Here is a 144179-nt window from a genome sequence, read left to right on the forward strand (position 1 = left end):
CGGCCAGTCAGAGGGAGGGAACCCGGGTCCCAGGTGCCTGCGACTGGCTGGAGGAGGGAATCCTGGGTCCTGGGTGCAGGGCAAGCAGAGGTGGTTAGGGGTGATCAGGCCAGCAGGGGAGCAGTTAGGGGCGATCAGGCCAGTAGGGGAGCAGTTAGGGGCGATCAGGCAGGCAGGCAGGCAGGCAGGCAGAGGTGCTTAGGGGCAATCAGGCACACGGAGGTGGTTAGAGGCAATCAAGCAGGCAAGCAGCAGTGTTAGGGGTGATGATCAGGCAGGCAGGTGAGCGGTTAGGAGCCAACGGTACTGGATTGTGAGAGGCAGACATCCCCTGAGGGGTTCCAGATTGGAGAGGGTGCAGGCTGGCTGAGAAGCCCGCCCCCATGAACAAATTTCGTGCACCGGGCCTCTAGTTAAATATAGAAATATATTATACGTTCAATAAAGAAATGCCTTTTTTTAATAGCAAGGAAAATAATTGAACAAAGTGTTAAATTTGAACCAAGTGTTTCAAGGTGAACAAATCTCTTCATTGCTCAAATGCAAATTTTTTTTGTAGGAAACTGAAAAATATTAATGGGGTATTAGCATGGATACCATATAAAGCATAATTATCCAAATTCCCATTAGTAATGCTCCTTTCTTTTTAATGAACAATTTGTTTTGGCAATTTTCTGTAGATGAGAGAACAGAACATGTTCAAAACACTCCTGTCATTCAAAGCATTAAACAATGATTTTCAAAACAAAATAAAAACATCTACTGTAAAAAAAAAAAACACCTTATGAATGCTGAGATTAAAAAAACCAACTTCTGAAAATCTTCAGCAGCAGATGCCTAAATAGAATAAACTGATTTCCTGAACTGTACACACATATACAAGATAATACTTTCCAGTATGGCAAGACACCATGTTGAGGCCTTTCAACAGACTCAGGAACTGGGTTCTAAAAGGCTTCTTAATTTCTGGTTTGGTAAAATTCTTCAGTAGAGTCTTACTGTGAGAGTATATGGCCTAGAGCTCATAATAACAGGAAAGGTAGATCAAGAGCCATAACTAAAACAAAAGTATTTAACCTTTTATCTTCCCCTCAAGGTAAATCTATAGTAGTTTCATATTGACTTTATGCAACTATTTGACTTTGAGGATTTGAATGAAAGAATGTTTATACTTCTATTTGATTTTTCTAAAATGATATTTAAGAGTATCTAGCCACCTTGAGGATTTTACTCACCCTTTACCATACCTCCTCCCTCTGCACATTCCTATGCTATTACCACTAAACCACCACAAAAATTAACTTTTTTAAAAAATAACAGAATTGATGTGAATCCAGTCAAAGAAATCATTAGGAAGAGTTTAGGGTCTTCAGTTTTATAACTTTCTTTACAACATTTGAATTTTAAAGGTCTTCTCTAGAAACTTTTTTTAAATAAAACTTTTATTGGAGAAAAATAGAACCACCACGTACACAGGAAAAAGAACACAAAAATTCAACCGATACAGAACTGAAAAGTCACAATTACCCAATGTTTGCAATTGCTTTTCAATTTCTTAAACAGTTCTACTCAATTTGTTTTTAACAGCCTTGCCAATTTTTCAAATGAACCAGCATCAAGTTTTCAAACATTAAGAGCCTCAGAAAAGGGACCAGCTTTCAAGATGATGAAGGTGGCACCAAGAGTCTCCTCCTAACAGGACCGAATCTATATAATTTCGTAAGAGTAACTACCAAGTCTTGTGGAACTATCTACATATCTCAGAGACCATCAGGGATGGGTTAGAACACTGATGTAGATGGTCCAATATGGAGAAAAGGCAAACAAAATAGTTGTATTTCCCGGTCAGATGACCTCATATAAGGAAACACCAGAAGAGCTGAGAATATAAAGGTAATGACTGTTCAAAAGAAAATTAGGAAGGCATTCAAAATACCACATATTGTTACACAACAGTGTGCACACTGACGCAATTAGAGAGACACAGGCAACTGTGTTAAAATAACTGTTCACAGGTCTTTAAGAATTCAAGAAAATAATACCAGACACAAAAACCAAGTCTCTGGCTAGAACCTAGGTATTCTTCCTACCTAATGACTGCAAATAGTAAAGGAAATAACTACTGCAAAAACAGTTCTAATTTTTAAAAACAAGAACAAAATTTTCTGCTTTTCCTTTGTGATCGATTAATTTCAAAACTTCAAGAAAAAACAAATACAAAAGAAAAATAAAGAAAAAAACACCACTGGTGGTAAAGATAAGCCTTTTACTCACAAGATCAATTTGAAGAACAATACTTTTGCTATAGTCTGTATAATCTGAATAATCCTAGGATATTCCCCTGAAAAGTAGGTGCCTGGTCATTGTAAGAATTCTTCAAACAATTTTGAAAGAAACAAGATCAGCATGAAATAGAATTTGAAATTCCAAATTAGTGGATGTGTGGAGAAAATGAGAGGACCTTTACATCTAGGGCTATAGGAAGTTAGAATAAAAATGACAGTAAAGGCTTATTTACCAACAAAGAGTTAGGGTGCTTCCCCCAAAAAACTTTGGTAATAAAAAATAGGAATGCTAAATCCTAAAAAGCCTGTAACAATCTACAATTGGTCCAAGTTAAACACAAAACTGTTCAAGCAACATTAAAGTCTAAAGGAAGTTGAAAACTACCTGATGAATTTTTAGTTGTGTAAAAATTTACAAAATATGCAGGTTTTGGTCTCTTTTGCAATGTTCATATTGTATTCATTTTTAATATGAAGAAAGTTGGATTTTTCTCTCCTATTTTGTTCTTCTAGTACAAATGATCAGCAATTTTCTACTTCAGCTATTTTTATAAGTACCTGTTAATTAGCACAGTAAACTCAAGGCTAAGCCATATACACACATCTCACAGCCATAAATGGAACATTTGAGGATGTGTATATATAAGAGATTATATAAGCAACTGTCCCTCTACTTGAAAACTTGTTTCCAAATAAAATTTTCAAAGCATCCCTTTGAGTGTAACAGAACATTACTTAGTAAAATGGAGTTAGTTGCGACAACTTATTTTTCTTTTCAAGGGAAATCACAAAACAGGTGAACAACCAAATCCAGGGTGGTTTTTCTATTTGATAAATACATCCAGAACTCTGTACAGTAAATAAAGTTTGCATGCAGTTTAAGTATCTTTAAATGACATATTAAGCAAATAAACCTTTGCTTCATAATTAACGGTGTATAAGAACCCCCCGTTTTTAATAGCCATAGGGACCTCTTCCCTATTTCCAAAGAGGAATCATAAAGACCAAGTACTTTCTTAAGAGTTTTCTGCACATCATACTAAATAACATGCAAAGAGTTTAACAACATTCTTCTTAAAGGTAAGTATTACTCTTTAAATGGGCATGTTAACCACTGAAAATGTCCACTCAACTATTTTCATTACACTGCTTCATTTGGTCATCGGTAGTATAAAAGAATTCAAACAATATAGGATCAACAAGTTTATCGACTGGCTACAGCATGAAACACAAAATGCTCCAAGGCCAAACTTTTATGCAATGTAGTTGTACTGATTTGGGTTTTCTTTATCTCTTTCCATGTAGTCCCGGTCAATTAAGGATTCTATTCTCTTCTTTAGATCAGCAGGCTGTAAGAGAAAGCAAATTTTCAGTGCAAAGCTCATAGTCACTGGCTCAAGTCCATTTACCAACACCCCATTAAAAAAGGAACAGCCTGCCCTAACTGGTTTGGCTCAGTGGATAGAGCGTCGGCCTGCGGACCAAAGGGTACCAAGTTTGATTCCGATCAAGGGCACATACCTTGGTTGCAGGCTCTTCCTTAGCCTGGGCCCTGGTCAGGGCGGGTGCAAGAGGCAACCAATTAATGTGTTCCTCTCACATCAATGTTTCTCTCTGTCTTTCCCTCTCTCTTTCACTCTCCCTAAAAATCAATGGAAAAATATCCTCTGGAGAGGATTACAATAATAATAATAATTTTAAAAAGGAACAGTTTGGTTGTTAATCTCCTTAATGTTTTTTAATTTTCACTTTTTGTTTTTGTTAATCCTCACCTGAGGCTTTTTAAAGTATGTTTTTATTGATTTCAGAAAGGAAGAGAGAAGGAGAGAGAGAGAGAGAGAGAGAGAGAGAGAGAGAGAGAGAGAGAGAGAGAGAGAAACATCAATGACAAGAGAATCATTGATTGGCTGCCTCCTGCACACCCCCTACTGGGGATTGAGTCCACAACCCATGCATGTGTCCTGACCAGGAATCGAACCATGACCTTCTGGTTCATGGGTCAATGCTCAACAACTGAGCCACATTGGCCAGGCACCTGAGGATATTTTTTCCATTGATTTTTATAGAGAGTAGAAGGAAGGGAAGGGAGGGAGAAAGAGAGGGAAAGAGGAAGAGAGAGGGGGGGAGGGAGGGGAGGGGAGGGGGGAGATAGAGAAAGAGAGAGAAACATTATTGATGTGTCAATTCCTGACAGGGATGGGGTTCGAACCTGCAACCCAGACAAGTGCCCTCAACCTTTTGGTCCTTTGGTCAACATTCTAATCACTAGGCAACACCAGCCAGGGCTAATTTTTACTTTTTAAAATCTCAACTTTTTAAAAGATAAAGTATAATTGAAATAAACCAGTTAACGAATATTTTAAACTATACACATACTGTCACACCTTGTCATATTACTATATAACACTTTCTATTTTAAAGAGGTCTTCTAAGAACCAGCTATTCTCTGCACAAATACAGGAAAATTACCTCATAACTTCACATGAGAAATACATTATATGTTTAGGGAGACAAAATGCTATTTAATTTTGCCAAGATAGTTTGAAAAGACAGGTAAACCTGAATTTGGGCAAAAAATAGTTCTCAAAGTCAGGTTGCATTTTTATTTTTAAAAAATGTACTGGTGCCCAGCATTGTGGCTCAGTGGTTGAGCATTGACCTATGAACCAGAAGAGTCACAGTTCGGTTCCAGGTCAGGGCACAGGCCCAGGTTGTGGGCTCGATCCCCAGTTTGGGGCATGCAGAAGGCTGCCGATCAATGATTCTCTTATCATTGATGTTTCTTTCTCTCCCTCTCCCTTCCTCTCTGAAATCAATGAAAAAATATTTTTTTAAAAAGAAGTACTTGCCCTGGCCAGGTGGCTCAGGTGGTTCGAGCGTCATCCCATACACCAAAAGGTTGTGGGTTTGATTCCTGGTTAGGGCACATACTTAGGTTGTGCATTTGATCCCTGGTTGGGGTGCATATGGGAGGCAACCAATCAATGTTTCTCTCTCTCTCTCTCTCTCTCTCTCTCTCTCTCTCTCTCTCTCTAAAAATCAATGAACATATCCTCTAGTGAGGATTAAAAATAAATGTGCTAAAGAACAAAAAAATGTGCTGCAGGAATCACTATGTATAAGAATACCACAACAGATGGCTTAATGAGTGAATTATCCTATATAAAAAAGGCTAACATGCAAATCGACCGAATGGCAGAACGACTGGTCGCTATGATGCACACTGACCACCAAGGGGCAGACACTCAACGCAGGAGCTGCCCCCTGGTGGTCAGTGCGCTCCCATAGGGGGAGCACTGCTCAGCCAGAAGCTGGGCTCACGGCTCGTGAGCGCAGCTCGCAGTGGACATCCCCCAAGGGGTCCAGGACTGCAAGAGGGCACAGGCTGGGCTGAGGGACGCCCCTCCCCTCCACAGTGAACTAATGTCGTGCACCCGGCCTCTAGTTATCTAATAATCCAGATCTTCGTATTCTAGGTTTAATGTAAGATTTAACTGTTAACCTACTATAAATAATTTGGATTTTTGAATCCTGCTTGTGGTTAAAAGAATTGAGAAAGCTTATGTTTGTTTTCAAAGCTATATACTTAGCTAGCTCTTGGATGACAAAATTCCAGTGGCTTTTGTATCTCGCCTATAAAAATATAATCTTTCTTGCTAACAGAGAGTTTTCAGATTGTGTATAATCACCAATTAATCAAGAAGGTTAAAGAGGGAAAGCAGTGTGATGGGGCAGCCAAAATTTCAGCCATAATATCACCCAGTAAATTCCAAGGTTTGAAAATCAAAATGGCTCTCTCTTAATTATGGTGAACCTAGACTATTAGCACAGTATTTATTTTAGTGATTCTCTTACCTTCTCTAGCATCAGTGATCTCTGGCTGGAAATGAAGCAGCAGTGTTAGGTATGGAGAAGACAGAAAGCCTATTTTATTAGCATTAATAGCGAATGAGCACTTATTATGTTCCAGGCCCAGTACTAAGTTTTTTTACATATATTATCTAATTTAAGCCTCACAATAATCTACAAGGTAAGTACTACTATTATCACCACTTTATAAAAGAAAAAACAAGCCCAAAGCTCACGAGGACATCAATAGCCAAGGGTCTAGCCAAACTCTACCAAGAGTTTATCATCACAAGTGTTTGGAAATTGTATGAAACTTGGAAAACAGTGCAGTATACCACCACATTGTCTAAGCCTCCTTATTATTGGGCATTTATACTGGAATGTCCATTTAATACCCAATTTCAGTTTGCCAGAACCATTGCTAAACTTTTCAAAAGATGGCTTAATGATAGCTAGTTATCTATATAGTTTCTAATGGATACTCATATAAGTTAACTAAACAAAAGATTTAATTTAAAATGACCAGATTTGTCAAATACCAAGCTATTGAGATATACACACACACACACACACACTTATGTATATGTGTGTGTGTATGTATATATATATATATATATATCTTTCCAATTACAGTTGACATTCAGTATTACAGACAGTCCTAGGGTTACGTCGGACTTGATGTACATTGTTTTGTGGTTACATCGCCATCTCCATTTATAAAAAAAAAAAAGTTCCGTCATTTCAACGTATGTACATATGTGCTTTATTTTTTTATTATTTATTTTCCACAAGTAAAGGTCATGAATTGTTATCTTTCTTTTAAAATTTTTTTACTGTTTCATTACTGCTGTGTATGTGCTCCATGTGAGTGACGTAGGTGCTTATGTAGGTGGGTTCCAACTTACGCGAAAATTGGGTTACATCGCGCTGCAGGAATGGATCTCCAATGTAACTCAAGGACCTACTGTATTTTATACTAGAGGCTCAGTGCACAAATTTGTGCATGGGTGGGGTCCCTTGGCCTGGGCTGGCAATGGGGCCAATCAGGGCCGTCTCGCCCAGTCTCGATTGGGGCGAATGGGGGTGGGCCGGCCGGCTGGAGAGGGACTGCAGGAGGGCTCCAGGGCATGTCCAGCCCATCTTGCCCCATCCTGATCAGCCTGACCCCAGCAGCAAGCTAACCTACCGGTCGGAGCATCTGTCCTCTGGTGGTCAGTGCGCATCATAGGGATTGGTCGAGTGGTCGAATAAACGGTCGATCGATCGGTTGAACATTTAGCAAAAAAGGTTTTTTGTTTTTTGTTTTTTCTTGTTTTTTTTTTTAAATTTTTTTTTAAGGGGAGAGTGCGAATGCAGTCCCCCACTACCACAAATTATGCAGTCGAGTTTCCCACATTTGGGGAAATCACAGGGGTGAGCACATCCAGAGTGCAATGGATAAGCCTAGCCCTGGGAAAACCACCTTCGTGATCATGGTATCTCCCCTGCCAGGTAAGTATGTGTTTTGTTTTTTAAATATATTTTTATTGATTTTGGAGAAGAAGGGAGAGGGAGAGAGATGGAAACATCAATGATGAGAGATAATCATTGACCGGCTGTTTCCTGCACGCCCCCTACTGGGGATCAAACCTGCAACTCAGGCATGTGCCCTTGAATGGAATGGAACCTGGGATCCTTCAGTCCACAGGCTGACGCCTATCCACTGAGCCAAACCAGCCAGGGCAAGAGGGGGTGTGTGTGTGTGTGTGTGTGTGTGTGTGTGTGTGTGTGTGTGTGTGTGTGTAGTTTCAGGCGTACAGCACAGTGGTGGTTAGACAATTGTATAATTTATGAAGTGATCTTCCTAATAATTCTAGTACACACCTAGGACCATATATAGTTATTACAATATTATTGACTATATTCCCTATGCTACTACAAGGTATTTCAAGGAGAAAAAAATAATGAAAGTAACAAAGAAGCTCAAAGGAAGTAGAATAAATGAACTTGAAAATTTCAAAGACTCATTTAGCAGCTAAACTTCCAGGCATAAGAGCTTTTATAAAATGTTTTCCCTCTTTTGTCACAGCTGTCCACATATGACAACAAAGTTTTTTTAAATCATATATATGAACATGAGAAATTAAAACTTCTGTCCCTTGCCCTAGCCAGTGTTGCTCAGTTGGTTGAGCATTGTCCTGTGCACCAAAAGGTCAATGGTTCGCCCTAGCCGGTTTGGCTCAGTGGATAGAGCGTCGGCCTGCAGACTCAAGGGTCCCAGGTTCGATTCTGGTCAAGGGCATGTACCTTGGTTGCGGGCACATCCCCAGGAGGTGGTGTGTAGGAGGCAGCTGATCGATGTTTCTCTCTCATAGATGTTTCTCTCTATCCCTCTCCCTTCCTCTCTGTAAAAAATCAGTAAAATATATTTTTTTTTTAAAAAAAAAAGGTCAATGGTTCAATCCCTGGTCAGGGCACATACTCAGGCTGTGGTTTTAGTCTCCAGTAGGAGGGGCGTGCAGGAGACAGCCAATTGCTGTTTCTCTCTCTCTTCTCTTCTTCTCTTCTCTCTCTCCCCCTCCCGCCCCCCCCCCTTCCTCCCTAAAATCAATTTTAAAATATTTTTTTAAAAACTTGTGTCCCTTGCCGAAACCGGTTTGGCTCGGTGGATAGAGCGTCGGCCTGCGGACTGAAGGGTCCCGGGTTCGATTCCAGTCAAGGGCATGTACCTGGGTTGCGGGCACATCCCCAGTAGGAGATGTGCAGGAGGCAGCTGATCGATGTTCCTCTCTCATCGATGTTTCTAACTCTCTATCTCTCTCCCTTCCTCTCTGTAAAAAATCAATAAAAAAATATATTTAAAAAAAAAAACTTGTGTCCCTCCAAACAATGTTGAGGCTTTAATCTATGTTTGTAAGATTCATGTTTGAAAATATGTATTCTTTTATATATAACTAGAGGCTCAGTGCATGAAAATTTGTGCGCTGGGTGGGGGGGGGGTGTCCCTCAGCCCAGCCTGAGGCCTCTTGCAGTCCAGAAGCCCTCAGGGGATGTCCAACTGATGGTTTACGCCCGCAATCAGACATCCTTAGCACTGTGATGGAGGCAGGAGAGGCTCCCACCACTTCTGCTGCACTCGCCAGCTGTTAGCCCAGCTTGTGGCTGAGCAGGGCTCCCCCTGTGGGAGTGCACTAACCACCAGGTAGCATCTCTGGCACCGCCCCCTCAATCACCCCTTCGCCACCACCACCAGTCGCTGCTGCCCCCCAATTGCCGTCCCCTCCCTCTGCCCATTGGCACCCACCTTGGCTGGCCTGATGGCCGCTTGCTGGCCGCCCCCAACCCTTCTGCCATTCAGTTAATTTGCATATTACGCTTTTATTATATAGGACAAGCTCAATATAAAAACACAGAAGTACCTACCTTTACTGGAAATTTCAACTGGTTGTACACTTCTGAAACCAGGAGGTTGTGGCTAAGTGTCTTCCTCATCTTCATAATTCGAACAATTGCAGCATCAATTTGATACTGTCTGTCTTGAAATACTCTTTCTGTAGTGCTTGCTTGTTCCTCAACCTAACAAAAAAAGTTTCACTTAGGAATTGTATCTCAAGGTAAACTTGATTACTTACACTAATTGTGTATTTTAGGAACATGACACTGTTAATGCACTAAATATGCTGAATTATCTAAAGGACCTTTATAAATACAGAAAATGACAGGGAAAAAAACATAACTTCTTTCTGTCCTAATTATATTGCCGTGTACCTATGAAGTAATGTCAATATTAGTTAATAAAAAATACAATCTTTGAGTTGTTTTCCTAGAAGTAAACACCAAATGATACTGAACTTGTCATTTTCTTTTATTCTGTCCTTGAAATCTCTAAATGTGTCACAAGGGGATGTTGAGTAGATTTCTGTATGACATTAGCTTGACATTAGCTTCTCTGTAAAAATGATTGACTCTGACCTCTGACTCAAAGTATCATACTAACAAGCTAAACTAACAGAGTCAAACTATTTCTTGATAATTTTTGTACCCTGCTGGTGTAGCTCAGTGGTCGAGCGTCAACCTATGAACCAGGAGGTCATGGTTCAATTCCTGGTCATGGCACATGCCTGGGTTGCAGGCTAGGGAGTGCAGGGGGCAGCCAATCAATGACTCTCTCTCATCATTAATGTTTCTATATCTCTCCCTTTCCCTGCCTCTCTCTGAAAAATAAATTAAAAAAATTTTTTGAAAATAATTTTTTGGCACTTACATCGGAAGAATAATTTGGGCTTTTTGCCAGCAATTTCTTTCTGATACATCATAAATGTTTAAAAAGGACACAGTCATCTTCTAAGTGAATATCACACCTTTGATGTGAATGTGAACAAAACAGGAGCTTGCCTGAGATATTGACCTCTGTCCCACATTAAAACTTTTTCTGGTTTCAATTAATGCTATTGGTTCCTTAATAAAAGTCATACAAATTCAAAAGGCAAAACCCAACAAAATATTCACTGTTAATCACAGAAATACTAAATCATTCAGATTTTTCATCAAGCAAGTTGACAAAAATTTTAAAAAGAAAATACAATCTTTAGTGCGGTTGAGGGCACTAAGTCAGGCAGTCATGCTGCCAGACAAGAGTGTAAATTGGTACAGCCTTTCAGAAACACAATATGACATAATGTAGTAAGATTCTTCAAATGTTCATACTCGTCAACCCAAAAGATCTACTTCCATGAATTTATCATAAGAGGAGACTCAGAGAGATTTTTAGGTACAAAGAGGTTTCTTACAGTTTTATTTATAAATACTAATACTAAAAATTTCTTAGCCCTGTAAAAGAATATTGTATGGCCATCTGCCATTTTATCAAGATATTTATTTAATGGCATGGAAGAAGTCTAAAGGTTTAATATTAAACACAAAAAGCAGGATATAAAACTGTTAAATATCAAGTCTGTGTGCACCTCCCTTGCAAAAAAAAAAAAAAAACCCGCAAAATACTGAAATACATTGAGCTAAATAGAGATAGCCATAGAAAATATTAACACCAGTGGTATTATAGCTATAAAATCTTTTTTATAAATTTTTATCATGAACACATATAATTCTAGTGCATTAGGATGAGGAGAATGTAAAAGAAATACCGTTTCTTTCATTTGGATTTGGTTGATCTTTATCCTGAAAAGTTTGTGTTTGAAATCATCATTACAAATGAACTTGTCACCATCTTCGATATCTTTGCCCTTCGGATTTTTTGCCAGAACTCTAGCTTTGCCACAGGCCAAAGACTGCAGTGTTCTCCTTAGCTCACCATCCTCTGAAGAAGAAATAGTGGCTTAGTCATTTATAATAGCTCACCAACAAGAATACCTACATTCAACCTCAATGTAGCTTCCACCCCATCCCTCTATTAATATTGTTTCCTTTTTACTCCATGGTCACCAATGACTCCCTCTGTATTTCATCTAATGTCTTTTTTTCCTGGTCATCCTCTAAAGACTTCAATTACCATTCCATGTGAATTAACTACCAAACCTTCAGAAATTTTATCTCACTTCTCTCCAGTCCCTTATTTATTTATTTATTTATTTATTTATTTATTTAATTGGTTTTTTTACAGAAAGGAAGGGAGAGGGATAGAGAGTAAGAAACATCGATGAGAGAGAAACATCGATCAGCTGCCTCCTACACATTACTGGGGATGTGCCTGCAACCAAGGTACATGCCCTTGACCGGAATCGAACCTGGGACCTTTCAGTCTGCAGGCCGATGCTCTATCCACTGAGCCAAACCGGTTAGGGCCAGTCCGACATTTAAAGGACACCTCCACCTGGCTGTTTTTACTATCATCTACTCCAGTATGTTCAAAATTTTATTCATCTTCCCCCCCATAAAATTGAGTCTTCTTTCCAACTGTTAGTCATGAATCTACCAACCTATTCGGGTGAGAAACCCTGCAATTATCTTTCTTCTCCTTCATCCTCCACTTATCTAGTAAGTTGTTGCTTCCTTAGAAATGCCTCTTCTCCATTCTCATTGGCCTCATTCTAGTCTAAGCCCCTATCATTTTATGACAGAATTACCCCACTAGTTACTGGACTGGAACCTCTTCATCTTTCAAGTTGCCCTACATAAGTCACTTCCATTATGTCACACACTTGAGACCCTACAATATATTTCACTTGCTAGATTTGTAAGTCTCTACCCATCTTACCCTAACTTTTTATCTCCCTACTAGTAGCCCTGCGCACGAATCAGTGAGCCAGTAGCTCGCTGCTGCCCTCCTGTAGCTCTCCGCCAGCTGCCCCGCCCTCCTCCCCATAGCTTGCTGCCCTGCTCACTCCTGTAGCTCTCTACTGCCTGCTTGTATCTCACTGCCTCATCCTCCTGCTGATCTGTGATCCTCCTGTCTTTATGCGGTCGGTCGTTACATAACCATTTGCATATTACATCTTTATTATATAGGATTCTGTGCTGCAGTTAAACTCTTCATGACTCCTGCTCACACTGTGCTCGCTGCTACCTCCGAAAGTCTTTTCTCACAATTATTTCCACTTGCAGCATATGCTTTCTCCCTAACTAAAGCTTGAAGGTCCAACTCAAGTCCCACCCCTTTCATAAAGGCTTTCCCAAATGTACCAGTCCACAGTGATCTCTTGCTTTGCCAAATTCCTAATACACTGAGAGTCAGCACGACAGACTGGTACTTTGAAATTATTTCAAGTGTCATTTCCCCCTTTCCCAGTGGTTACATTATGAGTGCCAAAGAGAGGGATTATTCCTTTATATCCCCCCAGAGTTCTTAACCTAGCAGAGCACACAGAGTGGACACTGAATAATGCTTGCTAATCAACTGATTCAACACAAACCTATTCCAGTAGCCTGCTTGATCTCTTCTAAACTGAACTCCTCTCCCTCATTAAACATCAGCAGCACCAGTGTTTGAAAAAGAGAGACTTGGAGTTCTTTTTTACCCTGTTAGAGAAACAGCAATGTTTAGCCATCATTTTTAAAATATATATATATAAAGCATTAATAAAATAACTACTCTCTTACAGGGAAAGCATTTGTTTTTCAATTATTGGACTTAGAAACATGGATTAACAGTATCCAGAAAAGCCAGTATGTTCAGTATTGGGCTTAAGTGTGGTCTTACCTAAAACAGGAGGAAGTATTGGGTGACATTTCTAAAGTCTTTTTTAAAGCCCCATAATTAAAACTAAACAACGAAGTAATGAAAACTAATAACTTAGCCTTCTTATTTGTCATTACAGATATTTATCATGAGTACCAAGAAATCACTATTTCAAATGCATTTTTGACTTTTTTGATTCAGGTAAGTCATGAAAAGCTGCAGGAACTCTATTCTCGAGCTCCCAGAAACAAGAAGTTTTCTGTCAAGAAGTGGCAGTGGATTCTATTTAGTACATCCACGGGTGGGGAAAGAGTGGATGAAAGGGGTACTGTTCTTGGTTTTGCAGCAGGGTCAAATCAACTGTGGAAAAGACCAAATTCTTATAATATACAGAAAGCTGTGACAAGCTAATCACTGTCATATAGACATCAAAGATACAGTTATAAACAAGTTAGGAGGGATGACCTCAATATCAAAGATGAACATGAAAATTAAGTTTGGGGAACATCCACTTACCTCTTTAAATTCTGCCTTTAACACACAGTGTCCTAGGGTTGACTGCCATTGAAGTTTCCTGCCACTATGTTTGCCTAGGTAAAATGTCTTGAAAATCTCCTGAAGTTTTACCATCTACAGTAAACAAAATAAAGCTTTATTTAAGCTGTTTCCAATATCACACATTAACCACTCTTTATATTTACCTCATGTATACTAATTTCTGGATGTTTTTAAGACTATCCAATAGGTTCACTGATCACTGATATAAGGCAATGGTCCCCCAGCTACCAAATCTAATGGCATTTATCAGTCTTCACACTCTTGCTTTAATCATTCCCTCTTTGGAACATTCACCTCCAATGCCTTTTGTGCCTCTGCACCATGCTAGATCCTCTCTCTCACTATTGCTTCTTCATTGGTTTTCTTCACAGGTTCCTCTTCCAACCACCTTCCAAATGACAACCCTTTCCAAAGTTCTGCTTCAGCCATCTTCTTCCTGTTTCTACATTCTCCCTCCGAATGAGAGAGATCTACTCCCTGGGTGTCCATGATTATCTCCCTGGAGGATTTTCAGTTATCTATCTCTCTAGTTTTAACCCCTTTTCTAAGCTTCAATACTGAGGTTCAACATTTTCCCAAGGAGTTAGGATGGATTTACTCAAGCCCTCATCACTCAGCAATCCAATCCCCAGGTGACACATGAGCAAGACTTTTTGAGAGCTGAGCAGAGGTGAGTACAATCTTGGGAAATGAAAGAAGAGCCAGGGGAATCAGCCCTGAACCCAGAAACTTGGCATCTTTATGCTCTAATAATATTAATATAAATAGAAGAGTAAAATATTAAAACAGCTGGCATTTTGCATTGGTGTGCTTACTGACACAAACTCTTATTAAAAGTATCTATTTTTCAGTGACAAACAAAATAGAAGTGTCATGTATTTCTATGCTTATAATTCCAGTCCTAAACAGCAATTCTTACCTCTGGTGGTAAATGGACTTCCATAGGCACATATGTTGGCCAATAACCCATTGTCAGGATATTCACAGTTAATTCAATATTCCCAGGTACATTCTGGTTCTGCATATACTACAATAAAATCAAACACACATACTGAGATTTTAAAACTGAAAATGCAAACATTTCATTTCACAATAATGACCCATTCAAGAAGTTCCCCATTATAAAATTACATGCAAATACTGACCATCACTAAAATAAAAGTCAACTATTAAAGGACTAAAAATGAAGCCTATATTAAATGCACTGCAAAAGTGCACTGGTTGCCCTAACCGGTTTGGCTCAGTGGATAGAGCGTCGGCCTGCGGACTGAAGGGTCCCAGGTTCGATTCCAGTCAAGGGCATGTACCTTGGTTGTGGGCACGTAGGGGGTGTACAGGAGGCAGTTGATCGATGTTTCTCTCTCATCGATGTTTCTAACTCTCTATCCCTCTCCCTTCCTCTCTGTAAAAAATCAGTAAAATATATATATATATTTTAAAGTGTACTGGTTAACATTTTGTTACAATGGCACAAGGCCACATGACCTCATTAGAAGCATTATCAACTTAAGTGGTCTCTCACATATAGCTGGGCTGTTATAGGATCTCTTCTCCATTGTTTTCCCCATACCACCTGCAGTCCCCACCTTTGGAGACCCCTATGTGGTTTGGAACACCTTGCAGCAACCCCCATTCCTCACCCCACCAGCCAGCCCAAGTCTCCGGTTTTTCACTTGCAAACAGGCGATGACCTGAAGTGGGGAAGGAAGAAAAAGGGGAAAGGGCAAAGCAGATAAACCCTATTCTGTAGCTACCACAGGACCCATGATCCTATTGATCTTGATCTTTCTCTAGAGTCTTCAATTCTCATTTCCCACTGTAGCAATATAGTGATGAAAAAGTCATTATTAAAACCCTAAGAGAAGAAAATCTCATTTGCTATCACTATTCCTATGCCTTTAAATATTTGAAAACCACCTATCACAACATCTGTGAAACTGTGGATCTAGCTTCTCATTGCCAATGGCCCCAAAGGCCTTACACAACCACTCTGTCACGTCTCCTCCCTCTCCATTGCCAGCTTTCAACATGTGAATCATCAACAATGATTAGATGCTAGAGAAAGTCCTGTTCTCATTATCTAGCTATAGCTTTTCTTGTTCTGACTTCAGCTTAATACATTTTATTTCTATTTTTGTGTTATCTTTGGTATACATTGAGAATATTAAAATAGGTCAAATATACTTACATTTCACTTAAGTTGCTATGAAATATTTATAAAAACATGTTTCTATTTATCCTTTTCAATACAAACCACGCAAGTAGATAATTAAATATATTTAAAGTTCAAGGAATGAAGTAAGAGTTTAACTCACTTTTACCTGTTTGAACTGAATCATGATGTCTTTAGAAAGTTCCATGTCTTTAAACATCCCTTCAAGTTTGCTGGTGAAAGCAGCTCCACATTCTATTTAAGATGTTTATACATTTATAATATTACAAAGTGGTTAAAAACAAGGAATTTAAAATTAAAAACATGATTGTAAAACAAAGTAATAGCATGAACTATGATCTGTAATTATTCATAAGAATAAAAAAATCCCTACCCTAAAGTGTATTCCCCACTAATTGAGAATCAAACTCTAATCCTATAGTAGTAACCTTATCTCCTACTTAGAAATAAAATAAATGGGAAATTTTTTATACAAATAATAAAAACAAGAACAATCTTTTATTTTTTAAAATCACAACAGCTCTGGACATGTTTGCAAAAATAGACTGGAAATCTCAAGAGCTTACTCAATTTACATTTTCATCATATGAACATAGAATAATTGACAAAATAGTGAAAATTAAGCTAACAACCCCCCCTCCCCCAGAAGTCAAAGAAGAAAATGAACAGAAAGAATGACAAACATACCATGTTTAAGTTTGGAGAGCATTGATTTTTCAGCATCTACGGATGCACTCTTCCCAACTAGCAGGCGTTTGGCTAAATCTTTCTTATAGAAGGCCTCAAAAACATCCTTGCCTATTTTAAATAATAAAACACTCCAATTAAAAGTTCTGATAAAATTGCTTTGAAGTATTTAATAAATCACACTATTACTCCAAGTTATTTAAATTTATACATTTTATCCAAGTTCACTAAATGCAAGAAATATTAGAGGCAGACATTTGTATCAGATGTTTCAAAAGTTCCTTGTGCCCTGGCCAGTATTTCTCAGTGGTTAGAGCACTGGCCCACGCACTGAAGGGTCGCAGGTTCAATTCTTAGTCAAGGGCTCAGGCTCATATCTGGATTGCAGGTTTAATCCCCAGCTTTGGTAGGCATGTGCTGGAGGCAACCAATCGATGTCTGTCTGTCTCTTCCTCCCTCCATCCCTTCCTTCTACTCTCTCTATATCAATGGAAAAAATACCTTAGGATGAGGATTAACAAAAATAAAGTTCCTTGCTACAAAGAATTAAGACTGCATTAACTTTTCTTTAGAAAAGTTTTAGTCACCCTAGCCGGTTTGGCTCAGTGGATAGAGTGCAAGCCTGCAGACTAAAGGGCCCCAGGTTCAATTCTGATCAAGGGCAGGTACCTAGGCTGCAGGCTTGATCCCTTGGCCCTGGTCAGTGTGCGTGTGAGAGGCAACCAATTGATGTGTCCCTCTCACATTGATGTTTTCCTCTGTCCCTCCCTGTCCCTTCCACTCTCTCTAAAAATCAATGGAAAACTATCCTTGGGTGAGGATTAAGAAAAAAAAAATTAAAAATAAATTTAAAAAAAGAAAAGCTTTAGTCAACTAGTAGCTCTAGCATCAATACTCTAGAGCAGTGGTTCTCAACTGTCTGGCCCTTTAAATACAGTTCCTCATGTTGTGACCCAACCATAAAATTATTTTCGTTGCTACTTCATAACTGTAATGTTGCTACTGTTATGAATCGTAATGTAAATATCTGATATTCTTAGGCGACCCCTCTGAAAGGGTTGTTCCACCGCCAAAGGGGTCGTGACCCACAGGTTGAGAACCGCTGCTCTAGAGATTACAAGTAACAAAAATCAAGGCTACTAATAATGGAAAAGTCAAAACACAGGGCAATTAAATAATATTCCTCAAGCATCCCAATGAATTAAATGCAAGGAATGTAATCGAATTTTAAATATCCCAAATACAATTTTACATTAACTCCCAAATAATATTCCTTCCAGGTTGACTTTACTTGCTAATTTCTCTGTTGAGTGTTTTAAAAGAAAAGTATTAAAATAAAAATAAACTTACCATAGATAAATCTAAATATGATCATAATTTTATCCAACATTTTTTCAAGTTCTTCATCTGTAGCCTCTTTGTTGCCAGCACGAAGCTTTGAATCTACATATTTAGCTAAAATGGGGGGAAAGTTTGTTGTTTAGTGATCATAGATATCCTTATCATACTGGGCATTACATATACCCAAACAGAAGTATGATATAATACTGAGTTTTTCCGTGCTTCAGAGGTATACATCCATTTCTTTAAACAATGTCACAGAGTTAGCAAATATTTCAGTCTTAACTCAAATCCAAGTCTTCTGACTCTAGAGCAGTGGTTCCCAAACTTATTTGGCCTACCGCCCCCTTTCCAGAAAAAATATTACTCAGCGCCCCCTGGAAATTAATTTTTTTAAAATTTTAATAGCAATTAAACAGAAAGATATATGTATTAATGTTTCTACCTTTTTCGTAAAATATAGTAAAGAAAAGGTGTAAATTAGAAACATTGAAGTTTGAAATTATGAAACTTTATTGAACTCAGAATAGAAAGGTAATACAAAAAAAGTTAAAACAAATGCACCTGTGGCCATCACCGCCCCCGCTGGATCGCTGCAGCGCCCACCAGGGGGCAGTAGCGCCCACTTTGGGAATCACTGCTCTAGAGTGTCCGTTTTACAATGATGGTAAGCAACCTTAAACACTACTTTTCTATTAAAACAAACCATATGAATTACAGAGTTGAAGGCAAAAAAATTAAGTAAAAGTAGTACACCAATGAAATTTTATCTTTTTCGCAGAAGACCCTAGACCAGCCGTGGGCAAACTACGGCCCGTGGACCGAATCTGGCCCGTTTGAAATGAATAACACTAAAAAAAAAAAAAGACCGTACCCTTTTATGTAATGATGTTTACTTTGAATTTATATTAGTTCACACAAACACTCCATCCATGCTTTTGTTCCGGCCCTCCGGTCCAGTTTAAGAACCCATTGTGGCCCTCGAGTCAAAAAGTTTGCCCACCCCTGGGTTAGACCTTCTCAGAGTACATCCTCTCCTAACATTAAGGGGTACTTAGGTGGGAAAACCTGAGAAACACTACAGTAAATCACACCCTTACACTAAGTGGGCCCAGATTATTTGGTTTGTTTTTGTCCTGGACATTTTCCTTTTCTCACTGGCAATTTTAATTTCTGCTATACTTTCTTATAACCCTAACTGTGAGCCTCTAAAAATAGCACCCTGGCCCTCTAAACTGCTGTGGGCTTATAAAACAGATCTCAAGCTTATTATAAACAAAAATAAATAGGGTCCAATGTACTGTCTTACAATGAAAGAACATTATGTTTGACAGGTTGACTTTGAATCTTTCTTTAGTTTCAAGAATTAATATTCCTTACATTCAGATTCTTAGAAACTACCAGCTAAGCAACATCAAATAAACGGTGTTGTTATATTGCCATCCTGTCAAAATTTCAGATTAACTGAAATTTTATGAATAAAAGAAAAACATTTAGTAACTGGAAAAAAGAGACTAGAAAAGTACCTATTAGTTCAGCAGGTTTGTTCGGTCTCTTGTTAATGAATGTTTCAAATGCTTCTTTCATGGCGTTGATAAATTTTTCGTTCTTCAGAAAACAGATATCAATAATATGGTCAACCTTATCTTTAAAATCCAGCAATTCTTGAACCATGGTTTTATCTTTTTCAGGATTAATTACAATTGTGCTGCCAAATGCCTAAACAACAAAAATTACCACTTTTTACTAAAATTGAATTATCCACAATAAAAACAATCCCCAAATCATATTTTAAATACATATACATATTTTTAAATCTCAGCAAGTAAAATAAAGCTGTTTTTGAAGTCAGGAAAAAATAAAGTGATAAAACATCTACACTGATACCATTCCTCTGGACCACAAAATAACAAATGAGCACTGGGTATATAATATCATAATGGGACATGATTTTAAGTCTCTAGGCTCTTTTTCATACTTTTAAAGAAGTCAACTTTAAGTTTTATAAAAATGGCAATCTGCCTTCAGTGTAAAGATTTAAGAAAGGGAAGGAAATTTTGGATCCAATAAAAGTCCTCTTTCCATATTCACTGCTATAAGCATTGTAGCTAGAAATTATAGCCAATATCAAGAAGGTAAATGTTTTAATTGCTGATTTACCACACAGCTATCATTCTCAGGTTGACTGCTCTCAGAACACCCATTACTTAAAAAATATTGGGCCCAACCAGAGTGGCTCAGTTGGTTGAGTGTTGTCCTGTGTACTGAAAGGTTGCCAGTTTGATTCCCAGTAAGGGCACATACTGGGTCTGATCCCCAGTCAGGGCAACCAATCGATGTTTCTTTCTCACATCAATGTTTCTCTCTCTCTTTTGCTCCCTTCCTCTGAGTATGTCCTCTAAGGATTAAAATTTTATTTTATTATTTATTTATTTATTTAAATTCTCACCCAAGGATATTTTTCCATTGATTTTTAGAGGGAGTGGAAGGAAGAGGGAAAGACAGAGAGAAATATTAATGTGAGAGAAACACATTGATTGGCTGCCTCCTGCACGCACCCCAACCAGGGCCCAGGCTGGGGAGGAGTCTGCAACAAAGGTATGTGCCCTTGACCAAAATCGAACCCGGGACCTTTTGGTCCACAGGCTGGTGCTCTATCCCACTGAGCTGAACTGGCTAGGGCTAACATTTTTTTAAAAATACTGGATCTAACAAGTACTAGTAAGAAATACTTGCTGATCTGCACTCTAGGTGTACAGATTATAAACCGTGATGGAGAAAAAATAATCACAATTGTTGGTACCTTAATGTATTCAATCCACTGCTGCAAGAGAACCTGAACTCCCCCTCGAACTCTACTAAAGAGCTGATATAGAAGAGATAAATCTTGAATTCGGTTTTCATCAAGAAGGTTATTTAAACCTGAAATTTGAAACATTTTGGTATTTAAAAAGTAAACAAAAATGACAGATATTTTAGTGAAAATTAAGTTAAATTATTATTGCAATACTGGCCTGAACTATGACTAATCTGTGAATTTTATATAGGGATTTGCTTTAAATTAAACCCAAATAGACAATCACCTTTCCAAGTGAAAACTAAATATAGGAAACTTCAGCCTATATAAAAATAATTGTGTAACTGTTTGTATCATTTAACATGGTAGATCAGATGTTTAAACCAATTTATAAAAACAAATTTGTATAAATGTACATTATAAAAATTTCATATCTTTAGTAGCCATACTATATCTGGCATTAGTGTACATAGCTATATATCAGAGTATTAGATATTGCCTCTAGTATATCAAGAACCATACATTAATAGTCCAAGTTTAAATGAGGTTCTAATGTATTTGATTTTCAGAATGAAGTAACAGTATATTCAAGTTCTAAAATATATCCATTTTATACAAAAGAAAAGATGGTTGAAAAGTCAGACGTTTTACCTATCACTGGCATTATCAAAGTAAATGCAGGGTATACTCTAAGATCACTTAGTAATGCTTGGTAGAAGTGCTTAGTTTTATATGCTACGAACAAAAACACTTTAATGCAAAAACGGAATGCCTTTCCTTACTGTAGTGTTACAAATTAAATCAAGAATTCCCAAATTCCCACTGTTTCTTCACCAGTGTTGGTGGACCTCTCTCATCTTAGCTCCTGTATCTTAAGTTAAGGAAAGGAGCACCTCTTGAAACTTCACTGTGAATAGGAAAAAAGGGTTGTATCCATCCTTAGAAGTGCAGCCACCACAGCTATCAAGCTTTTAGAAGTGCAATCTTTAAATTTGTTTCAATTGTTTGCTGCTATCTGATTTATAAATTGTAATCTGATTTATAAATTACCAATTACCTTTCTGAAGAATTGCTGTCAAGTGTTCACCTAGAAGTTGTTTTTCTACAGTAGCGATTAATGACTTCCTACAAAGAAAAAAAAGAGTTTAGAATTACTGAGATTTGACTTTTCTGAAATTTTAAAACCTCTTCTGGGTGAGAAAAATCAAATAGCTTATTTTATGTTCATTTTAATATTCCTGTCTTATGTATAAATTTATTGATGATCAGCATTACTCTATGCCTAAAAGAAGGAAAAGACTGCATATTTCAAAACTTGATTTACATTATGAAATAAGCTAGAGGCCCAGTGCACAGATTCATGCACACTGAAAGGAAATTAATTAGAAGGTGGCTGGTGGGGTGGGACTGGGCGAGACAGGCTGGACATGCCCTGGAGCCAACCTCCTGCGGTCCCTCCCTGGCCACCGCACCTGAGGCGGCAATGGGGATGGAAGGGCATCTGCAGAGTGAGCAGGGTCCCTCTGGCAGGTGGGGTCCCTCAACTTGGCCTGCAGGGATCAGGCCAAAACCGGCAGTCCGACATCCCCTGAGGGGTCCCAGAATGCGAAAGGGCACTCTGCAGTTGCTGTTGCTTGGCAGCTCCTGCATTGAGTGTTTGCCTCCTAGTAGTCAGTGCGCATCATACCTACCAGCCAGTCAGCTGGTCACTTAGCTTTTTATATATATACTAGAGGCCCATTGCACGAAGATTCATGCACTAGGCCTTCCTTCCCCTGGCTGCCGGCACCGGTTTTCCTCAGGCACCCGGGACCCAGGCCTTTGGTCTGGCCACAGCGGAGAAGCCAAGCTTCGAGGCTAGGCTTTTCCCCTCTGGCCACAGTGAGGCTTGGCTTCTCCGCTGTTGCCACAGCGGAGAAGCCAAGCCTCTTCAGTCTTCACTCCGGCCGGAGCCCTCAGTCTTCGCTCCGTGCCTGCGTATGCAAATTAACTCATATTTGTTGGGTTAATTTGTATAGTCACTCTGATTGGCTGGTGGGCATAGCAGAGTGACACTAATTTGCATGTTTCTCTTTTATTAGTGTAGATATATATAGATATATCTAAGGTCTTGCTGTGGCTGCCTTTTTCAAGTTTCTCTGCTTTTATTAGGAAGGTAAAGAAATTATCTATGCTGCTTACAGGAACTCCTTATTTTGGTAATATATAGGGGAGCATAGAAACAGTTTCTACTATGCACACCCACTGAATTTTAATCAGCCCAAAGATTTCAAAGATAACCAGCTTCTAACATTATTTTTAAATTACATCCTAAACACATACACACAACCAATAATCATATCCTTAACCTTAATCAAATAACAACTTGAAGCTTGTATTATAAAAACAATTGTTAAGCAATCTCACTTCACACCTGAAAATAGTTACTAACATGGTTGGGATGCCTAAAGTGCCTTAAGCAATTCGACAACACAGGTTAAGGCTATTAGGCAGAGCTTGTCATACTTACTGGGTGGTCTGATCTAAGTAAGTAATAAGTCTGTCTGCTTCTTCCTCTAGACGTTTGTTAACATGATGAAGATATTCAGGAACCTACAAAGATAGTTTTTTATATTATTGTTTTCCTCCCCATAAATCATTCAGAAAATGTCAAGTCCAAAAGATCCTGGAAGCAGCCCTGCCAAATGTGGCAGGGTTGAATCATATGTAAAATTATAGGTAGAGTTTATGATCCAGAATTCTGGCCTTTAAGAAGAGAGAAAAGAAAGGAGCACCTAAGTGAGAGAAAAGCATCACAATGTTGGGAAGATAAATGCAAAGGGCAGCTTATGTTCTATAAGTAAGGTCTATTGTGAGATACAGTGGATTTATTAATCATGATTTTTAAATACCTCTCTTTCCTGCATTAATTTTTGGCCTTCAGCTGCGTAAAGCCGGTTAGTTTCTTCCAAAAATCGTTGTTCAAAAGAATCCTGATAAATCTGGGAGGGAGAAACAAAATAATGGAGTTTATTTATTCATTAGCTACTTATTGAATGTTCTTTATGTAAACAGCACTATTAATTTGGTTTTTACACATCAAACTAGGGATAAACATCAGCTCTGTAGTAAGTGAAGTAGTTAACTTACTTGCAAGTCAGAGAGCATGCTTAAAAGGCTTCGGAGTAAACTTCTATCAATTGCTTCACCATTCCTCTCTCTCTCAATCAACAGAAGAATGCCATCAATTGTCTTAGTCTGGACTTTTTGATCACTTATAATATGAGCCCTAAATAACTCCAATCCCATGTCCCTAAAATAAAAATATAATCTAAATTAATTGACGGCAATACCACTTCTGGAGAGACATACATGTTAATTAGGGCTCCAGGCTTTGAAACAGCCACTGTAAAATTACATGATAAAATCCACACATTGAATCTATATATGTAAAAGCCTAATATGCAAAGTGTCCCATTGGAAGTTCAACCGACCAGGAGTTTGATCACTCGCTATGACATGCGCTGACTACCAGGGGGTGGTGTGGAATGAAAGAAGGCCCTAGCTGGCAGCCAGGGAAGGAAGGCCCCAGCTGGCAGCTGGCAGCTGCTAGGGACCCTACCCATGCATGAATTTCGTGCACTGGGCCTCTAGTTTTAAATAACATTATTAAACTAAAGTATACAGGAAACTCATTTTGTCTCTAATGAGAACTAAGGCTAAACTCCTATCTTCCTCCATAACTAAGTTTTGTTATATTATCTCCTTTGGTGGGTTTCTTCCTTGATCAAATTAAGAGATAAAATTAGTTCAAAGTTATAAAATGGTCTTCACTGTACTGTTAATGAAGGCTTAATTGGTCATTTGTCATCTGGCTTTAGTACTCAAAAATCAGCAACTCTGATAATTGCTATAGGTAGATGCTAGGTACACATGGTGGGGGAAGAGCTCATTACACTATTCTATTTTCCTGTATAGCTGGAATTTTCCATAAAATTGTTAAAAGATAATGAGCATCCCTGGCTGGTTTGACTCAGTGGATGGAGAAGTCAGCCCTCAGACTGAAGGGTCATGGGTTCGATTCTGGTCAAGGGCATGTATTCAGTTGCAGGCCCCAAGCAACGAATCAATGTGTCTCTCTCACATCCATGTTTCTCTCTCTGTTTCCCCCCATCCCTTCCACCTTCTCTAAAAATCAATGGAAAAATATCCTTGGGTAAGGATTAACAACAAAAGGATAATAAGCACATTTTTGATCAGCAACAAAATAATATACACTCATATTAATTCTTTAATATATACATATAGGTATATATATCTCTATCTATCTATCTATCTATCTATCTATCTCTATATCTCCAAAGTCTTGCCGTGGCTGCCTTTTTCAAGTTTCTCTGCTTTTATTAGGAAGGTAAAGAAATTATCTGTGCTGCTTACAGGGCTCCTTATTTTGGTAATATATAGGGGAGCATAGAAACAGTTTCTACTATGCACACCCACTAATTTTAATCGGCCCAAAGATTTCAAAGATCAACTTTAATTCCCATAGAAAAACTTTATAAATTATTATAGGCTCAGTGAATGTTAGCTATCTCTAATATTAGCATAAAACATAGGAAGGTAAAACTGCTATAAATATGTTTTAAGAAGCCAAATGTGAGGTTTTAGGAGAATATTCACAGTATCACTTAATCTCCTCAATTAGTGTAATTAAGATTTGACAATGGTTTGTAACAAATCTTTTCAAAATATTTTTCTAGCATCCTTACCAAATGGAGGGTAGCATTGAATTCTGAAGAACGTAAGTTCTATCCAGAAACAAAAAAATGCTCCTGATCATGATCTGTCAATAGAAAAAAGAAATCAAGCAATTTTTATATTTTGTGAGGCTGAAATACTTGCAACTCAATAAAATAAGAATAAAATTGCAGGATTCGCTTTAATATATACTAGACTACTAGGATCAAACATACAGATGAACAGATATACCATAGAATATGCCCATACCATTTTTATTAAACTACTCTATTATCTTAATCCTTCTGTAGTTTCCAGAAAAGGGGCACTTAAAATGATCCTATGACTTCTTTGTAACTTGAGAAGTAACAGAGGTCCTGGTGGGGTAGCTCAGTTAGTTAGAGCATCATCCCAATATACTAAAGTTGCAGGTTTGATCCCTGTCCCGGACACATACAAGAATCAACCAATGAATGCATAAATAAGTAGAATAACACATATATATGTATTTGTGTGTGTGTGTGCGCGCGCGTGTGCGCACGCGCGCACACAGACAGTCCTCGGGTTAGGTCAGACTCGACGTACGTCATTCGTGGTTATGTCGCCATCTCCCATTTATTTATAAAAAAAAAAGTTCAGTCATTTTAACATATGTACATATGTGCTTTATGTTTTTTTATTATTTATTTTCCACAAGTAAAGGTCAGGAATTGTTATCTTTCTTTTACATTTTTTTACTGTTTCACTTCATTACTGCTGTGTATGTGTTCCATGTGGGTTCCCACTTAATGGCGAAAATCGGTTATATTGCGCCATAGGAACAGATCTCCGATGTAACCCGAGAACCTACTGTATGTATATATGTGTATGTGTGTGTGTGTGTGTGTGTGTGTATCTCGTTTTAAAATCAATAAATTTTAAAAAAGAGAACTGAAAATAGAAAACAGGGAATCAAGCCCTGGGCGGTGTAGTTCAATGGTTAGAGGATTGGCCTGGACACCAAAGAGTTGCAGGTTCGATTCCTGGTCAGGGCACATACCTAGGTTTTGGGTTTGATCCCCAGTCGAGGCATGTACGGGAGGCAATCGATCAATGTTTCTCTCTCACATCAATGTCTCTCTCTCAAATCAATGAACATTAAAAAAAATTAAATGCTTGCTTAGTTATAACTTGCATTTTCAAAACAGAAAACAAAGCCAAAATTAGTTTCCAATTCAGAAGAACAGATACTGAGGCAGGCCCCTACTTCATAGCTTTTAAAACTAACATTCCCGTATTTAAAGAAATTTATTTTTTAACTACAATATTTAGCTGAAATGTAATACTTTTTACAGCTTACCATTTGTCTACAGTGGTTCTGCCAGCATCTATCAATTTTCTTTAGAAAAAGAACACTGTCCAATGAATCCGTGAGATGTACGTCAAGGACATTTTAAAGTGCTTAGTACAAGTGGCATGTGCAAAGTAAGAGCACATTTGTCTTAAATTTGGAATACCTTACATACTAATGAAAATAGTATTTAATTATAGAAAAAAATGCTCTTTCTTGAACTGTAAAAATATTGTATCTCACTAAAAATACCTAAAAAACAAGTCTTGTCCTAGCTGGGTTGGTACAGTGGATAGAGTGTCGGCCTATGGACTGAAGGGTCCTGGGTTCAATTCCAGTCAAGGGCACATGCCTGGGTTGCGGGCTTGATCCCCAGTAGGGGGCGTGCAGCAGGCAACTGATCTATGATTCTATTATTGATGTTTCTCTCTCCCTCTCCCTTCTTCTCTGAAATAAATTAAAATATATTTTTAAAAACACAAATCTTAAACATAATTGAGTATTGTGTTTTCAGTTTGTAATTTCCTTAAATTATCGTTCCTCAAATGGAAATTTGTTAGGGCTAGAAAAGGGTAAAAATGCAAGAACATTTTATTTACATTAATACCACATATTAGACTTAGATCCTAATTAAAGCTAAAAAAAATTTTCTCTAGAAGCAAAATAAAATTAGATCTACAAAACACAGCTACAGTGGAACCTCAGTTTTCAAACTTACTTCATTCCAGAAGGCTGTTCAAGAAGCAATTTGTTCATAAATTGATTCATTTTTTTCCATTAGAAATCATGTAAATTGAATCAATCCGTTCCAGACCCCAAATGATTCTCTTTTAACCTTTCTTATATACAGTACATGTCTAATGTATTGTTTAAAAATCTATAAATCAACACTTCTTTTCTTAAATTTATCAAATCAGCCCCTACAACCCTTAAAGGAATCACTTTCAGCTCTTGTTCTATAGGTGTCTTTCAGGTCAACATGCAGCATCTTTGCTTTTTCACATTATCACTGTCTGACATGCTGTCACGGACTAACTGCTTTTCGTTTATCCAAATCAACAACGGTTTTTCTACCTCTCCAATTGCTCATGATTATTGTTTCTTTCACACCCTTAGCAACATTTAGCATTCTCGATGGCCTCTTTATGTTTTAAAATTGTACTAATTGTGGAATTTCACCAGCAACAAAAGCATTCTCTCCTTTGTACAAGCATGAAAGGGTTGTCAGGTCAAAAACCAAGGAAGTTGGTTCAACAACCAAGATACTATTTTTGTTAACAACTTGGTTGAGAACTGAATTATTCAAGATGGGAGATATTGGAGAAATGAGGTTTGACTGTATTCCATTTCAAGCTGGATTAAATAGTGAAGAATAGGAAGAAAATAAATGATAAAAATACAAGATGTTTCGTTTTTAAAAGGATATTCTCTGAACTGATGAATCTGTGCTTTGATGTGATCTTCACAAATCTGTCTCAGCTGTTTGTACAAGTTTGCAGAAATCTTGTAAGAACAGAGATTTTCTACAGCCTGTAAGATTAAACACACACATGCTTAAGGGAAGAACACATATAAATTTTTATTATTTTGGTATTTCTACCATGTAAGCTTATTAAAAAGGGTTGAACGTCCATTTAAAACACAAAGTAAAACAACAATATATTAACAATGTGGTGGTGAACTTTTTCAATAACCAATGTACTATAATTTATTGATTATGGCTGTAAAGGTCTTAAGGATGGGGGGAATCAAGCTGAGCCCCGCCCCCCGTGAAGACATTCAATATATAACAACTGCTACATATAAATGCTGTCTTGTTCTTTAAAATGTCCATTGTTTTCATAAGCAGAAGTCCATTTTGAGCCTAAAAAATAATTTCACCAATTTTTCATCGGAAAGGTTGGGCTGTCTGACCACCACTGAATAAAATTTAATACTTTGGTTCTCCTGAACAAAACAATGCAGAAATTACTTCTAGCAGTATTATAAATATGATGTAATTAACCACTAAGAATTTTTCTCCAACATTTCAGTTTTAAAGTATTTAAATATAGGTTTCAAAATCTGAACTGAATAAACATTAATTATAAAAGAAATGACTGTCTTTTTACTTCATTCTACTAGTTGAATTGGTCTTCTTTTATACTCAGCTCCTAAAAGGACAAACTTCAGATTTCAATGAGTTTCTTATTATGTATATCAAAAGACTTTCAAATTTAAAACAACAGCCTGGGTAAAACTCTTTTGATGAGCTCTGATATAATCTATAATTCCAACTAGTTATGACTTAAGTATAACATCAGGATTCCTGTCTTACCACAACAGAAAGCAAAAATTCATTAAAATTGACTCTAAAGGAGCATCTAAGTTCTGTTGGTTGGAGTGGAATTTTATAAATATGTAGTCATATTGCCAGTATGCAGGTCCAATAAATGAATTAGCAAATGAAAAGAAAGCTTAAAGGAAACCACTATACCATTGGAGGAAAGGAGTCACAACTTATAGGAAACAGCAGTCCAATTAGATCCAGCAGCTAAGGAAGAATAAGGTGGCCATTTTCCATGGGGCCTTGGGTTAGGCCACAAATGTCTAAAAGGTGTCTTTATATTTATTTATGTGCCTTTCTGTTTATATTGGTCCTCTATGGACTCTCCCCCTTCCTCCTTTAAGATTCTTCTCATTGTATCAAGGTGATCCTTTTGAGTGACTCATTTTCTCAGCATTTCTCATTTTCCTCTTAGATTCTGTCGTCCTACTTCATCTTGTCCACATTTCTCACCCACTTCCAGTACTTCTCCAAGTCCTATTTCTCCATTCCCTTCTGCTGTATTCCTCCTCCTCCCACATAGTAGTCCTCAACACATCTATTTATCTTCTCACACAATATACCATATTCTCTCACTACTCAACTAGGTCCTACTTCTTCCAATAAAGCTTTCCTTAATTGACTCAGCAACTAGTAACTCACCTGGCATACCACATTGACATCACTGAGTCAATACCACATGTATTCATGTGTACATCCTGTCCCCCAAATCTCCTTACTGACAGAAAGAGACCATGTGCTCAAGTCTCTACTGATATATGTTTGTTAATACTTTTTGGGCTCTGAAATAGGTGAATATAGTAAATACTAAAAAAAAAAAAAAAACTAATATACATCTAACTCGCAATGTGTCCTGCACATGGAAGAGGCTTTTATGGTGTAAGGAGAAAACTGGCCAGAAAACATACAATTACAATACACTGTGCTAGATGCTGTGACAGGGATAAGCATAGAGGTGAGACCCCTAATCCAGTCTTTGGGGCAGAGGCAAGTCAGGAAAGTCCAAAAAGACCCAGAGGGAAATGGATAGAGAGCTAGTGGGAAAAGTGAGAAATAGGTAAGTAAGCTGGGCTTTAAATGCATACAGCCTCACCTGTGTTTAGTTGAAGGGTGGTTTAAGATGTTGCAGGAAAGAACAGTAGGAATGGATACAGCTCTCGGAAGATGGTAGTGTAAGTAAACGCCTGTACTTGCCACCTCTCTCACAACCACATCAAAATTACAACTAAAATGCAGAACCACCATCATCCAGAACTGCTGGAAAGCTGGCTAAATGAAAGTCCTACAACTGGGAGCAGGGAAGATGGTGGCCGACAGGACAGCAGTGAGCAAGATAGTGTGAGTGAGTGCAAGAGTGAAAGGTGAGTGAGTGGATGTGCAGGGAGTGTGTGTATTTGTGAGTGAGGGACAGTTATATTCCATAGGATGGTTGGGGACTGGCAGACCAGACTCCCCTGGCCAGGCAGCCTCTACCACCACTGCAATCTCTCCCGGAGTGGCCGGCTCTGCCACAGAGACCGTGCCATCTTGAAGAGGAGAGTGGCTGTGATAGGAAGCCTAGCTTTACCTTTACTCTGGGAGACCTCAGATACCACCTGGGACCCTGCAGCCACAACGCCCAAGGACCAGCTGCTTCAGCTGCGAACCCATGAACACTGAGACTCCAGCCTACCTGGCCACAGGCGCCTAAAAAGTTTGTCCAGGGGGAAACAAGGTGGCAGCTGAATAGACGGATGGGTCCTGTGCCTTCTAACAGAGGAGACAGAAGAAACAGCTGAATCGAATAAGAACCACCAGAAATTGGGGAATTAAACACAGCTGGTGAGGTAATCCATGGATGGAAAGGTCAGAGATCACCTGGAGAGAGGTGAGATTGGGGATCTGGGCTAGAGGGAGAAATGTGTGCAGCCGGGACTAGAGTCTCAGAGGGAGAATGCACTGCACCAAATCCCTGTCTCTTGGGGTCAGTGTAGCCCTCAAATGTAGCCTTCTCTTGAGGTCAGTGTAATCTTTCGAATGTAGCAGTCCACAGGGACACTGAATGCCCCCATGGGACATTGAAGCTCTGATGAAGCTAATGAACTTCACTACAACACTTTTTTGTTATCTTTTACTTAAGAAACTAAAAATTGCCGAAACCGGTTTGGCTCAGTGGATAGAGCATCGGACTGCGGACTGAAAGGTCCCAGGTTCGATTCCAGTCAAGCGCATGTACCTTGGTTGCTAGCACATCTCCAGTGGGAGATGTGCAGGAGGCAGCTGATCGATGTTTCTCTCTCATCGATGTTTCTAACTCTCTATCCCTCTCCCTTCCTCTCTGTAAAAAATCAATAAAATATATTTTTAAAAAAACATTCTTCCTCCAAATCCTAGTCCCCCCAAATCCACACATGTCATATCAAAAATGTGTTTTCCTAAAAGAAAAAAATCACTCCAAAAAAATATTACTAAAATAAGGATAAACAATACAAAGATACAAAAAATAAAGAATTAAACATAGTGCCCTGGCTGGGTGGCTCAGTTGATTGGAGCATCATCTCCTATACTAAAAGGTTGTGGGTCCAATTCCCAGTCAGGGCACACACCTAGGTTGCAGGTTCAATCCCTGGTAGGGGGCATATGGGAGGCAACCTATAGATGTTTCTTTCTCTTTCTCTCCCTTTCCCCCCTCCCTCCCTCCCTTTCCCTCTCTAAAGTCAATAAACATATCCTTGGGTGAAGATTAAATAAAAAAGAATTAAACATAGTAAGGGAGGAAATCTAGAAATTTTTCTGATTTAACCATGCCAGAAATAAGAAAGGTAGTAAATACCCACCAGGGTGCTGAACTCTGGTCATTGGGCTAATGGGTTGCATGTTGTTTTACAACCCATATGTTTAAAAAAGCAAAATACATCAAAAAACTTTCCAACAACTGATACAGAAATAAAACCTACATCAACTCTCTTTTTACATCTAATAAAAATGACTAACAATCACTCTAGCCGGTTTGGCTCAGTGGATAGAGCATCAGCCTGTGGACTGAAGGGTTCCAGGCTTTATTCTGGTCAAGGGCACCTACCTCAGGTGTAGGCTTGATCCCCAGCCCCAGGTTGGGGATGTATGCAACCAATCTATGTGTCTCTCTCACATAGATTTCTCTCTCTCTCTCTCTCTCTCTCTCTCTCTCTCTCTCTCTCTCTCGTCTCCCCCGCCCCTTATACTCTCTAAAAATCAATGGGAAAATATCCTCAGATGAGGAATAAAAATAAAAATGTTTTTTTAAAAAAGATACTCACAATATATCAAAAATTAAGAATCTGCAGAAAAGAAGACAATGAAACCTAAATTATTATTATTTTTTTACATATAGCAAGGAGGAGTTAATTAAGACTACGATTATCAAGGCCTAAGAATTTATAGTTGCACTTTTTTTTAAAATATATTTTTTTATTGATTTTTTACAGAGAGGAAGGGAGAGAGATAGAGAGTCAGAAACATCGATGAGAGAGAAACATCGACCAGCTGCCTCCTGCACATCCCCCACCGGGGATGTGCCCGCAACCCAGGTACATGCCCTTGACCGGAATCGAACCTGGAACCTTTCAGTCCGCAGGCCGACGCTCTATCCACTGAGCCAAACTGGTTTTGGCTATAGTTGCACATTTTTTAAAGTAGCAGGGATGGTATCTTTTAAATGTATTTTTTATTGATTTCAGGGAGGAAGGGAGAGGGAGAGAGAGGTAGAAACATAAATGATGAGAGAGAATCATTGACTGGCTGCCTCCTGCATGCCCGCTATTTGGGATCAAGTCCACAACCTGGGCATGTGCCCTTTCCAGAATCGAACCCAGGACCCTTCTGTCCACAGGCTGACAATCTATCCACTGAGCCAAACCAGCTAGGGCAGCAGGGATAGTATTAATAATTCAGTAAAAGGAGGAGCAATACATTCATCTATTAGTGGATACGTAGGTTGTTTCCATATCTTGGCTATTGTAAATAATGCTGCAATGAACATAGGGATGCACATATATCTTTCTAAGTTGGTGTTTTATTTCCTTTAGATAAATACCCAGAAGTGAAATCACTAAGTCATACGGCAGCTCTATTTTTTTTTTTTTTTTTTTTTGGTTAATCTTCACCAGAGGATATGTTTTCCAACTGATTTTTAGAGAGTGGAAGGGAAAGAGAGACAGAGAGAAACATCGATGTGAGAGAGACAGATTGATTGGTTGCCTTCCACACGTGGCCCAACCAGGACCAGAGATCAAACTTGCAAACCAGGTACGTGCCCTTGACCAGAATTGAACCTGCAACCTTTCCGTGCGAGGGCCAACATTCTAATCACTGAGCCACACTAGCCAGGGCTGGCAGTTCTCTTTTTAAGGAACCTTCATACTTTTTTTCCATAGTGGATACACCAATTTATGTTCTCCCCAACAGTGCAGGAGAGTACCCTTTGCTCCACATCATCACTAACACTTATTTGTTGTCTTTTTGATAATAGCCATTCTGACAAGTATGAGGTGATATCTCATTGTGGTTTTGATTTGCATTTCCCTAATGCAGTGATTTTCAACCTTTTTCATCTCATGGCACACATAAACTAGTTACTAAAATTCTGTAGCACACCAAAATATATATGTATATTATAAAATATTGAAAATTGCTGCCCTACCCTAGCCGGTTTGGCTCAGTGGATAGAGCGTTGGCCTGAGGACTAAAGGGTCCCAGGTTCTTTTCCGGCCAAGGGCACATGCCCCTGCTGCTGGTTCAATCCACCTAGTAGGGGGCGTGCAGGAGGCAGCCAATCAATGATTCTCTCTCATCACTGATGTTTCTATCTCTCTCCCTTCCTCTCTGAAATCAATAAAAAAATATATATTAAAAAAATGGAAGCTTGTTCAAAAAATTTGCTGCCCTAATGATTAGAGATGTTAAGCATCTTTTCATGTGTCTGTTGGTCATCTGTATGTCTCCTTTGGAAACCACCTAGGTGTTCGTCAATAGATGAATGGATAAAGAAGATGTGGTACACACACACACAGGAAAATTACTAAACCATAAAAAAGAATGAAAACTTGCCATCTGTGACAAAATGAATGGACCTAGAGGATATGATGCTAAGTGAAATAAGTCAGAGAAAGACAAATACTGTATGATTTCACTTATATGTAGAATCTAAAAACAAACAAAAAAAATAAACAGAAACAGATTCCTACAGAAAACTGATAGTTGACAGAGGTAAGGGGGCTTATAAGATGGGTGAAAAAAGTGAAGATGGCTAAGAGATACAAACTTCCAGTTATAAAATAAATAGGTCATGGGGATGTAATGTACAGCTTAGGGAATATAGTTAATAATATTGTAATAACTCTGTATGGTGATAGATGGTAACTAGACTTATTGTGGTGATCATTTTATAAGGTATACAAATGTCCAATCTCTTTGTTGTACTCCTAAAACTAATATATCAACTATACTTTAATAAAAGAGGAGCACTACATAACATGATAGACTAAATTTAAAAACACCAACAGTGACAAGTTAAAAGTACATAAAATACAATATAGAACATATCCATCTCTGCTAAGAATCTAACTGCTCTCCTATAACCATTGGCTGGTTAATTAAACAACCAGATTTTACAATGGATAATAACCTATATGCTGAAATGGAAAAACTATTTGCTTCCAGTCTTGTGGTCATATACTCAATAAATTAATCATTAATAGAAAGGTTCGTTATTTAAGAGTTATTTCACAAAAAGCTAACCAAACAAGAGTTCCCATTATTAATATAGACAAAGTTATTTTCATCAGAATTAAAGTATGGACTAGGCTTGCCTCTAAAGATAATAGCTAGGCATTTATATTAAGAATAAATGTTGCCCTAGCTGGTCTGGCTCACTGAATAGAGCATCAGCCTGTGGACCAAAGGGTCCTGGGTTCGATTCCGGCCAAGGGTACGGTACCTTGATTGCAGGCTCCTCCCTGGCGCGGGCCCTGGTCGGGGCTCCCGCAGGAGGCAACCAATTGATGTGTTTCTCTCACATCAATGTTTCTCTCTGTTTTTCCCTCTCTTTTCCACTCTCTAAAAATCAATGGAAAAATCTCTTCGGGTGATGATTAACCAAATAAATAAATAAATAAACAAACAAACAAATGTTACACTTGCATATATAAAAAACTGAAAAAATACAGATGTAACCAGCTCCGAGAATGGTAGATAATTTAAAAACACTACACAGCTATTCATACAAAGGCTGAAAATATGAGGAAAATAACCACATTATCTAAAATATTACTTAGTAAAAAAAAAAAAATCACATACCAATGCCAAAATTCCAATTATTAAGCTACCACATGTAAAAACAAGATACATTCTTGAGGAAGTGCAGAGGGACACTGTTCCTAGAGATCTCCTCTCTCTTTTTCTATTATTTTCCAATTTGGCTAATGGTATCTACTGATACATATTTAGAATGTAATCTATCCATTCAGACAGCTGTTCTGGCTCAGTGTGGATTTAGAATTTGAAAACATGTGGCTTTAGAGTTGTATAATAAAATGTAATATAAGACAGGTATCTTTTTTAAAGACTCAAATATTTATATTATTATTATCATCATCACCATCCATGACACCAGAATATATAGCAGGCACCGTAGTAAGTACTTTTTCACAGTATTTCTTTATAATTAAACAACCTTGCTATATAGGTTGTGTTAGTTTTCCCCATTTTTTAAATGAGGAAACCAAGGCTTAGAGAAGTAACTTGCCTAAAGTTATCATGAATGGTTGATCTCTAATCTAAAGCAGGCTGATCAACTAAAAAGAAGTGTATTTAACCATACTCCTATCTGTAGTCAATTAAAAACCAACTAACAAAAAAAAAAAATCCAAACCAAAACAACATTAACCATTGCCTTACTCTTACGGGGTTCCAGGTTGTCAAGGAAAGATTATTATTATACTCAGGTAATAATGTCATTTAAAAATAACTTTTAAAAAGATAACAAAAATAAATAAATAAATAAATAAATATAACTTTTATCCCTAGCCAGTTTTGCTCAGTGGATAGAGCACTGCCCTGCGGACCAAAGGGTCCTGGGTTCAACTCCAGTCAAGGGCAAGTACCTGGGTTCCAGGCTAGATCCCAGACCCCAGTCTGTGCGCATGTGGGAGGCAAATAATTAGTGTGAGAGAAACACATCAATATTTCTCTGTCTTGCCCTCTCTCTTCTACTCTCTCTCTCTGAAAATCAATGGAAAAATATCCTTGGGTGAGGATTACAAAAATAAAATAAAATAAAAATAAAAATTACTTTTAGACTGGGCCGGCGTTGTTCAGTGGTTGAGCATCAACCTATGAACCAGAAGGTCGAGGTTCAATTCAGGGTCAGGACACATGCCTGGGTTGTGGGGCTCAATCCCCAGTGTGGGGTTTGCAGGAGGCAGCCGATCAATGATTCTCTCTCATCATTCATGTTTCTCTCTCTCTCCCTCTCTGAAATAAATAAGTACATATATATATTAAATATATGTATGTATTTAATACATATATTAAAATCACTTCTAAAAGACTACCTCTGCATACTGCAAATGCACTCAGAAAAGCATGTTATTTTCCAGAAATTAAAAAAATTAGAAGCAGTACATGCAATCCACATTAGGGACTTTCATGCTTAAGCTTTAAAGCAAAATGATTTTACAAACAGAAAAAAGTTCTGCATAGATATCTGTCATATAAATGGTGACATCAGGAATAGAGAGAGGGTCGGATGGATAATGAAAGGTTTGGAGAACTTCTGTTTGGTACACTATATACTTCTATATTGTTTCAATTTTAAATTACATTTCAACCAGTCAAAATCAAACAAACACCTGAAATACAGATGGTATGAAATAATTTTACTTCCTTTATCCTTTTTTGAACTTGAACATCTCAAAATAATCTTTCTGAGAATCCAAAGAAGCATTTATAAAATTATGATAAAAAACAACAAAAGATCTTTCCCTGCCAATAGAGCTCTTGCAAACATGGTGAACGTTCCTAAAACCCGCCAAACTTTCTGTAAGAAGTGTGGCAAGCACCAACCCCACCAAGTAACACAGTACGATAAGGGCAAGGATTCTCTGTATGCACAGGGCGTTATGACAGGGAGCAGAGTGGCTATGGTGGGCAAACTAAGCCGATTTTCCGAAAAAAGACTAAAACTATAAAGAAGATTGTGCTGAGGCTTGAATTCGTTGAACCTAACTGCAGATCTAAGAGAATGCTAGCTATTAAGAGATGCAAGCATTTTGAACTGGGAGGAGATAAGAAGAGAAAGGGTCAAGTGATCCAGTTCTAAGCTTCATATTTTGTTTTATTATATGACAATAAAATCTTGATATGTTCAAAACAACAACAAAAGAGCCCTAGCAAGTTTGGCTCAGTGGATAGAGTGTCGGCTTGCAGACTAAAGGGCGCTGGGTTCGATACCAGTCAAGGGTACATGCCTGGGTTGCGGGCTTGATCCCCAGTAGGGGGCGTACAGGAGGCAGCTGATCAATGATTTTCTCTCATCATTGATGTTTCTATCTCCCTTCCTCTCTGAAATCAATTAAAAATTTTTTTTTAAAAAAAGAGCTAGACACAACTGCTTTTGAGTTTAGTTTAGCAGCTATAGTAAATTACTATGAAAAAAGCAAATAGTGAAAAGTTATAATACTGCCCTAGCCAGTTTGGCTCAGTAGTTAAGAGCTTTGGCCTGCAGACTGAAGGGTCCCAGGGTGTGATACCCAGTCGGGGGCATGCAGGAAGCAGCTGATCAATGATTCTCTCCCCTCATTGATGTTTCTCTCTCTCTCCCCTTCTCCCTTCCTCTCTGAAATCAATAAAAATATATTTAATTAAAAATTATAACACTGATTTTAGGTAGAACAATGCAATTGAACAATAGCAGGTAATAATTCTGAAGTACAAGAAACAAAAAACATAAAAATATAAGCTATGTGCTCTTAAAACACAAATGGATTTAACAGAATCAGTGTATCAAAAAAATATTTTTGAACCCAAAAGCTCTAGAAAAATATTCAAGGTAAAGTAACAAGGTAAATTAACAACCAAAATCAATGTCATAAATATGAACTAAAGAAAGTACATCATAAGTGCCCATCAGCAGATGAATGGATTAAAAAACTGTGGTACATCTACACAATGGAATACTTCGCTGTGGTAAAAAAAAAAGAAGGAATTCTTGCCATTTGCAACAGAAAGCAGTGAAATAAGCCAGTCAGAGAAAGATAAATACCACATAATCTCACTCATTTGTGGAATATAGAGAACACAGACTGATGAACAGGGACAGAGCCAAAGACAGAGAAACAGCGATCAGACTATCAATTCCCAGAGGGAAGGTAGGGGAGGGTGGAGGTAAGGGGAAGAGATCAACTAAAGGACTTGTATGCATGCATATAAGCCAAACCAATGGACACAGACAACGGGGATGAGAGCATGAGTGGAGGTGAGGGAGGTTGGGGGTTAATGGGGGGATGAGAACACATTTGAAATACCTTAACCAATAAAGAAATTAAAGATAAAACAAGTACATAATAGAAATTAAAGATGCTGTACACAGTGTATCCAAATAAACACCCTATATATGCACAAATGAAAAAAAATCACCTTTGCTAACAGAGTCTTTTCTCCTAAAGTAAAAATATTTGCTTTAAACACTGCACTATTTAGCCAAAACCGGTTTAGCTCGGTGGATAGAGCGTTGGCCTGCGGACTGAAGGGTCCCAGGTTCGATTCCAGTCAAGGGCATGTACCTTGGTTGCGGGCACATCCCCAGTAGGAGGTGTGCAGGAGGCAGCTGGTCGATGTTTCTCTCTCATCGATGGTTCTAACTCTCTATCCCTCTCCCTTCCTCTCTGTAAAAAATCAATAAAAATATATTTTAAAAAAAAAACAAAAAAAAACACTGCACTATTTAAAGGGCTATGGTGTATTAGTGAGGCAGCATGGTAGAGAAAGTGCACTGAAGTAGAAATAGAAACATGGGCATCTTCGTTTGAGTCCCCTGCTGTATCAATATATGACTCTGGGCACATTATTTAACTTCCCTGAGACTCAGTTTCCTCATTAGTAGAATAAGGATAATAATTACTACCCTATCTACTTCACAAAGGGTTTCTATAATGCTTAAATGAGATAAGAGATGAACCTTTATAGGCTGCCATGTGCACTCTACGAAGATATTAGACCACCTGATCTCTTAAGGCCTAACTCTTAATTCTGTAATTTTACTTTTATTGTTGTACAAATGAGGAGCCATGTAAGGAATCTACCAACCTAGCCAAATGAGGTGGGTTTATCCTGAAGCAATAGCTGAGATACTACTACTACTACCTGACACATAGCATTATAATACTTAAGGTATCAACACTGTAATGCTTATGGTATTACACAGCATTATTACCATGTGTTGGGCATTGTTCTTATTGTTTTGCATGCATTGACTCATTTAATTTTCACAGCAACTGAAAATGGTGATCTCACCACTGACAAATCACAAGTGAAAAGGCCACACTGGCTTATGAAATAAGTTTGACTTATATTTCTTTTTTTTTAAATATATTTTATTGATTTTTTACAGAGAGGAAGGGAGAGAGATAGAGAGTTAGAAACATCGATGAGAGAGAAACATCGATCAGCTGCCTCCTGCACATCCCCCACTGGGGAAGTGCCTGCAACCCAGGTACATGCCCTTGACCGGAATCGAACCTGGGACCTTTCAGTCCGCCGGCCGACGCTCTATCCGCTGAGCCAAACCGGCTTTGGCGTGACTTATATTTCTATATATCATAGTGCTTCAAGGTATTTTTCACATTTTATTTGATTCTTATAAGCAACCCATGAGGTACATAGGACAGGTATGTTTCCCCCTATGTTACAGAGGAGGAAACCAAAGCCGGGTTCCTTGCCCAAGATCAAAAGGGTAATTGCATCAAAACTAGATCCTAATCTAGGATTTTTCAATCACCATACTACCTCTGCAACTAAAATGTACAGATGAGCCCTGGCTGGTGTGACTCAATTGGTTGAGTGTCTTCTCATGTACCAAGAGGTAACAGGTTTGATATCCCCTCAGGGCACATGCCCAGGTTGCAGACTTGAATCCCAGCAGGGGCATGCAGGAGGCAGCCAATCCATGTTTTTCTCTCTCCCTCCCTCTCTCTCTAAAATCAGTAAAAACATATTTAAATAAATAGATAAAATGAACATATATGAAACTATGAATTATGATCAACCCAACATAATTTCTTACAAGCTACTTATTAATGTAAAAACTCTACTGGACTCTGAAATATTTGAATACAAAATTGTTGCTATAATGCGAAATAACTTCTTGAATTGGTTGTGTCAAAAATATAGTATGGCAGCCGAGCTGGCATAGCTCAGTGGTTTTGAGAGTGGTTGAAGCAGGAGGTCATGGTTTGATTCCCAGTCAGGGCAGTAGCCCAGGTTGCAAGCTCAATCAATCCCCAGTGTGGGGTGTGCAGGAGGCAGCTGATCAATGATTCTCATCATTGATGTTTCTCTCTCCCTTCCTCTCTGAAATCAGTAAAAATGTATTTTAAAAAAATACAGTAAGGCATCCCTGGCCAATGTGGCTCAATTGGTTGGAACATCATCCAGTACACCAAAAAGGTGGCAGGTTTGATTCCTGATCAGGGCACATGCCCAGGTTGCAGGTTCTATCCCTGGTCGGGGTGCATTCGGGAGGCAACTGATCTATGTTTCTGTCTCCCTTCCTTTCCATAAGATCAATTTTAAAAATTCAGTAGGGCAAAATAAGTTGGTAGCAAGAAATCTAAATTATTAATTGTTCTTAAGAGTATATTTAAATTAAACACTTCAAGTACAGACCCATTGCTAAGCATGAAAAACAAACTTGGACCTCACGCCAAGTTGCTAGGCTACAACCTGCAGCTCATTTTTTTGGGTAAGGTGTGTCCCAGAAGGTAAGAAGAACATAAAAAGAAAAGAAATGTCAAAAGGCTAACAGGAAGGAGGTAGACAAAAGTATATGGAGAATATCTGCATTTTTTTGAGGCCTTTCCCATAGGTGAGTAACACAACTTAGCAAGTGCAACAGAAGGACATGTCACCAGAAATCATGTTTGGGATTCAGGTATAGGTAAAACTCTATTATATGAAAGTACTCCTAATTGTAAATCCTAATCAGAAGGAGATAAGCCCAATTTATACCAATATGACTGTACCCATAGCTTATTAAAGTGTGCATAAATTAATAAGAAATTGTAATTTGAGGGGAGCCAAAAGGCTACATAAGGACCCATATTAGGGAGAACACTTTGTAAAGTATATGACTGTCTAACCACTATGCTATACACATGAAACTAATACAGAATAATATTAAATGTAAACTAAAATTGAAAAAATTTCTAAATGTAAAACCATAAAGTAAAAGTCATATACACCCACCTCAGTTTACAATGACCAAAGCTGGTTATCCACATTAATACATACCTGATAGAGTTCTTCTAAATTGTACTTAATCGAAGTACTATTCTGGATAGCTTCTACTGCTTCTTTCAGTTTCTGCCATGTTTCATCTGTGTAGTTTTCTGGTAATTTAGGCTTATCTAGATAATATATATAAAGTTGGTATCAGAATAATATGTAGGATAGAGTAACACAACTTATCAGAGCAACAGAAGGATCCATAAAATACAATAATATTACTACTTTTTAAGGGTAAATTGTGATCTTTATAATTATTACACCTGAATATTAAAGTAACCGCTGTATTTAGGCTTAATATAAAGAATAAAGTTTGAAATAGGAGAATACTATTTAAGTCATTTTGAGCACTTTTTAAAACTGAAAGTGAGGTTTCTTTCTACTATTGACTGTATTGTTTCAAAAAAAAAAATCAAGAATGACAAATAAAAAAAGCAATCCTGATCTTATTCCATCATGTGTAAAACCTCAGTCAACATGAATTTTATACCTGAGTTTTAAAATACTGAGAACCTATTATGTACAAGGTACTTTATAAACATCTTAATTTTTCTAATAATGCCTTGAGCAAGGTATCTTTTTCCCTATTTTGCAACTGAGAAAACTGAGGCTGGAAGATTTATTTAGTAAGGTTTGCCCAAGGTCACTATAGTCAGTCAGTGGCAAAATTGGGATTCTAATCCAAGTCTGTTTGGCCCCCACATTTATGCAGGGTCTACATAAATGGAGACAACCATTTTTAATTCAGGTTTGAATTTAAACTACATTTATAAGCACAGTGAGATTTTTAAAAATCAAAACACCCCAATTACTTCAGAACCTATGTAGTATTTTCAGAAAGGAAAGGAACATATTAATCCATGCTTTAAATTTCCTTTATTAGCAACGAGTATTTTTTTTAATTAAAACGTCTAAATGCCTTAATAATGTGTTTTCTATTTGAGGGAGAGAAAAAACCCAAACAAAATCTCTGAAACCAGTATACAAATGCATTAGGATCATAGCTCATCCCTTAAAAAACCCTTGGCTATTAAATCGATGTATTTTAAGTGAAACAGTGAACACATTAGTCAATTGTAATTTATATCTACTTCAGAAAAGTCTACTATTAAATTAAGAAGATTACAACACTCTTGAGAGCCTGGGAATGGAAGAGGAGTGACAGAAAAGAAAAGGTTAAAAATAAACACTATAACCCCCTACTTGAGACAAAATAGAGCATATTCCTGATTTCCAAATTAATGTTGAAAACATAAGCATGGGAAATCTATTTTCCCAATATTGATATTTAGTCACAAGGCACTAATCTGGTAATTACTTTAGTTCATTCACTTACTTCTCCATTTAACAGTTTAGCATCTATTACTTGCCAGTTAAGAGTGTTGAAAAAGTCAGAAAAATAGAAACACAGCCAACAGATGCAAACTAATTCAGCTCAATTGACATTTTTTAAATCGCTAATTTTATACTTGTATTCAATGTATTCATAATACTCTCAATCACATATATCAAACAGAAAAATGAACAAATGTTCTGAAAAGCTGCAGGTCAGTACTTTAAAACCCATTTTAATGATAAAATATAGGTATAGTAATTTTTCCTATCTTTAGACTAGTGGTAAAGAGAGTTACTACTTCTGTGTATATACAGCATTTTTCACTTCCAAACCCTACCTTTGGAAAGAAATGCAGAGATCATAAATATTTTTCTCCAAATATTGCTTCCACAGTGAGTTTCAAGAATACAGTATTCAACATTATGAATCTAACTATAAACCTTTGAGTATGGAATGATCATCATTGCTACCTGCATTTCTAGAAACTGGAGAATGTGGCCTACTGGAGCACAAAAATTAAAAATCCTAGCAGTGCCAAGACTATGTACCTGAAATAAAGAAAGCTCTTTAGAATATAAATCTCTCACCTGTAAAATCCAGATCACTCATACCGAATGTCAATATTATAAGGAATAAGAGATTAGCTACAATAAGCTGAGATAGATCTCAAAATCCTGCACAGAAACACCCAGTGTATGCTTCAGCACCAGGATACCAACCACCCCCGGAAAATGAACCCTCCACCCAAAAAAGGACCTCCCTCCACCTCATTGATTATGCATAAAACATTAGGCCACCTCTATTCAGTTTAATATATTAACATAAATAGGCACGTGACTGCTCAAGTGTCAAATTCTTAGGTGATTATGGATTTTAGCCTTGGTTACCTTTAAAGTTCTTGATCACTAACTTCTTAGCAGAGCCAGGCTTGCTGTTAGCAAAGCTAGAGACGGTGGTAGAAGATTTAGCCAGGCCGTTAGCGTGATGCCCTGAAGCCACAGAAGAGATTAATATACTCTTATTTTTAACTTGCTGCTGCTGAGATGTTGCAGCAGTTGGTGAAGATGAGGAGGAGGAGGAGGAAGATTCCTCAGCCATCTTCGCATCAAATCCTACAAACTCCAGGGTGTCTTCAAACCGCAGCTTCTTCTGTATCGGTACGTGGCTGGAAGCAGCTAAGGAAACCCCCACGCAGAAAGACGAGGTTGAAGGGGATGCCGAATCCCTAGGTGGTAAAGGAGGAGTAGAAGAGGAGGGAGAGGTGGAATCAAAGTCGTCTCTCTCGTTACTACTGTTACTGCCGCTGCTGCTGCTGCTATTTAACTTTCTCTTCTTGGCAGAGGTGGGCGGAGTGGTGCTGGTATTACCATCAGTGGCAGATCTGACCTCCTGAGCAGCAGCAGCAGCTGGGGGATTGGGGGAAGAAAAACCTGTTGGAAACATGAAAATAGCGCGGTCAACAGGCAGAGGAGCATCAAAAACCTACGTTTATGTGCCTGCGTGCGTGTCGGAGAGAAGGTGGCAATGGTAGAGGGGGAAGGGAAGAAAGAAGAGAGGAGAAACACAGAGGACAAGAAGGAAAGTGAAGGGGGGGTTACACCGGGGGGATGGGAGGGTTTGGGAAGGCGGATAGGCTGACACCAGGAGCGAACAGAACAAGGGGGGGAGAGCGAATGAGAAGGCAGACAGGTAAACGGCCAAACCGTCCGCCTTTCCTGCTTTTCGGTCTCTCTCTCCCCCGCCTTGCTGCAGGAGCGACTCAGTGAGTCTGTGAGGCGGCAGCTCCTCCCCCCTTCTCTCCCTCTAGAAGGGAGGGGAGCTGCCCTGGTTGGGGGGAGGGGGAGCAAGCCGGGGCTTGTTATTGTCGAGAGCACGAGAGGCTAAAGATGGCGCTACTTCCGGTCACGCGGCAGCGAGAGCGGGGCGGTGTCAGAACCGGAGAGTCGGAGCGGGGTGGAGAGAAGCACTGCGGTCTCCAGGGGGGCGGAGGAGCTGGCAGGCGGCGGGAAAGCAGCGACCGAGGTGCTCTAGAGGCTGGGACTCTAGGGCTCTCGCTCACTCTCTCCCCTCACTCTCCCGCCCCGCCGCACTCTCCCGCCCCGCCGCACTCTCCCGCCCCGCTTCACTCTCCCGCTCCCCCTTCTCACTCTCCCGGGCCCCCTTTCACGCTCCTGCCCCCCTCTCACTCTCTTGCTCCCTCTTATTCCCTCTCACCCCAAGCCAGGCAGCGCTCTCCTCACCCTGCTCCCGGACAACTCCCAACGGCTCCTTAACGGTCCCGCGGGAAGCTCCGTGCCGCAGCGCTCTTACCGGAAGTGACTGAAGAGATACTTTTCATAGCTCCAGATTCTGAAGCCCCCAGGTCCGCAGGACTTGGGGGGTGTGGGGGAGGGGAAAAGGGGTGAGAGCTTTGGACCCGGCGGAGGGGGCGGGCCTTGGGACACCTTCGGAGCTACTGATTGGAGCGTTGTGAGCGCAAGGCCGGCGCGGGGCGGGGGTTGGGGTGGGGGGGGGAGTAAGGTGGTGGGAGACGGGATCCGGATGGATCCCGAAAGGGAGGGAAGGTGGTGACTGTGAGGGGCGGGGTGAGCTGGATGGGAAAATAGGGGAGGAGGGAAAGAGGGATGGAGGAAGGGAGGAAGTAAAGAGTCAGGGAAGGGAGAATGGAAACTTTGAAAGAGATAAAGGAATAAGGAGGAGTTGCAAGGCACGGGAAGGAGTAAGCCTAAGTGGATAAAAACATGTCACTGTTTGCTGCTAGGGAGGAATGTCAGGACAGAATGAGAAAACAGTTTAGATAGCAAGAAAAGGAGTTTTTGATTTGGTTGAGCTGTGAATTGTTTTGCTTATGTCAAGGACACTAATGACTCAATACTGAATAGGGCCTGAGTTTTTATATCTTTCTCAGATATGTCGCTGCGAACCTTTTTCCCTTCCTACCAAGAACATTTTATAAGATGGCAAGCCAAAGTTAAAGGTGCATTCTAAAGCTGAAAAACAGGAAGGTAACTAACATCACCCCCCACACACACATACATAAACACCACAATTCCCAGGACCAACTCGACCCCATCAGTCATTAACCCGAGAGTTTAAAGACTAAACAAAGTCACTTAATCTTACTAAATCTCAGCTCATATACATTGTCCAAAAGAAGAAATTTTAGGAGAATATTTGTTAAAAAATATTAAATGTTTTCTATCATTGTATTCTATGACCCAAAGTTTTGATTACTCATAAGAACAAACTTCTTTAATTTTGTTAAATTATAAACCTTGTAAATTTCCCTGCTGGGAGTTTTTATTTAACCTGAGAACATTAGGGGGCAGAGAACACAATGTCAAATAAAGCTAAATTTGCCAACCTGTTGATTATTCTAACTGGAAAAACATTCAACAAGCATGTATTGAAAGACTTTATATGCCAGAAGCTATGTCAGGCCCTGCCAGTGAGGTAAGAGAATTTCAAAACTAATTTCCATATACAACTCTAACAGGTGTACAAAGTGCTGTGGAAATAGGTGAAACAAGAAATTTGGGGGAATTTTGTAATGCAGTTTCACAGAATTGACATTCATGCTGGGTCTCAAAGTGGGAGTTTCCAAAAAGACAAGAGGAGAAAGAAGGTAAAAGGCATTTTAGGCAGTGGAAAACAGGCAAAGGAGGGAGTTGTGAGAAGGCGTTGCCTATTTATAGAAATATGGAAAGTGTAGTGGGGCTGGAAAGTAGGATGTGTCTGGTTGGAAGTAAGGAAGGTGAGGCTCAGGAGTGCCTGACACAAAAAGTCAAAAATTTTGGAGTCTACCCTGTAGGCTGGAATGGACAGCATGAAAACCAGCAAGCAAGCTGGGCTTTTAAAAGCAGGGAAGTGAGGGATTGTGGGTGGAATAAAAGCAGTTTGTTCCCTGGCTAGTGTGGTTCAGTAGTTAGAAAGTCAGCCCTCAGTCTTGGGTTTGATTCCTGGTCAAGGGCATGTACCTGGGTTGCAGGTTAGATCCCTGGTCTGGTGTGTGCAGGAGGCAACCAATTGAAAAGTCTGACATAGAGTTTCTCTCTCCTTCGCTCCCTCCCTTCCATTGTCTCTAAAAATCAATGGAAAAAGAAATGTTCTTGGGTGAGGATTAACGAAAAAAAAATTTCTTTTTTAAAAAGCAGTGTGTATCCTATAACTTGTGATAGACCTATCAGAACCCTAAGAATAAATAAATTTTCTAACTTTGTTTGCATATGCTCACTTTATTCTTTTTGATTGTTTTTGTTTTCACTTTGCTTTTGTCTTGAAAATTCCTTAGTTAAAATGCAAATCCTGCTAGAAAAGGTACCATAATGGGCCATTATCAGCTTTGTGTTGTTTGATGAGCCAGCTGAGAGCAAGGCTCTATGGAATTTAGGCTCCTGAGCCACACAAAAATAGGAAGATAGAGGCCTGAAAGAGGGAAGATAGACTCTTGTCTGTTTTTAATGTTCTTAGTGCCTAATATGTGACTGTAAACTCTTAAGACCAAGGAAGGTATCCGAAAATATTAAATCCTTCTTTATTGTGTCTCACATTTCACAGGATGCTGAACATGTGTATATGCAGAGTAAATACTTATTGAATGGAATATTTCACTGAATGAGAATAAAATAATGTCATGGAGGACTAACTGGTTAATTTTCGTGATTATGAACAAGGTTGTTCTAATTCATGCAGTTATATTCCTAAAATGCGTGTATGGATGGATCAGCTGATAATGCCCTAAAAGTACCTCTACTGGGACGATTTGCATTTTAACCAAGAACTTTGCAAAACAAAAAAGTGGGTCCTGGTCTAATTCATGAATTATATTCCTTAGAATGATGTATGGAAGTGCTAGCTATTTTTAAAATGACAAATATTAGTGCAACTGAAAGGCAATGGACATAAAGATAAAAGAAAACTGGTTTGCCACACAAAGATAAACTTTTATAAGTAACATAAAGGATAGGCTGAGGCCTGTTAATATTCAACTACATTCTAGTAATAATAGCTCCTAATCTGACATGGTTATCTAAATCCTTCACTCTCTAGAGTTGTGTGTTAGTTATGAAAGCACAGATCCTTGGCTCTTGAGCTCTAGTTTAATTTAAATGGTCCAATAGTCCAACCTACTATTTAAGTTTTCTGTGAAATAGCCTCAAGTGAGTTTTGTGGAAAAAATATTTTTTCTTAGTAATTAATAATAAACTTCCTTTTGACACTTTATAGCCTCATTTTACTTTGTGCCAGGTTAGTCCTCGATAAATAGCACATCTTAATATGTGTGTTATTTTAATAGTGATTTTTTAATTTGATATTTACATTTTATGGCACAAACCAACTTAGATATTATATGATGTGTGAGGACCAGAACTTTGTGTCTTCTTGGCCCCTTGAACCAATCTAAAGGAAGAAAAACCTCCCACATTGCTTTGTAAAACATTATTTACTTCAAGAATCAACTAACTGAGGCTAGCTAAAATATAAGTGTATATTCTATACACCCAATGTTAAACACATCCTCAACATAAAAATACATTTTTCAAGGCTGAAATCACTGAAACCACAATAATGTAGACATGCAGTGTAGGACACCATACAATTATGGCCATTATCAGACTAAACCAAATTGGGCACTAACAACATATTCCATATATTAGAATCTTTCATTTTGTGAGATTTCAATGCATAAATTAGAAACAGTAATTAAACTTTGCAATGCTGCCAAATAAGGTATAGTTATAATTGGCCTTGTTTTAATCAAGTAAATAAGTGTGTAGGTATTTATAAAGGTAAATATATGCATAAAGGAAGAAATACAATGAGGGCTAGTTTTTCTAAATTCTATTCCCATATTTCTGTAGGCATCTCTCTAAAAAGGCAGAGTGTAACTTGTTTCCCTGTTTTGATCAAGGAAATTCCCCTGGGTGCTTGATTCTTATCCAGATATCTCAGAGCAGGGGCTTGTCAAAGGACAGACACTCCTGGGAGCTTTGTTCTCCATGAGATTTTTGATAAAAATAAGAGATACTGCTTGCTCAGAATACCAAAGATGTTTCTGCAGCCGCATTTGTTTAAAACTGTGTCCAGAAAAACAACAACAAAACTTCTGGGTAAAAGGTAGCCCATGTTCTCTATTCACTTTTATGTAGGACCACTTTTGAAGCAGGGAAATATGGCAAAGGCCAACAAAACAGTGATGAGATGAGAAACATTATATCATAATAAGGGCTTTGTTATGCTATCAACAGCAAGGGGCTGCTATGAGATGACTGGGGAGGCCAAAGTTTAGGCAAAGATGATCCAGTTACACAATGTGAACTGACCCTTTATCCATCCTGGAATTGCTTTATATAAAAGACAAATTAATAAAAAATGCTGAACCCTTAGTGCTCAGTAAAATATAAATAAGCAACACAAATCTCATTTGTAAAAAAAATCATTTATCTTCTATGTAAAATTGTTTCATCTACTGAAGAACTACTAACTCAGGTACATCAACAACCATTTGAGGACTTAGCTCCTTAGCTCAGAGATTTTATCTAAGGTCATACCAATGAGCTGTCTGGAAAGCAGGTTTAAGGACCAACAGGGCCAGGCCATTTGCCCTGGAGGTTTGGGAATGAGAGACTGAATTTGCCATAGGTTAACTTCTTCCTTTGGTGCTGCCAAGCACTTGCTTATTATGGGATTTCTGAGCCTATTTTTAACTTTCTGTTCACTTTATCAATGATTCTCGCAGTCCCTCCACCCTCACCTGCTTTAAGGTTTGATCTTTAAATGGCATTCAGCTTTTCTTTTTCTCAAGAGCAGGGCCAATTTAGGTTTAAATCAGTGGTTCCCAACTCTGACAGCACAACAGAATTGCCTGGGAGCTTTAAAAATACACCTTTGTTCAGGTCTGAACCTAGTCCAAGGAAATCAGAATCTCTGTGAGTAGGGTCTCAACTTTCAGTATTTTAAAGAGGCTATCTGGGTGTTTCTACATAAACCAGAGTACAGACCGCAACTGAAGGTGAAGTACCATTGTGATTTGAATGGGGCTGATAAACCTTTGTACTCCCTTTAATGCCTAAAATTTAAATTATTTATTCATTCCATTTGATTAAAAAATACCCCTCTCTAGGAATCATTTTTTTCAGGTGCAAATTAGCCGGGGAGAATCTGGACGTAAACAGAACTAGGAGTAGGCATTGCAGTGGGGGGTGGGGGTGGGTGTAAAGTTACAGTCAAGGGAGGAAAGATTTCAGAGAGTACATTTTTGCTAACTTCACAGTATTGCCTGGGGCAAACCCAACTTTGTGAACTAAATATTTAAGACCTAGTCAAATTTGACAGCTCATTTTACCTAGCAAACCATCTTAGAAAATTTAAATATTTTTAATAAGCAAAACAAAGAGCAGACATTGGGAATGTAGGTTTTAAACTATCCATAAATGCCCGACTTCTGAACTCTTACTTACCATATGGATGTTTCTATTGCCAAGTGATCTGTTTTTCCTGATTCTATTAAATGTTCTTCATTCCCACCAATAGCATTATTTCTCTTGCCAACTCATTTGGTCATTCCACAAAAATGTATTTGAGCAACTAACTACTCCAGGCAAAGCATGGTGCTAGATGTCATAAGGGAATACAGAACTAATACAAAATTCCATTTGCAATTGATTTTACAGGTTTTCCAGACACTTTTACACACAATCTTATATTGTCCTCATAGGCAGAGTGTGAGATAGGTCAAAGCCACCCTCATTTTACAGATGAGAAATAGGCTCAGGGAAGGAGGTTAAAACGACTCGACTTGTCAAAGTCACAAAGCCCACAGACTTAAACCAAACCTATTTTTTTTCTAATTTCAAATACAGTACTTCTCATACTTTACAATTTAGTAAGCAGACATGCCAAAAAATTGTCTCAAATAATAGACAAATTAGGAAAAAATGTTCAGAGCCCCACTCACCAGGAGAAAAAAATGAGGAATCACAAAATAACTCCTTTATTGAGATGAGCCAAATCACAGTGTCCAAAAGGAGGCCAAGCTTGGATTCAGTCCAGGCCATCCTTAAGTTGGAAGGACACAACAGCAAGAAGTGTACATTCAAGGAGACAGTGGTGCCCTGGCAGGTTGCTCAGTGGTTAGAGTATCATCCCCTCCTCTCCCAAGGGTCTCAGGTTTTATTCCTGGTCAAGGGCACATACCTAGGTTGCAAGTTCAATCCTGGCCCAGTCGGAGCTCCTGTGGGAGACAGCTAATCCATGTCTGTCTCTCACATTGATGCTTCTCTTTCTCCCTCCCTCCCTCCCTCCCTTCCACTATCTCTAAAAATCCACTCTCTCTAAAAAAATCAATGGAAAAACTATCCTTGGGTGAGTATTAACAACAAAAAAAGGAGTCAGTGGCAATTTGGCTCTAGGAAATTAGTGGGTTCTCTGGCTGGACACTCAGCCATTGGCTGATCTCCACCGAGAGTAGAAATCAGCTCCTTCTACTGGCCAAATCCAGGCAAACACTGGATAAACACTGCCTGAGGACCCATTATGATCCAGTCACTGAGCATACAAAGACAACCCTTGACCTCAAACAGTTCGCAATTGGCCTAGTGGGTGAGGAAGACAGTTACAGGACTGAGAGATAAAAGCTGCTAGGAACCCAGAGAGAGATACCTGCACAGAGGTAAGGTGGGTGGGGTAGAGGAAGGGTAGGAGTTGGGAGAAGAGTTTCCAGAAAGGGTAGTTCAATTTAAATCCCTGATGATGAGTGGGAATTAGCCAGGCTAGGGGAGTAGGAGGGAGCAGGGGGCACAAAGAAGGAAAACAGGGAGCATGCTTAAATCCTTAAGGTGAGGGAGAATAAGGCATATTCAGGAAATTTCAAGGAGACTAGTTCTTAGGGAATAGTTTCATTCTTTTTTTTTAAGTTTCTTTTTTTCCAGTTTTTTTTTATTTCAAGAAAAACGATTTTAAATATAATAATGTTACATGCAATAAACATTAATATCTCAAGAAAAACTATTTTAAATATGATAGTTACATGCAACAAACATTAAAAATGATCTTACATATAATATTACATGCGATAAATATTAATATTTCAAGAATAAAAGGTTTTTAAGTATATTAATATTATCAAAACTGTACTAACATGGTATGATATAAAAGTTGTAGGAAATATTAAAAATCTGCAAGTAACAGGATTACTTCTATTATATTCTAGTACACTTTTCCCCTTTGGCTCTATTTTTGTTCATCAGTTTATGTTGTTCATTATATTCCACAAATGAGTGAGATCATATGATATCTTTCTCCGACTGGGTTATTTCGCTTAGCATGATGCTTTTATTTTATTTTTTTAAAAATATATTTTATTGATTTTTTACAGAGAGGAAGGGAGAGAGATAGTTAGAAGCATCCGTGAGAGAGAAACATTGATCAGCTACTGAGTTTGTGCCTACAACCAAGGCACGTGCCCTTGACTGGAACCAAACCTGGGACCCTTGAGTCCACAGGCCTACGCTCTATCCACTGAGCCAAACTGGTCAGGGTACCATGAAGCTTTTAAAGTCTATTTTGTCGGATGTGAGTATTGCTGCTGCAGCTTTTTTTTTCTTTTACATTTACATGGAAAAATTTTTCCCATCCCTTCACTTTCATCCTGTGTGTGTCTTTTGTTTTGAGGTGGTCTCTTGTAGACAGCATACAGTTGGGTCATGTTTTTGTATCCATTCAGCTACCCTATACCTTTTGATTGGAGCATTTAATTCGTTTACATTTAGGGTTATTATTGAGGCACTCATTTATAGCCATTTTAATTCTTTATGGCTAGGTTTCTCTCTCTGTTTCTTCTTCTCAGCAATCCCTTACAGCAATCCCTTTAGCATTTCTTGTAATGCTGGCTTTCATTCTTAACCAGAAACTTTGGAGTGCTAAGGAAGAAAATAAAGGCAGCATCCCAGTCTCAAATCCTGTCATGTAAGTGATTTTTTAAGTGTTTTTTTTTTTATTGATTTGAGAGAGAGAGAGAAATGGAGAGGAAGAGGGAGAGAGAAACATGGATAGGTTGCATCCCCCACGCATCCCAACCTGGGGTGGAACTCACAACCTTTTGGTGCATGGGACTGCACTCAACCAACTGAGCCACAACAGCCAGAGCTATAAAGCAGTGATTTTCAACCTTTTTCATCTCATGGCACACATAAACTAATTACTAAAAATCTGCAACACAACAAAAAATGTATTTTTTGCCGATCTGACAAAAAATAGGTGTGATTTTGATGATTTACAAAAAATAATAATTACCTACCCTTTTTGCTCCAAAGTGATTTTTATTTTTTATTTTTCCCATCACCTTTTATCCCCTCTATGCCCTCTTCCACCTCAACCTATTCCCTTCCACCCCCACCATCACCACGCTAATGTCCATGTCCCTGCATTCTCTCATTTTTTTTCTTTTTTGCTCAATCTTCCCACCCGACCCCCACCCCCCGTTGTCTGCCTGCTCTCTATCATGAGTCTGTCTCTATTTTGCTTGGTAGTTCAGTGTGCTCATTATATTCCACATATGAGTGAAATCATATGCTGCTTATTTTTCTCTGACTGGCTTATTTCACTTAGCATAATGTTTTCCAGGTCCATTCATGCTGTCGCAAAGGGTAAAATTTTCTTCCTTTTTATGGCAGCATAGTATAGTATTCTATTGTATAAAGGTACCACAGCTTTTTTATCCAATCATCTACTGATGGACACTTGGGCTCTTTCCAGATCTTGGCTATTGTAAATACGTAGGGGTACATATATTCTTTTGAATTAGTGTTTTGGGCTTCTTTGGATAAATTCCCAGAAGAGGAATCGCTGGGTCATAAGGCAGTTCCATTTTTAAACTTTTGAGGTAACTTCATACTGCTTTTCACAATGGCTGCACCAGTCTGCATTCCCACCAACAGTGCACCAAGGTTCCTTTTTCTCCACATTCTTCCCAACACTTGTTGTTTGTTGATTTAATGATGATAGCCATTCTGACAGGTGTGAGGTAATAGGTCATTGTGATTTTATTTACTAGTGGCCCGGTACACCAAATTTGTGCACATTAAAAGGGGATTAATTAGAGGAAATATTTTAATATTGCTATTTGCCCTTTCTCTATAATAGAAGTGTCAGAGATGAAAGAAAACTAGTAAAATGTATATGAAAATCTTCCTCCTGTCAGAGTCTGGGGCACACCACGTGACCCAGAGTCAAGTCCCCGCCCACCCCTGTGCACCTCAAAATCACATGAGACCCAGACCCGGCAGGCCCCACCCCCATTGAGCTAGGTCCATACCTGGCTGGTCCCACACTTGTCAAGCCCTGCAGGGTGGGGTCGAAACCTCAGGTCCCCTGACCCACTGCCGGGTGGGGGGTGCCGCCTGAGATCCCCCATCAAGCCCCGCCAGAGTGGGGGGCACACCTTGAGGCCCCCTGTCTAGCCACACCAGGTGGGGGATGCAGCCTGAAATCCCCCATCAAGCCCCGCCAGGCTGGGGGCGCAGTCTGAGATCCCCCATCAAGCCCCACTGGCTGGGGGGCACAGCCTCAGGTCCCCAGGCCCGGCGCCAGGAGGGGGCGTGCAGCCTCAGATCCCCCGTCAAGCCCCTCTGAGCGGGGGGTGCACCTTGAAGTCCCCTGTCAATCCCTGCCAGGCGGAGGGCATGGTCTGAGGTCCCCTGTCAAGCTCTGCTGGGTGGGGGGCATGGCCTGAGGTCCCCCAGCCTGGCACCAGGGGTTGGGGAGCGGCCTGAGGTTCCCTGTCAAGTCCCACAGAGGGGGGTTAGCAGGGGCACAGCCTCAGGTCCCTGCTAATTGCTCATTAAGGCTTGTTACAGGAACTTGGCCTCCACTATGGGCATAGCCATCTTGTGTTACAAAAACCCCCGCCTCCACTGTGGGCGCCGCCATCTTTGTGGCAGAGTGATTGTCAATTTGCATAGTCCCTCTTTATTATAAAGGATTTTTCTTGAAGACTGTGTACAGGATGCTATGGTTTTTTTGTTTGCTTTAATATATTTGTATTGAGAGAGAGGAAGGGAGAGAGATAAAGAGATTAGAAACATCAATGATGAGAAAGGAACATCATTGATCAGCTGCCTCCTGCATGCCCCCTAGCAGGGATCCAGCCTGAAACCCTGGCATGTACCCTGACCAGGAATCGAACCAGCGACCTCTTGGTTCCTGGGTTGATGCTCAACCACTGAACCACACCCGCCAGGCTCATTGTGGTTTTAATTTGCAATCTCTGATGATTAGTGACATTGAGCATCCTTTCATATGTCTATTAGTCATCTGTATGTCCTCTTTGGAAAAATGTCTATTCAAGTCCTTTGCCATTTTTTTTTTTTTTTGGTGTTGAGTTTTATAAGTTCTTTATAAATTTTGGATATTAACCCTTTATCAGATGTATCATTGGCAAATATGTTCTCTCATTCAGTGGTTTGTCTTTTCATTCTGTTGTTTTCCTTTGCTGTGCAAAAACTTTAGTTTGAAGTAGTTCCATTTGTTTATTTTTCTTTTGTTTCCCTTGCCTGAGGAGATACAGTGGGGCCTTGACTTACGAGTGTCCCGACTAACGAGTTTTTTGAGATACCAGCTGTCTCTCAGCCTATTTTTTGCATTGAGTTGCTAGAGTAATTTGAGTTAACGAGCTTCTTAACGAGCTCCTTAACGAGCTCGGTCTCAGAACGAATTAAACTCGTAAGTCAGGGCCCCACTGTATATCAGAAAAAAAATACTGCTGTGAGAAATGCCTGAGATTTTACTGCCTATGTTTTCTTCCAGTATTTTTATGGCTTCCAGTCCAGCATTTAAGTCATTAATCCATTTAGAGTTTATTCTTGTGAGAGGTATAAGAAGATGGTCTACTTTCATTTTTTTTTGCATGTATTTGTCCTATTTTCCCAACACCATTTATTGAAAAGTCTATCTTTAGTCCCTTGTATGTTTTGCCTCCTTTTTCAAGTATCAATTGACTATAAAGGCATGGATTTATTTCTGGGGTCTTTATTCTGTTCTATTGATCTATATGTCGGTTTTATGCCAGTACCATGCTGTTTTGATGACTATGGCCTTGTAGTATAGTTTGATGTCAGGTAGGGTGATTCCTCCAACTTTGTTCTTCTTTATCAAGATCGCTGTTGCTATTCAGGGTCTTTTGTGGTTCCACACAAATTTTTAATAATATATTTTTATTGATTTCAGAGAGGAAGGGAGAGGGAGAGAGAGAGATAGAAACATCAATTATGAGAGAAAATCATTGATCAGCTGCCTCCTACACACCCCTTACAGGGCATGTGCCCTGATTGGAATCGAACTGTGACCTCCTGGTTCATAGGTCGACGGTCAACCACCAAGCCACAATGGCCAGAAAGTTCCATACAAATTTTTGAAGCATTTATTCTAGTTCTGTGAAATACTCCATTGGTATCTGTGAAATGCATTTGTAGGTGCCTATACCTGTATATGAGGATTTATGGTACCAAGAATTAACCAGTCAGCCCTGTCTGGTGTGGCTCAGCTGTTAAAGCATCGGGCTACATACTGGAGGGTCCCGGGTTCCATTCCCAGTCAAGTTCACCTACGTGGGTTGTAGGTTTGGTCCTTGGCTCTGGTTAGGCAGACAACCAATCAATGTGTCTCTCTCACATTAATATTTCTCTCTCTCTTTCCACCTCTTTCCCACCTTTTCACTTCCTCTAAAAAAAAGTCAATGGGGAAAAAAAGAATTGACTTGTCAGATGCAACCTTATTTTGCCACATGACCAATAAGATGCAACTCTAGCGCCGGTTTGGCTCAGTGGACAGAGTGTTGGCCTGCAGACCAAAAGGTCCTGGGTTCGATTCCGGTCAGGGGCAGGCTCTTCCCTGACTTGGATCCTGGCCAGGGCTTGTGCAGGAGGCAACCAATTGATTGTTTTTCTCACATTGATGTTTCTCTTTGTCTTTCCCTCTCCCACTTTCCCTAAAAAAAAATCAATGGAAAGATATCCTCTGGTGAGGATTAACAACAACAAAAAAGATGCAACTCTATTAAATGACCTATATATTTATGGTTCAAGTCATGGCATTCACACCAGTTGGTTGTTGTCGTTTTTAAAAAAAATTTAACAATCTGCCCTAACCGGTTTGGCTCAGTGGATAGAGCGTCAGCATGCGGACTGAAAGGTCCCAGGTTCTATTCCTGTCAAGGGCACGTACCTTGGTTGCCGGCCCATCCCCAGTGGGGGGTGTGCAGGAGGCAGCTGATCGATGTTTCTCTCTCATCGATGTTTCTAACTCTCTATCCCTCACCCTTCTTCTCTGTAAAAAATCAATAAAATATATTAAAAAATTTAACAATCTAAGAGGTCAGTGCCCCTGACTAAATAGTCGGGTATTGATGTTTTAAAAAGTCTTTAAGCACACCAGTTGAAAATTGCTGCCTCAAAGTAATTCCTAGGCCTCTTAGCACCAGGCCTTATTCCTATAACCTACATACTGTTGGAGCTGTGGCTACTGGTAATAATTCTTTTTACAAAAAAATGTTTTTATTGTTTTTTTAGAGATGGAAACATCCATGAGAGAGAAACATTGATCAGCTGCTTCCTGTATGCCCCTTGCTGGGATTGAGCCTGCAACCTGGGCATGTGCCCTGACCAGGAATCTAAGGGAGACCTCTTGGTTCATAGGTCAACACTCAACCACTGAGCCACACTGGCTGGGCTACTGGTAATAATTTTTGCTTTGAGTCATACTAGTTCAGGAATTGGACTTACAGGTTGGGCTTATCCTTAGATATAGGAGCTTAGAATCACAATGGCAGGGTTGGGGGGTGCTGATGAGGCATGGTAAATAAGATAATGCAAAAGAAGTGAGATAATAGAAATTAACGTAGGACCAAGACGACAATGCTGTAGGGATTTATATGAATGAGATCAGGGCTTAGGAATGATGGCCAGTGGACCAAACAGCCAGTTGCCTGTTTTTCTAAATAATTTTTATTGGAACACTGCCATCCTCATTCATCTACATATTTTCTGTGGCTCCTTTTTGTGTTAAAACAACAGAGTTCAGTAGTTGTCATAGACTTTAAGGCCCAAAGAGCCAAAAATATTTCCTATCTAGTCTTTTACAGAAAAAAATAAATGCTGACCCTTGCCAAACATGCTAAGGATTTCTGTTCCTAGTATGAATTAACATACTACAAACTTCAAAGAGTGACAAGACAATTTTCTTTGATAGAATGGCTAAATAAACTGTGGTATATTCAAACAATAAAATGTTATACAGCATTGAAAAATGAATTCCAACTACATGCATAAATCACAGAAATAATGTAACATGGAAAAAGCAAATCACAGAAGAATACATATGATTTTTAAAAAAATATTTTTTGATTTCAGAGAGGGAGAGAGAAATAGAAACATCAGTGACGAGAGAGAATCATTGTTAGGCTGCCTCCTGCATGCACCACATCAAGAATCGAGCCTGCAACTCAGGCATGTACCCTTGACCAGAATCGAACCTGGGATCCTTCAGTCCACAGGCTGAAGCTCTATCCACTTAGCCAAACCAGTCAGGACAGAATACATATGATTTGATAACTTTATTGTAAAGCTCAAAAGTAAGGAAAATTTATGAATACACATGGTAAAACTATTAAAATTTATAAGGGAATAATAAACACAAAATTCAGGATAGGGGATTGGTATGGGAAGCAAGGGGGAAGAATTTAAGTGGATTCAAAAGCATTGGTAGTGTTCTAGTTCTTAAGCTGATGACAGGTTCATGGAGGTTTGTTTTATTATTATGCTCCATAAATCACATGTCACAAATATTCCTTTGTATGTATTAAAATTATATAATTAAAAGTTTTTAAAAGTCAAAGTTAAACTCTGGAGCATAGCAGTTTGGGAAAAGAATAGCTGTCAGGGATGACAATTGACAACTAAGACTGATTTTCAGAGCATTTAAGAATTTGTGGTGGGTTCCCTGAAATTACTTGGGGGCTGGAGGAAGCACTGTCCAGCCTGGTAGAAGAATAGACTTTCCTTGGGCAACAAGATAGGGGCTTAGAGTTGTAATTTGTATACTAATTATACAAATCTGAACTTATTTTATAATATCAAGATATGAGATCTGGAAACCTTTGGGTTACTTGAAAAAAGGAACAGTGTGTACAAAAACATGGAGGTCTGAGAAAAACGTGACCCATTTAAGCAAACGCATGTATTATCATGCTGTGTGAGAGAGAAACATCTATGTGAGAGAGACACATCGTTTGGGTAGGACCGGGAATCAAACCTGTGACCCTTCAGTCTGAGGGCTGGTGCTCTAACCACTGAGCAAAAGATCTTATATGCATGTATGCAGGACCTATGGACACAGACAATAGGGTGACAAGGGCCTGGGGTGGGGTGGGAACCAGGTGGAGGGGAGCTATGAGGGGAAAAAAGAGAGACATCTGTAATAATCTCAACAATAAAGATTTTAAAAAATTAATGTTTTTATTGATTTTTTTTAGAGAGAGGGGAAGAGAGAGAGAAAGAGAGAGAGAGAGAGAGAAACATCGATGTGAAAGAGAAACATCCATCAGTTACTTCCTGCACACACCTGACCAGGGATCGAACCTGCAATCTGGATATGTACCCTGACCTGTAATTGAAACAGCGACCTTTTGGTGCATGGGACAATGCTCAACCACATTTGGTAGAGCCTCCTGTCACTTTTTTAAAAATTCTAATCATCAAACTTGGTTGTGGTTTCTTTTTACTCTTTCCTTACTTTTGGTAGACTGACTGAATTTTTTTTATTTCCCTTTTTTTCAACTATTAATGGAAGTTCTACACACTATTTACAGTTTATTGATGGTTATCTTTCAGTTTAGTTTACTTATACAAATGACACACATATATATTCTTGTAAAAAAACTAACCATATTGAAGATTACAGGATAAAACGTGGAAGTGTTCCTTCACTGTTACGTTTGGTGCATTGCCTTCCACAGTATATATGTACATATATATTTGTATATCTATATAATAAAAGCCTAAGCGACTGTTATGGCGGAATAACTAGAACGACCAGTTGCTATGATGCACACTGACCACCAGGGGCCAGATGCTCAACGCAGGTGCTTCCCCCTGGTGGTCAGTGCGCTCCCACTGGGAAAGTGCCGCTCAGCCAGAAGCCAGGCTCACAGGTGGCGAGTGCAGCGGTGGTGGGGGGAGCCTCTCCTGCCTCTGTGGCAGTGCTAAGGAGCAGCGAGCCGATCAGTAAGGACCAGTCAGCAGGCGGGCAGTAAGGAGCGAGGGGTCCTGGACTGCGAGAGGGATGTCCGACTGTGGGGAGAGGGCCTAAGCTGGCAGTCAGACATCCCCCAATGGGTCCCAGACTGCGAGAGTGTGCAGGCTGGCCTGAGGGACACCCTCTCAGTGCACAAATTTCATGCACTGGGTCTCTAGTATACTATTAGGAAGCTTTGGTATTTTTTAAAATATATTTTTATTGATTTCAGAAAGGAAGGGAGAGGGAGAGAGAGATAGAAACATCAACGATGAGAGGGAATCATTGATCAGCTGCCTCCTGTATGCCCTCTACTGAGCCTGCAACCTGGGAATGTGCCCTGACTGGGAATCAAACCATGACCTCCTGGTTGATAGATCAATGCTCAACCACTAAGCTACACCAGCTGGGCAACTTTGGTATTTTTAAATGGTATCATTACTGTACATATAACTCCATAATTTGCTTTTTGTTTTCTACTTCAGAACCTTTTTTTTATTGTTGAGAGTATTGCAGATTTCCCCCATTTCCCATCTCTATAACCCCCTTTACCCAACCCTTCCCAGGCCTTTATCACACTACTAGAGGCCCGGTGCATGGAATTCATGCACTTGGGGGGTTCCTCAGCCTGGCCTGCACCTTCTCGCAGTCTGGGAGCCCATGGGGAGCGGGCCTAAGCTGGCAATCGGACATCCTTAGTGCTGCCATGGAGGTGGGAGAGGCTTCCACCACCGCCGCTGCACTCGCCAGCCGTGAGCCCGGCTTCTGGCTGAACAGCACTCCCCCTGTGGGAGCGCACTGACCACCAGGGGGCAGCTTCTGCATTGAGCATCTGCCCCTAGTGGTCAGTGCGCGTCATAGCGACTGGTCTTTCTGCTGTTCGGCTGATTTGCATATTAGCCTTCTATTATATAGGATTGTCTGTGTCCAAGGACTATGCATATATGCATATATGTTCTTTGGTTAATCTCTTCCCATACCCCCACCGCCTCCCCTCTGAGATCTGTTAGTCTGTTCCATGAATCCATGTCTCTGGACATATTTTGTTTTGCAGTTTATTTTTTAAATATATTTTTATTGATTTCAGAGATGAAGGAAGAGGGAGAGAGAGATAGAAATATCAATGATGAGAGAGTATCATTGATCGACTACCTCCTGCATACTCCCTACTGTGGATTGAGTCCACAACCCAGGCATGTGCCCTTGTCTGATATCGAACACAGGACCCTTCAGTCCACAGGCTGACACTCTATCCACTGAGCCAAAACAGCTGGGCGGCAGTTTATTTTATTCATCAGATTCCATATACAAGTGAGATTATGTGATATTTGTTTTTCTCTGACTGGCTTATTTCCCTTAGCATAATAACCTCCAGGTCCATCCATGGTGTTGCAAAGGGTAAGAGAGCCTTCTTTTTTAAAGCCACATAGTATTTGTTTTTAGTGTTATACAGTTATTTTAAAATTTTACTTATCTTTACTGTTGAGGGTATTAAAAACGTCCTCCATTGCCTTCCTCCACCCCATTCCTGCCCTATCCCAGGCCTTCACCACACTATTGTCTGTGTCCATGGATTATGTATATATGCATATAAGTTATTTGGCTATTCTCTGCCCACTCCTCCCCACTCCCTTCCCTCTGAGATCTGTCAGTCTGTGCTACACTTCCATGCCTCTGGGCATATTTTGTTTGGCAGTTTATTTTGTTCATTAGATTCCACATTTAAGTGAGATCATGTGATGCTTGTCTTTCTCTGACTGGCTTATTTCATTTAGCCATAATACTCTCCAGGGCCCTTCACATCTCAAAGGATAAGAGGTCCTTCTTTTTTACAGCTGCATAGTATTCCTTTGTGTAAATGTACCACAGCTTTTTTATCCACTCATTTACTGATGCGCACTTGGACTGTTTCCAGATCTTAGCTATTGTAAATAGTGTTGCTATGAACATTGGGGTTCAAATATTCTTTCTGATTGGTGTTTCAGGATTTTTATGATATACTAGAGGCCCAGTGCACGAATTCGTGCATGTGTGGGGTCCCTTGGCCTGGCTACGATCAGGGTCAATCTGGGCCACAGGAGGTTGGCTGGCTGAGGGGCAGGGGCCACGGGGGGTTGGCCAGCCAGGGGGAGGGACCACAGGAGGTTGGCCAGCTGCAGGAGGTTGGCTGTGAGAGTGAACTGACCACCAGGGGCAGCTCCTGTGTTGAGTATCTGCCCCCTGGTGGTCAGTGTGCGTCATAGCGACCAGTTGAACGGTTGACCAGTTGTTCATTTGCTTATGCTTTTTTATATATATAGATTCCCAGAAGTGGGATTGGTAGGTCATAAGGCAGTTCCATTTTTAATTTTTTTGAGGGAACTCCATGCTGTTTTTCACAGCGGCTGCACCCGTTTGCATTCCCACCAACAGTGTACTAGGGTTCCTTTTCTCTACATCCTCACTGAAAGCTCTTGGGTTCAATGCATGTACCTGGATTTTGGGTTTGCATGTGGTGCATGAGAGAGACACAGTCAATGTGTCTTTCTCACATCAATATTTATCTCTCTCACACCCCTTCCTTCCCTCCCTTTCATTCTCTCTGAAGAGCAATGGAAAAAATATCCTTAGGTGAGGATTAAATAAATAAATAAATAAATAAATAAATAAACAAATAAAATACTGCTATGTGAGATGTCTGAGATTTTACTGCCTATTTTATTTTAGGATTTTTGTGGTTTCATGACTTATATTTAAGTCTTTTATCCATTTTGAGTTTATTCTTGTGTATGGTGTAAGTTGGTATTCTAGTTTCATTTTTTTTGCACACTCCTTTCCAGTTTTCCCAAGACAATTTATTGCAGAGACTGTCTTAACTCCGTTGTATGTTCTTGCCTTCTTTGTCAAATATTAATTGGCCATAATGGTGTGGGTTGATTTCTGGGCTCTCTATTCTGTTCTATTGATGTATACATCTGTTTTTGTGCCAGTACCAAGCTGTTTTGATTACAATGGCTTTGTAGTGTAGTTTAATATCCGGTATTATGATCCCTCCAATTTTGTTCTTCTATATCAATATTTCTGAGGCTATTCAGGGTCTTTTTTGGTTCCAAATAAAGTTTTGGAATATTTGTTTTAGTTCTGTGAAATATGCTGTCAGTATTTTATTTTATTATTATTTTTTAAAATATATTTTATTGATTTTTTACAGAGAGGAAGGGAGAGAGATAGAGAGTTAGAAACATCGATGAGAGAGAAACATCGATCAGCCGCCTCCTGCACATCTCCTACTGGGGATGTGCCCGCAACCCAGGTACATGCCCTTGACCGGAATGGAACCTGGGACCTTTCAGTCAGCAGGCTGACGCTCTATCCACTGAGCCAAACCGGTTTTGGCAACTGTCAGTATTTTAATAGGGATTGTGTTGATTCTATAATTTGCTTTGGGTATTATGGACATTTATTTTTAAGTATATTTTATTGATCTTTTACAGAGAGGAAGGAAGAGGGATAGAGAGTTAGAAACATTGATGAGAGAGAAGCATCGATCAGCTGCCTCCTGCACACCCCCTACTGGGGATGTGCCTGCAACCAAAGTACATGCCCTTGACCGGAATCAAACCTGGGACTCTTCAGTCCCCAGGCTGATGCACTATCCAGTGAGCCAAACCAGCTAGGGCTATTATGGACATTTTAATGATATTAATTCTTCGTATCCAGGAACATAGTTTATACTTCCACTTGTTTGTATATTCTTCTATTTATTTTTCTAATGTCCTATAGTTTTCAGAATATAGGTCTTTTACCTCCTTGATTAGGTTTATTCCTAGGTATCTTATTTTTTGTTGCAATGGTAAGTAGGTAGTTTTCTTAATTTCTTTTTCTGATAGTTCATTATTGGTGCATAGAAATGTTATCAATTTTTGAATATTAATTTTGTATCCTGCTACTTTGCCAAATTTGTTTATTAGACCTAGTACCATTTTTGGTGGAGTCTTTAGGGTTTTCTATGTACAATATCATGTCATCTATAAATGATGACAGTTTTACTTCCTTCTTGCCAATTGGATGCTTTTTATTTCTTCTTCTTGTCTGATTGCTGTGGCTAGGACTTGCAGTGCCATGTTGAATAAGAGTGGTGAATGCAGACATCCCTGTCATGTTCCTGATCTTAAGGGGAACACTTTTAGTTTTTGCCCATTGAGTATGATGTTGGCTGTAGGTTTGTCATATATGGCCTTTATTATGTTGAGGTCTGATCCTTATTCCCACTTTTATCATAATTGGGTGCTGGATTTTGTTGAATGCTTTTTCTGTGTCTGTTTATAGGATCATGTGATTTTTAGTCTTCATTTTGTTTATGTGATGTATCACATTTTTTGTTTTGTGAATATTGTACCAGCCTTACATCCCTAGAATAAATCCCATTTGGTCGTGGTATATGATCTTTTTAATGTATTGCTGGATCAGATTTGCTAATATTTTGTTGAGTATTTTAGTACCTATGTTCATCAGGGATATTGGCCTATAATTTTCTTTTGTTGTAGTTTATCTAGTTTTGAAATTAGCATAATGCTGGCCTCATGGGAAGAGCTTGAAAGTGTTCCTTCTTGAATTTTTTTTTTTTGATAGTTTGAGGAGTGTAGGTGGTAGTTCTTTGAATGTTTGGTAAAACTCACCTGTGAAGCCACCAGATCTAGGACTTTTGTTTGCTAGAAGATTTTTATTTTTTATTTTTTTAGACTACTGCTTCAATTTAATTAGTTATCAGTCTATTCAGTTTTCTTATTCTTCTTAATTGAGTTTTAGAAGATTGTATGTTTCTAGGAATTTGTCCATTTTGCCCAGGTTGTCCAATTTGTTGGCCTATTGCTTTTAATGATATTCTTTTACAATACTTTGTATTTCTGTGATGTCAGTTATTACTTTGCCTCTTTCATTTCTGATTTATTTATTTGGGTCCTCCGTCTTTTTTTCTTGATGAATCTGGCTAAAGGTTTATTAATCTTGTTTATCTTTTCAAAGAACCAGCTCTTGGTTTCGTTGATCTTTTGTATTATTATTATTTTTTTAGTTTCTATATCATTTGTTTCCACTCTGATCTTTATTATTTCATTCCTTCTACTTTGGGCTTACAATTTTCTTTTAAAACTTAATGTACTTTGAAAAAAGCCCATAATATACATTAGAGATCTTTCTATGATAGTACATAGAGATCTATATCATTCTGTTTAAGGGATGCATACTATTTTGTAGTAAACATATTCTACATTTTTTAAACCACTCCCATATCTATATATCTATATATATAAAAAGCCAGCGACCATAGTGCCGTAATGGGATGACCAGTTGCTATGATGCCCACTGTGGCCAGCGAACCAGCCCGATCATGGGGTGGGGCCAGCTGGCCAACCTCCCAAAGCCCCTCTCCCCAGCCGGCCCCACCCCCTATGGGCCCCCACCACCCTGATCAGCCTGCAGCCCCTCCCCCTGGCCAGCCCTGCCTCTGATTGCCTTCCCCACCCCAAAAGGGGATGGGGCCAGCCAGCCAACCTCCTGCAGCCCCTCCCCCACCTAGACCCACCCCAGATCAGCCCCCCCACCCCAATCAGGGGCAGGGCTGGCTGGCCAACCACCCATGGCTCCTCCCCCAGGCCGCTGGCCCCCGGACAGCAACCCCCACCCCATTCGGGGCAGGGCCAGCTGGCCAACGGCCCACAGCCCCACCCCCAATTGGTCCCCCAAATGCAATCAGGGGCAGGGCCCACTGGCCAATCACCCACTGCCCCTCCTCCCAGCCAGCCTGGCCCTGATTGGGCCCCAATCAAGACAGGCTGGCCAGCCAATATCCCACCATCTCCTCCTCCCTACAGGCCCAGCCCAATCTGCCCTGATTGGGGCCGGGCCGGCCGGACCCCACCTGTGCATGAATTCGTGCACTGGGCCTCTAGTATATAAATAAAATAGAAACATGTAAATTGACCATCCCTCTGCTATACTCACCAGCCAATCAAGAGTGAGTATGCAAATTAACCCAACAAAGATGGCGGGTTAATTTACATATGCAGGCGCGGAGCAGCTGGGGGCAGGGTGGCTGCTTGCATGCACACCGCCGCCAAGCAGCCTGGGTCCCAGGGATGGGCGTCCTCGGGATTCAGGCCGCTCTGAGCCTGTAGGCCCACACATAGGCCTGGAGTGGCCGGGGGCGGGGCAGGAATGCCCTCCATGTCACTATGGCAGGCCTGTGGTTAGTGTGCACGTGCAGAGCAGCCAGGGGGCGGGGCGGGGTGGGACAGCGAATAAACCAAGAGTGCGGGGAGCTCCAGGAATGCTGGGAATCGTAGTTCTGGTGGCAGACGCATTGTGGGATCTCCTAGACACTAGAGCAGGGGTGGGCAAACTTTTTGACTCGAGGGCCACAATGGATTCTTAAACTGGACTGGAGGGCCGGAACAAAAGCATGGATGGAGTGTTTGTGTGAACTAATATAAATTCAAAGTAAACATCATTACATAAAAGGGTACGGTCTTTTTTTTTTTTAGTTTTATTCATTTCAAACGGGCCGGATCCGGCCCGCAGGCCGTAGTTTGCCCACGGCTGCACTAGAGCAAAGTGAGCCTGGAGCCAGTTACTGTTGCGGGTGGGGGATGGAGGAAAAGCAAATGTGACAGACATAAGTGAAGTCAGAATGTCGAGGAAAAATTAAAAGGAAGATATCCTGCAACTTCTAGGAAATCTCCACCAATGGAGCAAAGAATATAAAAAAGACTACTATTCTGTGAGCATCAAACCAGACTGGGTTGGGGTCTCAGACAATTTGCTCACATGATTGCAAATACAGACAGAAACTCCCAGATTGGAGAGGGCTCCCCTGAGGGCTCCCAGATTGGAGAGGGTGCAGGTTGGGCTGAGGGACCCAACCCCCATGCACAAATCTTCATGCACCGGGCCCCTAGTCTATATATATAAAAGACTAATATGCAAAGTGTCCCCTCGGGAGTTCGGGAGACTGGGAGTTTGATCTCTCGCTATGATGTGCGTTGACCACCAGGGGGCGGTACGGAACAAAGGAAGGCCCCAGCGGGCAGCCAGAAGGCTCAGATCTGCCCTGATCACTGGCCAGGCCTAGGGATCCTACCCGTGTATGAATTTTGTGCACTGGGCCTCTAGTTTTTGTATATTTGGTTATTTCCAAATTTTTTTGCTATGACAATTATGTAGCAGTAAATATCCTGTAACATAGATGTGTGTGAATGTGTAAAAGTAGTTTTGAGGATTTATTTGGAGAAGTAGTATTGTGTCAAGGGGAAGGTATATTTAAAATTTTGATAGATTGCCATATTACTCTTCAGAAATGTTGTGCATACACTCCCACTTTCAGAATGACTGCTGATTGCACCCACCATTAGCAACACTTAATACTACCAAACTTTAAAGTGGTTTTTTTTTTTGCCAAAATATTACACAAATTCATTCTCACTATAAAACAACCACAGGAAAGCAAAAGCAGAAGTGCCCTCTTGACCACCATTACCTAATAACAATCTCTCTTGGGAAATTTATTTCCACCTTGCTATTAATTTTCTATTGATGGTTTCATTATGCTTTATCTTCTTAGGAATAACTTCTTAATAATTAACTCAAGCTTCCTAGACATATTCTTAAAAATTATTTGAACTTAACTCTAAGTTTTTTGGGTTTTTTTGTTCTTTTTTTGTTTTTAAATTTTATTTTACGTGCTATGTGGGGGACATGCTATGTGAGGGATGTGCTATGTGAGGGATGTGCTGCGTTGGGGGAGGGAATGTGCTCTTAACTATAAGTTTTATTAGTTCATTGACTCACCATTATCTTCTAAAATGGCCTCATCATCATTCTCATCCTCTGATCCAGGTGACTGTGACATTGTCTATCTTTGGGACGCTATGTTAGAAAACAGAGAATTCACTTTTACAGTAGCCCTCTCCCATATCATTATGATGTCACAGATTCATTAACTCTGGTTTCTCAATCAATTTTATCCTATTTGTTTCATACCTTCAAGAAAATCCCGACAATTCTGGCCTGTTAATCACACCCTTCTCTGTTATCCCTTGTGGTTAAGGCTCTATTTTTATATTTTTCTTCTTTCATTTAAAGCTAATTTGGGGAGAAAAGCACATTTGTTCAGACTAACATCTTAACTGGAAGTATAACATGTCCTTTTCAATATTATGATGGCTTAAGCCCCTGCTGGCTTAAATGCTAAGAAATAAAATAAAAAAGAAATAATCTCCCTTCAAAGTGTCCTCCAGCTAATTTTGAGGGTTTTCCAAAGTATAATCTTACTTGTGATCTGAATCAAGTCTCTCATTATCTTTTATTTTGGTCTTTTCATCAGGCTATAGTGCTGTGGCTGTTGAGGGTCCTCCTGTGGTGAGATAACTATGGCTCTAATATGTTTTTCTCTAAATTCTCCATATCACAGGTGAGTAAAGGCTAATAGCATATTAGTTACTTCTAATATGCGAATTCTACATTTTTGGGTATAATGAAAGGAAGTATAACATAAAGAGTAATTTAAGATTGCCCAAAGATGTGACATCACTTAGACTCTTGGCCAAAAGCAGGTAAAAAGTTCCTAAAGAATACCCTCCCTGAATTTTACCATCTCCAATGGGGGGTTAACTCACCGTCCCAGGAGAATCAGTAGGATTTGTTGTTGTCCTGTTCTGTATCTAGTCGAATCTGAAACCCGAGGGCTAAGAAGAGTTTTAGTTAACAGCAATCACCATAGCAACGTTTGTGACCTTTCTTCACCTGAAGTTCTACCCATGGATTCTACGTATATTTAATTATTTCAAGGATGATTGACAGCAGCTTTGACCAATCCCTTCAGGGGAAACCCCACTAGCCCAGCAGCGGCCTGGTTGGCATTAAAAGGAAAAAACAAAACAAACAAACAAAAAACCGCAAATGATCTGAAATAGATACATTTCCCCAAGTCTGGGTTATTCTGTACAAAGACTGGCCCAATTCTTACCTGACACCGCTGGGGACTCCCTCCTGCCTTTGTGATACCACACCAATGGGGAGGGGGCGGGGTTTCAGACTCCCCACCTAGTCTCCACAGAGGGGGGAGGGCAGAGGGAACTGGGGGATGGGGGTGCGGATGAGAGCCTGCCAAGGTTGGAGTCTAGGCTTCCCACTTGGCTATTCCTGGCGTGGGTGAAGCTGGGGCTACATTTTTTCCATTGTGGTTGATTACAGTAAATCAGTTATCTAAAAATTTCTGTCTTTCTAGGTTGCTCCTTTCCTGATCCTTTGTCTAGCGAGAGCAGAATTTTATGAGAGCTTTAGTTGTCTGTGCTGGTTAGTGTTTCACACATATCTTTTTCCACTATTGTGAATGGGATACATTTTTTTTCCTGTTTCTATTTCTGTTATTGCTAAAATAAAAGAAAGCTATTGGTATATAATAACAAAATGTTAATTGTAAAATCTAAGTGGTGGGTATATTGGTGTTCATGGTAAAATTCTTTAGACTTTTCTGTCTGAAAATTATTATAATAAAAGTTGGAAAATAATAAAACAAAAGGGAGCTCCTTTATAATACTTAAAAAAAAGAAAGCTATGGGATTTGGTATATTTATCTTACATCCAGCTTGTATCAGTTCAGACTCTTGTTTGCAGGTGACAGAAAACCAACTTGAATAAGCTTAAGAAGAAAATGGAGTTCATTCATTTTTTTTAACTGGGAAGGACAGGGCAAATCTCAGACAGGCCAGGATCCAGAGACTCAAATGGTATTAGCTCTCACGCATCTCTTCATTTCTATTCTCAGATTCTCTTTTTTGCATTGCCTCATTCTCTAAGATTCTTCCAAATAGTAGAGACAGGGCTACCAACTGTTCTTAGGATTCAAGATCCAAAGAAAAGAGAAAGCTACTTCTTTACCTCTGATTTGGAATATTCTAAGAAAGATCTTATATCTCTGGCCTGGGTCACATGCCTTCCCCTTGGAGCTGCCACTGTGTCCAGCAGAATTTGATTTTATGGGTAACTCATCCAGGGTTAGGGGCCCAGCCAGGCACGTGTGTATACAAGGAATGGAGTAGGGCAATCTCATAGGCCATCCTACCAGGACAGTGAGTAAGGAGTAGACCTCCAAAGGAAGAAGAGTGCTATTATCAGAAGCAGGGAGAAAGAAATGCTGGGCAAACCAAAACAGTAGATGTCCACTACATAGACTTCTCAGTTTTAATAGTTTTTACATTGCATTTCTTGGATTCTCAATGCATATAATCATACCATCTGCAAACAATTATCCCTTTTCCCCTTCTTTTTGTCTTTCTTCCTTTTAGATTTATACAGCTTATTTCATTTTCTTGGTTCATTATATTTTAGAACCTTCAGAACACTATGGAGGACATCCGTGTCTTATTTGTGAATTTCATGGGAAGCGACTTGATTATGATGCTTGCTCATGGCTTTTTGATACTCTTTAGAAAGTCCTCTTCTTTTTTTTTTTTTTTTTTTTTTTGCTTGTGCCTGGTGCGGCACCTGGACAGGCAAGGCCGCCCGCCCCCCGGGCCGCCAAGGGCTACTCTACCCCTGGGTTCTGGCCGCTGGGAGCAGAGGAGAGAAAGTCCTCTTTTATTCCATTGAGTTTTTATAAGGAATGGCTGCTGGTTTTATTAACTAATGATTTTTTTATTGAGGTAACATTAGTTAATAACAAATTTCAGGTATACCACATTATAACTCAGTACCTATATGCTCTATTGTTTGCTTACCAACAAAAATCTATCCATTAATATAAATTTGATCCCCTTTATACATTTCACTCTCCCCCCTTCCCTCTGGTAACCACCATTCTGTTTGTATCTATGAGCTTGTTTTTGTTTTGTTACATTTGTTTATTTGTTACTTTTTTGTTTTATATTCTGGGTATGAGTGAAATCATATGGTTCTTGTCCTTTACCATATGACATTTCATAGTAAGCCTAGCAACGAGTCAAGAAAGCAATGCAGCAAACCATTGATAATAGCTAATTTCTGGGAGATGGTATTGGAGAAGGGCACATATATTTCTACATCTACATCTATATATGTATATGTATATCTATATGTATCGTCTCCTGTAGATTTGCCAAGAGAATTCCTTCTGGTAGATATGCTGATGGCCCAGGTTGGGTGAGTGGGGGTAGATTGTGGGGGCAGGAGAGGAAGGTTGGTAGAGTCCTTGTCCCTAGTTTCTGAGCACAACTCTTGGAGAGACCTGGTGGTGTTTAATGGTCTCTGAGCAGCCTATCAGTGGCATTTGCATTAAAGACCTTTCCTCTTGGTGCTGAGAATGGCTCTACTAGAAGTAAGGAGGGCCTAGTTTGTAAAGTCAGAGTTTTCTGGGCTGCTCTGTAATGTTGGCTGTGCAAGGGCTCAGGGAGGTCAGAGGCCTATTTCTTGGGGTGGTAGATAGCAGGGAGAAAAAGCTGCTTTTATTGGGGGCTCACTTAAGGAAAGTTTTTCTGAGCTTGAACCTGACCTCTCAGGCTTGTGTGGAATTGGGAGAAGCCCCAGAGTATGGAGGTCTTATCTCTGGACATTGTAATTGGCATTGACAGAGGCTATTGTTTACTATATATGGTTCTGTAGAATATTTGGCAACTTGCAGGGAGCAGGGGGAACAGTCTCTGTCTCCTTCATACCCACTTCAAAGTGAAACCTGTGTGTGTGTGTGTGTGTGTGTGTGTGTGTGTGTGTGTTTGTGTTGGAGGTAGGATTAAATCTAGTCTGTATTCTGCTAGTCAACAAGCCTTGATCGCTAATGACAGGATGCCACTGTCAGCAGAGGAAAGCTAGAATTTTTATACTTGGACTACCCAAAGGGGTGCTTTTTTCTAATTAATTCACCTCAAGGGGGCACTTTTTCTTTCACAATTTTTCTGCTCTAGGATGGTGCCTGCTAGTTGGTGCCTTGGCTCTCTCAGAAGAATTGCTATGCAAATACTAGATTTCTAAATCCAAATGGGCCTCTATTGGAAGTCCTGGGTGATCAGAAGCTATCACCAGAAGGAGCCCTTTTCTCTTGCCTCTCAGAGTGAGCCCTGGCCACTCTCCTTGCCTCAGGCAAATTGACATAAGCAAATACTTTGGTCAGATTAGATCAAGATGACGGCATAAATGCTTGTAACTTTGTTCCCATCTTCTCTTCCCCAAGTCCCTTAAAGCATCAGAGTGGAAAAAACAAAAAACAAAACAACAACAAAAAAACACACAAAAAAACAAGAATGGTTTTAAAGGAAAATGTACCATCAGTAGTTCAGAAATTGAGATGAATTCCTTGAGGATAGAAATCAGATATGATCATATTGATAAGAGAGGATGAGTAGTCAAGTCCAAGGCCTGCAGGAGAAAATTACTAGAGAAAATCAAATCTCAGAATGAATAAATACAAAGAGCGGGTGTAGTGGGAACCCCCCTCTGATCGATTGAAGAATTGGCCAGGAAGAAATACACTGGAGTCCTCCATTGCCACAGTAAAATTGTTTTGGCAATTTGCAGGAAGTAGGGGGAACAGTCTCTGTCTCCTTCATACCCACTTCAAAGTGAAGCTGACAAGTCAACACATGCAACCTACTTACACAAGGCCCTCCAGCTCAGGAGATGGGCCATCTAGGAACACATAACTGTAGAGTAAACTCAGGAAAAGCTATCTTTGCAGATGTGTTTGTCCCTTATTCACTAACATGCATAGACATCAAAGGATCAGCAGAAATATTTGGAGAAAATCTACAACATAAAAGAAAAGAACCAAAATGAATAAATAGAGTAATTGGCCCTGAGTTGGAAATAATACACAGAACAAAACTCTGATTTTTAGACTCTAATTTTTCTACGTATTCAGAGCACATTGCAGATATATTCAGAACCATTGTGAATTACTCAGGTAGGTTTTACAGCAAAATAAAAAAATGAATCTTGAAAAGAAGAACATGTAGAATATAAGAAATAGTGTGAGCAAAGAAACAGTAAAATTCTGAGTTGTCTAAATGCTAGCAAAAAAGAGCACCATTTGAATCAAACAAAGATAGAATTCAGAGCTAAAATATTAAAAGAGACAAAGGGATATTTAATATTGATAAAAGGTGCACTCAACTAAGAATATATGACAATCATGGACCTTTATGCACATAACAATATGAATTAGAGATATATAAAGCAAAGTCTATTAGAAATACAAGGAGACGAGGGTTGGGGGGCAGGAGGTAGGGCGGTAAGAGATCAACTAAAGGACTTGTATGCATGCATATAAGCATAACCAATGGACATAAGACACTGGGGGATAGGGGAGGCTAGGGGACTGTCTAGGGCGGGGGGATAAAATGGACACATATGTAATACCCTTTGTAATACATAAGCAATAAAAAAAAAAAGAAATACAAGGAGAGTAAAAATTTACAAGTAACCTATCATGGGAGAGGGAGAGTCCCCCCTCCTATTTCCCCTTTTCTCTTCCATCCTTCTCTCCTCCCTTTCCTTCCTTCTTCCCTACTTTCCTCCAAAAATATATTTTTAGCACCTAATATGTGCCACACATTGAGTTAGGTACTGTGAGCACAGTAACAAGCAAACCAACCTTGATGTCTGCAGCCTGAAGCTTATAGTCTAATCAGGGAGACAAATATTCAAATATTTATTTGAATACACAAAAATTACAACTGTAATGAGTGCTCTGTAGGAGTGGTCAAGAAAGGTTACCTGAGCAAATGAAACATCCCCAGCCCTGGCCAGTGTGATTAGAGTGTCGACCTATAAACCAGGAGGTCTCACTTCCGTTCCGGTCAGGGCACATGCTCAGGTTGCAGACTCAATCCCCAGTAGGGCACATGCAGGAGGCAGTCAATCAATAATTCTCTGTCATCATTGATATTTTTATCCCTCTCCCATCCTCTCTCTGAAATCAATTTTAAAAAAACATATTAAAAGAAGAGAGAATGATTAATTGTGTCAAGACCTGCTAACAGGTCAAATACATAGGGATGCAAACATGTCTATTACATTTAGCAACATGAGGCCATTTTTAACTTCCAATTATTTATTTCTGTATAACACACAATCCCAAAATTTAGTGACTTAAAACCATCGTCGTCGTCGTCGTCGTTGTCATCATCATCATCATCATCATCATCATCATGATGTCTCATGTTAATTTGGGTCAGAAATTCAGATAAGGAATATCAAGGACAGCTCATTTATGCTTCATGATGTCTGGGCCCTCAGTTGGGGTGACCTGAATGCCTAGGAACTAGAATAGTTGGGCATCTTTCTCTCTAGATAGTATCTCCACCTGGCTAGCTTGGGTCTTCTCACAGAAAGGTAGACTTTGGGTAAGCAGACTTGTTACATGGCATCTCAAGAGTCCAAGAGTGAGTGTTCCAAGAGGCCCAGGTGGAAGCTGCAAGGCACTAAAACCAGCCCAGTTTCAAGGAGAGGGGAATTAAACTTCACCTCTTGAGAGACATATAGATAGAGAAGGGGAGGGTTGGGGAGGGGTCAGGGGGGAGAGAGAGAGAAAGAGAGGAGAGAGAACTAAGTTAAGAGAGAAAAGGGAAAATTAGTAAGGCCAGGCTTCTGAGAAAGTGGAAAGGTATGGAATTCAAAAGTCAGGTGGAGTGCCCTGGCTAGTGTGCTCATCCCATGCATGGAAAAGTTGCGGGTTTGATTCCTGGTGTAGGCACATGCCCAGGTTGTAGGTTGGATCCCTTGGTGGGGTGGGTATGGGAGGTAACCAATAGATGTTTCTCTCTTACATTAGTGTTTCTCTCTCCCTCTCCCTTCTGCTCTAAAATCAATTTAAAAAGCATATCATCGGGTGAGGATTTTAAAAAAAGGTAAGGTGGAGAGATTAGTCTCAGAAAAAGGGAGAGCTATACAAATAAGAAAAGTTAAATGGAATGGAATGGGGTAGACTTTTTTAAGTTGTATGTTTGTTAGCAGGCAGATAAGAGCAATCCTATCTTTTCTTCTGTTTTATGTATAAAGTAGGATGTGATGGAACAGGCGAGGGTGGTGGAAGTTTGGGAAAGTGGGAAAGGTTTGAAACAGTTCAGAAAGACTTGACAAGAGATAGGTATTAAGATTGCTGGTGGACTTTTGGGCATATTCGACGTAAAATATTTCTCTCATAAATCAACAGATTAGGCGAATACATAAGGATGTAGAAAACTTCATAACACATACACTACTTAATAAGGTTGATTATATATGACTAGAAGCCCGTTGCATGAAGATTTGCACATTAGGCCTTCCTTCTTCCTTCCCCTGGCTGCCGGCACCAGTTTTCCTCTGGCACCCGGGACCCAGGCTTTTGGTCCAGCCACAGCGAGGCTTGGCTTCTCTGCCAAAAATATCAACACAATATTTTTTCCCCGGTTAAATTCCCTTAGATAACAGCTTCTTCAGATATAATTTACATAAATTATTTTCTTCAGATAGTAATTTGCATACTGTGAAATTCACCCTTTGAAAGCATACGGTACAATGGTTTTAGTACATTCACAGAGTTGTGCAACCATTGCCTCTTTCTCATTTTAGAACATTTTTATCATCCACAAAAGAGACACTTTATTCCTTAGCTGTCATATCACGTACTCTCCTTTCCCTATACCCTGGAAATCACTAATCTACTTTCTGCCTCTATATGTTTACCCATTCTGGAAATTCCATATAAATAGACCCACTCAATATGGGTTTTTTTTGTGTGTGTGTGGCTGCTTTACTTTACCTAGTATTTTCAAGGCTCATCCATGTTGTAACATGTATTAGTATTTAATTATTTTATGGCCAAATAATATTCCATTGTATGGATATGCTACATTTGTTTATCAATTCACCAGTTTAAGGATATTTGGGTCATTTCTACTTTTTAGCAATTATGAATAATGCTGTTATGAACATTCATGAGCATATATTTTCATTTCTCTTGAGTATATACTGAGGAGTGGAATTGCTGGATCATACGGTAACTCTATGTTTGACATTATGTAGAAGTACCAAACTGTTTTTCAAAGAGGTTGTACCATTTTATTTTCCATCCAGCAAGTATGAGGGTTCCAGTGTCTCACATTCTCTCTAATACATACATTTGTCTTTCTAAACAAATTTTATAGTATGCTATGGAAAATTTGAATTGAATAAAGGCATGAGGGGAGTTGGCATTTTTCAATGAGGAAAGTAGAGACATACCTTATTGAAAAGGTACCATTTGAACAGAGGCCTGAAGGAGGTGAGGGAAGTAGTCATGTGGAGATTTGGGGTAGAGCTTTCCAAGAGGAAGGAACAACCAGTGTAATGATCCTAAGGTATGTGTATGCCCAAGGTGTTAGAAAAAGAGCAAGGAGGTCACTGTGACTGGAGAAGACTAAGAAAAGGCAAGGAAGGGGAGAAGGAGGAGGAGAAGGAAGAGGAGGGGGAGTCAAAGAGATAATAGGAATCCAATTAAAAACCATATAAGCTATTTTACAGATAATGGTTTTACTCTGGTTGAGATGGGGAGCCATTGGAAAGGTTTGAGCAGAGAAGATACTTTAATTTGCCTTTCATTTTTAATAGGAAAACCTGGCATGTGTCAAGAATAAATTGTGGTGGAAGGAAGAAGTAAAAGACCAGTTTGGAGGCTATTAAAATAATCCAGGCAAGAGATGATGATGACTACGTCTACACAATGGAATACTACACTGCTGTAAAAAAACAAAGAACTCTTAACATTTGCAACAGCATGGATAGACCCAGAGAGCATTATGCTAAGCGAAATAAGCCAGTCAGTGAAAGATAAATACTCCATGATCTCACTCATTTGTGGAATATACCAATGAACAACATAAACTGATGAACAAAAATAGAGCCGGAGACATAGAAGCATCAAACAGCCTGTCAAACCTCAGAGGGAAGGCAGAGGAGGAGGGGAGGTGGGTAAGAGATCAACTAAAGGACTTGCATGCATGCATATAAGCATAACCAATGGACACAGACAGTAGGGGGGTGAGGGCATGTGCTGGGGATGGGAGAAGCCAGGGAGAGGTCAATGGGGGGAAAAGGAGACATGTGTAATACTTTAAACAATAAAGAATTTAAATGAAAAAAAAGAGAGATGATGATGACTTGAACCAGGAAGGTAGCTGTGAAGGTCATTAGAAGTGGTCAAATTTTTTTTATATATTTTGAAGAGTCAATAGGATTTGCCAATGCCTTGAGTGTGGAATATGAAAGAGAGGAATTAAGAAAATTCCCACATGAAAGGATGAAAACATGAAAGGATGGAGTTGTCAATAACTGAAGACTGTGGGTAAAATAGGTTTGGGGACTTGATGTGTTGGGCAGGGTCTGAAATGGAGAGAATCTCGAAGTACAGTTTTGAACATGAATTGAAATATCCTTTAGATATCCAAGCAGAGAAGTCAGGTAGGCAGTTGGATATAGAGTCTGGAGTTCAAAGGAGAAATCTAGGCTGGAAATATAAATGTGGGTATCATTGGCATATTCAAAGCTTTGAGGTTAGGTATCAAGGGAGGGAGTGTGGACAAAGAGAAGGACAGGATATGCCTGAGCCCCTCTTGATCATTGTTGAAAGTGGGTAAAAACCTTGAGGATGGTGTGATTTTAGTCCCAGTGTATAAGTTTATTCTTGATTTCTGCCAGGACAAGCCTGTGTATGGGGTCCCTATTGACCTCCCATTGTTGCAGTTGTGGACTTTTGAGGTTAAGATAGGTGTTAGAGCATAGGGCCCTGATCCCTGATAGTGGCAGGCCAGTAGAAGGTCTGAGGAACATTGGGGTTCTGTGACTCATCCTACCATTCAGTCTTCTTGTAGGTGCCTAAATGACTATCAGAAGAGGATTAGTTAAATAAATTATGGTATATACTATAAAATTCCCTATAGCCATCAAAAGCAGTGAAGTTAGTCTGTCTATATTATCTGACATGGAAAAATCTCCAGCATATATTGCACTCATAAAGTGAAAAAGCAAAATAGCATATGCAGTATGATTCCATTTATGTTTCTTATGCATATGTACAATATATATGTAAATATGCCAATAAAATTTCTGGAAGGATACACACAAAACTATTACCAGTTATTAACTACTAGGGGCCTGGTGCACGAAATTCGTGCACTGGGGGTATGTGTGTCCCTCAGCCCAGCCTGCCCCCTCTCACATACTGGGAGCCCTCAGGGGATGTCCTAGTGACGGCTTAGGCCCGCTCCCTGCTCCCCTTGGAGATAGGGCCTAAGCCACAGTCTGGCCTCCCTTTGTGGGAGGTGACCAGAATGATCAGGGGAAGGCACCAGCCCCATCAGCCTGCTGCTGCAGCCACTGCCAGTCACCGCAGCCAGCAAGGTTTTTTAAACAACACGGACTCCAGTCCCTTCACCATGAAAAAATGACAACTTTCTTTAGGCATTTTCAAGATGTGTCTTTCATATAATAATAGTTTCTTTATTATTTTTTTTATCCTCACCTGAGGATATGTTTCCATTGATTTTTAGAGAATGTGGAAGAGAAAGGGAAAGACAGAGAGAAACATCAAAGTGAGAGGAACACTTTGATTGGTTGCCTCCTGCATGAGCCCTGACCTGGGTCCCGGCCAGGGAGGAGCCTGCAACCTAGGTACATGCCCTTGGTCAGAATTGAACCCAGACCCTGCCATCGGCAGGCCAAGGCATTATCCACTGAGCCAAACCAGCTAGGGCAGGATATGACATTTCTTAGCCCATCCAGCAGCGGACCTTCCTTTTATTCTCCAGGAGTGAGGTGGAAAAAACCCTATATCACCTTCTTGGATTCTTATTACCCAAGTTACTAAGAATATTACCAGTGGCATACAGGGAGCTTAGCCAATGAGCGGTCAGAAAAGGTGTTTCCTCTGTAGTTCACACCAATCGCCGGCTTGGACCCCCACCCCCACCCCAGGCCTGAGAGGCATCAGGCCTGGGCAGGGGACCCCCATCTCCCTCCCATTTCTGGCTCCACCCTGGCCCAGGCCTGATGCCTCTGCCAGAGGCGTCGACCCCCATCACCCTTCGATCACAGGATCGGTCCCTCACCCAGGCCTGATGCCTGGGCAGGGGACCCCCAGACCCCTCCGATTGCTGGCTCTGCTCCCCGCCCAGGCCTGACGCCTCTAGCCTAGGCTTCAGGCCTGGGCAGGGGACCCCCATCTCCCCCCAATCACCGGCTCCGCCCTCACCCAGGCCTGACACCTCGGCCAGAGGCGTTGACCCCCATCACCCTTCGATCACTGGATCGGCCCCTTGTCCAGGCCTGATGCCTCAGCCAGAGGTGTCAGACCTGGGCAGGGGACCCCCATCTCCCTCCGATTGCCATATCGGCCCCTCGCCCAGGCCTGACGCCTTGGCCAGAGGCGTCGACCCCCATCACCCTCCAATCGCCAGATCAGCCCCTCTCCCAGGCCTGACACCTTGGCCTGAGGCATCAGGCCTGGGCAGGGAACCCCCAGACCTCCCTGATCACAGGCTTCGCCCCCCACCCAGGCCTGACACCTTAGCCAGAGGCATCAGGCCTGGGCAGGGGACCCCCAGACCCCTCCGATTGCTGGCTCTGCCCACCATCTCCCCCCATCACTGGCTTCTGGGCAGCTTCTGGGGCTTCTGGGGCCGGCCTGTGGCCTGGATGGCAGCTCGTGCTGGCGGCTGTGCTGTCCCGCCCTGCCTTCATTATGCAAATTAGCCACCATCTTTGTTGGTGGTTAATTTGCATATTGCGCTGATTAGCCAATGGGAGGCGTAGGGAAGGTACAATCAATTACCATGTTTGTCTATTATTAGATAGGATGGGGAAGGAATGGAGGGAAGAGCTGAAGAGGGGCGGATGGGGCAGAGCACAGAAGGGGGTCTTTAAGTGTTGTGATTTAGAGAGCAGAGTTTGACTACTTGGGTTCAAATCCAGATTCTAGTACTTCATAGCTTGGTAATCTTGGGCAAGTTGCTTAACCTCCTTTATTCCACAGTTTCTTCATCCATAAAATGGAAATAATAATAGTATTTACCTCACAAAGTCATTCTGAGAATTCAATGCATTAATATATGAAAGCACTTGCAACAGTGCCTGGCTTGGGGTAAATATTCAATTGATGCTATTATTATTGTCACAAGAAAAAGCTAAAGGAGTTCATCACCATCAAACCAGTATTATATGAAATGTTGAAGGGTATTCTTTTAAAAAGAGGATGAGGAGGAGGAGGAGGAGGAAGAGGAGGAGGAGGAGGAGGAGGAGGGGGAGGAGGGGAGGAAAATGAACAACAAAATGGCAACAAATAATACCTTTCAACAATTGAATCTAAAATCAAAATAAAGGAATAAGAAATCTAATGAACAGAATAAACTGGTGAATAAAATAGAATCAGAGGCATGGAAATGGAACAGACTGATGATTCTCAGAGAGAAGAGGGGTGGGGGCGGGAAGAGATTAAACAAAGATCTTATATACATACTAGAGGCCTGGTGCATCGGTGTGGTCCCTTGGCCTGGCCTGTGCCCTCTCACAATCTGGGACCCCTCCAGGGATGTCAGAGGCATGGTGCATGGTTTCTGCCTGATCTCCACAGAATTTGGGAATCTTTGGTTAATCTCTTCCCTCCCTCCCCCCTACCCACTCCCCTCTGAGATTCATTAGTCTATTCCATGTTTCCATGCCTGTGTGTTGAGCGTCTGCCCCCTGGTGGTCAGTGTATGTCATAGCTACTGGTCAAATGGTCACTTAGGCTTTTATATATATACTTCCGCAATGTTTAGTGTTAGATGATGTAGGCATATTCATGAATTTCCTTTGAAAAATCTGAGAGGAAGGAGCCAGTAGAGAGGGAGAGGTTGGAGATATAGGGTGGAGGTAATAATAGATTGAGTAAAGTTATTGAGTACCTATACTTAAATGGGATTTGGAACTAGACCTAGATTAGAAGAGGGCTATCTCTCATTTTAACATTAGAAGGATGGTTGTAAATATATTCCCTAGTTTAGTAGTAGTAGACAGTAGGAAGTTGGTTTCCTATGTGAAGGACTATTAAGAAATTAAGTACAAATTGGCAGTTACAAAATAGTTATGGGGATGTAAAGCACAGCATAGGGAATATAGTCAATAATATTGTAATAACTATGTATGGTATTACATGGATACTAGAATTTTCAGTGGGATTACTACATAAGTTATATAAATGTCTAACCACTATGCTGTATGCCTGAAACCAATATAATATTGATTGTCAACTGTAATTGAAAAATAATAAAAAAAATTAAGTAAAGAAGTGAGTTTTGAGGAGAATGAGAAACTTGAAAGAGTAATTAGGGAGAATGAGAGAGTGAGCTGAAAACATGGAAGTATTCCCAGGAATAAGGGAAGTCCACTTGAGGTTGGCAACCATGAATTCAGAGTGATACCAATTTATTCAACTGTGTGACTTTTCTCTTGCAGTGTTTAACAAGTCAAAGGTGGGGATGCCTCAGAGGCATCAGGCCTGGGCAGGGGACCCCCATCTCCCTCCCATTTCTGGCTCCACCCTGGCCCAGGCCTGATGCCTCTGCCAGAGGCGTCGACCCCCATCACCCTTCGATCACAGGATCGGCCCCTCACCCAGGCCTGATGCCTGGGCAGGGGACCCCCAGACCCCTCTGATTGCTGGCTCTGCTCCCCGCCCAGGCCTGACGCCTCTAGCCTAGGCTTCAGGCCTGGGCAGGGGACCCCCATCTCCCCCCAATCACCGGCTCCGCCCTCACCCAGGCCTGACACCTCGGCCAGAGGCGTTGACCCCCATCACCCTTCGATCACTGGATCGGCCCCTTGTCCAGGCCTGATGCCTCAGCCAGAGGTGTCAGACCTGGGCAGGGGACCCCCATCTCCCTCCGATTGCCATATCGGCCCCTCGCCCAGGCCTGACGCCTTGGCCAGAGGCGTCGACCCCCATCACCCTCCAATCGCCAGATCAGCCCCTCTCCCAGGCCTGACACCTTGGCCTGAGGCATCAGGCCTGGGCAGGGAACCCCCAGACCTCCCTGATCGCAGGCTTCGCCCCCCACCCAGGCCTGACACCTTAGCCAGAGGCATCAGGCCTGGGCACGGGACCCCCAGACTAGATGCCAGTTCTTCAATTAATGAGTAGAGGACAGCAAAGAGGGAGTGGAGGTGTAAACAAAGATTTTAAACTCAGAGGTAGAAGAATCAGGTTTTTTTTCTTTTTTGAGGTAATTCCATACTGTTTTCCTTAGTGGCTGCACCAGCCTGCATTCCCACCAGCAGTGCACGGGGTTCCCTTTTCTCCACATCTTCCCCAGCAGTTGTTGTTTGTTGATTTGTTGATGATAGCCTTTCTGACAAGTGTGAGATGGTACCTCATTGTCATTTTGATTTAAATTTCTCTGATCATTAGTGATGTTGCACATCTTTTCATATGCCTATTGGTCATCTGTATGTCCTCTTTAGAGAAGTGTCTCTAGAATCAGGTTTTGGCTTTTTTCTCATCTGAAGGGGAAAGAAGGATTGTCTGGAAGTTGTAGTGTTACTGAAGGAAGATGCTCACCTCACCTCTTGACTCTACAGTGTGTTGCTATAAATCACTTTCACTTGAAAAGGTTGTAAGGGAAACTCCTTCCTCATAGGAAAGCTGGAATATCAGTGGATATTCAGAGATGAGTTGGAGGATGGGAGGAGAGCTTGTTAATCATGGTGTCCAGGAGGCACGCCAGAAGCACCTGGAAGTTAAGGTAGAAATGAGAAGTCAGGTAGGGTGGAGAAGTACAGAGAAATATGGGGATGATGTTAGAGCACAGCAATAACCACAGCAAAAATAATAGTAATTTTATAATAACAATAATAACTCAGTAATGTTTGCATGTGTTGTGTCATTAAATTCTCGTACCCTCATAAAGCAAATCCTTTATTTTAGATGGAAGACAGTCACAGAATTAATTGACTTGCCCAAGATCACATAGCAAATAAGTTGAACTGGGTGCTTACATATTGGGTAATGACAAAGGAAAACGGATGTAGGTTTGGCTTATCACAAGTTTGGCAAGGTGGTTTGTCCTGACAATCTTTTAATAAATAGGGGGCTTTTAGGTATCTCAAAATTTAGTTCTATTTGGGACTGGAGGCAGGAGCTGCTGTTTTGTTGGTGTTCCTTATATTGCTCAGTATGGACAAGTTTCCAGGAAGGGGATGGGCCAATATATTTTCTCACCAGTGGGGATAGTGCTGTAATTCTTAGGTATGTCTTGCTCTTGTGGGGGATATAAAGCCATTTGCAGGGGTCTCTAAGGTGTGAGGCTGAGAGGCAGTTTGTGGGAAAAGTGACCCTAATGAAGGCTTCACAGCTGCAGATTCTTAGAAATGTGAGCCCCAGCAGGATTCTGTCAGTGGCCCAATTCTTTCTTGTAGCAAAAGCAGTTTTTTCAGTGTTCAAAGCTGTAGCCCAGCTCCTAAAGAAACTTTTCTTTACTGAACACCCTGAAGGGTTTTGGTGCCATGCTTATTGCTCAAGGAAGCTTACAAAGAAGCAAAGGAGGTCTTTCTGTAAAACTCCTTTGGGCCGAATTTTATAGCTTCATGTCAAGATGATTCTATAAAATAATTTCCAAATTGTAAGGCAAACACAATAATTAAGTATTTAATGCTTGTTACAGCTAAGTTACTTATTTTAGTAAAATGTTTGATAGACTTGGGTTTTCTGTGTTCTGTGCTGCGTGTACATTGAGGACCCTTGTAAAATAAATTAAATAAAATGTGCATAGAATACTTATGCACAAATTATAGTACAGAGCATGCTATCTAATAAAGAGGGAATATGCAAATTGACCATCATGCTTTAACAAGACGGCTGCGCCCACAGTGGAAGCAAGGATCCTGTAACACAAGATGGCTGCGCCCACAGCAGAGGTGGGGATCCTGTAACACAAGAAGGTTGTGCCCACAGTGGAGGCCAAGTTCCCATAATGAGCCTTAACAAGCAATCAGCAGGGACTTTAGGCTGTGTGGCACTGGGCCGAGGCAGGGGACCTGAGGCTGTGCCTGCCACCTGGTGGGGATTGAAGGGGGACATCAGGCTGCACCACCAACCCCAGTGCCAGGCTGGGGGACCTCAGGCCGCACCCCTCCTGGAAGGGCTTGACGGGGGACCTCAGGCTGTGCCGCCTGCCTGGCAAGGCTTGATAGGGGACCTCAGACTGTGCCCCCTTGCCATGGCAACAGGCTGGGGGACCTCAGGCTGTGCCCCCCCGCCTGGGAGGGCTTGATGGCAGACCTCAGGCTGCACCTCCTGCCCCAGCACCGTGCCGGGGGACCTGAGGCTCTGCCCCTTGCCCAGCGGGGCTTGACAGGGGACTTCAAGGCACGCCTCCTTCCCCTGCCCAGGCTAGGGGACCTGAGGCTGCACCCCTGCCATGCGGGGATTGATGGGGGACCTCAGGCCGCACACCCAGCCCTGGCGCTGGGCTGGGGGACCTCAGGCTGTGCCCCCCCCACCCAGCGGGGCTTGATGGGGACCTCAAGGTGTGCCCCCTGGCCTGGGCCAGGGGACCTCAAGATGCCCCTCCCCCCCGCCTGAGCCAGGGGACCTCAGGCTGTGACCCCTGCCCTGGAGCTGGGCCAGGGGACCTGAGGCTATGCCCCCCACCCAGCCAGGCTTAATGGGAGTGGGGCCAGCCAGGTCTGGATCTAGCACAATGGGAGTGGGGCTGGCCAGGTCTGGGTCTTGCATGATTTTGAGCCACATGTGGGTGGGCGAGGACTTGACTCTGGTTCCCATGGCATGTCCCAGACTCTGACAGGAGGAAGATTTTCATATACATTTTACTAATTTTCTTTCATCTCTGACACTTCTATTATAGAGAAAGGGCAAATAGCAATATTAAAATATTTCCTCTAATTAATTCCCTTTTAATGTGCATGAACTTTATGCACCAGGTCACTAGTGTATGTATACATCATAAAAGTCTATTATAACTATTTATTGCATGAATAAATGAACTTCATTATTTTAATTTCTGAAGAGGTTTATTTTGAGGTATTTCTTCTTTTATGACATATTGTTTGTTGTAGTGATGATTTATTTGAAGATGAGTACTTTGGCAGGAGCAAACCCCAGTTGTAATCTTGGAAAAACAGAATCCACTTTATGATTATACCGTTTACAACACTAAACCAAAAACACATTGTGGTGATAAGTGGGCCCTGCTTATGTATCTGTGTAGGTGGGTTATGAATGAAGGTATTGATGCACATATACAGAACTCAATTCCTCATTAATACTAATGATCTAATTTGACATTTGTCATAACTCAGATTCAGTTTCTGTGATTATCAGAGTATATGAAAATGGATTAAAATAAATATTTACACCACCTGAAATTAATATGTAATTGAATGTAAACTGTAATTGACAAATTAAAAATATATATGTATATGTAGCTGTATATCTATTCCCATGCATGTGGGATTTGTCATAATTTAGATAGTGTCTCATTTTTATAGAATTAAAAGTTAACTATCATTTCTAACACTGCAAATATTCAGCATAATACTTTCTAGTAGGTCTAAAATTAGTAGGTTTCTCAAGACAACAGTTCAAGAGATTAGGAAGTCCATCTAGGTATTTTTTTTAATATATTTTATTGATTTTTTACAGAGAGGAAAGGAGAGAGATAGAGAGTTAGAAACATCGATGAGAGAGAAACATCGATCAGCTGCCTCCTGCACATCTCCTACTGGGGATGTGCCCGCAACCCAGGTACATGCCCTTGACCGGAATCGAACCTGGGACCTTTCAGTCTGCAGGGCGACGCTCTATCCACTGAGCCAAACCGGTTTTGGCCCATCTAGGTATTTTTAATTTTGGGGTCCACCAAGTTAAATTTTGTTTCTAGTGGAATATATAGATACTAGTAGCCTGGTGCACGAAATTCGTGCAGTGCGGTGGGGGGGGTCCCTCAGCCTGGCCTGCACCCTCTCCAGTCTGGAACCCCTGGAAGGATGTCCTACTGCCAGTTTACAGGGATCAGGCCTAAACTGACAGTTGGACATCCCTCTCTCAATCCAGGACTGCTGGCTCCTAACCGCTCACCTGCCTGCCTTCCTGCCTGATTGCCCCTAACCACTCTGCATCCTGGCCTACTCACCCCGAACTAGCCCCTGCCACAGGACTGCTTGCCCCCAAATGCCCCCTGCCAGCCTGATCACCCCAAACTGCCCCCCCGTGCCAGTGTGCTTGCCCCCAACTGGCCCCCTGATGGCCTACTCACCCCAACTGCCCCCCTGCTGGCCTGCTCACTACAAAATGCCCCCCCACAGTCCTGATCTCCCCCAACTGACCCCCACTGATGGCCTGTTTACCCTCAACTGGCCCCCCTGCTGGTCTGCTCACCCCCAACGGCACCCTCCCACCGGCCTGATCACTCACAACTGCCCTCCCCTCTTGGCCTCTAACCACCTCTACCTCAGCCCTGCCACCATGGTTTTGTCCAGAGGAACGTCCGGAAGGTCCCCTGAAAGGTCTCTCAGTCTAATTAGCATATTACCCTTTTATTAGTATAGAGGCCTGGTACACAGGTGGAGGCCGGCTGGTTTGCCTTGAAGGGTGTCCGGATCAGGGTGGGGGGTTCCCTTGGGGCATGGGGCAGCCTGGGCAAGGGGCCTGTGGTGGTTTACAGGCTGGCCATGCCCGCATGGGGCGAGGGTCCCCACTGGGGGTGTGTGGCCAGCCTGAGTGAGGGTCTGAGGGCAGTTTTCAAGCTGGCCACACCCTGTTCAGGGTGGGAGTTCCCACTGGGGTGCCTGCCCAGCCTGGGTGAGGGGCTGATGGCTGTTTGCAGGCTGTCCATGCCCCCCAGCGGGGACCCTCACCCCATGGGGGCATGGCCAGCCTGGGTGAGGGGCTGAGGGCCATTTTCAGGCTGGCCATGCCCCCCAGTGACCTAAGCTCCCTAGCCCCTCCTTGAGTGGAGGACAGGGAGAGCTGGAAGCCTGTGTTGCCAGGCGCCCAGCCACTCCTTCAGTGGTGGCCAGGGCGGGTGGGAAGCTTGGCTTCCTCTGTCGCCAGGGGCAACCCAAGCCTTCTGCTTGCTCCAGCTCTGTGGCCACCGCCGCCATCTTTGTTGGCTTATTTTGCATACTCGTAATGATTGGCTGGTGGGTATAGCAGAGGGACAGTCAATTTGCATGCTTCCCTTTTATTGGTGTAGATTATATTGTGTTATGTATAGATTAAATATAAATTATCTATTTTCTTAAACTGCTTAATAGTAACTGTTTATCGCTCTTTAATGCATATTGTTACATGTCAGGCTCCCAGGATGATATGATAGTTGCCAGGGAAGGGAAGCTGTTTGGCAACAAGCATGACACTGTAATTCTAACCACAGCTGGGGGTCTGGTCTTCAGTTTTGCATGTTCATAAACTCAATATTCTAAAGGTCTTAAATTGATTGATGCTGGGAATGCGAAGTCATGATAAGGATGTTCACAAGAGCCTGATGTGTAAACCAGAATGCCAATTTATTAATTTACAAAGACAAACAATTGTTCATGGGATTTGATTTGAAAATAGAAAATTGTTTCCAGGCAGATCTTTGTGGGAAGCTAAATTATAATCAGAAAATTGTTGTACCATAGAATCAATGCAAAGGGAGTTAGTTGCGAGGAGAAACCAAGATGGCGGAATAGGTAAACACCGGAAATTGCTGCCTCGCACAACCACTTCAAAAATACAACTAAAAGACAAAACGGACATGATCCAGAAACACAGGAAGGGTGACTGAGTGGAAAGTCTACAACTAGAAGGAAAGAGAAAAGCACACTGAGACTCAGAGGAGGTGTGGAAGTAAAGTGCAGAGGTACAGAGGAACACGTGCAAAGGGCTGGCAACTGAGGACACCGTTGTCTTTTTAATTGGGAGGGAGACACACGTTCCCGACTGAACTGAACTCCAGTTCTGGGCGAGTCTCTGGGGACCCAGACTCATATGGGGAGAAACTGGACTGTCTGGCATCAGGCGAAATTCAAGGGCAGCTTTCTCTCAGAGGTGCTTGCAGCGATTACCATGGCACACTGAGACCTGGGACCTCTTAGGGCAGGGCTGAGGATCAGCCATAGCTGTTTGCTCCACCCTGTTGATTCCCTGAGACCCCGCCCCACCCAAGCTGTGCGCAGAGGGTTTTGCATATAAATGCCTTGGCCCTTTGCAATCTAAAATTACCTAACAAACTGCAGCTGGGTCAGAGAGACCCAGAACATCCAAAAGAAGGTCCAAGGCTTCACAGCAGCTTGCATTGCTTCACAGCTGGGCCTCATCTGGGCACCTCCAAACCCCAAACAAGGAAGAGGAATCTTCAGATCTCTCCATAGCTCCTGCTGGGTAGCCTCAGGGAGTGGCTAAATTAGCACCTCCTTAGAGATCCAAGAGCCAGTGTACCCAGTGGTCAGAGTGGGACCTTCCAGATTACAACTCCTCAGATCCATAAGGGACACATTCAGGGGGCAGACTCAGTGAGCACCAAAGCCCCACTGAAGCAAGTCTTGCCCCATAAGGGGGTCTCCAGCACAGAAGTTCTCCCACCGTAGACACAGCTGATTCTCACAGACAATTGGCCTGGAGGTCAATTCCTCCCAGTGATACCAACAACAATCAAAGTTTAACTACAACAAGACAGTGCACACAGCCCACAAAGGAGTGCACCAAGAGTGTCCACCTCAGGTAACTGGGGAGGCTGAGCCACTGGGCCCTATAGGACAACTAGCACAGAAAGCCACTCTGTCAACACAGGGAAGCAGCCAAAATGCAGAGACAAAGAAACAGGTCACAAATGAAAGAAATGGAGGAAAGCAAACTACTGGATATAGAGTTCAAAACTACGGTTATAAGGTTTTTCAAGAATTTTCTAGAAACCGCTGATAAATTTAGTGAGACCCTCGAGGATATGAAAAAGGACCAACTAGAAATTAAGCATACACTGACTGAAATAAAGAATACTATACAAAGTTCCAACAGCAGACTAGAGGATCACAAGAATCAAGTCAAAGATTTGAAATACAAAGAAACAAAAAACACCCAACTGGAAAAGCAAACAGAAAAAAGAATCCAAAAATACAAAGATAGTGTAAGGAGCTTCTGGGACAACTTCAAGCCAACATCCGAATTATGGTGGTGCCAGAAGAAGAGAGATCAAGATATTAAAAACCTATTTGAAGAAATAATGACAGAAAACTTCCCCTACCTGGTGAAAGAAATTGACTTATAAGTCCAGGAAGCGCAGAGAACCCCAAACAAAAGGAATCCAAAGAGGACCACACCAAGACACATCATAATTAAAATGCCAAGGGCAAAAGACAAAGAGAGAATCTTAAAAGCAGCAAGAGAAAAACAGTCAGTTACCTACAAGGGAGTACCCATACGACTGTCAGCTGATTTCTCAACAGAAACTATGCAGGCCAGAAGGGAGTGGCAAGAAATATTCAAAGTGATGAATAGCAAGAACCTACAACCAAGATTACTTGACCAATCAAAGCTATCATTCAGAATGGAAGGTCAGATAAAGAGCTTCAGTGATAAGAAAAAGGTAAAGGAGTTCATCACCACCAAACCAGTATTATATGAAATGCTGAAAGGTATTCTTTAAGAATAGGAAGAATTAGAAAAAGGCAAAGATAAAAACTATGAACAACAAATACATATCTATCAACAAGTAAATCTAAAAATCAAGTGAATAAAAAAATCTGATGAACATAATAAACTGGTGAATATAATAGAATCAGGGACATTGAAAGGGGGTGGACTGACAATTCTCCGGGGGGAAGGGGTGTAGGGGGTGTGGGAAGAGACTGGACAAAAATCGTACACCTATGGATGAGGACAGTGGGGGGGGGGGGTGAGGGTGGAAGGTGGCAGGGGGGAACCGGGTGGAGGGGAGCTATGGGGAGAAAAAAGAGGAACAATGGTAATAATCTGAACAATAAAGATTTAATTTTTTTAAAAAAGGGAGTTAGTTGCACAATTCAAATACATATGATTACTCCAAGCATCCATCTTTCCAATAGAGACTTGAGTATATACTTTCTGGAGGGACTGGTGTATTTGCTTTACAGGTCAGGGTACATTTACCCCAGTGCCTGGGGCTAGTGCCTATTTAGATTTTGTATTTTTCTATGTTTTCTTTCCTGATCAAAACCTTTGATTCACTCTACTTTTTAAAATTACATAAGTAAAATGTGTTTCTTTAGTTGTTATCTCTTCCATCAGATTAATCTTCTATTGCTTGCCTACAGGCCATTTTATCACTCAAGTAAATTGCCTTTCTTGATTTATAGCTCACCTCATTGTATAGGGGTGAGGCAGGGGATGGCAACCTTCTGAATAATTCTATGGGACACTTCATTTTGGCCAGTGAGAATGGTTGCCAGATTAAAATAGGGGATGCCAAATTAAATTCAGATAACAAATTTTTTAGCTTAAGTATGCCCAAATATTACATGAGGTATATTTTATTCTTTAAACAATATTCATTGTTTATGTAAAATTAAAATTTAACTGGTGTCCTGTATTTTTATTTGCTAAACTTGGCAAGCCCACGAATACATCTACAGGATACTATAAAGCTAGCCTAAATTTATGCTCTTCGGTGAGCACCAATCCATTCGGTTGTCTTAGGGAACAAAAATCCTTCCTAGTAAAAAATTGAAATGCTGAAAGGTATCCTTTAAGAAGAGGAAGAAGAAGAAAAAGGTAAAGATACAAATTATGAATAACAAATACACATCTATTAACAAGAGAATCTAAAAATCAAGGGAATAAATAATCTGATGAACAGTATGAACTGGGATTGTAATAGAATCAGGGACCTAGAAAGGGAATGGACTATTCTTGGGGGCAGGGGGAAGGGGTGTGGGGTGAGGGAAGAGAATGGACAATAATCGTGCACCTATGGATGAGGACAGTGGGTGGGGAGTGAGGGCGGAGGGTGGGGTGGGAACTGGGTGGAGGGGAGTTATGGTGGGAAAAAAGAGTAACTAATGTAATAATCTGAACAATAAAGGTTTAATTAAAAAAAAGAAAGAAAAAAAATAAAAAAACACAAACATAACCACAATGTAGTTGTCACACCTAAAAAAGTAACTGTTTCTTAATACAATCAAATATCTGGACAGTGTCCATATATGTGACAAATTGACTTGATTGCCTCTCTTTTTAAATTTTTTTAAACTGTTGATTTCCTTGAAACAGAAACCAGACAAGGTCCATTTATTGCATTTGGTTGTTATTTATTGAAATCTCTTTTAATCTGTAAGTTCCCCCTCTTTCTTTTCCTCTTTATTTAAGAAATGTAGTTGTTTTGTCTTACAGAGTTTCTTCCCACATTCTGGATTTTTGATGATTATATTGTTGTAAAGTAATTTAACTTGTTTTTATGCCCCCTGTCTTGCCTGTAAACAGATAAGAGTAGATTCAGGTTCCATTTACTCAGTGTCCTCTCTTGAAACTATATAGGTGCCAGAACTTCAGATTTGGGTCTCCACTGTATTCCTCAAACAATGTGCATCTTCTGTCATAAGTGGACCTACTTCAGTAAGATCAGTAAGCAGTTTTGGGAGTTACATGAGCTGATATGAACTTATATAGTGATGATAGGCCTTTCTTCCTAATAACCTTGCTGTTATTCTAGTGTCTCAGCCATCTTTATTTGGTTGTTTACAAGTATGTGACGTGGTTTTACTTTTCATAATAATAAAAAAAGAATCCAGGGCACAAAGTATCTCTCAATAAACTAAAAAGTCGTTCTATGCATGCTTCAAGTTAAAAAAAAAAATTCTTCCGTGTCAGCGCAACCTACTGTTAACCTAAACAATTTTTTAAATATACATTTTACTGATTTTTTACAGAGAGGAAGGGAGAGGGATAAAGAGTTAGAAACATTGATGAGCTAGAAACATCGATCAGCTGCCTCCTGCACGCCCCCTACTGGGAATGTGCCCGCAGCCAAGGTACATGCCCTTAACCGGAATCGAACCTGGGACCCTTGAGTCCGCAGGCCAACGCTCTATCCACTGAGCCAAACTGGTTAGGGTGACACGGAAGAATTTTGATCCTTTGAGGAACCCGTAAGGACGCAAGTGCTGTAAGTGCTGCTTTGGTTGAGCTTCCGCCCCCTCCATTCTTCTCTTCCTTCTACTAGAATGATTTCTCTATTTTTCCTTCCTTCTCAAGTCCCGCCCTTTCAGATACCCGCTCTGGATAGCAATCGGTTGCCCAAAAAGGGCCGGCAAAAGTGGGCGAGGTGTTCAGAGGAGCGGAAGTAGTCAAATTTCGCTGAGAACCGGAAAGTGCTGCTGGCTGTCTCCCTTTCCGGAGAACGAATACAGCTCCGCCTGTCAGTGCTGGCCTTCCTCCTGTAAGGGATCTGCCGATCCAGCTAATTCAATTTTCCCCCCATTCCGGGCCCTTCCCCATCGTCGCCCCCTTCACCTTGGATCATGTTCAAGAAGTAAGGACATGGTGTGGCCTCCGTCCGCTGCTCACAAAGGTGGTGGGGGTGGGAGGTGGGGAAGAGGGCGAGAGCAAAGATCCTCTTTCTCTCTCCCCAGCCCCTGCCCCTGCCATCCTTACCCCCTAAGGTTTTCTATAGTACTATGCTCTCACTCGCAACTTACAACACTTCTTTAAACTTTCCATCCCTAATCCTCAGTCGGGTTTCAGTCCTCCCACCTTTATTTTCTTTATCCTTACCACCCCTCTTTCTCTTTTGCTCCCTCTCCCAATACTATTTCCATTTCCAGGTTCTTCCAGTCACATCCTTGCACTGTGATTTAAGGGTATATCCTCTTTAGCTAAGAGGAGAGCCATGCATTCACCGCCGTCTGTTTATTAGTTATGAACTGAATAAGGGAAGGCTTGACTTCCTGGGTCATGGGAGTGAAGGAGTCTGGGTGACAGGAAGCAAGCGGGCTGTCATGCCTATTGCTTAGCTGCCAGATTAACCTTGTCTTGAAAACAGCGTGATTGCCCCATAGGCTATTCAGTGTAAGGAAGACAATTCCTTGGGAACCTACCTTTTCGGTAGACGCAAAAAAGCCAAGGGGAAACATGGGCCAAGGAAGGTGGGTTTTGTTCATGACATTTTGAGCAAAAATAAACAGGGATCTTAGAAATCATCATCATTATCATCATGAATTTTTAAAAAAATCTCGGTAGATTACATAGTTTAGCAGGGACCGATTTTCTGTTATACTTGCGTTGGGCTTCCGTATCTCAATGCTTGAGGGCTCTTTTGTTTTGGTTTGCTCTCCCCCCCCCCCCCGCCCCTCGGTTTGTTATAGGTGGAAATCTGTGTTTCTTCCTGGGTAGAGACCAGTAAGATTTTCTAAAACAGGCATTTGTGTAGCCGATTACAGGTTATAATGTGAAATATGCCTCATATCCTACCCCGCTCCCCAGCTAATTGTGTATGTATGACAGCTTATTTTAATATTGTAATAAGACGTTGGTTGTGCTGGACAGAATAAAAGGTAAATAATATTTTTAAAATCAACTTATTTCATTATTATTTTAGGCATCTAAATACTTGCTTGGGAATATATGACTAATTAAAACACTACCTTTACTAGTAGCTGTTCTGATATGTTTACTTTTTCTTTTTTTCTTTCAAAAATCATTTGGAAGATTTGATGAAAAAGAAAATGTGTCCAATTGCATCCAGTTGAAAACCTCAGTTATAAAGGGCATTAAGAACCAATTGATAGAGCAATTTCCAGGTATTGAACCATGGCTTAATCAAATCATGCCTAAGAAAGATCCTGTCAAAATAGTGCGATGGTAAGTCTTTATTTTTCTCTATGTAAAGCTCAGGCCTAAGTAGTTGAATATTGTATGATTAGATTGCACCCATAATAAATGGAATTATTTTCACATTAATTTTTGATAGATTATGGGAGTAGATAAATATACTAACTCTAAGCAATATTTATATTTTCAGTTGTTTTTCTATATGAAAATATGTACTGATTGTTTTATCAGTTAAATGTTTAGAGTTCAATTTAATTTATTTCATTTGTACTTTAGAGATTTGTTTTATTGAATTACCTAACAATGAAATTTACAATATGTGAAATAAAATTGAGTGTAGAAGCTCATATTTTTTTCTCTACACTGGGCTGGTATGCTAGGTAAAAGAGATAAACAATTTTTTTGGCCTGGATCTTTATTGAAAAAAATTTGAAAAGCTTATTGTATCTCTGTATATACATGTTTCATATTATACATTATTTAAAGGCTATTTGGCATATTAATTTTAGAAAGAAAATATCTAACTTGTACTTTGTGACATTTGTCTTACAGCCATGAACATATAGAAATCCTTACAGTAAATGGAGAGTTACTATTTTTTAGACAAAGAGAAGGACCTTTTTATCCAACCCTAAGATTACTTCACAAATGTAAGTCTTATTAGAAAAGACTTATTGGGGATATTGAAAGACACAAAAGGAGCTGAAAGTGACTTCTGGTGTTAACTTATTTCTTAGTACTAGGTAATATGGAATATAAAAGTAAAATGAATTCCCATCTTGTGGTAAATCTGAAAAATGCAGATTCTCTCATTATGCATTCCAGAAAGACCAAGAAAGAACATTCATTCATTCATTCATTCATTCATTCATTCAACAAATATTTATTGAACTTACTGTGTGCCAGACTTGGTCCCTGTCCCTATGAAACTAACAGTCTAGTTGGGAGAATAGACAACAATTACATAATTACACAAGTATATATTCACAAACTGTGATAAGTACTCTGAGCATTTTCTTTTAAATTTATACCTAAATTTGCCTCATAGAGATAATTCTATATAAGGGAAAGCATTGTCTAATTGTTGGAGTCAGTTATTGTTAGTTGAGTGCCAAGTTCAGGTGTTATTAAACAAAATAATGTTTATAACCTACCCACTTCTGCATATTAGACTGAGTATATTACCGAAAAATCCAGAGGAAGATACAATCCCAGTGCCCAAGAAGTTTTAAATGTGAAGTAAAACTTCTGCTCTTCAAACCAGTATGCATATCTGGCCTCCTAGCCAAGAGGCAGAAAGGAAGGGAGTGACTGGAGGGGTCTGTAGGTGGTATTTGTGACTTAATTAATGAATTTGATTTTTGGTAAGAGGAGATAAATTTCTCATTACTTAGTGAAGCAGAGGTCCAGAGCAGTAAAGCTGTTAGGCAACTTTTTAAAAAGGTGAAGCATTTAATTTAATATAATTTATTTTTAAAATTTTTTTATTTATTTTTAACTTTTTAAAAAATATGTTTTTATTGATTTTTTTAGAGAGAGTGGAAGAAAGAGGGATAGAGAGAGAGAAACATGGATGAGAAAGAAACATCTATCAGTTGCCTCCTGCATGCCCCCCTGCTGGGGATCAAACCCACAACCCAGGCATGTGCCCTGACTAGGAATCGAACCCGAGACCTCTTGGTCCATGGGTTCATGCTCAACCACTGAGAAACACTGGCCAGGCTATTAATTTGAAAGAGAGGGAGAGAGAGATGGAGGGATGGGGGGCGGGAGGAGGAAGGGAGAGAGAAAGAAAAACATCAATTTGTTCCACCCATCCATGCATTCATTGGTTATAGATGAAACATTTTAATATTTATAAAGGGATATTTACAATTATTTGATTAAGTATTGATTTCATCAAGTTAAAAAACTATAATGGACAGAAATTGAGTCCTGATGCAATGCGGAAAAGCTTAAAATAAAAACATTTTGGTGACATTAAGACATTTTAATGATATTAATTCCTACTCAACTAAAAGAGAATAGAAACAAAATAATCAAATATAGTACATGAATCTAGATTGGTTTGAAAAACAAACCAAATTCAAGTCCTCCTTCTCCTCCAAAAAAAGATATAAAAGACTTTCTTGGGACTCTTGGGAGAAATTTGCATATGGTTTGTTTATAAGATGATATTGCAGAACTGTTGTTAAATTTTCAGGTGTGATAATAGTGTTGTGGTTATGTAGGAGAATGACTTTATTCTTAGGTGGTGTGTGCTCATTTTGGTGAAGCATTATGTCTAAAGTTTAAAATAGAGGAAAAATATGATGTCTGTTTAAACAGAAAGAGATAAAGCACATATAGCAAACATTTGTTAATGAACAATTGTTGAATTTTTTTCTTTTAGATAAGCAAACAATATTTTATTGACCACAGCAGCAAAATTATACTTAGGACAGTGAGACAAGGAAGGGCATAGAACAGTGGTTCTCAACCTGTGGGTCGCGACTCCTTTGGGGGTTGAATGACCCTTTCACAGGGGTTGCCTAAGACCATCGGAAAACACATATGATTACATATTGTTTTGTGATTAATCACTATGCTTTAATTATGTTCAATTTGTAACAATGAAATTGGGGGTCATCACAACATGAGGAACTGTATTAAAGGGTCACGGCATTAGGAAGGTTGAGAACCACTGGCATAGAAGAAGCAACAGGAGAGCCTAGGCTGGGCTGCTTTGGCTCACTGGGAAGTCAGAGAAAAGAGGTCCTTGGAGACAGGTTCAGGGGGTTAGTCTGGGATGAGCTGCCGCTGCCCATTGCTCCCCTGGTTGCAAGTTTTATGGGGTCCCGTAGAGGCTAGGAGATATGTGCCTGTGAGGCTAGTAGAGGGGGAATGGAATGGCATGGGCATGCTTCCTGGAGGGAGAGCACCCAATTGTTCAATCTAAGTGGATAGTGTCCAGGTGTTCATTCGACTATTCTTCCAGTTTTTCCATATGTTGAGGAAAAGTCCTAATAAGCTAGAGAAAAAGATGTTCCTATTTAGTAGTATTTTTCTGGGAGCCAACCTTTTAGAGCATCTTAAAGTTATTTTTGTGCAAGAAGCAGGATACTATGGTGGTTAAAAGCATGAACTTGGAGTTAGGCAGACCTGGGTTCAATTTCCAGTGCATTTCTTTTGTCAGGTCACTCAACCTATCTAAATCTTGTTTATTTTTTAACTAGTGGCCTGGTGCACAAAACTCGTGCACGGGGGTGCGGGGGGGGGGGGTGTGTGTTGGTGGTGGGCTCTCAGCCCGGCCTGCACCCTCTCCAATCTGGGACCCCTGGAAGGATGTCCAACTGCCGGTTTAGGCCCGATCCCAGTTGGACATCCCTCTCGCAATCTGGGACTGCTGGCTCCTAACTGCTCGCCTGCCTGCCTGATTGCCAATAACCACTCTGCCTGCCGTCCTGCTTGCCCCCAAGTACCCCCCGCCCCCCGCTGGCCTGCTAACCTCCATCTGCCACCCCCCCTGGCTGGCCTGATCACCCACAATGGCTCCTCCCACCGGCTTGATCACCCACAACTGCCCTCCCCTCTTGGCCCCTAACTGCCTCTTCCTCAGCCCCACCACCATGGCTTTGTCCAGAAGGTCTCCTGGAAGATCTCCCAGTCTAATTAGCATATTACCCTTTTATTAGTATAGATAGAGGCTTGGCGCATGGGTGGGGCCAGCTGGTTTGCCCTGAAGGGTGTCCCGGATCATGGTGGGGGTTCCCTTGGGAGACAGGGTGGCCTGGGTAAGGGGCCTGTGGTGGTTTGCAGGCCGGCAATGCCCCCATTGGGATGGGGGTCCCCACTGGGGACAGTGCCGGCCTGGGCGAGGGGCTGGGGCAGTTTGCAGGCCAGCCACGCCCCCATGGGTGAGGGTCCCCACTGGGGGGCCTGGCCAGCCTGGGTGAGGGGCTGAGGGCCGTTTTCAGGCTGGCCACACCCACTTCAGGGTGGGTGTCCCTGCTGTGGTACCTGGCCAGCCTGGGTGAGGGCTGAGGGATGGCTAATTTGCATGTTTCTCTTTTTTTTTTTTTTTTTTTTTTTTTTTTTTTTTTTTTTTGTTAGAAAATACCTTTATTTCACCCTCCTCATGGTCTCTTGGTATTGGGCACCAAGTGTATTCCAGAATGGTAATGCATTTTTAAAAATATATAGTATTTATCATTTCTAGAGATGCAGGATATGAGAAAGATTCTGTTAGGTATACTCAGTCCACCATTTTACTCTCCTCATGCCTATTTCTTAACCCAGATCTCACTAATATCTACAGGCCAGTTGATATTAGTGTTAGAGAATCATCCTTCTACCATTTATTTCTTTGATACCCTGCCCCCACCAGGAAAATTGGTCAATATCAGGAATATAATTGGACTAATAAGTGGGTCAAGTCAATTTGCATCATGTATCAGGGTAAGAGTGTGGATTGCTCCTCTTTCTCTTTTGCCCATGTGGACGATGCAATATTCTAGTGTAGATAGCTTTTAATCAGCCATTACATGTGTTTACTTTTTTCTTCCATGAAGCCAATAGGAGTGAGCTAAGATCTTAGATTCAGGTTTGGCCTTGTGATAAGAGATCCCTCAGGACTCCAGGCTAGGTTGTGCAATCTTGCCCAGTGTATCAGAGCTTGCACTGAGTTTTTTTTTTTTTTTTTTTTTTTTTTTTTTTTTTTTTTATTGCTTAAAGTATTACAAAGGGTATTACATATGTGTCCATTTTATCCCCCCGCCCTAGACAGTCCCCCAGCCTCCCCTATCCCCCAGTGTCTTATGTCCATTGGTTATGCTTATACGCATGCATACAAGTCCTTTAGTTGATCTCTTACCCCCCTACCTCCTGCCCCCCAACCCTCCCCGGCCTTCCCACTGCAGTTTGACAATCTGTTTGAGGCAGCTCTGCCTCTGAATCTATTATTGTTCAAAAGTTTATAATGGTCTCTATTATCCATGAATGAGTGAGATCATGTGGTATTTTTCCTTCATTGACTGGCTTATTTCACTTAGCATAATGCTCTCCAGTTCCATCCATGACGTTGCAAATGGTAAGAGTTCCTTCCTTTTTAGAGCAGCATAGTATTCCATCGTGTAGATGTACCACAGTTTTCTAATCCATTCATCTACTGATGGGCACTTAGGCTGTTTCCAAATCTTAGCTATGGTGAATTGTGCTGCTATGAACATAGGGGTGCATATATCTTTTCTGATTGGTGTTTCTGGTTTCTTGGGATATATTCCTAGAAGTGGGATCACAGGGTCAAATGGGAGTTCCATTTTCAGTTTTTTAAGGAAACTCCATACTGTCTTCCATAGTGGCTGCACCAGTCTGCATTCCCACCAGCAGTGCACAAGTGTTCCTTTTTCTCCACATCCTCTCCAGCACTTGTCGTTTGTTGATTTGTTGATGATAGCCAGTCTGACAGGTGTGAGATGGTACCTCATTGTTGTTTTGATTTGCATCTCTCGGATGATTAGTGACTTTGAGCATGTTTTCATATGTCTCTTGGCTTTCTGAATGTCCTCTTTTGAAAGGTGTCTATTTAGGTCCTTTGCCCATTTTTTGATTGGATTGTTTATCTTCCTTTTGTTAAGTTGTATGAGTTCCCTATAGATTTTGGAGATTAGGCCCTTATCAGATATGACATTGGCAAATATGTTTTCCCACACAGTGGGTTTTCTTGTTGTTTTGTTGATGGTTTCTTTTGCTGTGCAGAAGCTTTTTATTTTGATGTAGTCCCATTTGTTCATTTTCTCTTTAGTTTCAAGTGCCCTAGGAGCTGTATCAGTGAAGAAATTGCTTCGGCATATGTCTGAGATTTTGTTGCCTTTGGATTCTTCTAGAATTTTTATGGTTTCCTGTCGTACATTTAAGTCCTTTATCCATTTTGAGTTTATTTTTGTGTATGGTGTAAGTTGGTGGTCTAGTTTCATTTTCTTGCATATATCTGTCCAATTTTCCCAACACCATTTATTGAAGAGACTATCTTGGCTCCATTGTATGTTCTTGCCTCCTTTGTCAAATATTAATTGAGCATATTGGTTCGGGCCGATTTCTGGGCTCTCTATTCTATTCCATTGATCTATATGCCTATTCTTGTGCCAGTACCAGGCAGTTTTGAGAACAGTGGCTTTGTAATACAACTTGATATCTGGTATTGAGATCCCACCTACTTTGTTCTTTTTCAGGATTGCTGCAGCTATTCGGGGTCTTTTTTTATTCCAGATGAATTTTTGGAGAGTTCGTTCTAGATCTCTGAAGTATGCCGTTGGTATTTTAATGGGAAGTGCATTGAATTTATAGATTGCTTTGGGTAGTATGGACATTTTAATGATGTTGATTCTACCAATCCATGAACACGGTATGTTCTTCCATCTGTTTATGTCTTCCTCTATATCTTTTTTCAACGTCCTGTAGTTTTCTGAGTAGAGGTCTTTTACCTCTTTAGTTAAGATTATTCCTAGGTAGCTTAGTTTTTTTGGTGCGATGGTAAACGGGATTGTTTTTATAATCTCTCTTTCTGAAAGTTCACTATTGGTGTATAGAAATGCCTCAGATTTCTTGGGGTTAATTTTGTATCCTGCTACATTGCCAAATTCATGTATTAAGTCTAGTAGTTTTTTGATGGAGTCTCTAGGGTTTTGTATGTATAATATCATGTCGTCTGCAAATAAGGACAGTTTTACTTCCTCTTTTCCAATTTGGATGCCTTTTATTTCTTCTTCTTGCCGAATTGCAATGGCTAACACTTCCAGTACTATGTTGAACAGGAGTGGTGAGAGGGGGCATCCCTGTCTTGTTCCTGTTCTTAGGGGAAATGGTGTAAGTTTTTGTCCATTGAGAATGATGTTGGCTGTGGGCCTGTCATATATGGCTTTTATTATGTTGAGGTATGATCCTTCTACTCCCACCTTGCTGAGAGTTTTTATCAAAAATGGGTGTTGAATTTTGTCAAATGCTTTTTCTGCATCAATTGATATGACCATGTGGTTTTTTTCTTTCAATTTGTTTATGTGATGTATCACGTTTATTGATTTGCGGATATTGTACCATCCTTGCATCCCTGGGATAAATCCTACTTGGTCATGGTGTATGATCTTTCTGATGTACTGCTGGATCCGATTTGCTAAGATTTTGTTGAGGATTTTGGCATCTATGTTCATGAGGGATATTGGCCTGTAATTCTCTTTCATTGTGTTGTCTTTACCTGGTTTTGGTATTAGGGTGATGCTGGCTTCATAGAATGAGCTTGGAAGTGTTCCTTCCTCTTGAATTTTTTGTAGTAGTCTGAGGAGGATAGGTTTTAGTTCTTCCTTGAATGTTTGGTAAAACTCCCCTGTGAAGCCGTCTGGTCCTGGGCTTTTGTTTGCTGGAAGCTTTTTGATGACTGCTTCAATTTCTTCCATAGTTATTGGCCTGTTGAGATTTTTAGATTCTTCCTGATTGAGTTTTGGAATGTTGTATTTTTCTAGGAATTTGTCCATTTCCTCCAGGTTGTCTAGTTTGTTGGAGTAGAGCTGTCCATAGTATTTTTTAACAATCATTTGTATTTCTGTGGGGTCTGTTGTTATTTCACCTCTTTCATTTCTGATTTTGTTTATTTGGGTCCTCTCTCTTTGCTTCTTGGTGAGTCTGGCTAGAGGTTTGTCAATCTTGTTTATCCTTTCGAAGAACCAGCTCTTGGTTTCATTGATTTTCTGTATTATTTTTTTGGTCTCTATGTTATTTATTTCTGCTCTAATCTTTATTATCTCCTTCCTTCTGCTCACTCTGGGGTTTTCTTGTTGCTCTCTTTCTAATTCTTTGAGTTGTAGAGTTAGCTGATTTACTACCATTTTTTCTTGTTTTTTGAGATAGGCCTGTAGAGCTATAAACTTCCCTCTCAGGACTGCTTTCATTGTGTCCCATAGGTTTTGGATTGTTGTGTTTTCATTGTCATTAGTTTCCAGGATGTTTTGAATTTCTTCTTTGATTTCATTGGTAATCCAATCAATATTTAATAGCATGCTATTCAGCTTCCAGGTGTTTGAGTATTTTGGGTTGTTTTTATTGCAGTTTATTTCTAATATTATGCCATCGTGGTCTGCGAAGACGCTTTTTATGATTTCAATCTTCTTGAATTTGGGGATACTTTGCTTGTGACCCAATATATGGTCTATTTTTGAATATGTGTCATGAGCACTTGAGTAGAATGTATATTCCGTGGCACTGGGGTGAAGTGTTCTGAAGATGTCTATTAAGTCCATCTGATCTAGTGAGTCATTTAGTATTGCTGTATCTTTGCTGATTGTTTGTCTAGAGGACTTATCCAGTGATGACAGTGGTGTATTAAAGTCCCCTACTATGATTGTATTGTTGTCGATCTCTCCTTTGATATCTTCCAGAAGATTTTTTATGTATTTGGGTGCTCCTGCATTGGGTGCATATATGTTTATCAGGGTTATATCTTCTTGTTGTATTGATCCTTTTAGTATTATGAAGTGGCCTTCCGTATCTCTTGTTATGGCCTTCACTTTGAGGTCTATTTTGTCCGATATAAGTATTGCTACCCCAGCTTTCTTTTCTTTTCCATTAGCCTGAAAGATAGTTTTCCATCCCTTCACTTTCAGTCTGTGTGAGTCCTTTCTAATGAGGTGGGTCTCTTGTAGACAGCAAATGTATGGGTCATGATTTTTTATCCATTCAGCCACTCGATATCTTTTGGTTGGAGCATTTAGCCCGTTTACATTTAAAGTTATTATTGAAAGGTACTTGTTTGTAGCCATTTCTTTTTTTGTGTGTGTGGCTGTTTTCTTTCTGGGATTTTTATTTCTTCTTTTTACACCAGTCCCTTTAGCATTTCTTGCATTGCTGGCTTGGTGGTGATAAACTCCCTTAGCCTTTTTTTGTCTGTGAAGCTTCTTATTTCCCCTTCAATTTTGAATGATAGCCTTGCTGGATAGAGTATTCTTGGATTCAGTCCTTTGCTTTGCATCACTTTGTAAATTTCCGTCCATTCTTTTCTGGCCTGATGTGTTTCTGTTGAGAAATCATTTGATAATCTAATGGGAGATCCCTTGTATGTAACTTTCCGTCTCTCTCTTGCAGCCTGTAAGATTCTCTCTTTGTCCTGAACATTTGCCATGGTAATTATGATGTGTCTTGGTGTGGGTCTTTTCGGGTTCACCTTGCTTGGGACTCTCTGGGCTTGTGTGACTTTTTTCTTCCCCACCTCAGGGAAGTTTTCTGATATTATTTCTTCCAATAGGTTTTCTAATCCTTGTTCCTCTTTCTGTTGTTCTGGCACCCCTATTATTCGTATGTTGTTTCGTTTCATGTTGTCCCAAAGCTCCCTTAGGCTCTCCTCCTGTCTTTTAATTTTTTTCTCCAACTGAAGTACAGTTTGGGTGTGTTTTGCTTCCCTGTCTTCTAATTCACTAATTCGGTCTTCCGCTTCTCCTAGTCTACTGTTGATACTTTCAATGGTGTTCTTTATTGCAGCTATATCGCACTTCATTTCTTCTTGGGTCTTAGTTAAGTTGTCGATTTTTTCATCTGTTTCTTCTTGCTTCTTGGATAAGTTGTCGATTTTTTCCTCCATCCGGTGTATGCACTCTAGGACCCTTATTCTGAATTCTTTTTCTGTCATGTTGTATGCCTCTGTATCACTTAGCTGCTTTTCTGGTGAGTCCTCCTTTTCTTTCCTTTGGGGATTTCTTTGTCTACCCATGTTTGATCTCACTGACGTATATAGATAATGAGTCGTTCAGTGGCTGCTCCCTAGGTGGCAGTGGCTCCTCGGGCTGTGGTTGCTCCTTGGGCGGTTGTGGTAGCAGCTGCTCCTCTGTTGTTAGTGGGTCTTCTGATGGGTGCTGTTCACAGCTGTTGTGGCTCTTCTGGCTGGTGGAGGGAGGCTTCACCCACAGCAGCTGTTCCTCAGACAGAGCGTGTGGAGATCAGGAGGCCGCTGTTGCTTGGATCTGCTTTCTGTGGGGAGAAGCCGAGTTCCTCTGAGTTCACGTAGTCGCGCTGCTTGAGAGCCGTTGTTGCCGGGTTAGTAGCTGGTCTCTGGATGCCGGCGACAGTCACCCAAGATGGCACGGTCTCCGCGGCTGTGCCGGCGCACCTGGAGAGGTTTCAGCCTCAGCCTCTAACCGTTCCCTTTATCTAGGATTTCTCTGTCTTTCCTGGCTGCAGACTGTCTCAGCTGAATCTCCTCTGCTTATTCGGGCTGTATGCTACCCGTTTCAGCTGCCCGCCCTTATCTGCTCCGGGACAAGGCACCGACACGTCTGTCTAAACCTCCGCCATTTTCTCCATCTGCATGTTTCTCTTTATTGTAGATAATGGACACAGTGTTTGTTTTTTTTAAAAAATATATTTTACTGATATTTTACAGAGAGGAAGGGAGAGGGATAGAGAGTTAGAAACATCAATGAGAGAGAAACATCGATTAGCTGTCTCCTGCACACCCCCTACTGGGGATGTGCCCACAACCAAGGTACATGCCCTTTACCGGAATCAAACCTGGGACCCTTCAGTCCGGAGGCTGATGCTCTATCCACTGAGCCAAACCGGTTAGGGCGGACACAGTGGTTTTTAATATGGACATATATTATGGGTTGTGAGGATTAAATGAGATAGTATATGTAATGTAGCTAACACAGCATCTAAAATGTAGTAAGTGCTCATAAATGGTAACCATTATAATGATTTAGTAATTGTTTATACAGTGTGCACTAGCACTAATTATCATCATTATTAAAGGGTAGCTGTCCAGCTGTTAATGAGGATGGAGATCTGGAAAACAAATTATGGCTTATGAATAATAAATGTATTCATTTACATTCCTTTTTTTTAAGCCTTAGGAGCTAGGCATTATTTTTTAAAATATATTTTTTATTTATTTTCAGAGAGGAAGGGAGAGGGAGAGATAGAAACATCAATGATGAGAGAGAATCTTTGATCGGCTGCCTCCTGCACGCCCCACACTGGCAAGTGAGCCCACAACCCAGGCATGTGCTCCAATCCGGAATCGAACCATAACCTCCTGGTTCTTAGGTCAACGCTCAAGCACTGAGCCATGCCAGCTGGGCTGTGTTTTTTTAATTTTAAATCCTCACATGAGAATGTTTTTTCCATTGATTTTCACAGAGTGGAAAGGGGGAGAGAGGTAGAGAGAGAAACATCGATGTGAGAGCGACACATCAACTGGTTGCCTCCCTCATGCGCCCGAGCTGGGTGCCAGGGAACCCGCAACCGAGGTATGTGCCCTTGACTGGAATTGAACCCAAGACCTTTCGTTGCTTAGGCTGGCGCGCAGGCCAACGCTTTAACCAGTGAGCCACGCCAGCCAGGGCCATTCATGTTCCTTTTTATCAGTAAGTTCTTTAAATTAATTTGGAGTCATGTTTAAATTAATTTGTAGTGTTATTATCTGATAAGTGTGATGGCTACTGTTAAAACATTAAAGTGAATAAATTTTACCAATTATTGTTGTTGTTATTACTAGAGAGCCCTGAGAGGCCTAAAAAGTTTTCCCCCAAGCATTGTTTAAAATCCTCCAGGGACCCTTTAATTGTTAGGTTATGAATTATTTGTAGATACACACACAAAAATATTTTTTAAGACTACAAAATGAATATGTGTTCATTCTAGATATCAGGAAAATATAGAAATAAAATTACCTGTATTCCCATGACCTAGAGATAATCATTGTTAACATAGCGGTATACTTCCATCCAGTTATTTCCTGTATGGTGTGTGTGTTTGTATGTATGTGTAAATGTGTATATTTTTCCTTTTTAAGTTGGGCTCTCTGTTATATAGTTCTTTTTAAATTAATAGACTTATTTTTTAAAACAGTTTTAGGTTTACAGGAAAACTAAGCAGAAAGCAGAGAGTACCCACCCTTCTCTTATTATTAATATGTTGCATTGATGTGATACAGTTTTTACAATTGATGCACCAATATTGATACATTATTGATAACCAAAATCCATAGTTTACATCAGGGTTCATTTTTTGTCTTGTATATTCTGTGGGTTTTGCCATATGAATAATGGTCACTGTTAAAGTATCATATAGAATAGTTTCACTTCCCTAAACATCCTCTGTGCTTCACCTATTCATCCCTCTCTCCTGCCTCTCCCCTAGCAACCACTGATATTTTCGGTAATTTTTCATTCTGCTTTTCCGTTTTAACATTATATTATGAACACTTCCCAGGGTATTATGTATTCTTCAAGAACATGGCTCTATTATATAGATGTTGTAGATACACCTTAAGTCATATATCACTTACTTTATTTTTGGACATTTAAGTTGATTCCAGTTTATTTCTATTATAAATATTAGTGTGGCAATGAATATCTTTCTAACTATATTGTACATCTCTCATTTTTTCTTAGAATAAAATCTTAGAAGTAGAATTACCAAGTCAAGAGAGTTTGAACCTTTTTAAGGCTGTTGATACATGTTGCCAAGTAGTCCTAAAGAAAGGTTGTAGTAATTTATAAGCCTTCTAGCAGTATATGGGAATGCCAGTTTTCCTACACTCTTGGTAGTACTGGAAATGACTTTTCTTAAAAATATTTACTAATTTCTCTGAATCCATTTTTGTTCATTAGTTTATGTTATTCATTAGATTCCAAATATGAGTGAGATCATGTGATATTTATCTTTCTCTGACTGGCTTATTTCACTTAGCATAATGCTCTCCAGGTCCATTCTTGAGGGAAGAGTGGGTGGGTGGGAAGAGATCAACCAATGAACTTGTATGCATATATGCATAACCCATGGATACAGACAATAGGGTGATGAAGGCCTGGGGTCGGGGTGGGGGTGGGCTGAAAGAGTCAAAGAGGAAAAAAGGGGGACATATGTAATACTTTCAACAATCAAGATTTAAAAAATATTGATAAAAGTATTTGCTAATTTGCTAAGTGAAGGATGGTATTTCAGTTTTATTTTGCATCTGTCAGAGTACTGTAATTTTGGGAAATATTTGTCTATGTCCTTTGCCTTTTTTTCTGATGAGTCATTACTCTTATTAATTCTGTAATGTATTTATTTTCTTCTAGATCCCTTTATCTTGCCACACCAGCAGGTTGATAAAGGAGCCATCAAATTTGTACTCAGTGGAGCAAATATCATGTGTCCAGGCTTAACTTCCCCTGGAGCTAAACTTTACCCTGCTGCAGTAGATACGATTGTTGTATCCTTCTCAGGCTCTAACTGTTGAAAAACATATATTTATGTCATTACTGAAAGATCTATCATCCAAAGGAACATTAGATGTACTTTTTTGGAGGTGACTGTTACTATTACCTCATGCCTTTCTGGTTACATTTGAAAATGTGGGAAGTAACATTATTTCTTGAGATTAAATTGTGACCCAATTTAGAAATTAAAAGAGAACAGGTAATGAAAGAGTCCCAGCTGCATTTCAGCCTAGTTAGGGCCCAAATGTTATCAGATTCAGGACACAGTATAAAACTCTTGGTTATTAATGGAGAGGATATATCTGATATGATTGGGCCACTTCTTTGGACATCAGCTTGCTACTTTTATGTTTGACACTGGAATAAAAGGACTCAAAGGGAAAAGAACATAGGTAACAGGTAGAGTGCTAAAAGTAGGTAAAGTGAGTAGTGGAAAATGCTGGCAATTCCCAACTTTTAAAGTTCATTTAAGTTGGTTGTTTGGGCCTCAGAATATGATTTCTAAAAGAGAAATTAACGTTAAAGTCCTAGATAATCCTTAAGGATCTATTCAACTCATAACTGAGTAATTCTGTATTATTTCCATTTATATGGTGCTGTTTCAGCTATATCCTAGATTAAATAGGTTTTTGCCAACTAGCCTGGACAGGTTTTTGCCAACCAGTCTGTTAAGGTCCCAGATAGTCCTTAAGAATCTATTCAACTCGGAGCTGAGTAATTCTGCATTATTTCCATTTAGGTATATGGTGCTGTGTCAGCTATATTCTAAATTAAATAGGTTTTTGCCAACTTTGTCATAGATAAAGTGGCCATTTGCCTCAAGTTGAGAGAAGGAACCATACATGGTGGGAATGGGGAATCACTGTGGAGTGGGAAGGCTATTGGAATGGGTTTAAGAATGTGTCTTGTATTCAAAAGGAGGCTGTCCTCTGTTGTGGAAGTTATATCTAAGGGGTAGTATAAGTTGTATGTTTATATCTTAGGAATAGTTTGTATTGACATAGATACTGGTCACATAATAGGTGCTTAAATATTTGTGGAACATTGAATGAATTAATTAAAAATCGGTGGAGAAAAGTATTCTGTAAAAATAGGTCACCTTTTTATGTTTATGATTTTTCTAAGTGTTGCAAGTTTAGAGTTGTGGAGTTCCTTTTTTGTTGTTGTTAATCCTCGCCAAAGGATATTATTTCCCATTGATTTTTAGAGAGAGTGGAAGGGAGGGGGAGAGACAGGGAAACATTGATATGAGAAAGACACATGGATTGGTTGCCTCTTGCAGGTGCCCCAACCAGGGCCAGGGTCTAGCCTGCAACCGAGGTTTGACTGGGAAAATCCATCCCTGGACCCTTCAGTCCTCCGGCCAACACTCTAATCACTGAGAAAAACAAGCTGGGGCCTGGAGTTCCTTTAAGTGGGAAATTTTCCTAATACTTAGACTTTATTTTTAAAATAATTTTTTATTTTGAAATAATTGTAGGCTTTTAGAAAGTTGCAAAGCTAGTACAAAGGGTACTGTGTATCCTTGAACCATTACTTTTAAAAATATGTACTGCAGTGTTTAACATTCTAGATGCTTCAAATGATAACCAAAAATACTCTGTTCTAGGTTGACACTTGCTTACATTGGGCTCTTAAAGATAGACTAGACATATAATTATTGTTTTACTGTGTCCTTTACGTAAACCACCATTCAATGGTTAAAACATTAGAACAATTGATATTTACTTATTTCACAGTTTTTAATATATATTTTATTGATTTTTTACAGAGAGGAAGGGAGAGAGATAGAGAGTTAGAAACATCGATGAGAGAGAATCATCGATCAGCTGCCTCCTGCACATCTCCTATTGGGGATATGCCCGCAACAAGGTACATGCTCTTGACCGGAATCGAACCTGGGACCTCTCAGTCCGCAGGCCGACGCTCTATCCACTGAGCCAAACCGGTTTCGGCAGTTTTTAATATTTAGGTTCAAAATTTCTTTTTTTGCATCACTTATTCTGGTTTTGTTGGCATTAGGTTATAGTATTAACATCTGACTTAAAAACCAAGAATGATTATTAGATTCATTAATATAGCATTTATTGAGTATTTATTCACAGTGTGCACAGAGACTCTGATAGGTCCCTGCCCTGAAGGAATTATTGGTGTAGGCAAGGATATGAGATGGTTCAATGTGCCTTACCTAGTAATGTGATCATTATTTGACACCACCTCTCCAAGGCATTTTGAAAAATATTTCTTAGCTGTGTGTTTCCAGGCCATCATGGCAGAAGGAAAACAGCATGCTCTGTGTGTTGGGGTCATGAAGATGTCTGCAGAAGATATGTAAGTCTCATGTTAGGCCCCCTTAGCTTTTGAGATATGGGTAACCTATCTCAAAAGCATCAGAATGACAGGGGAAATTTGCTCTCATTCATACCACATCTTACAAATATGTAAGCACAGAAGCCTCATTTCTGATTTTTCCTAACACTTAGAAAGCCAGTGAAACATATTTTGTCTCTGGGATTGCCTTCTTTTTTAAGCACTCTGAAAAGAACCCGTGTGCCAATGTAACTGTTTTGTATTATGTATGTATGTATGTATGTATGTATGTGGCATTTTAGGAATTTTTTATTTAGTATGATTTAAATTAGGTGGAAGGAAAGATGTTTTGCTACAATTTTTAAAAAATATATATTTTATTGATTTTTTTACAGAGAGGAAGGGAGAGGGATAGAGAGTTAGAAACATTGATGAGAGGGAAACATCGATCAGCTGCCTCCTGCACACCCCCCGCAACCAAGGTACATGCCCTTGACCAGAATCAAATCTGGGACCCTTCAGTCCGCAGGCTGATGCTCCATCATTGAGCCTAACCAGTTAGGGCTTGCTACAAATTTTTAAAACAGTGACATAGTTTGTCACCACACAGTATTTGTCTTATATTTTGACCTAGTGGTATAGAATAGTAAGGAAATATTAAATATATATTGTCAAAATGTAGATATTTAAGAACTTTGCAACTCAATTGAAGAATACATTATTGCTATTAATTTCATTTCAGGGTTAGTTGTAAAAAAAAGATGTAAATCTCCATTCTGAATGGGAGACTGCAGTCATGTCTTGATTCCCTATTTTGTTTCCATTAATATTAACCTCATTAACTTACTGGGTATTAAATATATAACTATATGTATACTGTGTAATTAATGCTATTAAGTTTTCAATATCTTTGCATATTTCTTCTTATTACTGCCTTACTTTAAATCCATAAATCTGAAATTTCTGGTTCATAGTACTAGCATTGTTTAGGATTTTTAATGCATATTTCTAAACTATATTCCAGAACATCTACAACTTTTTAAACTTAATTAGTATTGTGTGAATATTCCCATAGTTCATACCAACTGAATTATATATTTCCTTTTAGTTTGCCTAATCAATGTGATTAAAATTATGCTATTCTTTAATGTTAAAAAAATTTGTAACACTTTGATTTTCTCCTGATATGTTGACGCATTATTACTCTTTCTATACACCCAATAGATCACTAGAATCACTGTAAGACATGAATTGCCCCAGAGTAATGTAGTTTAATGTAGACAGTAATGTGAGTGTAATATAAATAAATTCACTACATGTAACTCAATAATTGCAAAATAGCAATGCACTTTGAATTACATTTACCATGACTAAGCCTACAAAAATGCACAACGATATGTTTATGTGCTTTTTTCCTTCTACAGTGAGAAAGTCAACAAAGGAATTGGCATTGAAAATATCCATTATTTAAATGATGGGCTGTGGCATATGAAGACATATAAATGAGCCTCAGAAGGAATGCACTTAGGCTAAATATGGATATTGTGCTGTATCTGTGTTTGTGTCTGTGTGTGACAGCATGAAGATAATACCTCTGTAGTTGTGCTGAATAAATTCAAAAGATGCTAAAATTCTGTTAGCTTCAAAAATTATTTTAGTTTTTCTTAAACTCCAGTTAAAATTGGGTAGGAACAAACTTGGACATTAAAAGGTATCTGGTAAGTAACCAAACTCAGACAACTTCATGTCCTTTCTTAGGCTAATGATGTACTGTAAGATGAAGGGCAGGACTTGATAAATGAACTTGCCAGTATACGGTTGACCACTCCCCCCCCCCCCCCCCCGAGAATCTGCCAACTTCATGGGGCTGGAAACTAATTGGGAATTTTATTCCATTATTCCAGGACACCTAGAAGTGCCCCTTCTCTTTTTGTGTGTTTTTTGTTCATTGTTGTTTTTAAACTTTTCACGATGGGAAATTCCATACATATACAAAAGTATGGGGAAAATAGTATAATGGACCTTTTCTATATCCATCATCTAGCTTCAATTCATAACCAGTTTTATTTCATCTATATCTCACTTATTCCTTCCGGCCCCAGTCCCTGATTATTTTGAAGCAAATCTCAGATATATAATTTTATCCATAATTACTTTAGTATGGATCTTTTAAAAGATAAGTGGTTTTCTTTTAAAAAAACACAAACATAACCACAATGTAGTTGTCACACCTAAAAAACGTAACTGTTTCTTAATACAATCAAATATCTGGACAGTGTCCAAATATGTGACAAATTGACTTGATTGCCTCTCTTTTTAAATTTTTTTAAACTGTTGGTTTGCTTGAAACAGAAACCAGACAAGGTCCATTTATTGCATTTGGTTGTTATTTATTGAAATCTCTTTTAATCTGTAAGTTCCCCCTCTTTCTTTTCCTCTTTATTTAAGAAATGTAGTTGTTTTGTCTTACAGAGTTTCTTCCCACATTCTGGATTTTTGATGATTATATTGTTGTAAAGTAATTTAACTTGTTTTTATGCCCCCTGTCTTGCCTGTAAACAGATAAGAGTAGATTCAGGTTCCATTTACTCAGTGTCCTCTCTTGAAACTATATAGGTGCCAGAACTTCAGATTTGGGTCTCCACTGTATTCCTCAAACAATGTGCATCTTCTGTCATAAGTGGACCTACTTCAGTAAGATCAGTAAGCAGTTTTGGGAGTTACATGAGCTGATATGAACTTATATAGTGATGATAGGCCTTTCTTCCTAATAACCTTGCTGTTATTCTAGTGTCTCAGCCATCTTTATTTGGTTGTTTACAAGTATGTGACGTGGTTTTACTTTTCATATGGATACAGACATTTACAAGCTTGTGGTGGCCTGTGTTACAGTTAGAAATTGGCGAGAAAGGTGAGGGACAGAAAAAGAGAGAGACCATTTGGCTGGCTGTTACAGCTGAGCCTCTCAAAATATAATATAGGTGAAGATAATAGATCCAGGTCTGACCCTCAGATTGAGAAATGATTTCCCACTAATGAAACTGGTAGGACTTTGAGATTCCTATGTTAGAGTGTAGATGTATTTAGAGTGGTAAGTTTGCTTAGGGTAAACAATTAGTAAACTGGAAGTTTCTTGGTGAACATGACTAAGAGCAAAGGAAGGTTAATAATTTGGGGGAATATTTCATCTGGGATGGGGCAAGGCTTAGAGAGGTTTTCCTGCTTCATCATTAATTAGAAGGCTTATGTCTGCCATATTTGTTTCCGAGCCTGTACAGGCACCCTGATATTTTACTTCCTGTATCCTTTTTAAGTTATACATAGAATATTTTCCTTTGTTATAACAGTTATATTCTACAGCATACTATATTGTTATATTTTATTGTTTATTCCTGATGGATAAAAATGTAAATGATGTCATTAGTACCACATTTATAAATCATCTTTCAGAGTAGGTTTCTTCCAAAGATGTTTCATTTTATGCTGACTTACCAATTTCAAATTCAGATACCTGCCCATCTGGGGAAGGAGGGACCCTATTTGAGGCCTATATAGCTCCTTATAGTAGTCTTAAAAAGAGAGTATCTGAGTCAGTGTCAAAACTAAACTTTGAAATGGAAGAGTAAGCATACTTTTTTTCCTTCTTTGAAAAGCAGTAAAGACAAAACAAATACTAAACTCGAAACCTTTACTTTTGGTGCTAAGGTAATGTTAATTGACCAAGATTGGCTATGGAGTATTAGTAATGAAAAACAAAGCACACATAGTAGAGAAATTAAAACCTTGTAATGTCTTGGTTTCTGAAATAAGTTATCCTTTTTTTCTAACCAGTGTTACGGTGAGTGTAGGCAATACTTTTTAAATATTCAACATCAGCATCTGTGCTTGTTTTTCTACTATGCTGAGGTACATTGACTGTGTTGCCTTGGTGATGTGGACTAAATATGTATTGTTTCCTGCTTCCTCTGGGTCTGAGGCCTCAGGTCATTGGTGTTAATCAGGGGAGCCTTATCACTTTCTAAACATTAGATCATGCAGGGAACCCAAATCAAAGAGGTTAAACTAACACATGGCAGCCTCTTTAGGCACTATGCTTAAAGGGAACCTAGTTTACCCACATTCCTGAGAGTAGAAATACAGGAAGATTCTGTTTTCTCTTAGGCAATTTAAGTTTCAAAATTAATTTTCTGTCAAGTTAGCCTACACTTATGTATATCTGACACGTTTACTCAGGCAAGGTCAGTTCAGCTCAAGGACATTTTTGAATATCTCCTAGGTTCTAGGTGATGTGGCATAAAGTTGAATAATACACAAGCGGCCCTTACCCTTAAGGATCTTCCAGTTTAGTGAGTAAATTTAAATTTGAAAAAAATCTGCCCAATGGTGACAGGCCAGTAGGAAGTTACTAATGCTTTTCCAATTTCAGCCATCAAAATTTGCAAATTACACATGAACCAAATATAAGAATATTCTTTCTATTGTATCCAGTGTAAGAAGGTTAAAAAAATCTAGATGTCTTGGAGTTTGGACAGTTCTTCATTCCAACTGTCCCATTTTGCAGTAATGCAAAGGCCTGATCAACCCTTTTCTAGCAGACTGTTATACTGGTTTTGTGGTTTTCTGTTGGCAGCTACTTTTTTCCTTTTCCTTTTTAAAAAATGTTCTGGATCCAAAACAAGCAGCTGGATTTATCCCAGGGGTAATCATGAACATTTCAGTTCAAGGTATTTGGTAGTCCCCAAACAGAAGGTCATATGGCATTTGTCAAATAATAATGATATCCAGCCACTTCCCTCTCTGTATACAAATCAGCTACTTAGGATATAGTATTTCTAAGCATAGTATTTCAAAAAACTATATAAGAATGACAAATAACTAAATTTGCAGCAGTATTTAATAAATATTTTACTTTTTTGTTGTTCATAAAAATTTTAACGGGAATATGAAATGAATGTATGCCCAAACAAAATGTAAATGTTTTAACTTTTTTTTTTTTTTATCTAAGTTCCTTAATTTTGAGAATATATCTTTCAAGGCTCTTCAGGAAACTCAAAATGTTCCAATTTTCCCCCTATATATTAAATTTATTGGGGTGACACTGGTTAACGAAATTATACAGGTTTCAGGTACACAATTCTACAACACAGCATCTGCACACTGTATTGTGTGTTCACCACCCCAAGTCAAGTCTCTGTCTATCACCATTTATCACCCTTATGCCCTCCTCCACCTTCTCCTATGTCCTTCCCACAAGCAATCACCACACTTGTTCCTGTCCATGAGTTTTCTCTCTTTTATTTCTTTTTTGCTCAATCCCTCTACACTCTCAGCCCCAAACCAGTGCCACCCCCCCAACAGCTATCAGCCTGCTCTCTATGACTCTGTTTCTATTTTGCTTGTTAGTTCATTTTGTTCATTAGATTCCACATGTGAGTGAAGTCACATATTTGTCTTTCTCTGACTTATTTCACTTAGCATAATGCCCTCCAGGTCCATCCATGCTGTTGCAAAGGGTAAGGTTTCCTTTTTTTCTTCTTTTTTTTACTACCGAGCAGTATTCCATTCTGTAAATGTATCACACCTTTTTAATTCACTCAACTACTGATGGACAGTTGGGCTGCTTCCATATATTGGCTATTATAAATATGCTGCAATGAACATATGGATACATATGTTCTTTCAAATTAGTGTTCTGGGTTTCTTCGGATAAATTATCAGAAGTGAAATCACTGGGTCATAAAGTCAGCACCAATTTTAATTTTTTGAGGTAACTCCATACTGCTTCCACAGTGACTGCACCAATCTGCATTCCAACCAACAGTGCACTAGCGATCCATTTTCTCCACATCCTCATCAGCACTTGTTATATTTTGATTTATTGATGACAGCCATTCTGACAGGTGTGAGGTGATATCTCATTGTGGTTTTAATTTGCGTTTCTCTGATGACTAGTGATGGTGAGCATCTTTCATATGTCTATTGGTCATCTCTATGTCCTCTTTGGAGAAGTATCTACAGTATTTAGGTTTTGTGCTAATTTCTTAATTGGATTTTTTTAGTGTTGAGTTTTTTATTAAGATCTTTATAAATTTTGGATATTAACCCCTATCAAAGTTAATATTGGCGAATATGTTCTACCATTCAGTAGGTTGTCTTTTAATTTTTTTAAATATATATTTTATTGACTTTTTACAGAGAGGAAGGAAGAGGTATAGAGAATTAGAAACATCAATGAGAGAGAAACATCAACCAGCTGCCTCCTGCACACCCCCTACTGGGTATGTGCCTGCAACCAAGGTACATGCCCTTGACCAGAATCGAACCTGGGACCCTTCAGTCCGCAAGCAGATGCTCTATCCACTGAGCCAAACCAGTTAGGACAGTCTTTTAATTTTTTTGATGGTTTCCTTTGCTGTGAAACAGTTTTTAGTTTGATATAACCCCATTGTTTAATTTTTCTTTTGTTTCTCTCACCCAAGGCAATATATTAGAAAAAATATTGCTAGGAGAAATGTCCAAAATTTTACTGCCTATGTTTTCTACTAGGATTTTTTAAAAAATATATACTTTATTGATTTTTTTACAGAGAGGAAGGGAGAGGGAGAGGGATAGTGAGTTAGAAACATCTATGAGAGAGAAACATCGATTCAGCTGCCTCTTGCACGCCCCCTACTGGGGATGTGCCTGCAACCCAGGTACATGCCCTTGACCGGAATCGAACCTGGGACCCTTGAGTCCACAGGCCGACGCTCTATCCACTGAGCCAAACTAGCTAAGGCTCTACTAGGATTTTTGTGGTTTCAAATCTGACTACCTCTAGTCCATTGTATGTTTTTGTCTCCTTTGTCAAATATTAATTGACTATAAAGGCATGGATTTCTTTCTGGGCTCTCTATTCTGCTCCATTGGTCTATATGTATGTTTTTATGTCAGTACCATGTTATTTTGATGACTATGGACTTATTGTACAGTTTTATATCAGGTGGTGTGATTCCTTCCATTTATTTATTTATTTATTTAGTTAGTTATTTCCTCACCTGAGGATGATATTTTTCCATTAACTTTTTTTTTTTAAGAGAGAGTGGAAGAGAGAGGGAAAGACTGAGAGAACTATTGATGTGAGAGAAACACATTGATTGGTTGCCTCCTGCACAAGCCCCGGCCAAGGCCCAGGCCAGAGAGAAGCCTGCAACCTAGGTACGTGCCCTTGACCAAAATTGAACCTGGGACTCTTTGGTCTGCAGGCCGACACTCTGTCTACTGAGCCAAACCAGCTAGGGTCAACTCTATTATTTTTTCCCCTTCAACATTCCTGTGGCTATTTGGGGTCTCTTGTGGTTCAATATAAATTTTTGGAATATTTGTTCTAGTTCTCTGAAATATGCCATTGGTATCTTGATAGGAATTGCATTCAATCTGTAGATTGCTTTGGGTAATATGGACATTTTAATGATGTTAATTTTTCCTGCTCATAAAGATGGTATATACTTCCACTTATTTGTATTTTTTCAATTTCTTTCTTCAGTGTCATAATTTTTTGACTACAGGTCTTTTACATATTTGGTTAAATTTATTCCTAGGTATTTTATTCTTTTTGAAGCAATTGTTAATGGGATTGATTTCTTAGTTTTCATTTCTGATTGGTCATTATTGGTGTATAAAATGAAACTGATTTCTGGGTATTTATTTTGTATCCTGCTACTTTACTGAATTCATTTTTCAGTTTAATAATCTTTGGTGGAAACTTTAGGGTTCTCTGTACACAGTATCATGTCATCTGCAAATAATGAGTTTTACTTCTTTCTTTCCAATTTGGAGGAATTTTATTTCTTCTTGTCTGATTGCTGTGGCTAGGACTTCTAGTACTATGTAGAATACGAGTGGTGAAAGCAACATCCCTGTCTTGTTCCTGATTTAAAGGGAAACACTTGTAGTTTTTGCCCAAGGGGTATGATGTTGGCTGAGGATTTGTCATATATGGCCTTTATTACATTGAGGAATGTTCCCTCTATTCCCACTCTGCTGAGAGTTTTATCATAAATGGGTGCTGGATTTTATCAAATGCCATTTCTGCATCTACTGATATGATCATGTGTTTTTATCCTTCATTTTGTTTATGTGGTGTATCACGTTTATTGATTTGCAGATATTGTACCAGCCATGCATCCCTGGAATAAATCCCACTTGATCTTTTTAATGTTTCGTTGGATCCAGTTTTCTAATATTTTGTTGAGGATTTAAATGTTCCAATTTCTAAAAGAGTATCCACTGAAACTGATTTATAATGAAAGGGGAAAATGTGTATGCATCCTATGTCAATATAACCATCACTTCTGAGGTCTCAGCAATCAGAAATTTATTTAAGTTATTTAGTAACCTGTAAGAATTAGGTCATTCTATATAATAAAAGGCTAATATGAAAATAGACTGAACGGTGGAATGACCAGTCGCTATGACATGCACTATTAGGGGACAGATGCTTAATGCAGGAGCTGCCCCCTGGTGGTCAGTGTGCTCCCATAGGGGGAGCAGGCCTAAGCCAGAAGGTGGACATCCCCTGAGGGGTCCCGGACTGTGAGAGGGTGCAGGCTGGGCAGAGGGATACCGCCCCCCCCCAAGTGCATGAATGTTATGCACTGGGCCTCTAGTTAAAATATATTTGAAAACCCTTCAGAACACTTATGTTTAGTGCAGTGATGGCGAACCTTTTGAGCTCGGCGTGTTAGCATTTTGAAAAACCCTAACTTAACTCTGGTGCCGTGTCACATATAGACATTTTTTTATCTTTGCAACCATAGTAAAACAAAGATGTATATTTTTGATATTTATTTTATATACTTAAATGACATTTAACAAAAATCAACCAAAAAAATGAGTTTGCGTGTCACCTCTGACAGGCGTGTCATAGGTTCGCCATCACTGGTTTAGTGTGTAATTGTATTAAGGCAGTAAAAATTAGACTAAATAAATTGTATTCTTAATATCTGAGTCTCTCAACAATAATTCCTAATGAAATCATACCTGTCACCATGCAGCCTGACACATGTAAATGTATACTTTGCATTATATGTTTTTACACTATGTATGTATACTTTGTTATACTTTTTATGGCAGGTAAAAGAGTGAGTAGATATAATGAACCATAACAATGATTTGTTTGCTATTGTATTTAAACTAATTAATGACTTGTAAAGGACTATTAACTCCATTAGAACAGGAATGAATGAACAAAATTGAGAACCAGTTTTTAAATCTGCTGAGACTACTAGGTAGGCTGGTTGGTTGGTTGAAGAGGCTGGCCCTCTTGGAGAATATAATTTACATATGGAAAGAAATATGGGAGATGACTCACTGGGATTTCTTTTAATATGTTCATTAGAACAGGTCATAGGGAAGAAACATTGATTAGAAAATATAAGCTAATTAATATTATTAAATTAGTTCACTTTAAATTAGTGAAAAATTAAAAAACACCATATTTTATCCTTAAACACTTTGAGAAATAAAAATGCAATTTGTGAAATAATTTCTACTTAAAACTCTAGTTGTTACATATCTCACTATTGTGCAATGTTATTTAGATATCTTATACACTTAAAAAATTGCATTTTAAAAGCAAAACAAATTATAATTTCCAAATCATAATTTTGTTGCTTTTCTTGTTTCATTTGCCAATTCTAAAATACTTTAATTTCAGAAAATATGTGAATATAGTGGACTTTTAAGGCATAATCATTTACCCCATTCTTTTCAAGTTCATTGTAAGTGTTATCAGAACTTTACCATATTCATAAATTTAAGAGGTACAAAGATTTACTTTTCTTTCCTTCTTATTTTATTCTAATTTTTTATAAGACTTGATTATCAACTATAGCTTTAATCTATGGTGAAATTAGTAATTTTTCTGATTTTCATAAACATAAGAGCAAAAGACTGGATTTTAAGCAGTTGTTTTAACTAAGCACTTACTTGGAGAAAGTGCCGTTTCTCTAAACATGTGCCTTGAAAACAAATCTAATTCAGTTCCCATAATGGGGAGACTTTTGCAGTCAGGTGACCTATTTTTATTCTTACCAACTTCTGTTTTAAAAGGGGACACTTTCTGTCTTTGTCCCTAATGCTGGGTTGTCCTTCTATGCTGATGCATGATGAAGCCGTGAGGCTTGGGAACTTGCAAACCAATGAGATGATTTTGTGATGAAACTGCACGTTAGATTGACATGAGTAATAGTCCTTGAATTAGCGTAAATTTGAGACAACTTTTATAAGTTGCAGCATATACTTTCTTCTAGTTTTGCTTCCTTATCAACAGGGCTTGAAAAATTTTTTCTGCATATTGACATTTTAACAAATTTTCTGAAAGATTTCATATGTATTTCTTAGTCTGGATACTGTTTTCATCAGTTCTAATGTTTCCCCATTCAGTGTTAAAGACAAAATTTACTGTTTACTTAAACATTAGACTAAATTGGGCAAGGTGAGGAGGACTTGGGGGGGAAGAGGGGGATGTCCTTTTTCCCTGTAGCTCTGGACAGCTTTCTTAGAGTTGATTTATCCAAGATTAGGAAAAAGTATGCTTTTGCATGACTGATTGTTTTAATGTTTGCTGTGTAAGCATTTTATATTTAAGAAGTTCAACCTGAAATGTATTTGAATATAGAGATAGAAACAGCTTCATTTAGTGGAATAATAGCAATCTTTAACCCATCAAATTAATATCTATCTCTTAAATAGCTTTCAAAAAGCACGTGACTAGAGAAATATTTTTCACTGCAATGCTTTGTTCTGTTTTAAAAATAGTAGGGGTGCAGGGCCAGTGCCACTCAGTGGTTGAGCGTGGACCTATGAATTCCCAGTCAGGGCATATGGCAGGGCTTTGGGCTGGATTCCTAGTGTGGGGCGTGCAGGAGGCAGCCAATGATTCTCTTTCATCATTGATGTTTTTATGTCACCCTCTCCCTGCCTCTCTGAAGTCAATAAAAATATATTTTAAAACAATAGTAGGGCTAAAATGTAGTAAAAACTTGGATACTTATACAGTACTGTACTTATGTTGTGTTTTACAAGGTAAAAATTTTATGTTTTGTAAAATGTTTTAAAAGGAGTCCAGAATGGAGTCCACTTTCTTGCTTCCAAATGCAGAGGTCCAAGAGAAGGCACATGGTCTCATTTGCTTCTGGGTGTTGTCAAATCCAGTGGTGTCTCAAGTACTAAATGCCCAGATACATTTGTAAGGGATGCAGGAGTCTCACTTAACCAATAGTTTTTGCCAATATAAAGAGAAACATCTTGATTAAAGTGTGAGGAGATAGAAACCATACTGATCTGGGCAATTTTTGCTCTAATGATGTCTAATTTGTTGTGGAAGGGGAACATGCTCTAAATTAATGTTCTTAAAAGTAACTTCTGAATTTCACCTTAAAAATATTTACCTTATAAAAAAGATGTTTGAGAAAGAGCTATTTTATTACATGGCACAGATTAAATGTACAGATGTTATCTTAAACTATTAATTAAGGAGTTCTCTTGTGAATTTGAATATTCAATACCAGCTGTTATTCACATCAATATTTTAATATTTTACCATAAAGATATTTAATAAAAAGGATTGGTACACATTTAACTGTAAAAGTGCTAGTTAAACTTGTGAGAGGGAAAGGGAAATAACATTCCCTGAGCACTTAATTTTCTTGCTTAATTTTTATGATGAGTCCCATGAGGTAGATTTTAATTCTCATTTTACAAATGAAGATACTAAGGCAGAGAGGGGTTATATAACTTTCCTGAAAATACACACCTAATAAATGGCAGAATTAGGATTTGAACCTAGGTCTGCCTGATTGCAGGACCTGTTTTGCAGACAATCTCCCCTCATTTGTTATTAAATGTTAACCTCAGCCCACAGTCCCATCACCGTCTTTGTTTATGGGTTACTGGAGAGAAATATAATTTGCCAAACCTCTGTTCCACAGTGGGAAATATGGGTGGGATGTGATTGCATAAGAGTTGGTTGTTGCTTACACATTGTCTTTGTGCTTTTGAGGGGTTGTTTTTCTGTTTCCCTCTTAATCAGCAGGGTATAACTTTTGAAATTGGATTCAGTCCTGAGGTCTGAACTTTTCTGTTATTAGTCACATGGCTTTTTTTTTTTTTTTTACTAGTAATTAGAAATAAAGAAGTGGGGAGGTGACAGTGTAGAGTGTAATATACAAAGGCAGTACTAGCAGCTGCTTTGTGACTATCAATATATCTAAAAGACAGATGGGGAGAAGGATTAGTGAGTATTAAAATTAATGACAGGAGCGGTTTGGTTCAGTTGTAACCTAAGAAAAAAAGCTGAGGAGCCTAATCTTTATTCTGGTCCTGATCTAATCATTTAATTTTGATAAAGAAGATCCAGTGATTGAACTCATGCAAGGAGATGGCCTGGAGCCTACTAAAAGCGAGGTTGCAATTTCCATAGCATTCAAGACAACCAGAAAGACTGAGAGAAATATTAATGTGAGAGAAACACGTCGATTGGTTGCCTCCTGCATGAGCCCCGACCAGGGTCCGGGCTGGGGAGGAGCCTGCAACTATAGTACGTGTCCTTTACTGGAATTGAACCTGGGACCTCTCTAAAAATCAATGAAAAATATCCTTGGGTGAGAATTAAAAAAAATAATCTAATCTAATAATAGACAAACATGGTAATTAACCATACCTCCGCTATGCTTCCCATTGGCTAATCAGTGAGATATGCAAATTAACTGCCAACAAAGATGGCGGTTAACTGAGAACAATGATGGTGGTTAATTTGCATATGTAGCGGGAAGCAGCAGAGCGAAGACTGAAGGCAGATCCGGCTGGAGCAGTGAAGGCTTTGAAGGCGGCTCCGGCTGGAGCAGTGAAGGCTTTGAAGGCAGCTCCGGCTGGAGCAGTGAAGGCTTTGAAGGCGGCTCCGGCTGGAGCAGTGAAGGCTTTGAAGGCGGCTCCGGTTGGAGCAGTGAAGGCTTTGAAGGTGGCTCCAGCCGGAGCAGCGATCAAAGCAGGTCCGGCCGGAGCAGTGAAGGCTTTGAAGGCAGCTCCAGCCAGAGCAGCGATCAAAGTGGTCCAGCTAGAGCAGCGATCAAAGCGGGTCCAGCTGGAGCAGTGAAGGCTTTGAAGGCGGCTCCGGCTGGAGCAGCGATCAAAGCGGGTCTGGCCAGAGCAGTGAAGGCTTTGAAGGCAGCTCCAGCCAGAGCAGCGATCAAAGCGGGTCCAGCTGGAGCAGTGAAGGCTTTGAAGGCGGCTCTGGCTGGAGCAGCGATCAAAGCAGTCCAGCCGGAGCAGCGATCAAAGCGGGTCTGGCCAGAGCAGCGATCAAAGTGGGTCCGGCCTGAGCAGCCAACAAAGCAGCTCCGGCCAGAGCAGCCATCAAAGCAGGTCCGACCCCGGCTGGAGCAGCGATCAAAGTGGGTCCGGCTGGAGCAGCGAAGTCTTTGAAGGCAGCTCTGGCCAGAGCAAAGGCCTGGGTCCCCGGTGCTGAAGGAAAATCGGTGCAGGCAGCTAGGGGAAGGGAAGGCCTATTGCATGAATCTTTTCGTGCAACAGGCCTCTAGTCCTATCTAATAATAGACAAACATGGTAATTAACCGTACCTCCGACACGCTTCCCATTAGCTAATCAGGGTGATATGCAAATTAACTGCCAACCAATATGGCAGTTAACTGCCAACAAAGGTGGCGGTTAATTTGCATACATAGGTGCAATAATGGGAGGCGAAAGGGATTGGAAACCCAGGTGGCAGGCAAGAGCTGGGGGCGGGCAAAGGTGGCCCTGCCAGCCACCTTTGCCCGCCCTCCAGCAGGTGATTGCCATTGGAAAGCCTGGTGGCAGGTGAGGCAACAACCTCAGGCTGGGGGTGAGGGCTGCTTGCGGCAGGTGATCGCATTGTGGATCGGAGGGAGAGGGAGCCTGGGCGCAGGCCAGCTGGCAATCCCGGACCCCCTGGGGCCGGGGGGCCGGCTGGCCTGCTTCCCCATGATAGCCGTGGTGATCGGAGGGAGAGAGAGCCCGGGCGCAGGCCAGCCCGCAATTCCGGACCCCCGGGGCTGGCGTGCTGGCTGGGCTGCTTCCCTGTTATCACCATGGCGTTCGGAGGGAGAGAGACCTAGGGGGCAGGCCAGCCGGCACCCCCGGACCCCCCAGAGCCAGGGGTGCCGGCTGGCCTGCTTCCCTGTGATCGCCATGACGATCGGAGGGAGAGATAACCCGGGAGTAGGCCAGCCCGAAATCCCGGATCCCCCGGGGCCGGGGGTGCCGGCTGGCCTGCTTTCCCGTGATCGCCATGGCACCCCCAGCACCTCAGCACCTGAAATGCAAAGGTCGGGGATGAAATGACTTTTCCCAACCACATCTGCAAATATCCTGGGGAAGGCATCTCTGAAGAGTTCACAACAACTGTCTTACTTGGCAAGGAAGAAAACAGTTGGCAACGGAAACAATCCCTTACATTAAAGTTAAGGTCCCTCTGAGTAAAAAAGAGTATTTCCAATGTAAAGGAGGGAGCATGAAAAAATAATAGGTTCTCATGACTTCCACTGAAGATTGAGCATATGACAGAGTCAAAACAAACATACAAATTAAAACAGACAGTGGACGGACTTTCAAATGACCCAAATCAGCTGTCACTGTTTGTCCCAATAGCAGCAATGCTTATGTGATAATATACTTTAACAAACATACAAAACAAGTCACATGATAAGAGAGGTTCGGCTTCTAAAGTAAATTGAATATGTTCTTTAAAAATTCTCATGTCCTCCCCTCTGACTATAATTCTTAATTTTTCAATCAGAAAATTACCCCAGATGATCCAGCAACATGTAGAACTTCAGTAACCTAACTTATTTAAAACAAACAAACAACCCAACCATTTTAAAAATATTTAAATTGATATTTTAGGGTTAAAATTATAGAAGATATTTAGATCCAAATATATTTTCTGAATAGAAAATATTTCAGTTTTTGATTAAAAAAAAATAAATATAAAATAATAAATAAGTGACACATTTTCCCAAGGAACTCTGAATTAGTACCTTTCCCTCTAACTTTCTTCAAATTAAGAGAATCTATGGAGTTCCCTATACTGCACAAGTTTTAATGAAAGAAAATAAGACTTTCTAAGAGCATCAAATACATGTTTTGTTATTTACAAACATATATACTCCTCTCTCTCTCTCTCTCTCTCTCTCTCTCTCAAATATATTCTTACTGATTCAGAGAGGAAGGGAGAGGGAGAGAGATAGAAGCATCAAGGATGAGCCCTGGCCGGTTTGGCTCAGTGGATGGAGCGTCGGCCTGTGGACTGAAGGGTCCCAGGTTCGATTCCGGTCAAGGGCATGTACCTTGGTTGCAGGCACATCCCCAGTAGGAAGCGTGCAGGAGGCAGCTGCATGTACCTTGGTTGCAGGCACATCCCCAGTAGGAAGCGTGCAGGAGGCAGCTGATCGATGTTTCTCTCTCATCGATGTTTCTAACTCTCTATCCCTCTCCCTTCCTCTCTGTAAAAAAATAAAATATTTTTTTTAAAAAAGAAAGAAACATCAATGATGAGAGAGAATCATTGACCGGCTGCCTCCTACACGCCCCGTACTGGGGATCAAGCACACAACCCAGGCATGTGGCCTGACTTGGAATCAAACTGTGACTTCCTGGTTCATAGGGAGATGCTAAACCACCGAGTCACACTGGCCGGGCTCAATTCTAATTTATAAATTTATTCCAAGGACATATACAGCTTGAAAAGCTTTGGAAGTAGTTTCAAAAAAAAACTAGCTTTTAAGTAATAAGAAAACAGTTATAGAAGAAAGTTTAAATTAAAAGAAAAAATTGTTTTTATTTATTCAAGAGTGGGAACATCCTCCATGAAAACGTGTACCTTGACTGTGGACGGCTGGGAGGCCTTATCACACCTTAGGAATTCAAATGCTTTTTACAATGACAAGAAAGAGAGTTTCATCTCATTTCTCTCCCAGGGTAGATGTCTGTCAATAGAAGGTGGACATCAATAAAAGGAGGTGCTTGCACAATCAATCCAGAAAGTCAGCAATCTATGGATAATCCAGAACCGAGTATTTATCTCCTCTGCCACACACCCTCCCTCCCAGCCAGTGAGCAAGATAATTACTCTCAAGTAAAGCAAGTGCCCCCCCAGTCACAATGGCCCACTGCTGACATACAAAGCATACAAATAATTCTCACTCTGGCATAAAAGTGACAACTTTATTGGAAGAAAAGCAGATACTGTAAATTTCTCAAAGTCTTCCTGAAACATTTTTTAGAGTAATTTTTACTTCTTTAGAAAAAAATGCCATGGGAAACCATCTGTAATAAAATGCCCATTCTATAAAATAATTCATCTATACTAATAAAAGGGTAATATGCTAATGAGACTGGGAGACCTTCCAGATGTTCTTCTGGACAAAGTCATGATGGTGGGGCCGAGGTAGAGGTGGTTAGAGGCCAAGAGGGGAGGACAGTTGTGGGTGATCATGCTGGTGGGGGGCAGGGCCATTGGGGGTAAGCAGACCAGCAGGGGGGCCAGTTGGGGACAAGCAGGCCATCAGTGGGGGTCAGTTGGAGCTGATCAGGACAGCGGGGGGGGGGCAGTTTGGAGTGAGCAGGCCAGCAGGGGGACAGTTGGGGATGAGCAGGCCAGTGGGGAGGGAAGGTAGGGGCGAGCAGGTCAGCAGGGGAGGCAGTTTGGGGTGATCAGGCTGGCGGGGGGGCATTTGGGGGCAAGCAGGCCGGCAGGCAGAGTGGTTAGAGGCAATCAGGCAGGCAGGCAGGTGAGCGGTTAGGAGCCAGCAGTCCTGGATTGCGAGAGGGATGTCTGACTGCCGGTTTAGGCCTGATCCCTGTAAACTGGCAGTAGGACATCCTTCGAGGGGTCCCAAATCGGAGAGGGTGCAGGCCAGGCTGAGGAACATACCCTCCCCCATGCATGAACTTTGTGCACCGGGCCACTAGTAAATAAATAAAATCCATTGGTTGTTTCTTGCACATGCCCTGAACAAGGCTATGGATAGAACCTGCAACTGAGGTATGTGCCCTTGGTCAGAATCAAACCCAGTACCACCCAGTCCACAGACTGACTCTCCATTCACTGAACCAAACAGGCTAGGGCAACCTTTACTGGTTTTAGAGAGAGGAAGGGAGAGAGAAACATCAATTGGCTACCTCTCACACGCCCCCCCCCCCCCACCAGGGATGGCACTCACAACATGGGTATGTGCCCTGATCAGGAATCAAACTGGCCACCTTTTGGTGTACAGGATGACACTCCAACCAACTAAGCCATACAGATCAGGGCCAAATTGAAGACTTTCAAGGCAAAAGGACCGCCATCCTATATAATAAAGAGGTAATATGCAAATTGACCATCATGCCCTTGCACAAGATTGCTGCCCCCATGTGGTCACAAGATGGCCATGCCCATGTCACAAGATAGCTACCCCCATATCATCACAAGATGGCTGCCACAAGATGGCCAGCAGGGGAGGGCAGTTGGGGGCAACCAGGCCGGCAGGGAGGGCAGTTGGGGGCGAGCGGGCCGGCAGGGGAGGGCAGTTGGGGGCGATCTAGACTAGCAGAGGAGGGCAGTTGGGGGCGACTGGCCCTGCAGGGGAGGGCAGTTGGGGGGCAACCGGGCTGGCAGGGAAGGGCAGTTGGGGGCGATCGGGCCTGCAGGGGAGCAGTTAGGCATCAGTCAGGCTGGCAGGGGAGTGGTTAGAGGGTGATCAGGCTGGCAGGAAGAAGCAGTTAGGGGCAATCAGGGAGGCAGGCAGGCAGGTGAGTGGTTGGGAGCCAGCAGTCCCAGATTGTGAGAGGGATGTCCGACTGCCAGGATCAGGCCTTAACTGGCAGTTGGACATCCCCCGAGTGGTCCCAGATTGGAGAAGGTGCAGGCTGGGCTGAGGGACACCCTCCGCAGTGCACGAATTTCATGCACCAGGCCTCTAGTATTCTAATAATAGACTATGGCTTGTTTTACTACTCAGGCAAAACTTACACAAAGTGATTATTTATTTGACTCTCTGTATGAATCATGAGTTTGGGCTCTTTTGCTTTCCACAGAATACCAGGCCTAGCGTTGAGCCCATCAATACTCAATATATATAAGGAATATTATAGTGTATAGACTCCATACTAATAAAGGTGGATTTCTCTTTCTTTTATTTTGATAGAGACCCCAGATATATACTATTATTTCATCATTTCATACTTTCCAAAAAATTCATTGTTCCCATTACCCTTTAAATACTTATCTTTGATGATATGGGAAATATTGAGTGATTATTTTTGAATTAAACCTTGGGGGACTCCTTTGCTGGGAGGTTGACAAACATTTCTGAATTTCTTTATATGCCAAAAGAAAGCTAAACTTTTACAAACATGCTCTTCATGTAACAACGCAGATAAGCATTTAGCCATTAATCCAATCCACCTAGCCCTAAAAGGAACATCATATTCTTAACAAATGTAGGACAAATAAGTGGTACATCATCACCAGACTGTTTTCAGTAACTTTTCTAATACAGATGTGCCCTTTTTTAAAAAGGCCAAATAGGTGGGTTTGTTTAAATGCATTATAGGAGCATTTAAGATCTTGCTTACTGGTAATTGTCATCAATTTGGCTCAAATACAGGCACTGGGGATACAGTGAAAATGAGGTTGACAAGATTCCTGTTTTCATGGCACTACTTTGAGAGGCTCACAGGATACCTGTGTAGCTGATGCTCTCCATCTTACTAGTATGTGATCAATCCAGGCAGAGCTGTGTATGAAGTTCCCTTCCCTGCCAATAATGATATTTGTGACACTGGGAAGTATAAAGAAGTCACAAAATAATGTGGACTTGGGCACAATGGTGGCACATCAAGAAGTACCATCTCCCCCCCCCCCCCCAAAAAAAAGAAGTACCATCCCAGAGATTCATGTACAATATGCTCTATGCCTGCAGTATCTTGTACAAAACCAAACTGCCTTTCATTGTGGTCATGGATAAAACTGACATCACTGATCACAGCTCTGCAGTGGAATGGATGCACGATTTTGAGGCTTTCAGAGATGCCCTGAATCAAGAGACTATATACGTCAGTAACCTGACTTGTTCAATGAGCTTGGTGTTAGATGAATTTTACAGCTCACTCAAGGTGGTAGGTGTATACTGTTCTGGGTACAGGCTCAGGTGAACATTTTGTGCAAGTCACCAGTGCTGTGATGAATAGGATAGTTTTTAACTTTATTGTAAGCCTACCTGTCATAATTTCAAATAAGAAAGTTATATAATCACAAATAGATTCACTTCTGTTCATCAGAGAGGTTTAAAGTTACATGTCCAAACCTGTCTCAGTAAGGAGGTGATGTTTACTAAAGTTTCATATACATATCTAGTAACCAGGTATAGACCCAGGCCCTGTTTGTATTGTACTTTTATTTTTTTTGTACTAGAGGCCTGGTGCATGAAATTCATGCACAGTGTGTGTGTGTGTGTGTGCGCACGCGTGCACGTGTGTGTGTCTGTGTGTCCCTCAGCCCATCCTGCACCCTCTCGCAATCTGGGACCCTCGGGGGATGTAAACTGGCAGTCGGACATCCCTTTCGCAATCCGGGACTGCTGGCTCCTAATTGCTCACCTGCTTGCCTGATCACCCCTAACCACTTGCCTGCCTGCCTGCCTACCTGCCTGATTGCCTCTAACCCAGTGGTTCTCAACCTTCCTAATGCCATGACACTTTAATACAGTTCCTCATGTTGTGGTGACCCCCAACCATAAAATTATTTTCGTTGCTACTTTATAACTGTAATTTTGCTACTATTATGAATCATAATGTAAATATCTGATATGCAGGATGTATTTTCATTGTTACAAATTGAACATAATTAAAGCATAGTGATTAATCACAAAAACAATATGTAATTCTATATGTGCTTTCTGATGATCTTAGGCGACCCGTGAAAGGGTTGTTCGACCCCCAAAGGGGTCGTGACCCACAGGTTGAGAACTGCTGCTCTAACCACTTGCCTGCCTGCCTGATCACCCTTAACCGCTTGCCTGCCTGCCTGATCACCCCTAACCACTCGCCTACCTGCCTGATCACCCCTAACCACTCACCTGCCTGCCTGATCACCCCTACCTGCTTCTGCTTTGGCCCAGCTGCCATGGCTTCATCCGGAAGGTTGTTCAGCTGTCCAGTCTAATTAGTTTTTATTATGCTTTTATTATTATAGCTTGTACTTTGACCTTAGTGCAAAGTGCCTCTGGTGATTTACTCAAAGGCCATGGATTTGGGTTAGGTGTACATTCCATATATAACAGTCATGGTAAGGGTTTACTCTACCTCCATTCTTCACAGTACCTTAGAATGTGGCACATTTCTCTTAAGGAATTTTATCCCTACCTGCAATGGTTCTGAAAGTGTGGTCTCTGGACCAAAAACATAAACATCACCCAGGAAATTGTTAGACATGGGACACTGGAGACCTGAATAAGAAACTGGAAGTGGGGCCCAGCAATCTGTTTGAATCACTGCTCTAACTTAAACAGCCTGTGACAATTCCAGGCCAGGTGAATCTCAGGTATCAATCCTCATGTCCTTCTTTAACAGAGTACCCTGCCTTTGACCATCTGGTGTCTATTCTACAATTTGAACCTTCTAAAAATAAAAGTATTTAATTTTACTAAAAAATAAATGTATTACAGAAAAATCTGGGCATTATAAGTCAGATTTGACACATAAGCAATCTTTTAGCTAAAAAAAAGTCAAGGGGTCTAATCTGTAAATTGCTCCAAATCCAATGTTTCAATTTTGAGAAGGAAGATCTAGTCATTGAACTTGTGTAAGGAGATGGCCTGAGGCCTGCTAAGTCAGGTTGCAGTTTTCACTGTATTCAAGACAACCAGAAAGATAAATACAACTTTTAGAAGAAGTTTCAAGTTTTTCTCATTCATATCTCAGTCAATGGGTCTCACACTTCTGGAATTTGTTACACCCATGTTGTCCAATATAGTAGCCACTAGCCATATGCAAAATACTAAAGGCCTGGTGCACAAAATTGGTGCACTCAGGGGGAAGGAGGTGGTCCCTCAGCCCGGCCTGTGTCCTTTCGCAATCTGGGAGGCCTCGGGGGATGTCTGACTGATGGCCAGCAGTCAGACATCCTTAGAGCTGCCCTGGAGTGCACTGACCACCAGGGTGCAGCTCCTGCATTGAGCGTCTGCTCCCTGGTGGTCAGTGCATGTCATAGTGATCGGTCCTTCTGCCGTTCAGTTGATTTGCATATTAGCTTTTATTATATAGGATATTCACAATCATGATCAGTTTCTCTTCGATTTCATTCTTCCCAACTATCCCCCCAAATAATGGTGGGGTTAGAGTTACAGTTTTTGGCTATTGAATGCATGGTAATCATGACCTCAGTATTATTTTCTATGTGACAGATTCAGATTTTATCTATAAGAACTGGTACAAATAAGTTCGAAGAGACAGCATGTTAAGACAACCAACATTTTATAAATGTTATTACAGAGTTACATTATAAACAAATACTATGTATAAAAATATAATCAAGAGCATCAATTTGGTTTACTAGTAAAAGCAACTGTTACCTTAACACCCATTAGGAAATTGAACAATGGAATGCATTCACTGATATATTTATTACAACTATATGCCAATACACTAATGTAACCAAACATAATATAGTAGACACTTAATATATTGGTTTTGGGGGCAAGGTGGCCCTCATAAACTGGTGTTATAATCAGTGAGATACCGTTTATCATTGGACTCACAGTGAACATGATTTGATTTGTAGTAATTGCATCTGAGGTAACATATTAAGTTGCTTGATAAAGGGGTTTTATTATTTTTCAAAATAACCCTTCATTTTAACAAAAATTTCCAATACGGAAAATCAGATAATTTAAAACAAAAGGTTTTTTACACACTACTCTGATGATCAATAATTTTAAGCCCAAGGTCCTCTTGGGGAAATTTCTGGTTTGCAAAAGCTGTGGGAGACCATTAACTTCATGAGCGCAGTTACAGGAAATACTGATCTCTAAAATATCATGGTCTCACATGCTATGGGGCCTTTATGGATCTAATTTAATTGAGCATGTGCAGGCCCAATTATAGGACAAATCAGCTCCAAGTATTTCACACATTTATAAGCACAGGAGCTACTGTATTCACCACTGGATAAAACTTCTGGGTAGCCACTTAAATTAGACAAATGGTATGGTACTCCAAGGTGAATGGTGAGGTTAAGGCTTCCGTACCAAAACCAATTGGAATATGGTACAAGCATGAACATGGGGGAAAATTTCAAAATTTGAACAGGTAAACAAAACTAGGAAAGACTCAACTCAGGTTAAATGAAACTGCCCGATTGCCAAAAGTTTTTCAAAGGAGACTTCCACAGAACTCATTTGCCCAGCAAGAGTAAATAAATTTTAATTGATATAGTTTTATCTGAGACACAGCTGAGATACAAGTCACCAGTGCTGTAGTCACCACTCCAATTTCAGTATTTGCATAGAGAAGTACAGAGAGTTACATTGAAATTGTGTATGCTAAGGAATGCCATTAGATTAGCTCCCAGGAAAATTATTAAACTCTGTAATTGTCAATTTTTCTCTCAAGGATGGATGTCAACTTCCACTTTTACATTGGTTGGGAACATTTCCTTTGTTGTTTGTGTATTTTGAGAAAGCAAAATCATTGGCACTTGCAGAGACTTAGAACATAAACCAACATTAGAAGTAATGAAAACATAGCTAAAAGTTTTACTTTAATCACAAATTAAGAACTAGAGATTCACTTACATATCTTAGAAAGCTAAAAAGACATGTTAAAATTTTAACCAGTCAGCAAAAATATGTGCCACAGATTTTAATGTTCATAATTTAGAATTTATTACATAAATATATTTATAAATATACGCTTGATTTGCAAAATTATTCTTAAAACACTTCTTTCCAACATGTTTGACATTTTCATATGTTTTAAGGAAAAAACTCATCCTATTTAAATTTTAATGTGTGATTAAACCAGTGTCACCAAACTGAAAAAGAGAAAAAGAAACATACTGCTGTACTGGATATGTAGTTGTTACTACAAATAATGACAACACATGTCCTATACAGTGATCATATACATGCTCTTATTTTATTTTTCAGTCATTGTCAGAAACATTTGGAGGTAAGAAAACCAATGCATCATTGAAAATATGCCCAAATGCCCTAAGACGGTATACTCCATACATCATCACATGCATTTGATTAGGAGTCAGCCCATTGAAAGTAACAGCCATATCTGAACAACATCCTTCTACTACCTGGTTAGGTTGATTAGCCATTGCCTCTTTAATAAAAAGCCCAACAGATTTGGTATTAAATATATCTTTTCCTTCAGAATCTTCTGCATTTTCTGCAAACACTCCCGCATATTTCAGGCAGACTGCTAGCTGCTTATCTTCAGATATCTTCCAAATCATCCCTCCCTGTTCAGGACACTTTTCAGGGAACTTGAAAAGTCTGTTAAGTTTTTTCATTGATTCGATACTTAAGACAATTCCTCCTTCTATAGTCACATAATCAAGTTCTCCAGATTTTACAGTGTGGCCTAGATAGAAAGGGTGTGATGGATCCTTTTTTAACAAAAAATACTTTAAATTTTCAATAATAGCAAATGTTGAGGGGCGTGCAAGGAAGAACCAGTTGTAATGGTCTCTATATTTGTCAAAGGCGTATTTGTAAGCTTTTCTCATCATTAACCACATGTCATTTGTTTCCATGTTAATTGACTCAAACACTTTAACCTTTTCAGAACTGAAGAACTCTGCTTTGTCACAGTGTTTGGTCCAGGTCTCCTTCACTGCAGCCCAAAGACTCACATCTTTAGGTTTTACAAGGATGATACAGTATACCCGAAAGCTCTTACTGAGCTCCATGCGTTCCTTCTCTGAAATTTTCAAGATATCTTCTTTTTTAGGAGCTTGTATGTGATGATGCTCATGGTGGTACATTTTATTTCCATAACCAATCTTAATATGTCCTAGCATAGTGATTAAGGCACAGAAAATGCTTCCCAGCATCATACCCTTCAAAAATGAACTGCTTTCAGAAAGCATTTTTCCTATAAAGAAGAAAAAAATTCTTAGGATACTTAACAGAAAAATATTAGTCTACTTATTTGATTTGGTATTCCTTATACAAATACCTTTTGCTCTTAACATTAAAAGAAGGTTCCCAAGTTTGAAATAAGTTAGTTGCATATAGTACCAAGGAGTCTATAAATCACGAGCTTCCAATTTATACTGTTCAGTATAAACTGGAACTTTGCAGCAACACCTCTATGCAGTAGAATTTTTCTGGGAGGTTATTTTTGTACTTCATCTATGGGGATTTAATTACCCAAGTACTAAATCAAAGCATTAACCTGAGAAACCAATGTTTCATAGCTTACCTTTTTATAATCCCCTTTAAAGGAATTTAGTTTCACAAGCTTGCATTATATTATTTAAATACCTCTGCAGATATAAATAAATAGACTTTTATATCAAAACTTTCAATTGAACAGATAATACCACCAACAATGGACAAATCACCAATGGTATCTGTGCTGGCATTTTTTGTTCTCAACCTGGTGCTTTATTTAACTGATGGTTGCTGTCCTTAGATGTTTTGAGTATATTTAAAACAAGTTTCTTGAGACTGACACCATCTATGTTAATATTTACCCTTTTGTTCCTAAGATTAAATGGTTTCCAATAAGTAACCCAACTAGCTTATGCAATAAAAGCCCATAATGAAAATAAATTATTTGCACAAGAACTGAGTCAATATAGGCATATCTAGGAACCATTAATGACCATTTTTATTTCCTCCCAAGGCATTTTCTTATTTTGGGGGGCAGTAAAAGGGGTGAGGTCTACATTTTTATTTCAATTAGAAATAAAAGAAAAGCCAACATTAAATACAACTATTGAGATTTTCCCCAATTTCCCCTCTATCTCCACAAGAAATGGTTCTATTTAGCTACTGAGATTTTTCCCTTTGACTCTTAAAGTTGAAAGGGGTCTTAGAAGCTGCTTAATGTCATTTCTCATTTAACAGATAGGGAAACAGAGGGTCAAAAGAGTGTAAGTAACTGACCCAAAGTCACATAATTAGTCAATGGTAGGACTGAAGTTGAAATTAGATCTCTTGACATCAGTCTAACGTTTTTTTCTATTAGAGAATAATGATCTCAGCAATGCTTCTACCCATATTATCGATAACTTAATAAACAAGTTACAGAATAACCTTGTTTTCCTACAAATGAAAAAAATGTGGGATTTGTTAGCCACAGTTGACATTTTGCACACATTACTATATTGCTACATGCAAACCATCCCTTGATTTTCTTCCAGAGGAAATGGACTTTGACTTCTACTAGAAGGACAGGTGTGGGATAGCTTGGCAGATGTAATTCCTTAGTGGGGGTGGGAGGTGGGGAAAGAGGAAGGACGGTTTCTTGTGTCACCCATGGAACTTATTAAATAAACACAGCTCTAAGGAGGAAAATAGAATTGACAGAAAACAAGTTCTACCTAATATTACAATTGTTAGATGCACTCTATAATTCAGATAAGATTTTGGCATTTCATCTTCTGGCCAATATGTGATTAATTCACACGTCTCCCAGCTTGATAAGGGCATATGTACTTCAGAATTCTTCCAATGGGGATTCTACTCATGTATTACCTGCACCAATTATTCTAAGGGATATATATATTTTTCCATTAAGGGAGACAGAAAAAAATTAGACTGGAGATGAACATGATGGGATATTTGGTGCAGAGGAGAGGGAAACTTAAAACGGCCCAGGGCACAAATGAAGCATATCTTACCAGAGTGGTTTTTGAGATGCATCTTTTTAGGTGAAGGTAGCTGGGGGTGGAATACGGAAAAGGGAGGAGGATTAAATGGAGACCAGAAGTGAGAGGGAGGTCATTGTCACCTTAAGGCCCTACTGAAGGGCCTCCAAGAAGGTGGCTCTAAGTATCTCTCCCCCGCCCATCCCCAACTACTCCCACTGCACCTGCCCCGGGAACCCCGCCTAGAGCATGCTGGGAGTCGGCTAGGACCCAGGCCACCCAGAAAAGAGGGACGGGGCGGGCACCTCTGAGGGTCGCTCCAGGAGCAGGCTGATGCCCAGGCACTCACCCGCGTCTAGAAAGCGCAGCCGCGCAAGGCTTTTCTCTCACGTTCGCGTGGCCCTTGGTTACGCTCTTGGCTGGGCTGCTCTAGATGCAGGCGGTGTCCTCTCGTTGGTTTCGCAGAAAGTGGGGAGGGCCAGGAAGTGGACGCCGGGAAGGCGGGGCAGCGGGGCGGGACAAATGAACCCTTGGCCCGGCGGAGCGGCAGGCCGGCGGAGAAGTGGGAAGGGCGGCGCGCACGCAGCACGCCCCTTTTCCCCGCCCCCTGCCGAGGTCAGAGAAGCGCGTCCCGCTGGCGTGACCTGCACGCTGATCTGTAACCAATGGGACCTCCAGAGAGACTGCGTGCGTCTGACCTGCTGACACCTCCTACCTCTTCACTTTCCCTGCGTGGAAGCTCCGAGAGCTCGGGAGAACTAGCGAGAGCGTTGCTCTTGCCGTTCTAGTGTCAGATTTGTTAATGTTTTCTCTAACATTTGCCGTCGTCATTGCACCCATTAATTAACAGAAGGTGCTCAACCCGGTACTAGTGGGCTGGGACAAAAATGCAAGGCACAGAAATAGTTATCAAATTACGAGGGCAAGGATTCGCTATGGTTTTTGGAATGGCATCTGAAGCCTCAGTCTGGAATCCAAGCCTGTCTTCACTGCGTCCTGTGGTATGCTGGGAAAGTTACTTCACTTTGCTATGCCTCACGCCCCTTCTTTGTAAAGTACGGGAAATATCACTGTAGTGCTATCTCATAGGAGATTAAATGAGATAGTGCATATGACACCATCAGCAAAAGACCAAGCATAAAGTAAGCATTCGTTAAATGTTGGCTATTATTTTCACCCCTGCATCACTAGTAGTTAGCCTAGTGCTAGCAGTAGACAGTACATATTTGTGGAATTAATGAATTCTAGAGGTACAGAAGAGGAACCAGGACCAGGATAAGGCACTTCCTAAACGTTACAGAGAAATTAAAGGCAGTGGTGGGACTAAAACCCAGGTCCTAATTAAAAGTGCAGAAACCTCTGCTAAACATGTTATGTGCCTTTTAAAATTAATTTTTGTGGCAGACAGGTTTTTTTTTTCCTTCTAAAAAGCACAAAGTTTTACAAATATTTAAAATGTACTGTTAGTAGGTTCTATCCAAATAACATTGAATGGTGACTTAGGTCTGAGTTTCTGAAGACAATATACTTGAGTATTGGCAATGATCCAGTGTAGATGGAAGGTTTCAAGAAGCACTGAAACAATGGACAAATAGATTTTAGGAATTTACTATCCTGGTAGCACTACCTTAAATTTTGGAGTTATAGTGGTGTACAAAATTAGCCCCCCCCCCCCCTTTGGAGCTCTCAGCATAGCAGGGAAAAAAAGACAAGTTATTCATTACAAACAATTATAATGGTGTTATGTTCTTTAAAGGAATACAAAAACCAATTTTAGTACTGGAAAGTTTGCAGAGTATCTTCACTATATTTTGTTAAATAATATATAGTCTATTTTCACATCATATATATAAATATGTACATATGTACATAGGTAAGTGAAATGAGTTGCAGAATAATGCATATAGTATGAATATACTTTGGTGAAAGCAAACAAAATTTTATATATATACACATATTTTTTATCTGTTTGTATGAGCAAGGAGAGTTGTGGAAGGCTCCTCAGCAGGCTGTTACTATTTATTACAGCAGGAAGTCCAGGTGTGGGTGATTACTTTTGTCTTTATACATCCTCGTATTGCGTTGTTCCACTGGTTATAATAAGCATTTGCTATTTTTGAATTTGAAGAATAGCTAATAAAGGGATCTTTAAAATTAGAGGGACAAAATGTTTAAGAGGAAAAGAAACCAGTAAAAGTACCCTTTAAAGAATGAAATCTTACCTTTTGTGACAGCATGGATGGACCTGGAAGGTATTATGCTAAGGGAAGTAAGTCAGACAGAAAATACAAATACCATATGGTTTCACTTATATGTGAAATCTAATGAACAAAATAAACAAAGTAGGAACAGACTCATAGATACAGAGAACAGACTTGACAGTTGTCAGAGGGAGAGGGTTGGCGGCCTAGGTAAAAACGTGAAGGAATTAAGCAGTACAAATTGGTAGTTACAGAATAGCCACAGAGATGTAGATTACAACATAGGGACTGTAGTCAGTAATATCATGATAACTATGTATTGGGCCAAATGGGTACTTGAAGTAGTGGGAGAGCCACTCTGTAAAAGTACATGATTTTCTAACCACTTTACATCTGAAATTAATACAGAATAATGGTGAATGTATACTAATTGGAAAATTTAAAAAATAAATTAAAAAAAGAAACCAACAGACTAACTAGAAAAAAAGTAATTCAGGGGACAGAAAATTTGGAATAACCTAATGAACAGTCTATGCACTGTATATAAGACAGAAAAATAACATGCAATTAATGTCTGTTAAAATTAAGAATGTTTATACTTTTTGGCCCAGCAAACCCACTTCTTGTGATCTCTCCTCCAGAAATTAAAGCACCAAAATGTAAGGCTAAATGTATAAGGCAAATGCATTGTTATTTATAATAGCAAAAGTAGGGAATATCCACCAATAAGAGAATGGTTGAATTAATTATGGTGCATCCATGTAGTGGAATAGTAAGCATAAAATAAACATCTTATTTCAGTAACCTGCATTAAACACTTCACTAAACACACTAACCTGCACTTTGTGGGGGAGGGTTACTTTTGAGTTTGGTTGCCTTTATATACCCAGTAGGTAAAGCAGAATTGCATTCAAAACTGACAACACTGCATTTTTGGTAAAGCCCTCCTGCCAAGTACATGCATTATTCAGCATGAGAAGTGATTAATGTCTAGTAATTGGCGATTCACTTGCATACGAGCCCTCAAATTTTCAAAACCACTGGGAAGGCCTTTGGGAAATGAACATGGTTTTCTACAACAGTTCATTAGAATAATAAATATTGAAGAAAATCTAAGGTTGTTTTCTACATAACATCTTTTTGGAGGGTTAAAAATGTCTTCTGTATTTACCAACATTAAATACCTGTGGTATATGTACCTATTCTGCCTAGAGTTTCACAACTGTTCATCTTTAATAAACAGATTCCCTTGACTGAGCAAATTCATTATTGTTTCCATTTGAGTATAGTTTAGTCCCTAAATGAATCTCATTTGTGTGTTCAGACATAGTTATGTTTACAATCTTGTTTCAAAAATGTTTTTCCAGCCCTGGCCGGTGTGGCTCAATGGATAGAGCCCTGGCCTGCGGACTGAAGGGTCTCAGGTTTGATTCCGGTCAAGGGCATGTACCTTGGTTGCGGGCACATCCCCAGTAGGGGGTATGCAGAAGGCAGCTGATTGATGTTTCTCTCTCATTGATGTTTCTCTCTCATCGATGTTTCTAACTCCCTATCCCTCTCCCTTCCTCTCTGTAGAAAATCAATAAAATATATTTTAAAAAATGTTTTTCCATTTGATGGCTGTCTGAGAGCTTTCCTTTTTTAAAAAAACCCGTTTACCTGCCAACAAATAGGTATTATGTGTTTGAAGTAGGTCAGGCACCGTGCTAGGTATTGTTTCCTTTAAAAACTTTATTATGGGAAATTTCAAACATATACAGAAATAGAGAGAAAAGTACAATGAAACCACATGTTCTTTTTGGGAAGCTTTAACATAAATTCAAAGCCAATCTTGTTCATTGTTCATCTCTATCACTTCCACTTCCCTCCCAGGTTATTGTGAAGCATCTTGAGGACATAGAATTTCATCCACAAACATTTCAAAATGTATCTATAAGAAATAAAGGCTTCTTAAACCCCCTCCCCCCCCACAATACCACTAGACAACTAAAAATGAATAGTTCTTTAATATAACCAAGCATCCAGTCAGTTCAAATTACCAATAATATCACAAATATCATTCTTATTTTTAATCAAAATCCAAATAGTCTACACATTGTTATTGGTTTTTGTGTCTCAAAAGTCTCTTTTTTGTCTATAGGTTCTCTCGCTCTCTCCACTCTCTCCACCCTGCCTTGATAATTTTTTTGTTGAAGAGACCTGTTTTTTGTCTTGTACAGTTAACCACAGTCTGTGCAGGTAGCCTCATCCTGTTTCTTTAATATGTTTAGCTGTCCTTTGTGTTCCTTACTAGTATAAGCAAGTAGTTGGATCAAAAGTAGGGTTGCCAGATTTAGCGAATAAAAATACAGGTTGCCCAGTTGAAATTGAATTTCAGATAATCAACAAATACTCATTTAGTCTAAGCATGTCCCAAATAGAATGCATAGGACACACTAGATATTGCATGGGACATGCTTACACTAAAAAAAATTATTGTTTATCTGAAATTCAATTTTAACTGGGCATCGTGAATTTTATCTGGCAATTGTAAACCCTAATTGTATCTGTCTCTTTTTTTTTAATCCTCACCAGAGGATATTTTCCCAATGATTTTTAGAGAGTGGAAGAGAGGGGAAAGACAGGGAGAAATATCAATGTGAGAGAAACACGTCGATTGGTTGCCTCCTGCATGTGCCCTGAACAGAGCCTGGTCCGGGGTGGAACCTGAAACCTAGGTATGTGCTCTTGACCCCTTGACTGGAATCGAACCCAGGACCCTTCTATCCGCAGGCCGACGCTCTATCCACTGAGCCAAACTGGCTAGGATGTGTCTGTCTTTGTGATGATAGCTGCCATTGATGCTTAATGCCTAGATTCATAATTTATTAGAGTTGCAATATGGTGATCTAATTTTCCAAGGCATATTTTATTTTATTTACATTGGAAATGATTTTATTGTCAGTTATCCATGATATTTGATCATTTGAATTTGGCAACTGTTGAGAGAGGTTAGCTTTTGCTTTATTTTTGTTAGGGCACCACTTACTTTACATAAAGGCCCCCCCCCCTTTTTTTTTTTTACAAAGGGTATTACATATGTGTCCTTATTTTTCCACCCGCCCTTGACAGTCCCCTGGCCTCCCCTACCCCCCAGTGTCTTATGTCCATTGGTTATGCTTATATGCATGCATACAAGTCCTTCGGTTGATCTCTTACCCCCTCCTTCCTGCCCCCCAACCCTTCCCGGCCTTCCTGCTGCAGTTTGACAATCTGTTTGAGGCAGCTCTGCCTCTGTATCTATTATTGTTCATAAGTTTATAATGTCTTTATTATCCATGAATGAGTGAGATCATGTGGTATTTTTCCTTCATTGACTGGCTTATTTCACTTAGCATAATGCTCTCCAGTTCCATCCATGCCGTTGCAAATGGTAAGAGTTCCATCTTTTTTACAGCAGCATAGTATTCCATCATGTAGATGTACCACAGTTTTCTAATCCACTCATCTGCTGATGGGCACTTAGGCTGTTTCCAGATCTTAGCTATGGTGAATTGTGCTGCTATGAACATATGGGTGCATGTATCCTTTCTGATTGGTGTTTCTGGTTTCTTGGGATATATTCCTAGAAGTGGGATCACAGGGTCAAATGGGAGTTCCATTTTTAGTTTTTTGAGGAAACTCCATACTGTCTTCCATAGTGGCTGCACCAGTCTGCATTCCCACCAGCAGTGCACAAGTGTTCCTTTTTCTCCACATCCTCTCCAGCACTTGTCGTTTGTTGATTTGTTGATGATAGCCAGTCTGACAGGTGTGAGATGATACCTCATTGTTGTTTTGATTTGCATCTCTCGGATGATTAGTGACTTTGAGCATGTTGTCATGTCTCTTGGCTTTCTGAATGTCCTCCTTTGAAAGGTGTCTATTTAGATCCTTTGCTCATTTTTTGATTGAATTGTTTATCTTCCTTTTGTTAAGTTGTATGAGTTCCCTATAAATTTTGGAGATTAGGCCCTTATCAGATATGACATTGGCAAATATGTTTTCCCTCGCAGTGGGTTTTCTTGTTGTTTTGTTGATGGTTCCTTTTGCTGTGCAGAAGCTTTTTATTTTGATGTAGTCCCATTTGTTCATTTTCTCTTTAGTTTCAAGTGCCCTAGGAGCTGTATCGGTGAAGAAATTGCTTCGGCATATGTCTGAGATTTTATTGCCTTTGGATCCTTCTAGAATTTTTATGGTTTCCCATTGTACATTTAAGTCCTTTATCCATTTTGAGTTTATTATTTGTGTATGGTGTAAGTTGGTGGTCTAGTTTCATTTTCTTGCATATATCTGTCCAATTTTCCCAACACCATTTATTGAAGAGACTATCTTGACTCCATTGTATGTTTTTGCCTCCTTTGTCAAATACCAAGGCATATTTTAAAGAGGAAGTTTGATGTAGTGATTAAGAGGTCAGGCTCTGGCATAGGAAGGATATAGTTTGAGCTCTGGCTCAGAGGCTTACTAGCTGTGTGACCAGGGCCAAGTTAGTTTCCTTCTCCCAGCCTTAGCTTCCTCATCTGTAAAACAAGGCTACTAAGAGTACCTATTTCATAAGATTTTTTTGAGGATCAAATGAGTATGTCGAGCATTTAGAACAATGCCCATACACAGTAGATATTCTTAGGAGCTAGCTATTAGATCTGATGAGACTCTTGAATTATGACCTTTCAAATTCATGATTTTCCAATATTAAAAAATTTAAAGCCTCCATTAAACAGTCAAGTTATATTTTCACATTATTAATAAAAATAACAATAAAGATTTATTGAATGAATAGCCTCTCATATTTGTCCAGTGACTGGTCTATCCATTTTTTTTTATATCTGGAGAATCTTGGGTTTAGGGTGGTGACTTGCTTTTGCTGTGTGTAAAAGTTAAGAAGTACACAATAGATCAAGGACTAGGTCCTATCCTAAGACTCTTTAAAAAAATAAATACTTTTATTGATTTCAGAGAGAAAAGGAGAGGGAGAGAGTTAGAAACATCAATGGTGAGAGAGAATCATTGACTGGCTGAGTCCTGCATGCTCCACACGGAATCGAGCCTACAACCCGGGCATGTGCCCTGACCAGGAATTGAACCCTGACCTCCTGGTACATAGGTTGATGCTCAACACTGAGCCATGCCAACAGGGACCAAGATTCTTTTGATGGAATATGTTAAGTGAGCAAAATTGTGTGGTCCTCCCTCTGTGCAGCTCTTTCATTTCTTGGTTCCAGTGACAATACTATCTTGCTTTCTTTTTCAACTCCTTGTTTCTTTCTCAAACTACTCCCTCCCTACCCCCATTCTTGGTGTCTCTTTCTCCTCTTCTGAATGTAGTTGTTCCCCAGGGTTCTATCCTTGGGTCATTTTTATTGTTATATTCTCAACCTTTGATACCTACTTAATAGCTTCATCTATTCAAATAGCTTCAACCATTAACCTCCAGGAAGATGGTTTCCAAATCTGTATTTCTGGCCACTATCTCTTCCTGGAGTTTTGGACCCAAAATTGAATAACTTGTTTGATATCTCCATGTGGCTGTTTCAGAGAGAATCTTACATTCAATGGGTCAGCTTATCTGGATCCATATTTTAACCAATCAACTGTAAACAAACAAAAAAGGAGAAAATTTGCTTAGTTACTGATGACATTTAGTATTTGGTGACATTAAAAGTTTAATGTTAACTTTTTTTAAAATTAAATATTTATTGTTCAGATTATTACAGTTATTCCTCTTATTCCCGCCATAGCTCCCCTCCACCCGTTTCCCACCCCCGCCTCTGCTCTCACCCTCCCACTGTCCTCATCCATAGGTGTACGATTTTTGTTCAGTCTCTTCCTGCATCCCCCACACCCCTTTCCCCCCCAAGAATAGTCAGTCCACTCCCTTTCTATGCCCCTGATTCTATTATAATCACCAGTTTATTCTGTTCATCAGATTATTTATTCACTTGAGTTTTAGATTTATTTGTTGATAGATGTGTATTTGTTGTTCATAGTTTGTATCTTTACCATTTTATTCTTCTTCCTCTTCTTAAAGGATACCTTTCAGCATTTCATATAATACTGGTTTAGTGGTGATGAACTCCCTTAGCTTTTTCTTATCTGTGAAGCTCTTTATCTGACCTTCAATTCTGAATGATAGCTTTGCTGGATAAAGTAAACTTGGTTGTAGGTTCTTGGTATTCATCACTTTGAATATTTCTTGCCACTCCCTTCTGGCCTGCAAAGTTTCTGTTGAGAAATCAGCTGACAGTCGTATGGGTACTCCCTTGTAGGTAACTGAGTTTCTTTCTCTTGCTGCTTTTAAGATTCTCTCTCTGTCTTTTGCTCTTGGCATTTTAATTATGATGTGTCTTGGTGTGGTCCTCTTTAGATTCCTTTTGTTTGGGGTTCTCTGCACTTCCTGGACTTGGAAGTCTATTTCTTTCACCA

The 144179-nt window shown here is 40.1% G+C and overlaps 3 protein-coding genes and 1 pseudogene across 13 annotated transcripts; 2 read left to right on the forward strand and 2 right to left on the reverse strand.

The window, feature by feature from the left end:
- Positions 1 to 1430: 1430 nt before the first annotated feature.
- Positions 1431 to 44831, reverse strand: CUL4B (cullin 4B). 4 transcript variants are annotated; one of them, XM_081081179.1, is made up of 21 exons: positions 43919 to 44831; positions 41702 to 41817; positions 28277 to 28380; positions 26860 to 26929; positions 25553 to 25626; positions 23934 to 24096; positions 23696 to 23785; positions 23314 to 23396; positions 21862 to 21929; positions 20811 to 20929; positions 19534 to 19726; positions 18017 to 18121; positions 16667 to 16777; positions 16128 to 16213; positions 14726 to 14833; positions 13765 to 13878; positions 12983 to 13088; positions 11258 to 11430; positions 9537 to 9689; positions 6141 to 6165; positions 1432 to 3634 (listed from the first exon to the last, which is right to left on the reverse strand). In XM_081081179.1, exons 1-21 carry the CDS (start codon positions 44472 to 44474, stop codon positions 3627 to 3629), a joined length of 2625 nt encoding a protein of 874 aa, XP_080937305.1. In that variant the 5' UTR covers positions 44475 to 44831; the 3' UTR covers positions 1432 to 3626. The 4 variants fall into 4 exon arrangements, with proteins under 4 accessions (XP_080937303.1, XP_080937302.1, XP_080937305.1 ...); XM_081081178.1 differs by having other exon boundaries at positions 16122 to 16213; XM_081081177.1 differs by lacking the exon at positions 6141 to 6165 and having other exon boundaries at positions 1431 to 3634.
- LOC308535979 (large ribosomal subunit protein eL42-like) lies at positions 37201 to 37514 on the forward strand (annotated as a pseudogene). The gene has a single exon. The product of its transcript is annotated as a large ribosomal subunit protein eL42-like (transcript).
- On the forward strand, positions 44633 to 111280 carry MCTS1 (MCTS1 re-initiation and release factor). 7 transcript variants are annotated; one of them, XM_081081182.1, is made up of 9 exons: positions 44668 to 44720; positions 68677 to 68763; positions 69580 to 69647; positions 76890 to 77245; positions 93991 to 94143; positions 94666 to 94763; positions 107196 to 107329; positions 109600 to 109667; positions 111071 to 111280. In XM_081081182.1, the coding sequence occupies exons 4-9, from the start codon at positions 77166 to 77168 to the stop codon at positions 111150 to 111152; spliced, it is 615 nt and encodes a 204-aa protein (XP_080937308.1). In that variant the 5' UTR covers positions 44668 to 44720; positions 68677 to 68763; positions 69580 to 69647; positions 76890 to 77165; the 3' UTR covers positions 111153 to 111280. The 7 variants fall into 7 exon arrangements, with proteins under 7 accessions (XP_080937307.1, XP_080937308.1, XP_080937311.1 ...); XM_081081181.1 differs by lacking the exon at positions 69580 to 69647 and having other exon boundaries at positions 44633 to 44720; XM_081081185.1 differs by lacking the exons at positions 44668 to 44720; positions 68677 to 68763; positions 69580 to 69647; positions 76890 to 77245 and adding exons at positions 92322 to 92449; positions 92539 to 92722.
- A 21541-nt stretch (positions 111281 to 132821) lies between these two features.
- On the reverse strand, positions 132822 to 133806 carry C1GALT1C1 (C1GALT1 specific chaperone 1; the record flags this gene model as incomplete). Its single annotated transcript, XM_081081180.1, has 1 exon — positions 132822 to 133806. The coding sequence occupies one exon, from the start codon at positions 133804 to 133806 to the stop codon at positions 132850 to 132852; it is 957 nt and encodes a 318-aa protein (XP_080937306.1). The 3' UTR covers positions 132822 to 132849.
- Positions 133807 to 144179: the final 10373 nt, after the last annotated feature.

This window comes from Myotis nattereri (genome assembly GCF_964212035.1).
Source record: "Myotis nattereri genome assembly, chromosome: X".
Classification (NCBI taxonomy): Eukaryota; Metazoa; Chordata; class Mammalia; order Chiroptera; family Vespertilionidae; genus Myotis; species Myotis nattereri.

Coding starts and splice junctions, on each gene's coding strand:
- CUL4B (XM_081081176.1), bottom strand. CDS start 44,474: ATGTTTCCAACAGGTTTTTCTTCCCCCAATCCCCCAGCTGCTGCTGCT. Junction 25,627..26,859: donor AGAACCACTGTAGACAAATG/GTAAGCTGTAAA, acceptor TTCTATTGACAG/ATCATGATCAGGAGCATTTT. Junction 23,397..23,695: donor AATTAATGCAGGAAAGAGAG/GTATTTAAAAAT, acceptor CTATCTTTGTAG/GTTCCTGAATATCTTCATCA.
- MCTS1 (XM_081081181.1), top strand. CDS start 77,166: ATGAACAAAAATAGAGCCGGAGACATAGAAGCATCAAACAGCCTGTCA. Junction 77,246..93,990: donor AAGGCAGAGGAGGAGGGGAG/GTGGGTAAGAGA, acceptor ATCATTTGGAAG/ATTTGATGAAAAAGAAAATG. Junction 107,330..109,599: donor CTGCAGTAGATACGATTGTT/GTATCCTTCTCA, acceptor GTGTGTTTCCAG/GCCATCATGGCAGAAGGAAA.